General features: G+C 41.6%; 2 protein-coding genes and 1 non-coding gene across 4 annotated transcripts; 2 read left to right on the top strand and 1 right to left on the bottom strand.

Annotated features, from left to right (window-relative positions):
• Positions 1-18,432: 18,432 nt before the first annotated feature.
• tgm5l (transglutaminase 5, like) lies at positions 18,433-29,081 on the top strand. Of its 2 annotated transcripts, none has more exons than XM_021568479.2 (15): positions 18,433-19,490; positions 20,022-20,201; positions 20,392-20,625; positions 21,088-21,206; positions 21,467-21,577; positions 22,015-22,192; positions 22,411-22,546; positions 22,729-22,832; positions 23,127-23,366; positions 25,786-25,815; positions 25,940-25,969; positions 26,292-26,501; positions 26,788-26,945; positions 27,187-27,323; positions 28,099-29,081. In XM_021568479.2, the coding sequence occupies exons 1-15, from the start codon at positions 19,484-19,486 to the stop codon at positions 28,250-28,252; spliced, it is 2,028 nt and encodes a 675-aa protein (XP_021424154.2). In that variant the 5' UTR covers positions 18,433-19,483; the 3' UTR covers positions 28,253-29,081. The 2 variants fall into 2 exon arrangements, with proteins under 2 accessions (XP_021424154.2, XP_021424153.2); XM_021568478.2 differs by having other exon boundaries at positions 25,783-25,815.
• A 21,089-nt stretch (positions 29,082-50,170) lies between these two features.
• LOC110493897 (eyes absent homolog 2) lies at positions 50,171-114,477 on the bottom strand. Its single transcript, XM_021568477.2, has 16 exons — positions 114,070-114,477; positions 72,400-72,468; positions 71,296-71,336; positions 69,931-70,055; positions 69,513-69,626; positions 63,090-63,166; positions 62,594-62,774; positions 62,318-62,457; positions 61,802-61,885; positions 55,953-56,042; positions 54,016-54,074; positions 52,937-53,097; positions 52,570-52,684; positions 52,216-52,337; positions 51,724-51,824; positions 50,171-51,245 (listed from the first exon to the last, which is right to left on the bottom strand). Exons 4-16 carry the CDS (start codon positions 70,031-70,033, stop codon positions 51,165-51,167), a joined length of 1,428 nt encoding a protein of 475 aa, XP_021424152.1. The 5' UTR covers positions 70,034-70,055; positions 71,296-71,336; positions 72,400-72,468; positions 114,070-114,477; the 3' UTR covers positions 50,171-51,164.
• LOC118940655 lies at positions 68,690-68,744 on the top strand. The gene has a single exon (XR_005037242.1). It is a non-coding gene; the product is annotated as a U7 small nuclear RNA (small nuclear RNA).
• Positions 114,478-118,438: the final 3,961 nt, after the last annotated feature.

Here is a 118,438-nt window from a genome sequence, read left to right as displayed (position 1 = left end):
CCATCGCACTGCCCTATCCCATCTGGACAAGAGAAATACCCATTTAAGAATGCAGTTCAGTGACTACAGCTCAGCCTTCAACACCATAGTGCCCTTGACGCTCATCACTAAGCTCGGGGTCCTGTACCTCTTGACAGGCCGACCCCAGGTGGTGAATGTAGGCAACAACACCTCCGCTATGCTGATCCTCAACAAGGGGGCCCCACAAGGGTGCGTGCTCAGCACCCTCTTGTACTCCCTGTTCAACCATGACTGCGTGGCCATGCATGTCTCCAACTCAATCAAGTTTGCAGATGACACAAGTGGTAGGCCTGAATACCAAAAACGACAATACATCCTACAGCAGGGGTTCCCAAACTTGTAATATCTAAAAAATCTTGCAACCATGTGAAAAAAATGTAATTAACAGCCTGTTTACATTTTTATTTGGGGCTATGGCAGTCAATTGAAAAACATGCTAACAGTATTTCTGATTATCTTCTCAAACTGTGACAGTCAATTGCAAATTAGTCTGACATAAGATACATTATCTCACCACCACTAATGAGATGGGTGTGTTTGATCTATGTGTGTGTGTGTGTGTATATATATGTGTGTGTGTGTATATAAGTTTATATATACACATATATATAAAAGAGAGAGAATAAGAGGGAGCATACTTAACTTCACACATGATACTCGATAAGACACATATATGTATATATATATATATATACACACATATATTTTTATGTGTGTGTGTATATATTTGTGTATATACAGTGGGGAGAACAAGTATTTGATACACTGCTGATTTTGCAGATTTTCCTACTTACAAAGCATGTAGAGGTCTGTAAATTTTATCATAGGTACACTTCAACTGTGAGAGATGGAATCTAAAACAAAAATCCAGAAAATCACATTATATGATTTTTAAGTAATTAATTAGCATTTTATTGCATGACAAGTATTTGATCACCTACCAACCAGAAAGAATTCCGGCTCTCACAGACCTGTTAGTTTTTCTTTAAGAAGCCCTCCTGTTCTCCACTCATTGCCTGTATTAATTGCACCTGTTTGAACTCGTTACCTGCATAAAAGACACCTGTCCACACACTCAATCAAACAGACTACAACCAAGACCAGAGAGCTGTGTAAGGACATCAGGGATAAAATTGTAGACCTGCACAAGGCTGGGATAGGCTACAGGACAATAGGCAAGCAGCTTGGTGAGAAGGCAACAACTGTTGGCGCAATTATTAGAAAATGGAAGAAGTTCAAGATGACGGTCAATCACCCTCGGTCTGGGGCTCCATGCAAGATCTCACCTCGTGGGGCATCAATGATCATGAGGAAGGGGAGGGATCAGCCCAGAACTACACGGCAGGACCTGGTCAATGACCGGAAGAGAGCTTGGACCACAGTCTCAAAGAAAATCATTAGTAACACACTACGCCGTCATGCATTTTAATCCTGCAGCACACGCAAGGTCCCCCTGCTCAAGCCAGCGCATGTCCAGGCCCGTCTGAAATTTGCCAATGACCATCTGGATGATCCAGAGGAGGAATGGGAGAAGGTTATGTGGTCTGATAAGACAAAAATAGAGCTTTTTGGTCTAAACTCCACTCGCCGTGTTTGGAGGAAGAAGAAGGATGAGTAAAACCCCAAGAACACCATCCCAACCGTGAAGCATGGAGGTGGAAACATCATTCTTTGGGCATGCTTTTCTGCAAAGGGGACAGGACGACTGCACCGTATTGAGGGGAGGATGGATGGGGCCATGTATCGCAAGATCTTGGCCAACCTCCTTCCCTCAGTAAGAGCATTGAAGATGAGTCGTGGCTGGGTCTTCCAGAATGACAATGACCCAAAACACACAGCCAGGGCAACTAAGGAGTGGCTCCGTATGAAGCATCTCAAGGTCCTGGAGTGGCCTAGCCAGTCTCCAGACCTGAACCCAATAGAAAATCTTTGGAGGGAGCTGAAAGTCCGTATTGCCCAGCGACAGCCCTGAAACCTGAAGGTTCTGGAGCAGGTCTGTATGGAGGAGTGGGCCAAATCCCTGCTGCAGTGTGTGCAAACCAGGTCAAGATTGAAGAGTGATTTTCTGGATTTTTCTCACAGTTGAAGTGTACCCATGATAAAAATTACAGACCTCTAAATGCTTTGTAAGTAGGAAAACCTGCAAAATCGGCAGTGTATCATACTTGTTCTCCCCACTGTACATTTATATATATATATATAATTTTGCACACCCAATTTTTCAGTTTTTGATTTGTTAAAAAAGTTTGAAATATCCAATAAATGTCGTTCCACTTCATGATTGTGTCCCACTTGTTGTTGATTCTTCACAAAAAAATACAGTTTTATATCTTTATGTTTGAAGCCTGAAATGTGGCAAAAGGTCGCAAAGTTCAAGGGGGCCGAATACTTTCGCAAGGCATTGTCAATACACAGATACACGTATACACATATATATATATATATACACACACATACACACGGTTGAAGTTGACAAGTATTATATGTATAGTAATCCTGTTGTACTGCCCAACCCTTTCACAATAATAGCATATGCTAGCTAGCAAGTCTGAGAAAAAAAGTATCCTCTTCCAAAGGCACAAGAGACTCAGAATTTGTCAGTTCAGTTCCTCTTTCTCTCTACTCTTTATAATTGTTTATAGGAGTAAACATTTGATATGCTCCTAGTGCCTCCCTAAGTGTGGTTTACAAAGCCGTTTCAATTCAAGGGAAAGAGGATGTGCGGTGTGTGTTGGTTTTAGATGGACCTTTCACCTGTACTTTACATGCCACATGTATGTGTGCATGTGTGTGTGAGAAAGAGAGAGAGATGTGTAGTTCGTTGCATTCCCACATGGTCTCACCTGTAATTTTCCTGTGAAATTAAGTTATCCTGCTTCATAACTTTGTATGTTAATAGCAAAGTAAGTCAAATTGAACCTGTGTTAACCAAATTTTCCACCTCAACCATGCAACTTTGATGGTGTTAGTAGTACAGTAGATGGATGGGAGAAAGCATAGTGTGGGAGTTTAGTAGAAAAATAAAAGCAGCTAATTTCCACCACCAATACAGTCCTTATTAAAACTAGTGTGTGTTTGTGTGCATGTCAATCAAATTTGATTTCCCACAAACTTCGTAAACAACAGGAGTAGACTAACAGTGAACTGATTACTTAGGGGTCCTTCCCAACAATGCAGAGAGAGAAAAAGTAAAATAATAACACAGAGATAACACAGGGAATAAATACACAATGAGTAATGAAAACTTGGCTATATACACAGGGTACAGGTACCAAGTTGATGTGCAGGGTATGAGGTAATTGAGGTAGGTATGTACATATGGGTGGGGATAAAGTGACAAGGCAACAGATGCGTGTGTGATGTCAGGGTAGTTCCCCTAACACTGTCTGACCAATAATTTTCCTGTGAAATGAACCTATTCCACTTCAGGGCTTGTATGCTGAGTCAACCTCAACCGAATTGTCCACCCCATGCCACTTTGACGACAAGCTGCTAGTAGTCCAGGAGAAAGGATGAGAGACAGCATCGTGGAAGAATAGTAGACATGATTGTGTAGATCTCTGCTTGAAAACATTACTAAATAGAAACCGCTAAATTCAAGGCCAGGTACTCATAAGATCCCAATTAAACCCCTGCAACAGTGTGTGTGTGCGCTTGAGTGAGTGCATGTGTTTGTGTGTCCACATGACCACACCTGTTTTCCTGTGAAATTTTATACAGAACTGTTTTCCGGTCTAGGTTTCATCAGTATGTGGAAACAGGCCCATAATCTGATGTTTGGTAGATCTATAATTGAATCCACCTTAACCTTTCATCATACCCGTGTCACCTCAAAACCAAAGTAGTAGGTCTACTGTAGATGTGGTTCATTTTTACGTTATATGGTTAGAAAAACATTATTTCAGGAGGAGTAATAGATGATATGGCTTTAAGCTGCAATATAACGGTTTGTATTTGTGTTCAATAAGTCACTAGTAGTCATCCAATACTAACAACAGTGTGCCCCTAGCATGCCTGATAACCACTGTATTCAGTGGTATTCATTTTCCTTTTCGGGTCGGATTTTCTGCTAGATTTTGTGGAGCACACAATGAATTATGTGTTTTCTGTCACTGAGGACAAGGTGCCACAGGGGATATTCTAGTGGTATGATTAGGGCTGTTGCGGTGACCGTATTTCCGCCACACCGGCGGTCACGAGTCATGAAGGCAGTCAACTTCCACATGACCGGGTAGTCACGGTAATTAATCAATCAAATCAAATTTATTTATTTAAGCCCTTTTTACATCCGCCGATGTCACAATGTGCTGTACAGAAACCCAGCCTAAAACCCAAAACAGCAAGCAATGCAGATGTAGAAGCACAGTAGATAGGAAAACCTCCCTAGAAAGGCCAGAACCTGGGCCTCCCGGGTGGCACAGTGGTTAAGGGTGCTGCACTGCAGCGCCAGCTGTGCCACCAGAGACTCTGGGTTTGCGCCCAACCGGCAGCGACTGGGAGGTCCGTGGGGCGACGCACAATTGGCCGGGTTAGGGAGGGTTTGGCCGGTAGGGATATCCTTGTCTCATAGCGCACCAGCAACTCCTGTGGCTGGCTGGGCGCAGTTCACGCTAACCAAGGTTGCCATGAGCACGTTGTTTCTGCCGACACATTGGTGCGGCTGGCTTCCGGGTTGGATGCGCGCTGTGTTAAGAAGCAGTGCGGCTTGGTTGGGTTGTGTATCAGAGGACGCATGACTTTTGACCTTCGTCTCTCCCGAGCCCATATGGGAGTTGTAATGATGAGACAAGATAGTAGCTACAAACAATTGATACCAAGAAATTGGTGAGAAAAAGGGGGTAAAATTTTAAAAAATGGCCAGAACCTAGGAAGAAACCTATAGAGGAACTAAGCTCTGAGGGGTGGCCAGACCTCTTCTGACTGTGCCGGGTGGAGATTGTAACAGAACATGTTCAAGCGTTCATAGATGACCAGCAGGGAAGGATAATAATAATCAGTGGTTGTAGAGGATGCAACACCTCAGGAGTAAATGTCAGTTGGCTTTTCATAGCCGATCATTCAGAGTTGAGAGAGAGTCCAGAACTTGGGACAAGGTAGCATGTCTAGTGAACAGCTCAGGTCGCATAGCCGCAGCCAGTTGAAACTGAAGCAGCAGCACAGCCAGGTGGATTGGGGCCAGCAAGGAGTCATCAGGCCAAGTAGCCCTGAGGCATGGTCCTAGGGCTCAGGTCCTCCGAGAGAAGAGAGAGAGAGAAGAAGCGGGAGCATACTTAAATTCACACATGATACCCGATAAGACATGAGAAGTACTCCAGATATAACAGACTGACCCTAGCCCCCGACACAAACTATTGCAGCATAAATACTGGAGGCTGAGACAGGAGGGGTTAATAGACACTGTGGCCCTGTCTGATGATAGCCCTGGACAGGGCCAAATAGGCAGGATATAACTCCACCCACTTTGCCAAGGCACAGCCCCCACACCACTGGTGATATCTTCAGCCACCAACCTACTATCCTGAGACAAGGCCGAGTATAGGCCAAGAAGATGTCCCCCACGGCACGAACGCGAGGGGGGCGCCAGCCCGGACAGTGATTCAACCCACTCAAGTGACTCATCCCTCCTAGAGACGGCATGGATGAGCACCAGCAAGCCAGTGACTCAGCCCGCATAATAGGGTTAGAGGCAGAGGATCCCAGTGGAGAGGGGAACCGGTCGGGCAGAGACAGCAAGGGTGGTTCGTCGCTCCAGTGCCTTTCTGTTCACCTTCACACCCCTGGGCAAGACTACACTCAATCATAGGACCTACTGAAGAGATGAGTATTCAAAAAAGGCTTAAAGGTCGAGACCGAGTCTGCGTCTCTCATATGGATAGGCAGACCAATTAGGCTTCTCCAAGCTCTGATGCTGCTGATGGTCATTAGTAGCCTTCCAAACATGCTAGCTGCCTGGTACTCAACACTCTATTGTCCCTCTAATCACTCTGACATTAATGCAAATTTAATTGAAAATCTAATGAAACACTTCATTAGAGCCCATGAGCTCATGTTGTGCAACATGTAGGCTATGCAATTGCGCGATAAAAACATGTTTTGGTGGCCTCTATTAAAAAGAGGAGGATCCCATCAGCTTTACACTAGGCCTACTATATTTATTTCTCAACTTTTTCTTATATTAAGCACAGTATTTTTCTTTACAACAGGAGTATTGCCTACCTGGCTGGCATGACATTCAACCACAGGAAAAGTGTCCTCCATTCGCTATTTAAGTGCATGACAGGTGCATGATAATGGTCCATTCTAAATTACAACAAATGTCACATGTATTATTTAGTATATGTGAAGACAAGATTAAATCAAGAATTGTCTGACAGGTGACAAAATTAGCCTATCACTTGTGAATGATGCCCAGCATTAGACCTGCCTTTTTTTGCGACTTTTATGAATCCTAGTCACACACCTCATGTAGCCTGGCCCATAGACCTATATGTTTTAATAAGGTTTGTATCACAACTAAAGTAGCCAAATAACTTCTTAAAATTAAGCGCATTAATCCACTTTACAAGGGGTTTAGAGCCTAACTGGCTCATAAGCAGCGCGTGAGTGTCACCATAAGAATAAGTCTCACCGTAAAAATAATTGACACCATAAAAATGTACCTTTATAATAAAAGCATTACATGCATAATCACATTTGCGTTCACTTGTGATCAAGGTGTTTTCCCACTAATGGAACATTTTGAGCTTTTATCCTATTGCATTGTTGTGCTTATAATGTGAAGAAATAGCCTAATAGTTTATCAACATTTTAAGCTAAATGTTCTGATCTGATGTGTCAGCCACATTGCATAAAAAAAAAAAAGTTATGCTAGTGGTTGTATTCATTTGAGATCTATTGCATCCCACAACTGTTCTGGCACAGAATATAATAAGTTGACTTTTGTACTATGGGGGATAGTAGATTGACATAGGCTAGTGCTTTTGCTATTCATTAGGCCTGCTCATATTGCTGGCTGACGAAAGTAAATATGGACAGTTCTTCTAATATCTTCAATATGCACCTCGGAATTGGATAAGGACGCACACAGTTGCATCCCTGATGTGTCTGTCTTCACTTGTAGCCTGTGAGAAAGACCTAATCATGTGATGGAGCACTCAGGGAGAAGGGCACAATGGCCACTGGCCGCAAACAGCATGGATGTTTTTAGGGTGCATTACGGTCAAACAAAGGGGATGCTGTTGTGAAATTCTAGGCATTGTCAAGTGCTTGTCAAATTCTGAATGAGTGAGTGACTGTAGTGTGCACAACCTGTGCAAAAACAACAAAGCAGAGCTTATGCTTTTCAAGTGACTTTTATGAAATCATCATTAGTCACATCATGCAACCTTACAATGTATTACAGATCTAAACATATAGCCCAACGTTTGTAGAATAGTCTGATACTCACCTTTTGAATTACATCACATTCCTCTATATTGATTTATAGCTCATAATTTAGCCTTTTGTTCACTAGATGAAGGTAGTTCACAAATGGGCATGACCAACAAATGAGTCCTTTGACAAGTATTATATGGACAGTAATGCTGTTGTACTGCCCAACCCTTTCACAACATTAGCATATGCTAGCTAGCAAGTCTGAGAAAATAAAGAATCCTCTTCAAAAGGCACAAGGGACTGTCAGAATTTGTCATTTCAGTTCCTCTTTCTCTCTACACCCTATAATTGTTTATAGGAGTAAACATTTGATCTGTTCCTAGTGCCTCCCTAAGTGTGGTTTACAAAGCAGTTTGAATTCAAGGGAAAGAGGATGTGCTGTGTGTTTTGTTTTTACATGAACCTTTCACCTGTACTGTACATGCCACATGTATGTATGTATGTATGTGTGTGTGTGTGTGTGTGTGTGTGTGTGTGAGAGGTGTGAGAGAGAGACGTGTAGTTCGTTGCATTCCCACATGGTCTCACCTGTAATTTTCCTGTGAAAGTAAGTTATCCTGCTTCATAACTTTGTATATTAATAACAAAGTAAGTCAAATTGAACCTGTTTTAACCAAATTTTCCACCTCAACCATGCAACTTTGATGGTCTTAGTAGTACAGTAGAATGGATGGGAGAAAGCATAGTGTGGGAGTTTAGTAGAAAAATAAAAGCAGCTAATTTCCACCACCAATACAGTCCTTGTTAAAACTAGTGTGTGTTTGTGTGCATGTCAATCAAATTTGATTTCCCACAAACTTCGTAAACAACAGGAGTAGACTAACAGTGAACTTTTACTTAGGGGTCCTTCCCAACAATGCAGAGAGAGAAAAAGTGAAATAATAGAAAAATAATAACAGAAATAATAACACAGGGAATAAATACACAATGAGTAACTTGGCTATATACACAGGGTACAGGTACCAAGTCGACGTGCAGGGTATGAGGTAATTGAGGTAGATATGTACAAATAGGTGGTGATAAAGTGACTAGACAACAGATGCGTGTGTGACGTCAGGGTAGTTCCTCTAACACTGTCTGACCAATCATTTTCCTGTGAAATGAACCTATTCCACTTCAGGGGTTTGTATGCTGAGTCAACCGAATTGTCCACCCCATGCCACTTTGACGACAAGGTGCTAGTAGTCCAGGAGAAAGGATGAGAGACAGCATCGTGGAAGAATAGTAGACATGATTGTGTAGATCTCTGCTTGAAAACATTACTAAATAGAAACCGCTAAATTTAAGGCCAGGTACTGATAAGATCCCAATTAAACCTGTGTGTGTGTGTGTGCGTGTGTGTGTGTGTACACTTGAGTGAGTGCATGCATTTGTGTTTGTGTCTCCCCACACCCACATGGCCACACCTGTTTTCCTGTGAATTTCATGTTTTATACAGAACTGGTTTCCGGTCTAGGTTTCATCAATACCTGGAAACAAGCCCATAATCTGATGTTTGGTAGATCTATAATTGAATCCACCTTAACCTTTCATCATACCCGTGTCACCTCAAAACCAAAGTAGTAGGTCTACTGTAGATGTGGTTCATTTTTACATTATATGGTTAGAAAAACATTATTTCAGGAGGAGTAATAGATGATATGGCTTAAAGCTGCAACATAACTGTTCGTATTTGTGTTCAATAAGTCACTAGTGGTCATCCAATGTGATGCAACATTAACAACAGTGTGCCGCTAGCCTGCCGTAGAACCTCTGTATTCAGTGGCATTCATGTTCCTGGTCGGGTCGGATTTTCTGCTAGATTTTGTGGAGCACACAATGAATTATGTGTTTTCTGTCACTGAGGACAAGGTGCCACAGGGGATATTCTAGTGGTATGATTAGGGCTGTTGCGGTGATTGTATTTCCGCCACACCGGCGGTCACGAGTCATGAGGGCAGTCAACTTCCACGTGACCGGTTAGTCATGGTAATTAATCAATCAAATCAAATGTAAAAAGGGCTTCAAAAATACATCAGCCGATGTCACAAAGTGCTGTACAGAAACCCAGCCTAAAACCCCAAACAGCAAGCAAGGAAAACCTCCCTAGAAAGGCCAGAACCTAGGAGGAAACCTAGAGAGGAACTAAGCTCTGAGGGGGGGCCAGACCTCTTCTGACTGTGCCGGGTGGAGATTATAACAGAACATGGCCAAGATGTTCAAACGTTCATAGATGACCAGCATGGTCAGATAATAATAATCACAGTGGTTGTAGAGGGTGCAACATGTCAGCACCTGAGTAAATGTCAGTTGGCTTTTCATAGCCGATCATTCAGAGTTAGAGACAGCAGGTTCGGTAGAGAGAGAGTCCAAAACAGCAGGTCCGGGACAAGGTAGCATGTCCAGTGAACAGGTCAGGGTTCCATAGCCGCAGCCAGAACAGTTGAAACTGGAGCAGCAGCATGACCAGGTGGACTGGGGACAGCAAGGAGTCATCAGGCCAGGTAGCCCTGAGACATTGTTCTAGGGCTCAGGTCCTCCAAGAGAAGAGAGAGAATAAGAGAGAGCATACTGAAATTCACACAGGATACCGGATAAGACATAAGAAGTACTCCAGATATACAGTGGGGCAAAAAAGTATTTAGTCAGCCACCAATTGTGCAAGTTCTCCCACTTAAAAAGATGAGAGAGGCCTGTAATTTTCATCATGGGTACACTTCAACTATGACAGACAAAATGAGAAAAAAAATCCAGAAAATCACATTGTAGGATTTTTGATGAATTTATTTGCAAATTATGGTGGAAAATAAGTATTTGGGCCTTAACAAAAGTTTATCTCAATACTTTGTTATATTATATACCCTTTGTTGGCAATGACAGAGTTCAAACGTTTTCTGTAGCCTTCACAAGGTTTTCACACACTGTTGCTGTTTTTTTGGCCCATTCCTCCATGCAGATCTCCTCTAGAGCAGTGATGTTTTGGGGCTGTTGCTGAGCAACACAGATTTTTTTGAAGACTGGCTAGGCCACTCCAGGACCTTGAAATGCTTCTTACGAAGCCATTCCTTCATTGCCCGGGCGGTGTGTTTGGCATCATTGTCATGCTGAAAGACCCAGCAGAGGTTCTTTCCTTTACACGGATCAGTCGTCCTGGACCCTTTGCAGAAAAACAGCCCCAAAGCATGATGTTTCCACCCGCATGCTTCACAGTAGGTATGGTGTTCTTTGGATGCAACTCAGCATTCTTTGTCCTCCAAACACGACGAGTTGAGTTTTTACCAAAAAGTTATATTTTGGTTTCATCTGACCATATGACATTCTCCCAATCTTCTTCTGGATCATCCAAATGCTCTCTAGCAAACTTCAGACGGGCCTGGACATGTACTGGCTTAAGCATGTGGACACGTCTGGCACTGCAGGATTTGATTCCCTGGCGGCTTAAGTGTGTTACTGATGGTAGGCTTTGTTACTTTGGTCCCAGCTCTCTGCAGGTCATTCACTAGGTGAATGGTTCTGGGATTTTTGCTCACCGTTCTTGTGATCATTTTGACCCCACCGCGTGAGATCTCGCGTGGAGCCCCAGATCGAGGAAGATTATCAGTGGTCTTGTATGTCTTCCATTTCCTAATAATTGCTCCCACAGTTGATTTCTTCAAACCAAGCTGCTTACCTATTGCAGATTCAGTCTTCCCAGCCTGGTGCAGGTCTACATTTTTGTTTCTGGTGTCCTTTGACAGCTCTTTGGTCTTGGCCATAGTAGAGTTTGGAGTGTGACTGTTTGAGGTTGTGGACAGGTGTCTTTTATACTGATAACAAGTTCAAACAGGTGCCATTAATACAGGTAACGAGTGGAGGACAGAGGAGCCTCTTAGAAAATAAGTTACAGTCTGTGAGAGCCAGAAATCTTGCTTGTTTGTTAGGTGACCAAATACTTACTTTCCACCATAATTTGCAAATAAATTCAAAAAAAATCCTACAATGTGATTTTCTGGATTTCTTTTCTAATTTTGTCTGTCATAGTTGAAGTGTACCTATGATGAAAATTACAGGCCTCTCTCGTCTTTTTAAGTGGGAGAACTTGCACAATTGGTGGCTGACTAAATACTTTTTTGCCCCACTGTATCAGACTGACCCTAACCCCCGACACAAACTATTACATTATAAATACTGGAGGCTGAGACAGGTGGGGTCGTGAGACACTGTGGCCCTGTCTGACAATAGCCCCGGACAGGGCCAAACAGGCAGGTTATAACACCACACACTTTGCCAAGGCACAGCCCCCACACCACTAGAGTGATATCTTCAACCACCAACGTACTATCCTGGGACATGCTTGCGTATAGCCCACAAAGACGTCCCCCACGGCACGAACACGAGGACCGCGCCAACATGGACAGTGACTCAAACAACTCACTGGACGCATCCCTCCTAGAGACGGCATGGATGAGCACCAGCAAGCCAGTGACTCAGCCCGCGTAATAGGGTTAGAGGCAGAGGATCCCAGTGGAGAGCGGGGAACCGGCCGGGCAGAGACAGCAAGGGTGGTTCGTTGCTCCAGTGCCTTTCCGTTCACCTTCACACCCCTGGGCCAGACTACACTCAATCATAGGACCTACTGAAGAGATGCGTCTTCAATAAAGGCTTCAAGGTCGAGACCGAGACTGCGTCTCTCATATGGATAGGCAGACCAATTAGGCTTCTCAAAGCACTGATGCTGCTGATGGTCATTAGTAGCCTACCAAACTTTCTAGCTGCCTGGTACTCAGCACTCTATTGTCCCTCTAATCACTTTGACATTAATGCAAATTTAATCAAAGATCTAATCAAACACTTAATTAGAGCCCATGAGCTCATGTTGCGCATGAGAAAACAGTGTTTTGATGGCCCCTAAAAGAGGAGGATCCCATCAGCTTTCTATACACAAGGTATACTATATTTATTTCTCAACTTTAACTTCTATTAAGCACAGTATTTTTCTTTACAACAGGAGTATAGCCTACCCGGCTGTCATGAAATTCAACCACAGGAAAAGCGTCCTCCATTCGTAAGTGCATGACAGGTGCATGATAATGGTCTGTTCTAAATCACAAATGTCACATATATTATTTTGTATTTGTAAAGACAAGATTAAATCAAGAATAGTCTGACAGGTGACAAAATTAGCCTATCACGTGTGAATTGCCTTTTTTTCCGACTTTTTTGAATCATAGTCGCACACCTCATTTAGCCTAGCCCATAGGCCTAAGTTTTAATAAGGTTTGTATCGCAAATAAAGTGGCCAAATAACACACATTAATCCGCTTTATAAGAGGTTTAGTACCTAACTGGCATACATAAGCAGCGCGTGAGTTTCACCAGGAAAATAATTGTCACCATAAAAATGCACCTTTATAATAAAAGCATTACATGCATAATCGCATTTGTGTTTACTTTTGATAATGGTGAACATTTGTGTTTATAGCCTATTGCCATGTGTGCATTGCTGCACTTATAATGTGAAGAAATAGCCTAATAGTTTATCAACATTTTATGTTAAATGTTCTGAATTGTTGTGTCAGCCACATTGCGTAAAAAAATATTTTTTTATGCTAGTGGTGGTATTCATTTGGGATCTGTTGCATCCCACAACTGTTCTGGCACAGAATATAATAAGTTGACTTTTGTACTATGGGGAATAGTAGATTGACATAGGCTAGTGCTTTTGCTGTTCATTAGGCCTACTCATTTTGCTGACTGACGAAAAGTAAATATGGACAGTTATTCCAATATCTTCAACATGCACCTCGGAATTGGATAAAGACACAAGCAGTTGCTTCCCTGATGTGTCTGTCTTCACTTGTAGCCTGTGAGAAAGACCTATTCATGTGATGGAGCACTCAGGGAGAAGGGTACAATGGCCACTGGCCGCAAACAGCATGGATTTTGTTTTGAGTGCATTACGACCAAACGAAGGGGATGCTGCCGTGAAATTCTAGGCATTATCAAGTGCTTGTCAAATTGTGAATGAATGACTGATGTAGTGTGTCCAGCCTGAACAAAAAAACAAAGAGGAGCTCATGCCTTTCAAGCAAATTTGATCAAATCATCATTAGAGTCGCATCATGCAGCCTTACAATGTATAACAAATCTAAATACACTGCTCAAAAAAATAAAGGGAACACTAAAATAACACATCCTAGATCTGAATGAATGAAATATGCTTGTTAAATACTTTTTCTTTACATAGTTGAATGTGCTGACAACAAAATCACACAAAAATGATCAATGTAAATCAAATTTATCAACCCATGGAGGTCTGGATTTGGAGTCACACTTAAAATTAAAGTAGAAAACCACACTACAGGCTGATAACGTTGATGTAATGTCCTTAAAACAAGTCTAAATAAGGCTCAGTAGTGTGTGTGGCCTCCACGTGCCTGTATGACCTCCCTACAATGCCTGGGCATGCTCCTGATGAGGTGGTGGATGGTCTCCTGAGGGATCTCCTCCCAGACCTGGACTAAAGCATCCGCCAACTCCTGGACAGTCTGTGGCGTCTGTGGATGGAGCGAGACATGATGTCCCAGATGTGCTCAATTGGATTCAGGTCTGGGGAACGGGCGGGCCAGTCCATAGCATCAATGCCTTCCTCTTGCAGGAACTGCTGACACACTCCAGCCACACGAGGTCTAGCATTGTCTTGCATTAGGAGGAACCCAGGGCCAACCGCACCAGCATATGGTCTCACAAGGGGTCTGAGGATCTCATCTCGGTACCTAATGGCAGTCAGGCTACCTCTGGCGAGCACATGGAGGCTACCTCTGGCGAGCACATGGAGGCGGCCCCCCAAAGAAATGCCACCCCACACCATGACTGACCCACCGCCAAACCAGTCATGCTGGAGGATGTTGCAGGCAGCAGAACATTCTACATGGCGTCTCCAGACTCTGTCACGTCTGTCACATGTGCTCAGTGTGAACCTGCTTTCATCTGTGAAGAGCACAGCGCGCCAGTGGCGAATTTGCCAATCTTGGTGTTCTCTGGCAAATGCCAAACGTCCTGCACGGTGTTGGGCTGTAAGCACAACCCCCACCTGTGGATGTCGGACCCTCATACCACCCTCACGGAGTCACATTTGTGGCCTGCTGGAGGTCATTTTGCAGGGCTCTGGCAGTGCTCCTCCTGCTCCTCCTTGCACAAATGCGGAGGTAGCGGTCCTGCTGCAGGGTTGTTGCCCTCCTACGACCTCCTCCACGTCTCCTGATGTACTGGCCTGTCTCCTGGTAGCGCCTCCATGCTCTGGACACTACGCTGACAGACACAGCAAATCTTCTTGCCACACCTCGCATTGATGTGCCATCCTGGATGAGCTGCACTACCTGAGCCACTTGTGTGGGTTGTAGACTCCGTCTCATGCTACCACTAGAGTGAATGCACCGCCAGCATTCAAAAGTGACCAAAACATCAGCCAGGAAGCATAGGATCTGAGAAGTGGTCTGTGGTCACCACCTGCAGAACCACTCCTTTATTGGGGGTGTCTTGCTAATTGGCTATAATTTCCACCTGTTGTCTATTCCATTTGCACAACAGCATGTGAAATTTATTGTCAATCAGTGTTGCTTCCTAAGTGGACAGTTTGATTTCACAGAAGTGTGATTGACTTGGAGTTACATTGTGTTGTTTAAGTGTTCCCTTTATTTTTTGAGCAGTGTATATAGCCCAACGTTTGTAGAACAATTAAGGTTACATTAATTAATTAAGCATATAGGAATACCTATTTCTTTGTTAAGAGCTCAACACAAAATAGCCGCATGTGCGCACTCCCTCAAATCGTTTGAGGAAAGCATCCTTTCTATTTTATTCAGCTTTGTTCAATTGTATTCTTCATACTATAAAATAATGTCACGGAATTCTAAGCAAATCTTGTTGCTAAATCTTGCTAAATGAACTAGTGTAGCCCACATCCATTGGCATAGCCAAATCAGGACCTTACATGAGGATGACTCAGAGTATGCAATTCTGTTCTCCTGAAATAGACTACATTTTCTTCATATCATACCTCTTTAGACCTGTCTAAAATAAATAATGGATTTATTGAGAAGGTGTAGGCTATATTACATGGATTTATTAGACTTGTTTAAATGTAGATGTTCCAAATGTCTGCGTCAGTGGCTTGTAGGCTATGAGTGGACGCCAGGAGATGCTAAATGTGTTTATGTTAATTAATTGTCAATTACTGTGAGACCGACAATTATTTGCTTGACAATCACCGGCTGACAAAATGTTGTGACCGCCACAGTCCTAGGTATGATAGCTAGCTAGCTGAGCCCATGGCCAACACTTAGCTAGCATAGATATGGCAGACGTGATAGGCAAGCGACCTGACCCAGCAGAAACTACTCCTCCATCTAAGCAATAGAAACAGAGAAATTTGGAGAGCAGACAGGCAAAAATGGAAAGTGATAGAGGCACAATCAGAGTAAACCTCAGATTTCAATTTTTACAGTAGAGAGAACTAACGAGTTTAAGGACTTCAATAGCAACCCAGAATTAGCATTTTTTTTCTGTTGGAAAAGACAATGCTAGGTACAGTGAGGGAAAAAAGTATTTGATCCCCTGCTGATTTTGTACGTTTGCCCACTGACAAAGAAATGATCCGTCTATAATTTTAATGGTAGGTTTATTTGAACAGTGAGAGACAGAATAATGACAAAAAAATCCCCCAAAACGCATGTCAAAAATGTTATAAATTGATTAGCATTTTAATGAGGGAAATAAGTATTTGACCCCTCTGCAAAACATGACTTAGTACTTGGTGGCAAAACCAGACGTTTCTTGTAGCTGGCCACCAGGTTTGCACACATCTCAGGAGGGATTTTGTCCCACTCCTCTTTGCCGATCTTCTCCAAGTCATTAAGGTTTCGAGGCTGACGTTTGACAACTCGAACCTTCAGCTCCCTCCACAGAGTTTCTATCGGATTAAGGTCTGGAGACTGGCTAGGCCACTCCAGGACCTTAATGTTCTTCTTCTTGAGCCACTCCTTTGTTGCCTTGGCCGTGTGTTTTGGGTCATTGTCATGCTGGAATGCCCATCCACGACCCATTTTCAATGCCCTGGCTGAGGGAAGGAGGTTCTCACCCAAGATTTGACGGTACATAGCCCCGGCCATCGTCCCTTTGATGCGGTGAAGTTGTCCTGTCCCCTTAGCAGAAAAACACCCCCAAAGCATAATGTTTCCACCTCCATATTTGACGGTGGGGATGGTATTCTTTGGATCATAGGCGGCATTCCTCCTCCTCCAAACACGGCGAGTTGAGTTGATGCCAAAGAGCTCCATTTTGGTCTCATCTGACCACAACACTTTCCCTCAGTTGTCCTCTGAATCATTCAGATGTTCATTGGCAGACTTCAGACGGGCATGTAAATGTGCTTTCTTGAGCAGGGGGACCTTGCGGGTGCTGCAGGATTTCAGTCCTTCACGGCGTAGTGTGTTACCATTTGTTTTCTTGGTGACTATGGTCCCAGCTGCCTTGAGATCATTGACAAGATCCTCCCCTGTTGTTCTGGGCTGATTCCTCACCGTTCTCATGATCATTGCAACTCCACGAGGTGAGATCTTGCATGGAGCACCAGGCCGAGGAAGATTGACAGTTCATTTGTGTTTCTTCCATTTGCGAATAATCGCACCGACTGTTGTCACCTTCTCACCAATCTGCTTGGTGATGGTCTTGTAGCCCATTCCAGCCTTGGGTAGGTCTACAATCTTGTCCCTGACATCCTTGGAGAGTTCTTTGGTCTTGGCCACGGTGGAGAGTTTGGAATCTGATTGATTGATTGCTTCTGTGGACAGGTGTCTTTTATACAGGTAACCAGCTGAGATTAGTAGCACTCCCTTTAAGAGGGTGCTCCTAATCTCAGCTCGTTACCTGTATAAAAGACACCTGGGAACCAGAAATCTTTCTGATTGAGAGGGGTCAAATACTTATTTCCCTCATTAAAATGCAAATCAATTTATAACATTTTTCTGGATTTTTTTGTTGTTATTCTGTCTCTCACTGTTCAAATAAACCTACCATTAAAATTATAGACAGATAATTTATTTGTCAGTGGCCAAACATACAAAATCAGCAGGCGATCAAATACTTTTTTCCCTCACTGTATGTAATATATCTTGCTAGATATAAAGTGAAATGTTGCTATTTCGTTGTAAATATCTATGCAAGTAATACTTTCGAGTACTTGTTTTGATTGTTTTCAAGCCATTCATTAGCTGGCTAGCTAACATTAGCTAGTAGCTTGTTAGCAGACTGTTGGCACCGTGTGGGTGTGAGGTTTGCTGATGTCAACTTTGTGAACAGTGTCCCATGGTGGCGGTGTGGTTATGGTATGGGCAGGCATAAGCTACAGACAACAAACACAATTGCATTTTATCAATGGCAATTTGAATGCACAGAGAGACCGTGACTTGATCCTGAGGCCCATTGTTGTGCCATTCATCCACCGCCATTCCCTCATGTTTCGACATGATAATGCACAGCCCCATGTCGTAAGGGTCTGTACACAATTCCTGGAAGCTGAAAATGTCCCAGTTCTTCCATGGCCTGCATACTCACCAGACATGTCACTAATTGACCATGTTTGGGATGCTCTGGATCGAGGTGTACGACAGCTTGTTCCAGTTCCTGCCAATATCCTGCAACTTCGCACAGCCATTGAAGAGGAGTGGGATAACAATCCACAGTCAACAGCCCGATCAACTTTATGTGAAGGAGATGTGTCAAGCTACTTGAGGCAAAAGGTGGTCACACCAGATATTGATTATTTTTCTGATCCACGCTCCTACATTGTTTTTTATGTGTCTGTGACCAACAGATGCATATCTGTATTCCCAGTCATGTGAAATCCATATATTAGGGCCTAATTAATTTATTTCAATTGGCTGATTTCCTTATGTGAACTGTAACACTGTAAAATCTTAGAAATGGTTATATGTTGGTTTATATTTCTGTTCAGTATAGTTTATAGAAATAGGTGGGGTTTATGACTTTGGGGGTGTGGTAACTAGTGATGACCATGTAGGATGGTAGCTATTTCTTCTGTGGGTGTAAGAAGGGCCGTCACATTGTGATTAACATTTTTCTTCAAGTGGGTGAGGCAGTTTAGGAAGTGGCATTTATTGCTAGAAATGAACCATTTTTTTGTGCCTCTAGTATATAGTAGCCTATATTAAATCAATGGTAAAAATGTAGGCTATTATTGGACATAATAATTGTATCATTAACCTAAACTGTACATGTTTAGATGTAGGCCTATCACTTTTTGTGTAATCTGTAATGGATTATGTCCCCAGGTGTGGTTGTATTGTGTTTTTAAATTGGCAAATAAATGAAATCTAAATAAATACCTTGTATTTGTTGTGATTTTATGGAAACAACAAAACAGCTTGCAGCCTCTGGCTGGCTATAGGAGGCAGAGGGTGTCAGGCCGAATTTGAGATGAGAGAAATTCCTTGCTATTATCTTTCAAATTAATTCATGGCTAAATGGCTAAATAGCTGTCCTCTGAGCGGAGGCTTAATACCAGAGATGCAAAAGCGGTCTGCCAAGGGCTTATAGTGGTCCTCTGAATGGGGGCTACCAGCCAGAAATGCAAATCATGTCTTGAGTGGCTAACTCGAATGTATAGCCTTGGGCGTTGTGCCAGCGGAAAATAGCATGCAGGGGACATATCTTGCTATCTGGGATGTACTGTACCTTTTGAGTGGGTTGGTCCTGTTAGTCACTCACATTCTAAACATGCACGTTGGTAAGACATCTGCGCACGAACACACCTATGTCCTTGACTATTGTACAACTCTTTCCCTAGGCGATCACATAAAGGTTATAAGTCAGATTAAAAACCTGTCAGTGATCATAGGCGAAACCAGTTAATCCGCTTGCAAACACCCAGTACAGTAATTCTTCAGACACTCCAGTGGGTGGGGCAGAGGAGACTGTTTAAATAGGTAGAGATTGAAAGTGTTCCCCATATCACTAAAGCAGTGAGCCTTTCGAACCGGAGCACACACAGATGGAAGGTGAGATACTGCTTATCGTTAGGCAATGTCTTATGACTATTTTTAGACTACTCAATTTGTTGTCCTGTGACATTACAAGTTTACTGGTATGATTCTTTGGTGGGTTATATCACAACTCAGGTTTACTCAGTTGTCAAACTGTAGTTTTGTGGTCATATGGTCAATCCGCAATAACACTTTCGAGGCAATTCAACACTGCACACCCATGAGCTCTTGACACCACAATTGAATCAGTATGCTTTTATAATGCTTGAAATTATGCTAGTGTAAATCATCACGCACAACGGAATGATTTTATTATCTGTAAAAAAAAAAAAAAAGAAGAAAAATCCTTATATTCTAGATGGAATTGTTAAATGTGTTATTAGCACTGCTAAGCAAAATTGACTTCAGATTAGATATGTTATTGAATAGCAAAAAGGAACATCTTGGTATTTCCGCATTTTGATATAGTTTCCGATCTCTGCATTTGACTCACATTAAAGTCTTCAGTATTCCATTGACAAACGCCCAGTGTTTCTTTCCCTCCAGAATTGAGAATCCAATATGTCAATCTGGAACTTCAGGGCAACCATGAGAGCCACTATACCCAGGGGTTCAGCTCTAAAACCCTGGTGGTGCGGAGAGGAGCACCCTTCAAAATCACCCTGCTCCTGAAGGGACGAGCCTTCAACCCACACACTGACACCCTGATGTTCAGAATCCTCCTAGGTACACTGTGATACATACTGTTCAAGTCATATTTGTTTTGTCAATAATTGGTTAGGACATTTGTCATAGCATGGATGATGTATTTAACTCTGTAGAAAGCTTAAGTATACCCATTCATGAGAATTAAGGAGACAATAGTGGTGGTGTGCATTGCGTTATCTGACCCATATTCATTCCTTTTTCCCAACAGGTCGGCTGTATGCAGAGTTCCCCGTCACCTTCTCCAAGCAGGGATCCCCCTCCCGATGGAGTGCCTACTTCACCCCCAAAGGCCTGAACCCCAACTCTCCCTCTCTGTACATATCCAGCCCTGCCTCTTCCTCCATAGGGCGCTACAGTGTTCAGCTCCACGTGCTCACACAGCACGGTCAGAAGGGATACGTGGTGGGAGACTTTGTTCTCCTTTGCAACCCCTGGTGCAGCGGTGAGTTAATCTACAGAACGACTTAAACCCGCTCCTATGATTAAATGTATTGATTGTAGCCGGGTTTGGGGTCAAGTCCATTTTGCTTCATAGCAATATAGAAGTGAATAGGAATTCTGATTCAAGACACAAAAGGAAATGGAATCCCAACACAGATTGTCCTTGAGTCTAATGCAAACTTTAATTTTGATTAGATAGGATAATAAGATTTCTGGAAATGATAATGGTTCACTGCATTAATACAGTGCCTTTCATCAAAAGTGCTTTACTAAGTGTGATAACGTTGGTGATGCATGGCAGCTATTTTGAATCCTCAAAATCCGCAAAACCTCAGTTTTTGCGGTGGAGAGGTAAGGGTTCATATTGGCACATTTCTACATCGATCCATTCTCAAAGTAAGTACGAATTATATAAGATACAAACATGTTTGATGTTAAAGTAATCAAAGTGTTCTCCCTCCAGAGGACGCAGTGTACATTCCCTTCGAAGACCAGAGAGAGGAATATGTAAATAATGACTCTGGTTTATTGTACATGGGGACCCCTAAAAACCTTGAATCAAGACCTTGGTCGTTCGATCAGGTGAGCATCTCCTGACCAGCTTCAAAACATTTTACGATACCATTCACAGTCAATTACCGCATTTTCCAGAGACGTCTACAAAAAGGCTGGACATGACAACATACATGACTAAAGATAAATAAAGGAATAAATGAAAAATCTATTCCATAAATGAATAAATAATGACATAAGTTGACAAAATAATTACAGAAATGAAAAATGTATAACATAGATGAAAAAAGTAAATAAATAAATATTCCATTTTGTTTATCTCTATGCAGTACGAGCCAGAGATTCTGGATATTTGTCTGAAGCTGCTCCAGGTCAGCCCGCAGTACGGCAGGAACTTGCACTCCGATCCTATCTACCTCAGTAGGGTGGTGTCTGCCATGGTGAGTGACAATGCCTCAGATCCCTCAGATAGTAAATTAATCTCTCACGCTTTATGTGTGGAAATTAGAATAAGAGCTCAGGAGCTCTGGAGCTCACAAAACAGGTCCTGGCTTGAAATGTCTGGCAGTCTATAGTACTGATAATACACTCACGCAATGTGTTTATATTTCAGTTCAAGCAATGAGGGTTGAAGTGAGGTTACGTGATAAGGCCATTAAAAAAATATTGTTTCATCTTACTATGTTAACCTTTCTTAAATTATTTCACTCTGAATTGAATAAATGGTACTTTGTACTTTAATTTTTGGACTAGAAAAAATCCCATGTAAGTACCTTGTTACAAGGTATTTAAGAAATGTCAAATAAATGGTTACAGAATAAACATGGTTGATCCCTAGAGGGAACATTGGGTAGATAATTGTGTCATTCTCTGTCAGATCAACTGCGAGGACGACCGAGGAGTCCTGAGAGGGAACTGGTTGGGCGATTTCAAGAACGGGGTGAACCCCTCCAAGTGGACAGGAAGTGCGGATATTTTGAGACAGTGGGCCAAGTCCAAGTTCAGCCCAGTGATGTACGGCCAGTGCTGGGTGTTTGCTGCTGTGATGTGCACAGGTAATGAATATGTTGGAAATGTATGCATTGTAAAATGTTTTATCAATGCATATGGAATAATATCACTCCCAGCTGAATTTCTGTATAAGTTCATCATGGCACCATCGTAATGGAATATTTGAACAAGATTTAATTTATGTTAGGAATATAAAGAGTTAGAAAATCATTGGTCAAATCATTGACAAATTCTTCATCCTTGTATTTCTATCTCTTCCTAGTCATGAGAGCTCTTGGTATTCCATCCCGTGTCATCACCAACTTCAACTCAGCCCATGACACCAACGGCAACCTGGTCATCGAGGAGTTTTACTCTGAGACGGGCAAGAAACTACCTCACAGTAAAGACAGCATATGGTAAGCAGATATCTAGTCTACAGCATTACCACACCATGAATATTAAATATTATTTGTCGATGAAATAATACGAAAGTGGATTATATGATAGCAAGAAGTATTTTAAGTAACATGTAAGTAATTGCATGTGAAAATCAATCAGTCTTTGGTATTAAAATGTGCTGTTTTGTCCTCCATTTCAGGAATTTCCATGTATGGGTGGAGTGTTGGATGACCCGGCCAGACCTGGGTGCAGGATTTGACGGATGGCAGGTTTTGGATCCAACCCCGCAGGAGAGGAGCGGAGGTCAGAGTCGAAACAGACTAAATAGAAACTCCATAATACAAGTTAGATTAAAAAAAACTGAAAGTCCATTCATAAATAACAAAAAACTATTATTTTAGTTTTTTATGATATTTAGACACTGCACTTGTCACAAGCCACCGACACTGATAACCAGACAAAAAAATGAATATATGTCTATTACCTGTTTATATTATTTTTATGACACATTCTACATCATCCAGACTGGAATCAATCAAAAGTATGGCTACTATTGCTTCTAGTTCTAAAGCTCCACCATATATTTCCCCCTCCTAGGAATCTTCTGCTGTGGCCCAGCCCCAGTGAAGGCTATCAGAGACCGGCGTGTGGACCTGGTCTACGACATCCCCTTTGTGTATGCTGAGGTGAATGCTGACGTGCACACGGTCATTGTGAAGCAGGGCCAGGTGCTGAGTTCCAGCACAGACACAGAGAGAGTTGGTTCCCTCATCGTCACCCAGACCATAGGCTCACCAAGGCCCCAGAACATCACAGGGAACTACAAACCCACCAAAGGTGAGTCAAACAGGAAGTGATGTCATGAATCAAATGCTAATATCAAATCGGTAAGACTTTGTAGTAACTATCGTGAATAAGCGTTAATAAACTATTTGTAGACTATGAAGACACACCATATACACACACACACGTATATACATATATAAATACAGTGCATTCGGAAAGTATTCAGACCACTTCACTTTTTCCACATTTAAAAAAAAATATATTTTTTTATATTTTTACCCCCTTTTCTCCACAATTTTGTGGTATCCAATTGTTAGTAGTTACTATCTTGTCTCATCGCTACAACTCCCATACGGGCTCGGGAGAGACGAAGGTCGAAAACCATGCGTCCTCCGAAACACAACCCAACCAAGCCGCACAGCTTCTTTAACAGAGCGCATCCAACCCAGAAGGAGTCGCTAGTGCGCGATGAGACAAGGGTATCCCTACCGGCCAAACCCTCCCTAACCCGGACGACGCTAGGCCAATTGTGCGTCGCCCCACGGACCTCCTGGTCGTGGCCAGCTGCGACAGAGCCTGGACGCGAACCCAGAGTCTCTGGTAGCACAGCTAGCACTGCGATGCAGTGCCTTAGACCACTGCGCCACCCGGGAGGCTCGTTTTCCACATTTTGTTACGATACAGCCTTTAAAATGTATTAATGACAAAGCAAAAACAGGTATCTAGAAAAACGGAATTATTACATTTACATAAGTATTCAGACCCTTTACTCAGTACTGTGTTGAAGCACCTTTGGCAGCGATTACAGCAGAGAGTCTTCTTGGGTATGACGCTACAAGCTTGGCATGCCTCTATTTGGGGAGTTTCTCCCATTCTTCTATGCAGATCCTCTCAAGCTCTTCAGGTTGGATCGGGAGCATTGCTGCACAGCTATTTTCAGGTCTCTCCAGAAATGTTAGATCGAGTTCAAGACCAGGCTCTTTGCGTGGCCACTCAAGGACATTCAGAGTCTTGTCCTGAAACCACTCCTGTGTTGTCTTGGCTGCGTGCTTAGGATTGTTGTCCTGATGGAAGGTGAACCCTCGCCCCAGTCTGAGGTCCTGGGCGCTCTGGAGCAGGTTTTCATAAAGGATCTCTCTGTACTTTGCTCCATTAATCTTTCACTCGATCCTGACTGGTCTGCCAGTCCCTGCAGCTGAAAAACATCCTCACAGCATGATTCTGCCACCAACATGCTTCACCGTCGGGATGGTATTGGCCAGGTGATGAGCGGTGCCTGGTCTCCTCCAGACCTGATGCTTGGCATTCAGGCCAAATAGTTTCAACTTGGTTTCATCAGACCAGAGAATCCTGTTTCTCATGGCAGTCCTTTAAGTGCCTTTTTGCAAATTCCAAGCGGGCTGTCATGTGCCTTTCACTGAGGAGTGGCTTCCTTCTGGCCTCTCTACCATAAAGGCCTGATTGATGGAGTGCTGCAGAAATGGTTGTCCTTCTGGAAGGTTCTCCCATCTCCACAGAGGAACTCTGGAGCTCTGTCAGAGTGACCATTAGGTTCCTGGTCACCTCCTTGACCAAGATTGCTCAGTTTGGCCGGGCATCCAGCTCTAGGAAGAGCCTTTGTGGTTCCAAAATGCTTCCATTTAAGAATGATGGAGGCCACTGTGTTCTTGGGGACCTTCAATGCTGCAGAAATGTTTTGGTACCTTTCCCCAGATCTGTACCTTGACACAATACTGTCTCGGAGCTCTACGGACAATTCCTTTGACCTCATGACTTGGTTTTTGCTCTGACATGCACTGTCTACTGTGGGACCTTATATAGACAGGTGTATGCCTTTCCAAAGCATGTCCAATCAATTGAATTTACCACATGTGGACTCCAATGAAGTTGAAGAAACATCTCAAGGATGATCAATGGAAACAGAATGTACCTGAGCTAAATTTTGAGTATCATAGCAAAGTGTCTGAATACTTATGTAAATAAAATATTTAGTTTTTTTATTTTAAATATATCTTCGAACATTTTGATTTTTTGTTTTGTTTTGTCATTATGGGGTATTGTGTGTAGATTAATGAGGGGGGAAAATATTGAATCCATTTTAGATTAAGGCTGTAAGGTAACAAAATGTGGAAAAAGTTAAGTGGTCTGAATACTTTCCGAATACACTGTCTGTCTGTATGTGTATATATATATATATATATATATATATATAGATATATATATATGTATATATATGTATGTATATTTACTGTATATATATGTGGTATATAAAGTGATTCACCATAACCCTACACTACCTCTCTATACTATGAGCAAAGTGGCCGTTGAGTGGTTGTTATGAATCCATAAAATGATTGTGAATGTTGGTTCAAGAATAGTGATCTCTTTTGAGTCTCAATGTCACAGCATTGTGTTCATACTGTAACGATCGTCTTTATATCTAAATCCTTTTTTGTTTCATATGCAGCAGCCATGTCCTTACACAGATCAAAGAGTGCAAGTAAGTGCTAACTTACTAGCTACATTATTCATTCAGTGTATCAAAAAAATATCACTATTCAACAGTATTTATTACAAGCAAATTCCTATTTCCAAATGTCTAACAATGTTTTTTTTCTCTCTAGCATTTTCAAGAGAATCAACACATAAGCGAGGTGGGTGTTGATTTACTTGATCTTCTATATGGTTCTGTCTGTATTCCATCTGTCCACAAATTTCATTGACATCATACATTTAATTGAGTAATTGACATCATACATTTAATTGAGTAATTGACATCATACATTTAATTGAGTAATTGACATCATACATTTAATTGAGTAATTGACATCATACATTTAATTGAGTAATTGACATCATACATTTAATTGAGTAATTGACATCATACATTTAATTGAGTCATTGACATCTTACACTTCTTTGAGTCATTGACATAATACGCTTCATTTAATGTGCCATTCATATGTGTCTCATTAGGGTCAACCCGGGGCCTCTCAGTGTCTCTGAGCCTCCTTAAAGTGCCCGTGGCTGGTGAAAACATAACCTTCACAGTCATGGTCACCAACACGGAGAGCATCCCCAAGGTGCTGAGGGAGCATGTCAACGCTCAGACCAAGAAGTACAACCGTAGTCCCTCGGGCACCTTCTGGGAGGTCCACAACGTCGTCCGGATAGCGCCGCATGAAGGTAGGAACCTTAACGCATCGCTAACGTTAATATTGGCCGCATAATGTCACATGGCTAGCACCCTAAAAATACTGTACTCCCTCCACACAGATATATGAAATGAAATGTGTTGTATTTCTTGACACACCTTCTATACCACTTAAAAGTAGTACTTTCCCTTCAAAATTCTGTCTTTGGTCCTATGGAACATTTCAGGGACACCGTACCATTTTGTTGAACCTACCTCATGTATTCACTAATTTGTTCCCCCCTCACTCTTTCTCCCTCTCCCTCGCCCTCCCTCCAGCTAAGGTCATTCATCACCTGATCGACCATGCCCAGTATGAGTCTCTGATGGGAGATGACTTGGTCAACCTGGCTGTGGTCATGGAGGACGAGTTCACTCAGGAGAGAGTCTTGGCCTCAGAGGAGTTCAACATCACCAGCCCTCAACTCTCCATACAGGTACAGGCATCTCTTCAGAACGTCTCTACACACCGAATTAACTTCACACGTCCGTTACACATCTTGCGTCAACACTCAACGCAATTAACTCCTAGACTAAACAATATAGCTATGTTTAGACAGTGATGTGCTATGTGAAATAGGTCCATTACTTGTTTTATATCTAAACAAATGGGTTGATAACATACTGTGTACTATGTGTGCAGACGAAGGACATAGCTTTAACCTTTTTATTCTTTAGATTGCAGATGAAGACTCCGTCATGCTACACAAGGAGCACACTGCCCTCGTAGTCTTCTGCAACACCTTCTCTGTACCTGTGAGCGGCCTACTAACCGTGACTGGCTCTGGTTTGATCGAGGGGGAAATGCACTCAAGGTAAGGACATGTTCTTTTCGGGTTGAATGTGTTTCCTTCTTTGGCGTCTCATTTCTTACATAAGGAGTGACGGAAGGCAGTGTTGGCAACTGCTAACAACAACAAAAATGTGGATTCCATTGAGTATTGGCAAAAGCATGGGTAAACACAAGGAGTGGCATAGTTGTACGGTATAAGTCCTGAAATATTTGTGTGGTTAGTCAAGGACAGAACGTAACACTGTGTAAACTTTCATGGCACTAAGCGCCAGTATAAGATCATTTGGAGAAACAATTGAAACTCTTATATAAAGGCTGTAACTATGCTGTACATGGTTACTTGGTGCCATGGCAATGTGAGCCATGGCAATGTGAGCCATGGCAATGTGAGCCATTGCAATGTGAGCCATGGCAATGTGAGTGATATCCACAGGGGAACTTTACAAGATTTAGAGGCAAAACTACATTCTGTAAACTCTTTGCACTTCAACATTTTCATTATGAGATGTTACGCAGTAGATTAACTTCACTAGATTCTAAGGGACAGTTCACTCAAATGACAAAAAGACATATTGATTTTCTTATCCTGTAAGCAGTCTATTGACATGGAAAGAGGTAAACAAAACCAAAGCCTGGATTGCTGCCAGTGTCTTATCTTGTCCATAGACTGCTTACAGGGTGAACTACCCCTTTAATCCCCATTCCCCTAACCTTCACATGAATAACCAGTCTTGTCAATTCGTATGTTGCGTCATTCAGACAATTACCTAACATAAAAATGCCTTCCTATCTTGCAGGATTCAACTCTTCAACCCAGGGTGCACTATGGAGAGGAGCTTCAGTTTCATTCCGAGGATGGTGGGGAAAAAAATGTTGCAGGCTACTCTAGTCCTCAAAAACAACTCTGCAAAAATTGTAGGCTACAGAATGATCTCTGTGAAGTCAGCTTAGTCATTTTGCAATGATTCAGGTGGTGCTAATAAATATAATTGTATATAAGGTAGGAATTTCATGTACAACTTAAGTATTATATCTATTATTTATATTTATGTAATTTTTTTAAACTAAAACATGTATTTCTTTCGTTCTCATAATAACTTTGTTGTTTGATGTTTATGATATAGATGTATTTATTTTTTAATTTTAATGTATGATTGGTAATCACTACTTGAATAGTCACTTGTGACTTTACATAAAATTAGGTTTAATTAGTCAATTGACATTGGCCTGTGAACAAGTTAAAGTTTCTGGAGTTTGTTTCATTTAGTTTGTTTCAAGTCTTTTGAATTGAGTTTTTATCAAATGAAACCACTTTTTATACAAATATGTATACAAATCAGATAAATGAATTCTGAGTGACAAAGCTTACAAGTTGAAGTCTTCATCTTTGTCCTGTATTGTAGATCACTTAAATTATTTTCAATAATTGAAACCACATCCTCATTCCCTCAATATCTTCTTAGTATTTCTACAACACAGGTATTTTAATACAGTCATATGTAATAAATATTTTTTAAACACTTTTTTTTACCATAACCACATCAGCTAGTCAGTATTTGGACACTTCCTGTGTACTCTCCTGGCTGAAACCCCAAAACTATAGTGCATAGCTAGGCCTTCTGTAGATGGTTGAAAAACATTATTTATTATTTGTTTCTAACTCAAATACCCTCACTGTAGCTTGCCATCAATTTACTGGAGAAAATGTGGCGAAATTATAATATTTTATCACACGTGCAGCAGTAGAAAAATACTGGGAAAATCAAAAACCCCTAATCAAAAAATAAACCCACACTACAACGCAACCTCAGTCTGTGTTTTCCTGTCTCCAGACCTATTTAAAAACAAGGATTGCCCACTCACTAGAAACTTGCTGTGAGATGAAAAACATTGAGACACTGGACCGAAGTTGTAAATTATATTTGTAACATGGAAAAAATCTAAATATGAGAAAAACACATAAAGACAAAAGGTTGAAACGGAAGGACTTGATAAACAGTGATAAGGTATCTTGATAGGCCTACAGTGCCTACTGAAAATCTACATACCCCTTGCGCAGTTGTCATATTTTGCTGCCTTAAAATTGTATCTAAAAAAGGTATTAAATTAGTTGTTTTTCCTACAGATCTACACAACCTGCTCCACATTTTCTAAATGAATAATAATAACATGCCTTGATTGCGTATGGTCATCAAACACCAGAGTTAATATTTGGTGGAAGCACATTTGGCAACAATTACTGCAGACCCGGCGCCAGAACGAATCAGTTGAACGAATCACTTTTGAAACCCCCTAGTTGTATCATTGGAATGTGATACAAAATGAGTGTCACGGCCGTCGTTCAAGGAAGACCAAGGTGCAGCGTTGTGAGCGTGTACATTTTATTTTATTTAGTAAAATGTCGCCAACAAAACAAGAAATTACAAAAATGACCGCGAAGCTTACAAGGGCTATAGTGCCCCTAACAAAGACAACTTCCTACAATGACAAAAAGGGAAAAAGGCTGCCTAAGTATGATTCCCAATCAGAGACAACGATAGACAGCTGTCCCTGATTGAGAACCATACCCGGCCAAAACATGGAAATACGAAAACATAGAAAACAGAACATTGAATGCCCACCCAAATCACACCCTGACCAAACCAAATAGAGACATAAAAAGGCTTGACAATGACAATGAGGCAACGGTGTGCTTTAGGATAATGCGACGCCTCCGAGCGGTCGGGTAGGCTGTTTGGAGTGTGTATATGACTGGATTAATAAAAAATATATAGTTACTTCTAAAAACCAAAGTTGCCCCTCTGGTAAAGACCATAGGCTGATCTAGAAGAAAAGAAACACACACCTATTTAGGCGAGGTGCTGGCTAGCAGAGTAGAACACTTGAAAATAAAAGAGAGCCGCACACTCTAGGAGCTCAGATGCAAAAATGAAATTACCAACGTTTCGACAGCCAAGCTTTTTCATCAGGGTGTAAGACCATAGGCTGCTCATGAGTTTCAAGTTTGGGGAAGCTTACAATGTATTCTACAATTTCTACCGGTCTGCGTGCCAGTTCTGATTATTTGCATTTGCACATTTTTATGGAAGTTTCATTTCAATAATAATGTTTTGTTTCTCAAAATCATTGGCATGTGGTTAATCATAAAAATCTGAAGTAAAATGCTAAAAATCCACTATGGCTAGAGCACTAGCCTCTGTCATATGGATAAACTGTGATCCATTGGCGGCTAAAGAAATGAGAGCATAGAACTCAGAGATTGCCTATAGGCCAATGCAGAGGGTCCAACCCGAAGATGTCACTAACAAACTTCCAACATTGTATCAACTAGCCTATTTTGAATGATTTTATGTAGACAATAGCGTACGCTGAAATCCCAGAGGGGACGGGGCAATATGATCTGTCCCCCCCAATATATAATTGTAAACATAACTATACAATTTCAATAATATTAAGAATACGCAATGAAAGCACTTGTGCTGATTACAGACACTTAATAGTGCGTTTTTAAGTTTCAAAAGTTTGCATTCCCCCGCCTCTTTACCTCACAATGGTTGAATTGTTAGTTCGGTGCGGCATGTAGCAAGACAGGGACAAGCCTTTAGAGGCCACACGGATGACAGTGGGAATTTATACCAGCTTTTGAAACACAGGGCAGAAGAGGATGATTCCATTTTACTGAAGTGGTTAACAGACCGTACCACAATGTACGCAGGCACCATAGCACAGAATGAAATTATGAACATCATGGCCAATACAGTCATTCGAGGCATCACAGCTGAGATGAGGTCTCTTCCGATTGTACAATTTTCAGTAATTGTTGATGGTACTCAATATGTCTCTGGTGCTGAACAGAAGAGTGTCTGCCTGTGTTATGTTGACCATAACCTTGTCCCTCACGAGGAGGTTATTGGGCTATACAGGGTGTCAGAGACAACAGGCGAGGGCGTTACAAAAGTGGCAACTGGTGGGTTGTTGAGGCTAAATTTGCCCATGTCTGGCTTACGTGGGCAGAGTTACGATGGTGCCTCAAACATGGCAGGAAAATACACAGGTGCACAGGCAATTGTGAGGAGGCAGCAGCCATTAGCCCTCTATGTGCATTGTGGAGCACACTGTGAAAATCTGATTACACAGGCTGGCTGCTCAGCCTCTCCACTGATCCGGGATTCCCTTACTTGGGTCCATCAGTTAGGTGTCCTCTATGTCCAGTCAGGAAAGTTGAAGAGCATGTTTGAATCAATTGCCATATCCGAAGATACACATCTGACCACCCTGAAACCCCTATGTCCAACACGGTGGACTGTGCAGAATACTGCTATTAGAGCTGTGCTAGGGCAGTATGAGCGGGTACTAAACAGCCTAGAGGAGATGGCAAAAACTGCATCCAAGACAGCTTCAACTGCCAGTGGCTTATTTGAGCACTTCAGCAAAGGCAAGACTGTGTTGGGACTCACACTTGCCTCTGCTGGCTGCAGTCGACTGTGTGCGGTCATCTCGCAGGGGCAAGAGAAATGACAAAAGCCTGCTTGCGCTGTATGAGAAAGCAACAACATTGATTGTCTCCATTGAATACATTGAGACACACTCAAGACGATTTGCTGACAAAGTAGTGGATCACAATAGGGCAGGATTTTTAAAAGTTTTGGACGGTGTGGAGGTTCAGTTTGGCGACCATTTTGACCAGGACAGTCTAAACGTCCTGCAAAAGTTGGAAAGAGCGCTTCTCACGGGGGAGTTGGATGAGTCTCTAGATCAGTACCCTGAGCTGAACATATATTCTCTTTCAGTGCAGTTGCCTCTCTTTCGCAACAAATACCCCTGTAGCAGCAGTGGAGAGGCAGCAGAGGTCACCAGGAGTCTTCCAGTGGAGGTGCTGGGGTTGTTTGACCAAGTTGAGTTGCTGATCAGAATTTTGTTTGTGGTGCAGGTGTCTTCATGTGAGGCTGAGAGGAGTTTCAGTGCACACCGCAGGTTGAAGATTTGGCTACGCGGTAGCATGAGCCAAGAGAGAATGAATGGCGTAGTTGTCTGTAATGTACATAAAGACAGGCTGGACAGTCTCAAGAGGGAAAATATCTGCCAGCAATTTGTTGGATCTATTGAAACCCACAAACTTATGTTCAGTTATTTTGTTCATTAGTTCAGTAGTGTGTATAACAGTGGTTCTCAACCTTTTTTGGGTACTGGAACCCCTGCATATTTTGGGGCAAGGTTTTGAGCAGTCCTCAGGGACCCCCACCCCATCTATATTATATGTAAAGTTACTGCAAACCTTGTGTTATTGAATACGTTCATTACACTTTTTTATTTCACAGACTCCTTGCAATTACACCAGGGACCCCTGTTTGAGAACCCCTGGTGTATAATATTATATTTGTTATTTTGTTTCGTAGTTTTCAGTTTTTAGTACATGACAGTACACTTACTAATGATTTATTTTATGTTTTTTTTTATTTAAAATTGCATTCTTTGTGTGACATACTTGTCCATAGCTGTTGTTTGAAGAGTTGAGACACTGACTGAACAATAAATAAATATTTTTTTTAATGATATTTGAGTTGATTTATTTGGGTTATTCATTTAATTTAAGTAGTTTTTTCACTTTTTGTTCTTGTAAAGCTATTGTAGTAGACTCAGGCCAGTGGCACATATTTAATGACTATATAAATGTACCAGAAAAAGTCCAATAAAAAGATTAATTCAATACTGAGACCAACTTTGTGATGGTTCTCAACAGAGATTATTTTAGATGAGATCGCACGTCCCCCTCAGGAATTGCTCTTGAGAAAATTTCATGTAATTGTCCTCTCCAAAGTTGATATCAGATTTTTGACCCTGGACAGGAGTAATTATAGAATGTTGGCAAATCATGAATTTACTTTAGGTCAATCCAGCATCCTAACAGTGCCAACTTTCCTTTCCAATTCGCAAGAGGTGGAAACTAGAGGTCCGTATGTAATGACGAGATGCTCATGTCTCCGCCCTGACAATGGGAGTCTTTGTCCCAGAGGCGGAAAGGCAGGAGACAAGCTTAGGTCTGTATATTATTCCTATAGAAACGCATTGGGTTTATACTGGACAGATTTTGGCGAGTGTAAGCCCTCTCGCTTTGCCTCTTCCTCTCTACTGAAACTATATCGCAGGAGAAAGTATCTGAGTGAGCGAAGCAGCGCCCCTCTATAATGCCCTACCAAGCAAAAAGGAAGTAATTGCTCATAGCGTGGAACTGAGAAAAATGGCTTTTATTTACCTTGGTTTCACAAGTAGCAGTAACTGCTAACATGACCCACATTTTCTCCAAAACACAATACAATAGAGGCAAGATACTTGTCCACATGATTAAGCATGTATTTAATGTAGCAAATATGACATTAACTCATTTTCTACCAAATGAGCAGTTACTGCCTTTTTGCTTGGTAGGGCAGTATATGTAGCCCATGTATCTGACGCTGTCTGGACAGAAATAGTATGACATGCAATACTCTTTTGGTTCAGACAGTATCAAATACATGGTCTACATGTAGTGAAACAGAGGGGCGCTATTTCGCTCACTCGGATGCTTTAAATGAGATTGATGTGTCTTTCTGTCAGCGAGCGTCTCGTCAAATAAATTATCAATATTTAAATATTTTATTTGGGTGGGCAACGAGGTATGGTTGCAATAAATAATTTTGAATAAGATACTACCAACTCTGCCCAAATCTTAGGGCAACATACACTACATGACCAAAAGTACTGTATGTGGACAACTGCTCATTGAACATCTCATTCCAAAATCATGAGCATTAATATGGAGTTGGTCCCCCCCTTTGCTGCCATAATAGCCTCCACTCTTCTGGGAAGGCTTTCCACTAGATGCTGGAATATTGCTGTGGGAACTTGCTTTCATTCAGCCACAAGACCATTATGGAGGTTGGGCACTGATGTTGGGCGATTAGGCCTGGCTCGCAGTCGCCGTTACAATTCATCCCTAAGGTTTTCGATGGGGTTGAGGTCAGGGATCTGTGCAGGCCAGTCAAGTTCTTTCACACCGATCATTTATGTCTGGCCCTCGCTTTGTGCACGATTTTTACGAGCTACTTGCTTCAGCACTCAGCCTTCCCGTTCTGTGAGCTTTTGTGGCCTACCACCTTGCGGCTGGGCCATTGTTGCTTCTAGATGTTTCCACTTCACAATAACAGTACTTACAGTTGACCGAGGCAGTTCCAGCAGTGCAGAAATGTAACTAACTGACTTGTTGGAAAGATGGCATGCTATGACGATGTCAAGTTGAAAATCACTGAGCGCTTCAGTAAGGCCAAGTTTGTCTATGGAGATTGCATGGCTGTGTGCTCGATTTTATACACCTGTCAGCAACGGTGGAGGCTGGAATAGACGAATCAACTAATTTGAAGGGGTGTCCACATACTTTTGTCCATTGTTTTTCTCAAAATTGCTTAAGCTCAGTAAATGTGGTTAGGAATCATTGCCGGACAGCCATATCCATACCTTGTCTCACACTTTCAAGCCAATTTAAAACAGGACAGACTAGTCTCCTCAGGAACACTCAACACCTCTTGGAAAAACATTCTGTGGAGTCTTTGGCATTAAAATGAGTGTAATTGTCCCACTGAAAAATACAACTCTATCCCAGGGTTAGGTATTTAGAAGCCTGAGGCACTGTGGCCGGAGGTGCTGTCTGACAAACATAGGTGTGATCTTGTCAAAAAGGGACCAAAACAGATCAGAGATATTGTATTCCCTCAAAGTGGGGACCCACTTTTTTCGCACAGACATGGTTTCTGTGTTCAAGTAGAGCTGATGCAGCTTTTTGTTTTTGTTGTCGCATTTTTGGGGGAAAAAGTGACTTATTTGAGCAGTGATGGTTTTTGCTACTGGAAGAATATCGGGACCAATTTTAAAGCACATGAGCGGTATACTGAGCATTTACAAAACATGGAGAGTTGGCGACACCTTGCGGAAAGATTGAAAACATGCACAACCATTGACGCAATCAAGCAAGAGTTAATGGCACTTGAGGTAAATCACTGGCAAGTGGAGTTAATTGCACAATTTGACCCTGTAACGAGTGAACATTTGAGAAAGTTTGAAAATCAGGAAATAAGTGACTGTTATCTTAGCAAGAGTATCAAAAATAAAACCATAGAGGGAATTGAGAAGATTAATTTAGTAAAATAAGTCATGGACTGCACGCCAGATATAAACCACACTGAACAGCTGTCAGTGGTATTATGTATCATACACTGTGTGTGCAATACAATGGTGTTGCCATTGAAGAGCACTTTATGGGGTTCATTAATGTTCCAACGAAATCTGCCTCCAGAAATAAAGCTTCTCCCAAGTGGGTGTGACACCTGCTTCCGCTGCACTGCTGCTTGGATTTCACCTGGCGATCTGTTCACCGTCTGCCCTGTCTGGTACAAGTACCCCCACCACACTCCCCCCTCTCTACCGAGCTTTCACTCGCCTCGAGCACACAGGCACTGTTGGGGTGAGTGACTCAACTTACAATGGCTAGTCCCAAGTCATTATTTTTTATTTTTTTATTGTGCATTTTGCTATTTGTCTTATGACTCCTGCATGCTTTGTTGACTTGAACTTTCTTGTTTACCCTACTGTGGGACAGACTATGTTTGTTCCCACACTCGGGACTTTAGTGTAACTGACTTTTAAATTATATTGCTGAATGGTTTTTGAATTGTGTTCTAAATCTGTGCTCCATAATTCTTTGTCCTACCCAGGAGAGGTCAGCTCCAGCTTTGATTCCAGACTCCCAGCCCAGCGCCAACGATGTTCGTCATCAGAGTGGTTGCCATGGCAGGTGACATGAAGGATGTACATAGTAAAAAAAAAAAAATAATCCACCAGGGGCCCAACAACCTATCACCCCATCTATTATTATGTGCCTATGTGTGTATATAATAAGCCATGTTTGTGTGCTCCATAATCCTGTGGCTGTGGAAAACGTCAACGCTCAGACCAAGGAGTACCAACACAGTCCCTCAGATGCCTTCTGGGAGGCCCGCAATATCATACGTATAGCGCCGCACGAACGCTAACGTTAATATTGTCGCATCATTTCAAATGTCTAGCACCCTGAAGATACTGTATCTCCCTCTGCACTGATGGCATTATATGTGCTATATTTCTTGACATATAATCTGTACCACATACTGTAAAAGTTTTAATTTTCCTTGTTGATATAGAACATTTCAGGGACACCATAACATTCTGTTGAACCTACCTCATGTATTCATGCATTTGTTCCCCCCTCTCTTTCTCCCTATCTCTCTCCTTCCCTCCAGCTAAGGCCATTCATCACCAGTGTGAGTCTCTGATGGGAGATGACCTGGTCAACCTGGTTGTGGTCATGGAGGACGAGTCCACTCAGGAGAAATTCCTGGCCTCAGAAGAGTTCAATATCACCATACTGGTATAGGCATCTCTTCAGAAAGTCTTTAACTTCACTTAGAGTATTTCAATTATGTTATACAGTACCACATTGGAGAATAATGGTGAAGACAAAAAATATGAAATAACACATGTGGAATCATGTAGTAACCAAAAAAGTGTTAAACGATTCAAAATATATTTATATTTTAGATTCTTCAAAGTAGCCACCGTTTGCCTTGATGACAGCTGTATTTATGGCCATAAGCCAACAAGAAAATGTTCATCCAGAAGTGCTGCTCCTAGCACAGACTGGAATATGTTCCAGGATTCATCCAATGGCATTGAGGAGTATTACACCTTGATAAGTGCATCGACGACATTGTCCCCATAGTGACAGTACGTACATTTCCCAACCAGAAACCATTGATTACAGGCAACATCGGCACTGAGCTAAAGGCTGGAGCTGCCGCTTTCTAGGAGCGGGACACTAATCCAGATGCTTCTAAGAAATCCCGCTATGCCCTCAGACGAACCATCAAACAGGCAAAGTGTCAATACAGGACTAAGATTGAATCCTACTATACCAGCTCTGACGCTCATCGGATGTGGTAGGGCTTGAAAACTATTACAGACTACAAAGGGAAACCCAACCGCAAGCTTCCCAGTGACGAGAGCCTACCAGACGGGCTAAATGCCTTTTATGCTCGCTCCCAGGCAAGCAACACTGAAGAATGCATGAGAGCACCAGCTGTTCCGGACGACTGTGTGATCACGCTCTCTGTTGCCGCTGTGAGCAAGACCTTTAAACAGGTAAACATTCACAAAGTACCGGGGCCATACCGATTACCAGGACGTGTACTCAAAGCATGCGCAGACCAACTGGCAAGTGCCTTCACTGACATTTTCAACCTCTCCCTGACTGAGTCTGTATAACCTACATGTTTCAAACAGGCCAACTCTGTGCCCAAGAATGCGAAGGTAACCTGCACTCACATTGGTATCCATGAAGTGCTTTGAAAGGTTGATCATTGCTCACATCAACACCATCATACCAGAAACCCTAGACCCACTCCAATTCTCATACCCCTCCCAACAGATCCAAAGATGACGCAATCTCAATTGCACCACACACTGCTCTTTCCAACCTGGACAAAAGGAACACCTATGTGAGAGTGCTGTTCACTGACTAAAGCTCAGCATTCAACACCAAGGACCCTGGGACTAAACACCTCCCTCTGCAACTGGATCCTGGACTTCCTGACGGGCCGACCCCAGGTGGTAAGGGTAGGTAACAACTCATCTGCCACGCTGATCCTCAACACTGGAGCCCTTAAGGGGTGCGTGCTTAATCCCCTCCTCTACTCCCTGTTCACCCATGACTGTGTGGCCAAGCACGACTCCAACGCCATCATTAAGTTTGCTGACAGAACAACAGTGGTAGGCCTGATCACCGACAACAATGAGACATTCTGTGGGGAGAAGGTCAGAGACTGCCAGGACAACAACCTCTCCTTCAATGTTCGCAAGACAAACAAGCTGATCGTGGACTATAGGAAAAGAAGGGCCAAACAGGCCCCCATTAACATCAACGGGGATGAAGTTTCCAGCTACAATAGTCATTTACAACATTAACAATGTCTACACTGTATTTCTGATCAATTTGATGTTATTTTAATGGATAAAAAATCTGCTTTTATGTCAAAAACAAGGACATATCTAAGTGACCCCAAACTTTTGAATGGCAATGTAACTATAACAGTGGAGCCTGCTGAAGGGAGGACGGCTCATAATAATGACTGGAATGGAGTCAATGGAATGGTATCATTCCATTGAATGTGAGCCGTCCTCCCCTCAGCAGCCTTCACTGAACTACTATACATATAGGTAGGGGTAAAGTGAATAGATAATAAACCGCGAGTAGCAGCAGCATAAAAGGTGGTCAATACAAATAGTCCGGGTAACCGTGCTGTTGTCGTGCCCTCTTCACAACTGCCTTGTTGTGTTCGGACCATGATAGTTTGTTTGCGTGGCAGATGTGTTGTTGCCAACCCTTACCACCTGGGGGCGGCCCGTCAGGGTCCTTAGCTTAGTGATGAGCTTTGAGGGTACTATGGTGTTAAAAGCTGAGCTTGGGTTTCTATGATGATTGTGTTGATGTGAGCCATGACCAGCCTTTCAAAGCACTTCATGGCTACAGATGCGAGATCTACGGGGCGATAGTCATTAAGGCAGGTTACCTTAGTGTTCTTGGGCACAGGGACTATGGTGGTCTGCTTGAAACATGTAGGTATTTCAGAGTCGGTCAGGGAGAGCTTGAAAATGTTAGTGAAGACACTTGCCAGTTGGTCAGCGCATGCTCTGAGTACGCATCCTGGTAATCCGTCTGACCCTGCGGCCTTGTGAATGTTGACCTGTTTAAAGGTCTTACTCACATCTGCTACGGAGAATGTGATTGAAGGCATTTAGCTCGTCTGGTAGGCTCGTGTCACTGGGCAGCTCGCAGCTGGGTTTCCCTTTGTAATCTGTAATAGCTTGCAAGCCCTCCCACAGCTGACGAGCGTCAGATCCGGTGTAGTAGGATTCATCCTTAGTCCTGTATTGACACTTTGCCTGTTTGATGGTTCTTTGGAGGTCATCACGGGATTAGTGTTCCTCTCCTTGAAAGCGATAGCTCTAGCTCAGTTTGGATGTTGCCTGTAGTTCATTGCTTCTAGTTGGGATATGTACACTACCGTTCAAAAGTTTGGGGTCACTTAGAAATGTCCTTGTTTTTGAAAGAAAATATTTTTGGGGATTTTCTTTCAGAAATATACAGTGTAGACATTGTTAATGTTGTAAATGACTATTGTAGCTGGAAATGGCAGATATTTTATGGAATATCTACATAGGCGTACAGAGGCCCATTATCAGCAACCATCACTCCTAGTTGAGTATCTGGAGCATCAGCATTTTTGGGTTCGATTACAGGCTCCAACTGGCCAGAAACAAAGTACTTTCTTCTGAAACTCATCAGCCTATTCTTGTTCGGAGAAATGAAGGCCATTCCATCTGAGAAATTGTCAAGAAACTGAAGATCTCGTACAACGCTGTTTACTACTCCCTTCACAGAAGAGCAAACTGGCTCTAACCAGAATAGAAAGAGGAGTGGGAGGCCCCTGTGCACAACTGTAACCACAATGTCACAAATAATTTGTATCTACCTTTCCAATTACTTTTAGAGTTTGGGATTTACAAATGTGCGCTGTGAGAATATCTAATAATAATAATAATCGCTTTGTAAATAAGGATGCATTATGAAAGGAAAAGGACATGCTCAAGAGACGATGGTAATATTTTTCCTTTTAGAGACTATAATAGGTAATTTTGATTTATCTTAGAATGAAAACCTTAGTATAACAACAGTTTTAGTAAGTCATATGAATTAATATTTACAAAACAATTTACCAAACAAGACACATTAAAAATTGCCCCAAAAAATAGGTATTTAATATGCTCAAAATGACTCCCCGCACCCAATTTAAATAAATAAATAAATTGCTATGCTACGACAGCCAACCAAGCACTGCCATCCGAAATAATCATTAGCAAATGTAATCATAGTCATGACTAAACGTAACCCATTGGCATTATTATTACTACCGGTTATATTATTACGGTGTACTGCAGTTCTGTGTGTGCAAGTGGAGTTGCCGTACTCCAGCAGAAGCCGTTACTCAACGGCTGTAGGTAGGTACAAGCAATGTCAAACACTGTACTGTCTCTCTATTTCATTACTTTCACATGTATTAAAAAGTGGAAAACTAGAATGTAATATGAGTGTTACCTAGGCTATATCACTGTCGATTATGATAGTTTTAACGGAAACACGTCATTTTTCGCAGGAACTGTAATTGTGGAAATAAATCATATTTTGCAAAAAAATATCAGTAATTGCATGGAGTGGAAACAAACGTTTTTGGTGAAAACGGGCCGATTTGCAAGTGCTAATCAATCAACCATCACCAACAGTAGCTATCATAGCTAAGTTACCTGGAATGTTAATTAGCCACACATTGACCCAGCGACCAACAATCGTGCTTGTCAGAAAGCCCACGTTAAGTCTGAGTAAAGTGTCAATCATTTATGTTATGCTACATGTGTAATTTATGTAGACATTAGTAGCGTTCATTTATTGCATATTCGTATAGTATACTGTGTTTGATTAAAGTGCAAGCACTTTCTTGATATAATAATCATTGCCATTCAGATCAGAAATGGTTAGTAATCCATTCCTGAACATCATTGCAAGAAACACCACTTGTTTACTGATAATATTTCTTTCATATTCATTCTGGTGCATTCAGAGTAAAGATGAGAGAGAGAGAGCATGAGGATGCCGACAGGGCAGGGAGAGCAGGTGAGTGAGAAAAGGATATTGATGGTTAAGACCGAATAATGACATCACAACAATCTAATCCTAATGTTAATTTAAGATGAGAAATTCCTCTAAGTATGACTTCTCATGTGTATTTCAGATACACACTCAAGCAGGGAGAGTGGGTTTGAGACAATGACAGACAGAGAGAGAGAGCAGACAGGCAGGCGAAGATTAAGGTGCAGGAGAGGGATGGGAGGAGCTTGGACCTTGTCCAAATCAGCCATATTTGAATGTCATAACTAGGTCAAACCCTTTTAAATGGGACACTCTACTTTCAGGAGAAAAAGTTTTAAAGATTATACTTGGCTCCATTACAGCTCCTCCTTAAAAGAGGGTCCTCTGTTTCTATTGTGCTAAATACTTAGCAACACAAAAGTCTAAGCTTCCATCAAAAGCAGATTCAGCTTTTGTATAGATTGGCTTTTAAAATTGGAAGAAGCCACTGGAGAAATTTAGTGAGCATGAAGACAGCCAGTGTCACAAATTACCTGTGATGACTCAGATTCAGGAGCCAAAGCCTGTTAATGTGCAACTTTCACATGAGCTTGAAAGACAGCAGCAACAAGCAAGGAGAAATCTTCTGAAGATTGTTGGGGTTGTGAAGTACTTTTCATGGCAAGGTCAGGCTTTTCAAGGCGTTGATAAGGAGAGTGGGAATTTCAGCCAGCTTCTAAAGTACAAGGCAGAGGGCGATGCAGAGCTGACCACCTGGCTGAAAGGTCACTTTGATTTCACCAGTCCCCAAATGCAAAACAAAATTTTGAAGCTGGTGGGCAATACAATCGTCAAAGAAATTGTGTCGGAAATAACATCAATGCCAGCGGTCCAGTTCACACTTATCATTGATGGTACCCAGGATATATCAGGAGTTGAGCAGGAGTCAATATGTTTGCGCTTTGTAGATGCAGATCTACAACCAAAGAAAGTGTCTTAGACCGCTGCGCCACTCTGCTGTATTATGAATGAGTGAGTCACTCAACTTTATGTAGGTGCCGAGGCTATATGACTGCGCTGCCAACTTGATTATTTAGCAGACATCACTTCCTTATATTCAGTCAACACATATATTTTAAGAATATCATGGAATATAATTGAATATTTCTCTTAGAATAAAAATCTTAGTGTAATTAATGTCTCGTTGGTAGGATAGTCTCGAATGAAGCTCATCCAGTTTATTTTCCAGTGATTGTACGTTCGCCAGTAGGATGGATGGTAAAGGCACATTATCCACTCCCCGACTAATTCTCTCCAAGCACCCATATGTCGGCTTAATCAGAAATTACCTTTAAATGTTTACAACATTTTTATGTTTTGCTCTTCTCTTTTACTCCTTGTACTTTTAAATGGGTTTATATCTTGTTAGACAATTGGTGGTTGGCATTATTTGAAAAATATTCCTAACATTATTGAGTTCACACCTGCATTGCTTGCTGTTTGGTGTTTTAGGCTGGGTTTCTGTACAGCACTTTGTGACATCAGCTGATGTAAGAAGGGCTTTATAAATACATTTGATTGATTGAGATCAGTGCAGTAAGCATCCACTTGAGGGTGCTATTGGCCCACATTTTCTAATTTGTATTCCCGACAATCTAAAAATCTAAGTTAGTTAAATACATGACCTAATCATTTTATTTGCTTGAGGTATCTGTATGCTAACCTCCTCTCCAAAATTATTATTTGGTTTGAATGCGTTCTGGTTGAATATGAGTACATTATTTTTTTCTATTTGTCATGGCATCTTGAAATAAAAGTTATTGTGCTGTATTCTCATGGGATCGTGCAATGTCAGAAAAATGTACATTCAGTTAAGGTCTGAAATGTTACAGATTGTGCGATAGAAACTTAAACGTTGTGTAGTAGAAATGTACCCCACCTTCACTAAACCCCTAAAATAAAGCAGCTTAATTGACTTTTAAACTCCAAATCTATTTTGCATGAAGACACAACCTGTCATTCATCACAAACCTTGTGAATATCTGGGTTTTCCCTCTTCCCAATGCAGAAAGTCTGCATTTAATCAGTGGACACCACTTGTTTTTATTACAACACACCTGTCATAATTGTTTTATTTACTAAAGTAGAGGTTTATTATTATTATTATTATTGCTAAAGGTACTTCATAGGTGTAAACATAAATTTTATAGCAAGAGATAGCACTTGTATAGCCTAAGAAAGTAGCAGAAATGTGCAGGAAGTAGTTTTGAATGCATTTTATTGAAGGGAAACGATAACAGTCTTGAACTTTTTGGCAACATAGTGATATAATCTTATTTACTGTACAATGAGGAATTGAACTACAAAATACGAGTCTTCTCCCCCCGTTTTTTTAAACCATTGCTCACACCCACAAGCTGTATAAACAGCAACAACAAATAATAAAACAAGTTAATAGATACTAAACAACAACGTGAAGAACATAAATCTATCATCTCTAATAAGCACATGTAGGACAGTATGCAGGTGTGGGTGCATGGACTTTGCAGATGTATTTCTCACATGTGCAGCACATAGTATTTGTTTTACAGTCCTTCTTTGGGGGACAGAATTGGCATCTCCTCCTCTTGCCTGCCCCAGCCTCAGGTGGATCAGGATGAGATTCAGCCCCCTGAACAGCTTTCACAAGCGCTGCAGATGCTGCTGTGTGGGGGAAGCGCTCCCTTTTTTGAATGTGTGGGGTTACAAGTGCCTTTCCCAGCTGCTCCAGGAACACCCTACTCTTGTTCCGTCGATCAGGCATCCAGGTAGGGTTGATCTTGTTCCAGATCACGAAGGCATTGTATGAGGACACATCAATGATATTATGGAAGATGACCAGGGGCCAGCGGGCAGTCATCCTCCTGCAGCTGTAAGTTCCCATCACCTTGTCCAGGTTGTCCACGCCTCCTGTATTGTGGTTGTAGTCCAGGATGATTGCTGGCTTCCTGTCCTCATGATCACTGATCTCAGCTGTTTTGTGCAGTGTGCTCAGGAGGACCACATTATTGTTCCTCTTTGGGAGGTAAGAAACTAGAGTGGTGGTGGGGGTGAAGGCAAACTTTGATGATAAGGCCTCTCTCCCCCTTGTTGCGAGGAGTGCAGGGGGGAGCTCAGGCTTGTTCTTTCTAACTGTGCCAAACATGGTGATCTTCCTCTTCAGGAGCTGTTGGCTGAGTTCAATCAGTAGCACACAATCTCAAATTCTTATTGTATGTGTGTGTGTTTCTTTGTTTTTTTTGTGGTGTGTAAATTATTTTAGAACTGCCGGGTCAAAAATGACCCTAAGACAATTTTGGTAGCCTGGTGGTGTACAGATTTCATGGAAATATGTGACCCGATTCGGGAAACTAGGCGTATGTCGCAAGTCACGACTTCACAGGAGAGCATTTTTTTTTTAGCAAAATGCGTTTTTTGGCAGAAATGCCTTCTAGTGAACTTTCATGTGCCTTAATATCAAACTTATATGCCATCTGTAAATGTGAATAAAAATTAAAAATTTACGAGCCTAGTTGGTTTATTCTGTCTATTGGAGCTGGTCAGTATGTTAGGTAATCGTGTTGAACGCGGCTTAAAAAAAAAAACGCTTAGTAAAACTGCATAAACCTAATGTCAAGTTATAGTGTACTGTTAGCTAGCTAATGTTAGCTGGCTGGCTGGCTCGCTAGCTAACGTTATGTGTATGCTCTCCACTTTCTGGAGGACCGAGTTTTGAAATCATTGGAATTTGAGTATGATAGCTAAGGAGATGGAGAAAACACCAGTCTGGATTACTTTGTCAAACTAAAGCAACCATGCATGGCATCAGACAGGAGATGTGTCCAACCACAATGTATACTGGTTATATTTTCAGATATTACACATATCTAATTTTGACAGAAAATGGTTTCATTTCAAGTGTACTGATAGCTAGCTAACGTTAGCTGTCGCTAGCCGATGTTATGTGTATGATCTTATTGTAATGAAACAGCAGGGAGCAGGTCTCGAACCCTCGACCTTTGAGCCCGAGATGCGGCGCGCTATCGACTCTGCCGTAAAAGCATGCTCGTGCGGAAGGGACGATTTCTGCGCTTATAAACACAGGGTTGATACACTACTCCCTCCTTTCAAAGAGTGCATCCTCGAGCTAGCTTGCGACTCGTCTTACAGGAACACGCTCACCGGCCAAGCACACGCACTGTCGTGAATGCGAGGTCCGATCACTTCTGACACCAATGTAATGAAACAGCAGGGAGCAGGTCTCGAACCCTCGATGTTCGAGCCCGAGGTCCAGCGCACTATCGACTGTGCCGTAACAGTTTATTAATCCAACAGGGGCAGGCAAAAGACAGGTCAATTGCAGGCAGTAAAGGTCAACACTGGGAAACCAGGAACAACCGAGAGACAGGAACAGAGGGAAAAACGCTGGTAGACTTGACGAAACAAATCAAACTGGCAACAGACAAACAGAACACCGGTATAAGTACACAGGGGATAATGGGGAAGATGGGCAACACCTGGAGGGGGGTGGAGACAATCACAAAGACAGGTGAAACAGATCACGGTGTGACAGATGTAATTTATTAAATCCACTTCAATCAGTGTAGATGAATTGGAGGAGACAGGTTAAAGATGTCTTTTTTAAGTCTTGAGATAATTGAGACATGTATTGTGTATGTGTGCCATTCAGAGGGTGAATGGGCAAGATTAAATATTTTAAGTGCCTTTGAATGGGATATGGTAGTAGGTGGGAGTCACACCTGTTTGAGTGTCTCAAGAACACAACTGTGGGAAGCATTGGAGTCAACATGGGCCAGCATCCCTGTGGAACGCTTTTGACACGTTGTGGAGTCCATGCCCTGACATATTGAGGCTGTTCTGAAGGCAAAAGTAGACGTCAAATGACCTATTAGGTGAAAATTCTGGAATATAGTTACAATGTATAGTCAGTGAGCAATTCAATTTGAAATAAGATACACTTTTCTCAGAATGTAATTAATTTATCTTTATTAATCTATTATAATTGTCCGTCAAAACAAATCAACAATAAAACCTTATATACAAATCATAGCTAAGCTGACAGGCACTGTAATAGGCACATGCATGTCCAAAGACAATCATACCATTTTCATTACATACAGGCTATATAAACATTCATGAAGAAAGATAACACCAATTGTACACCGATCAATTCATGAAACAGAATAAGATTCAATCGCCAGACTAAGTGCTCTATTCAATCTGTAAACCTGAAGTGTTACATATTCTGGGATAGAAATGTAAAGGCAATTTACGATTGAACCGACCCATTGTGAATGCAATCCCCGCTAAAGCAGGAACATTGCCTTTACATTTCAGTCACGCTTTAAAGCTGAACTTCCGCGATGCGGATTGAATAGAGCCCTAAGTCCTCTCCATGACAAATGTATACGCTAAAAAGACGTTTCACAAGGAATTGGTATTTCTTAAGTTAAGTGTATGATTTCCTTGTGCTTTGACTGTTTGTCTTTCTGTCTGTCTGTCTGAACCTCTTTGCTTAGTTGCAAATGAAGGATGCAGAGTTGGCTTTTAATAATTATTTTTCAAAGTGTGGCATGGAATGGATAAGATATTTGAGTATTAATCTTTGGTATATTAGATAACAACATTAAACAGTCATCTCCAGTAGGGTTGGAAGTATTTTGTCCGGTTTAGATTGACTGCATAAGTGTGTTTGTTTCAAATCAATAGAATATTCAATTAAATGATTTATGACATATCATGGGTCAATGGACTATGAATCAAATGTTATGGTAAAATCCGAAAATGGTTGCTATCTCCATCTTCATTTTTAGATAATTGTCGCTGGTAGGTTTTGCGAAAATCCTCTCCCATTTCTTTCTTTTAGGTCTCAGCTCATAATTTTGTGATTGGACACTTGACTGATTTGTATTTTTATCTACAATATCATTTTGATCAGGCATAACTGAAATACCGTAGGTCACAAATTATAGGTAAAAAAATATAAATATTCAGACTATGAATGAATCAATAACCTGCTGAATGAGACAGAGCTACTATTGGGGCCATAGTTATAATAGAAATGTACAATGTATCAAAAAAGCCATGTGAAAAGATCAAGTCAAGGTAGGATTTATCCTTAATAACTTGCTGGTAGTGTCTACTAGAAGGTCTCTTAACAATTTCCTCTATCCCATTCCTAATAAGAAAAGTGAGCACACAACAAACAAATAAACTAAATAAAACTAATCATCCCCCACGTAAGGACTAAATGCACTTACAGTTGAAGTTGGAAGTTTACATACACTTAGGTTGGAGTCATTAAAACTCATTTTTCAACCACTCCACACATTTCTTGTAAACAAACTATAGTTTTGGGAAGTCAGTTACTTTGTACATGTTTACAGACAGAATATTTCACTTACAATTCACTGTTTCACAATTCCAGTGGGTCAGAAGTTTACATACACTAAGTTGACTGTGCCTTTAACCTTTTTGGGATAGGGGGCAGCATTTTCACTTTTGGATGAAAAGCATGCCCAGAGTGAACTGCCTCCTACTCTGTCCCAGATGCTAATATATGCATATTATTATTAGTATTGGATAGAAAACACTCTGAAGTTTCTAAAACGGTTTGAATGATGTCTGTGAGTATAACAGAACTCATATGGCAGGCGAAAACCTGAGAGAAATCCAACCAGGAAGTGGGACATCTGAGGTTTGTAGTTTTTCAAAGCTTGGCCTACCGAATACACATTGAGATATGGATGAGGTTGCACTTCTTACGGCTTCCACTAGATGTCAACCGTCTTTTGAAACTTGAATGAGGATTATACTGTAAAGGAGGGGCTCATGAGATCTCTGAGTCAGTGGTCTGGCAGAGAGCCTTGGTCTCATGACGCTCGCTCCCGACAGAGTTACCTCGCGTTCCAGTGCTTTTTCTGAAGACAAAGGAATTCTCCGGTTGGAACATTATTGATGTTTTATATTAAAAACATCCTAACGATTGATTTCATACATCGTTTGACATGTTTCTAAAGGATTGTAATGTAACTTTTCGAGTTTTTGTCTGGATGAAGTGCCTGCACCTCATGAAGATGGATTACTGGGCTGAACACGCTAACAACAAGTGGCTATTTGGACATAAATTATGGTACTTTATGGAACAAATCTGTCATTTATTGTCGAACTGGGATTCCTGGGAGTGCCTTCTGATGAAGATCATCAAAGGTAAGTGAATATTTATGGTGTTGCTTCTAACTTTGTTGTTTCCAAAATGGCGGACATTCCTCTGGCTGTTTTGGGTTCTGAGCACCGTTCTCAGATTATACTTTTTCCGTTAAAAAAATTGAAATCTGACACAGAGGTTGCATTAAGGAGAGGTCTATCTTTAATTCTGTGAATAACACTAGTATATTTTATCAATGTTTATTATGAGTATTTCTGCAAAATCACCAGATGTTTTGGAATAAAAACATTACTGCACGTAATGTGCCAATGTAAACTGAGATTTTTGGTTATAAATATGCACATTATCGAACAAAACATACATGTATTGTGTAACATGATGTCCTATGAGTGTCATCTGATGAAGATCATCAAAGGTTAGTGATTCATTTTATCTATATTTCTGCTTTTTGTGACTCCTATCTTTGGCTGGAAAAATGGCTGTGTGTTTTTTCGACTTGGTGGTGATCTAACACAATCATGTGTTGTGCTTTAGCTGTAAAGCATTTTTGAAATTGGACAGGATGGGTAGATTAACAATATGTTTATCTTTCCTTTGCTGTATTGGACTTGTTAATGTGTGAAAGTTACATATTTCCCCAAAATATTTTAGAATTTCGCACGCTGCCTTTTCAGCGGAATGTTGTCGAGGACCCTGCGCTAGAAAGGTTAAACAGCTTGGAAAATTCCAGAAAATGATGTCAATACTTTAGAAGCTTCTGATAGGCTAATATACATAATTTGAGTCAATAGGAGGTGTACCTGTGGATGTATTTCAAGGCCTACCTTCAAACTCAATGCCTCTTTGCTTTACATCATGGGAAAATCAAAAGAAAGACCCCAGAAAAAAAATTGCAGACCTCCACAAGTCTGGTTCATCCTTGGGAGCAATTTCCAAACGCCTGAAGGTACCACGTTCATCTGTACAAACTATAGTACGCAAGCATAAACACCATGGAACCACGCAGCCGTCATACCGCTCAGGAAGGAGACGTGTCCTGATGAACGTCCTTTGGTGCGAAAAGTGCAAGTCAATCCCAGAACAACAGCAAAGGACCTTGTGAAGAAGGTACAAAAGTATCTATATCCACAGTAAAACGAGTCCTATATCGACATAACCTGAAAGGCCGCTAAGGAAGGAAGAAGCCACTGCTCCAAAACCGCCATAAAAAAGCCAGACTACGGGATGCAACTGCACATGGGGACAAAGATCATACTTTTTGGAGAAATGTCCTCTGGTCTGATGAAACAAAAAAATAACTGTTTGCCATAATGACCATCGTTATGTTTTGAGGAAAAAGGGGGAGACTTGCAAGCCCAAGAACACCATCCCAGCCATGAAACACGGGGGTGGCAGCATCATGTTGTGGGGTGCTTTGCTGCAGGAGGGACTGGTGCACTTCACAAAATGGATGGCAGCATGAGGTAGGAAAATTATGTGGATATATTGAAGTCACATCTCAAGACATCAGTCAGGAAGTTAAAGCTTAATCGCAAATGGGTCTTCCAAATAGACAATGACCCCAAGCATACTTCCAAAGTTGTGGCAAAATGGCTTAAGGACAACAAAGTCAAGGTACTGGAGTGGCCATCACAAAGCCTTGACCTCAATCCTATAGAACATTTGTGGGCAGAACTGAAAAAGCGTGTGCGAGCAAGGAGGCCTACAAACCTGACTCAGTTACAGCAGCTCTGTCAGGAGGAATGGGCCAAAATTCACCCAACTTATTGTGGGAAGCTTGTGGAAGGCTACCCGAAATGCTACCAAATACTAATTGAGTGTATGTAAACTTCTGACCCACTGAGAATGTGATGAAAGAAATACAAGCTGAAATAAATCATTCTCTCTACTATTATTCTGATTTCACATTCTTAAAATAAAGTGGTGATCCTAACTGACATAAGACAGTGATTTTTTACGAGGATTGTCAGGAATTGTGACAAACTGAGTTAAATGTATTTTGCTAAGGTGTATGTAAATTTCCGACTTCAACTGTAGATCACCTAGGTCAGGGATGGGTAACTTTGATGGGTCTGGGGGCCACAAGAAACTGAACTCATTATGAGGGATGGTAGTTGCTTGCGGGTCACACCAACCACATTGAGAGCAAAGCATTTTAGCAGCCCTCCTCTTGACAGCGGAGAGACATTGTTTTAAAATGTTATAGTTTATTTCGTGCAATTCTACACATTTTGCCATGGGGCATAGAGAAAATGTGGAGCTTTAAAGAAAGTTTGCTACAATTCTACACATTTTGCCATGGGGCGGAAAGAAGATTTAGCAATTTTGTAGCACATTTCCTGCAATTCTACTCATTTTGCCATGGGCGGTGAAGAACATTTGCTGTTTAACAGCGACATTTTTGTAATTCTACACATTTTGCCATAGGCTGGAGAGAAATGTTTGCAGTATTTAATATGATATCTGAGTGAGACTGACTAACAAAATCAATGGTGGCCCCCGGCCGGTAATTCAACCATGATTGCTGGTTTAGATAGCTGACCGATAGACAAATTTACCAATCTAAAACATTTTAGCTGATATGGCCTAATTGACATAACAAGAGAAAAACTGCTGAGGCCACCAGTTGCCCATCCCTGACCTTGGTCATTATTTTCAGTGCAACGCTCTAAAGTTCCAAAGTGGGATACCTTTCACATGTAAAAGTCCCTGTGTGAACGGGTGAAAGCACATGTACAATTTCCAGTAACAATTGCGTTTCCCTGCTGATACAAAGATTGGTCCGTCATTCTTTGCTTTTGTATGGTGGTGAATCGTCGCTGCCCTCAACCCAATTGGTCCATTGGACAGGAAGCGGCATCACCAGGCAGGAACTGGCTAAAGGCATGATGAGATTGTTATAGCGCCCACTAGAGGTAGTCCAGCTCCAGTGCATGACTTAGAGCCTCCAGGTCAGGCCGACACGACACTCTCCAGAAAGGCATGTTCTTCTGCAAGACACAAACAGACATGTTTAGAACATTGACTAAACTAGCTACTGCAAGGTACAAAAGGACATGTTTAAAATGTGGAGCACTGGCTAAACTAGATACTGAAAGACACAAACGGAAATGTTTTAAATGCTGAACACTGGCTAAACTAGGTAGCTAATGTAACTAGCTGAACACTGACTAATGTGACTAGCTGGCTATTATTGTTCGGTTAACCACAGTCAAGTTGCCTAAGCTTGGCGAGCTAATACAATCTTAGACAGTGTTGGAGAGGGTTCAGTCAAACTAATACCGAACACAATTTCATCCTGCAGGATATAAACATTATTTAGTTTTTTCAAATAATAACAAGCAAACGCATGAAATAATATGTGTGGGTGCATATTCAATTTAATCGGACTTCATAGCATGAAAAATAAGGCCGGGGGTAATATCTTGTGTACCCCCACCCCTTTTCCTGGTTACATGTGAGTCTCACCTTCTTGGCTACAGACTCTTCCTCCACTCCGTCCCCTATGACCACGTACACTGCTCGCCGGCCGAACCTCTGGGCCACACGCTCAAAGCAGCTCTCTTTCCCTGGAAAATAAGTGTTGTGTTACTTTTAAAAATGTTAAGTGTTTAAAAGTGTTAAAAGTGACAGTTAACAAATAAGTGTTAAACATATGTAAGTGTTCAAATTCTTTACAAATTAAGGGTTAAAAGTGTTAAACGTAAGTGTTAACAAATAAGTGTTTAAATAACACTTAATGAAAATTTCCCAAACATAAACAAGGATCGCACAAAACGAAAGTCTGCTAGTACTAGATTGTTTTCGCACCGTGGTTGGGAAACATTTTCTGTCGGGTACTACTATCTGTGCACAATCAGCCCAACTGTAAATATAATATTCCTTCCTTGACACGATGAGTTGGGCTTTTTAACCCTAACAAGTGTTCTGCGCCATATCGAGTGCTGTGTGCTACCTCACCTGTCTTGGTGGCACTGTAGATGTTCTCTATGGGGAACGCTGAGCCCAGACCATAGAGCAGGACCTTGGACAGGGCTGGGATCAACTGGGTGGTGGTCACCAGCACATTCACACAGTTTGGTCTGGAAACAGAGAGATGTCAACACATGATGTCAATATGTGTGTCATGTTCAAACAAGTACGATAATTGCCTTGTGTCAGTTTGAATGGGACAAAAAAAGAGTGACAACAAGGAAAAACTGTCCATTTCATTTTTATGGATTACATACGCTAATATCACTTTACATTGTTTATTATTTTCTAAATAGTTCCACCATAGGGTAGCTAGGCAGTTGAGAAGGGGTGTGTCCTGACCTGGAGTTAATGAGGGCCAGGGCCTTGACAGCCTGGGTCAGCCACAGATCTGTCAGGACCTCCATCTCCCTCCGCAGCTGCAGCCATTCCTCCCGCTTGGGACTGCCCACCAAACCTGACAACAATCACAATCACACACTAACACATTATTCATCATAGATTGGTATACAAAAACAAAACACAAATTGATAGCTGAGCAGTATATGAAGATGCAATGTTAATTAGTTATTATGATCATGATTCTACAGAATGAACCAATTTAAATTGACATTGTGATTTGTATATGTATTTGTATGATTTGTTAACCGCGAGAGAATATTTTACACACACACACACACACCCTCTTCTAGCTCCTGTCAGAACCCACCTCCCACGTTGTTCTTGTAGGTGTTGTAGATCTCCTTTACTCTCCGGTAGCGGAAGGCTAGTTTCCTCATCCAGTCCACCCCACCATGGACACCTGAGCCCAGGCACAGAGTACCGGCACCCGCAGGGCTCTGGAATCCGTCTGTGCCAAAGTTATACATGCTGCAAGACAACAACCATGTCTAATCAATGTACACATTTAGTTGATGTTTGGTGGGATTTGACCAGTGCTGCCTAAGACCAGAACCTTTAGTTACATGGAGTAGGCCTAGTATAATATAATAACTGAAGTAAGGTAACGAAATAATGGATTAATGCATTATGCCTCAAAAAAAAATCCTATAAAAAGAGCAAGGGTGAGACCAATAATAAAAAGAAAGATGCCAACCATGAGAGAGAGGCCTTTGGATTTAAGACCAATAGCTGACAGTATAAATGACACAATAAATCAAAGAAATTGAATATAGAATACATCAATATTATAAGTGCGTTATATTTAAGTGGGAGAACATGCAGTTTGCAAATCCAATGTAATGAGGTTCATAAATATTTTTGTGTGGAAAAGGGTAACATGCCCAAAAGCACTTAAATGGTAAGGAACGCACATAGGCATTTGAGCAACATCTTGCACTTTTTCAACTATTTCTTTGAAATCTATCCTAAAATTCTTCATCACTTTATGTAGTAACATGTCTGGAATAAGCCAGACATAGAGAATGACAGTACTGTTCTGATGAGACGTTGAAGAATGATGATACTGTTATTAAATTGCCATGGCGAGAGAGCGAGAGACGCATACACGCACGCACACAGGAAAACACACAAACAAAAAGGGACAGAGAGAGACAGCCCACTGGGCACAGATGTCAAGTCAACGTCTATTCCACGTTGGTTCAACGTAATTTCACTGAAATGACGAGGAAACAATGTTTTTTTTTCAACCAGTGTCTGCCCAGTGGGAGACGTTTTCAAGAAAGAGAGCAGGACATATTCCCCCCCACCCCCTCCTTTACTAAACCCACTCAGTGCTGGTTTAAGTGTGGGGCCGAGTTGAGTTCAAGAGGAAAAGCTGTACAGTACCTCAAGTCCTGCCCATTGTCGTCTGACGCCACGTCATCAATATGAACTTGGTCACATTCCTGGGAAAGGAGAGGGAAAGAAAGCGGATATATTAGAGAGGGAGATCCGTTTCAGAGCTGTGCACGGGCAGGTTTCTTAAGGGAGCCTAGGGGAGCGATAGAACAAAATAAAAAATGTTAAACAAAAGACAACAGGGAGGCGGAAATAGGCTGCTGGGACATCCAGGCGCCAGAAGAAAAAAATGTACTTGGAATATGGGAGCGTACCAGCTCTACTTGACACCACCACACTCCACTAATAAACCCCACTAAGATTTATACCACATCAACACCTTTTGCCAACTGCCAAAGAACCTTCAGATATATGCCCACTAAAAACAAGATCCACTGAACAGTATTTTGTGTAGTATTAATGTATTATTATTAAATTATTAAGATTTCTGGACTTTTGATATATTGGAAGTAAGGTATATAGTAGATATAAGGCAGGGTAGTGAACTACTGTGCAAAAAGTTGCTTCCTCAAAAAAATCCTAAAAACGAATTTCCCATGATGCTACTATATAATACATGCACTATCCTCCCACCTCCTCTCCACCAAATCCCTTTGAATCTCCACTTCTGATCTGCTATTCTCATTTCTTCCCTTCTTTTATCCCCTGAAACCTACTTCAGTAACTACACACTTCAATCTCTTCTCTCACACAGCTACACCGGACTGAGACACAGGAAGACGCTAACTCATCACACTCTTACATATCAGCATCCCTCATTCCCCCAATGCTCCCCTGACACTCTCCCAGTGCTGCGACCCAGCTCCCACAGACACAGAGGGAATCGATAACACGACCCACAGAACCCAATAGGCTAAGCTCATTTTTTTTTATAGGCAGCTCTAGACCCCGCAGCAGTCATTTCAACACCTCTCCAACTAAAGTGATTTAATGACATGAATTGGCATGTAAGGACAAGTACATATCTGACGTGCAAAATTAACAGTAACATATGGCAGATTTTAGGCTATTCTCAAAGCACAAGACCACCACATTGTTGGAGCTAGTTAAATTAGCCTCCATTTCTTCTAAAAGCATGTTTCTCTATAACCTGGTTATCATAGAGCTTTTCCTAGCTCGTATCTCTTCATCGCGTACAGGTTACTCAGCCTGTGGCATCTATTGCCGCTCTATTAGCTGCTGACAAACCTGATGGAAAATGACTTCATAAATCAACCACAGCATATGACTAACAAAGATGGCCGCCACTAGTCTACTGTTTGAATGGGGAACTAACAACAGAGGATGACAAATAGAAGGAACTTAAAAAGCGGGTTTGAAAACTGCTTTTTCTGCCTTCTTTCCCTCAGCTGTTCCTCCTCCCCACAACTAATCTCCCTTTAAGAGACAGACACACACCTATAATTAACAACTCAGTGTTCCTTCTCACCACAAACCAAATTTAAGCCTGGTCTTTGTTAGAACAAGGCCGTGGAATGCACAGAGAAAAACCTACCTGTTATTCATGATGTTAAAAATACTCCAGTTTAACCCTAGCCCACTTAAACAGTTAGGCTTTCAACTCAAATCTTTTGAGAATATGACAGAATAACCCTAACAATATGAAAGGGAATCTTTTTTAAACGTGATGTAGTATTGTCATGAGGGCTGTCACCTAAATCCTGGGAAAACTCCTGGCCCTGCTGATAGTATCAATTGAGGATGATGGATATAAGCAACGTTATGGATGATGCATAATAAAGAGGATGGATGATGTATGTGATTCATAATAACAACAGTATGGACGCTCAATGATGGATAATAAGCCCAAATATGGATGATAGATTATAAACAGAAGTGTGAATGTTAGATGATGGATGAGCAACAGTATGGATAACGGAGGATGGATAATATATGATCGAATCCATCAGGTAAATGAGTCTCACCTCCAGGTCGTTGAAAAATAGCCGCGAGTCGGCCAAGTTGAAGATCATCTCCTCCATCCACAGCCCCAGCGACACTGCCTTGGACGAGTCCTGAAAAGGAGACACAAAGACATTACAAAGGTCAATACAGCTGTTTTATACAAGGATGGACTTAGTTGTCATCTACTCTCCCATTGACACCAATGCATAACTCGGTGAACATTTGACTAAAGTGGAAGTTAGGTTTCGCCCCTTCACGAACCACTTGTTCACATGTGTTTAAGAGGACTTACTCTCATAACATTACTTTGCATAGGTCATTGTTCATCTCAGGAAAGAAAAGGTTGTCTCTCTTGATGTTATTGGTTATAAAACAGGTAGGACGCACAGTGGTAAAGGATTTATGAATATATAATGAATGTTGATCTTCTGCACGATACACCGTCGAATCAGCAGGACACAGCCAAGCTTCAAATAGCAAATGAACTTGACTCTATATCCACACAGATAGAATTGAAGTTCAGTTGAATAGACCTGACTGAGATGTCATAAGAGGTTTGGTATGTAATTATGACAAAGTGTTTAGTCTGATTATCTAACACTGGGTTTCCCTACCACCGGGCCCTGGCAGAGAGTTTGCTACCAGGCTGCCTTGGCATAATTATATTTCTTTCCCTAGCCCACAGGATGGGTACTCAATTCACTCGGTTCTGCCCATTCTGTGAGCCAGTAGTGCATGTCTTACTCCCTACAGCATCTTTGTGAAAATAGTGACACTCACAACACATGCTAATTGGACGGACTGGACCCCCATCACGTCTCTGACACAGAGCGAAAGCGCCTTGGTAGTTACAGTAGCAAGCATTTCTCTAGCCAGCTAGCATCAGGGATATATCTCAGGGATCCAGAATGGTAAATTGAAATGGATTTAGTATTCTCCCAAGTGAAGTTTGCTTGCTAGACAGGAATTAGATGAAAATAATTGCAGATGAAAAGAAGTGGCAATATACAGTTGAAGTTGGAACTTTAGCCAAATACATTTAAAATCAGTTTTTCACAATTCCTGGCATTTAATCCTAGTAAAAATTCCCTGTTTTAGGTCAGTTAGGATCACCACTTTAAGAATGTGAAATGTCAGAATAATAGTAGAGAGAATGACTTATTTCAGCTTTTATTTCTTTCATCACATTCCCAGTAGGTCAGAAGTTTACATACACTCAATTAGTATTTGGTAGCATTGCCTTTTAATTGTTTAACTTGGGTCAAACGTTTCGGGTAGCCTTCCACAAGCTTCCCACAATAAGTTGGATGAATTTTGGCCCATTCCTCCTGACAGAGCTGCTGTAACTGAGTCAGGTTTGTAGGCCTCCTTGCTCGCACACACTTTTTCAGTTCTGCCCACAAATATTCTATAGGATTGAGGTCAAGGCTTTGTGATGGCCACTCCAATATCTTGACTTTGTTGTCCTTAAGCCATTTTGCCACAACTTTGGAAGTATGCGTGTGGTCATTGTCCATTTGCAAGACCCATTTGTGATCAAGCTTTAACTTCCTGACTGATGTCTTCATGATGCCATCTATTTTGTGAAGTGCACCAGTACCTCCTGCAGCAAAGCACCCCCACAACATGATGCTGCCACCCCTGTGCTTCACGGTTGGGATGGTGTTCTTCGGCTTGCAAGCATCCCTCTTTTCCCTCCAAACATAATGATGGTCTTATGGCCAAACAGTTCTATTTTTGTTTCATCAGACCAGAGGACATTTCCATAAAAAGTATAATCTTTGTTCCCATGTGCAGTTGCAAACCGTAGTCTAGATTTTTTTGTGGCGGTTTTAGAGCAGTGGCTTTCTTCCTTGCTGAGCGGCCTTTCAGGTTGTCGATATAGGCCTTATTTTACTGTGTATATTGATACTTTTGTACCTGTTTCCTCCAGCATCTTCACAGGGTCCTTTGCTGTTGTTCTGGGATTGATTCACACTTTTCGCACTAAAGTACGTTCACCTCTAGGAGATAGAACGCGTCTCCTTCTTGAGCGGTATGACGGCTGCGTGGTCCCATGGTGTTTATACTTGCGTACTATTGTTTGTACAGATGTACGTGGTACCTTCAGGCATTTGGAAATTGCTCCCAAGGATGCACCAGACTTGTGGAGGTCTAAAAATTTAGATTTTAGATTTTCCCATGTCGTCACGCAAAGAGGCACTGAGTTTGAAGGTAGGCCTTGAAATACATCCACAGGTACACCTCCAATTGACTCAAATTAGGTCAATTAGCCTATCAGAAACTTCTAAAGTCATGACATAGTTTCTGGAATTTTCCAAGCTGTTTAAAGACACAGCCAGCTTAATATATGTAAACTTCTGACCCACTGGAATTGTGAAACAGTGAATTATGCATTTTAATGACTCCAACCTAAGTGTATGTAAACTTCCAACTTCAACTGTATACTGCTATGGTATATAGACTGTAATCAGAAGAAATACTTGTAGATGCGCTTGTATTGGGTCGCGTGCGCACCAGGTGCCATTCCAAACTCCAACCCCCCTAACAGTCATTATTTTCTCCCTGTCCAAACAGCCTTCTAAAGACACTGGCAGCCCTTCTCTCAGATTGACAGGACAGGTTCTATCACCTGAGCAGGAAGTCTGATTACCTTTCTGTCAATCATTCTTTCCACCAAACTGCAACCTGCTCTTTCTCTTTCTGTCTCTTTCTCTTTACCCCTCCTTCTGTCACACATACACTCGCACAATGTACAAACGCACGCACACACGCAAGCACACACACAAGCACACACATACACACAGTTATTGAAGAATTCAGGAATGAAGAAGATACACTTTTCTAATGATGGGAGAATTACAAATCTTCCGCAGACAACAGAGAAATCACAGTTTGTCAGAAAACAGTCCAGTACATTGTTGTTGTGGGGAGTGGCTAGGCACCAGCAGGGCAGGTGGCTGTGTGCTGTACTGTACTGGCGCTGTGGCTGTAGTGGTGGTTCTACATCTTGGCAGTGTGACAAAATTGGAGGAGTGAGGCGTCAGCCAAAGGGGAGTGTTAGATTTTGAAAAATGACAGCCTTCCTCCCACCTCCAATTGATCCACAGCAAAGTGGATTTGGTGAATGAGGGGGCGAGGGAAGAAGGGGGGCAGAAAGAGAGTGTTGGGATGATGAGAATGAGGGGAGGAGAGGGAGGGAGTGTTTAGTTTAAATAGAGATAATTATCCATAATCACACTCCCTGCCAAGTCTTCTTCAATGCGGAGTGAGGTAGAAATAAAAATGAAAGAGGTCCAACTTACTCTTCCTCCTAATCACAGGCAGGAATTCACAGAGAACAAGAAAATATCAGAAAGCACAAAAAAATCCAGACAATTTCACTGATGCCTTCAGTGGTGGACTTTTCAAATCGTTCATGCAGAGTGGAAATTCACACTCTAAGAAAGAGAGAGAGAGATAGCAAGAGAGAGAGATGGCACGGGCACTGTAGCCTACGTGTGATAAATAAAAGGCCATTGAACCAATAATGTAGGGAATAAAATCCTCATGCGCTCTAGAGTTTACCTTGGTTTTTCAAAGGCAGTGAAAACAAGAGTTTTTCATCACAACCATTTTTTTTCTGCCCCTTCCTGGGTCCAGGCTTCCCTTGCTTGCCTCAACACAGGCTAAACACTTGTTTACCTCAATGAGTTTGGTCATAATACAATGACTGTCATAAGGAAGGAGTTACAATATAGTCTGTCTGGTCTAGACACAGCATCATGTTTTTTTTAAAGAAAAGTTGGGATCCTGTTTCTTTAATATAGGGAAACCTAAGCTAACATAAACATTGGTCATTGCCTGACAGTGAGCATTATTGTGAGAAGACATATCAAACTCACTCCTACCTAATTGAAAACCAATTCCTGGCTCGTAAATAATCCCACTAGGCCTTTGGTCGGAATCTTTTTGGGGGATTTGAGGATTCTACCTCCCCCACCCAAAACCTTTTTTTCTCTCTGGCATGTCTAAGTTTTGATGTCAGAGCATGTCAGATTGAAGTTTGCCGTTTCAGCGGGGAAGCTGGGTGGGTGGAATCAGGAATTTGGCACACCAGTCAAATGTCAACACTTCCATCCTCTCCTTTCTCCCCGACAATATGTTGAAAAAGAAACAACAGAGTGCCAAAATGGTGGAGCGCTTAGGCCTAATACTTGTTACTCTCTCCCGCTCTGGCTCTCTCTCTCCAACTCCACGTTTACATCGCGTCAAACCGCAGCGGGACCGTGAGAATTCAAAACACTGTTGTGGCCAAAAAAAAGAAACATGACTATTGTTGCCCTCATCAGCTGCCTGTCTATTATGTAAAGGTTAATCAGCTGTCAATCAAACAGTGGGACGTGGGTTGGCCAAACAAGTCCCCTGGATTATATAAAGAGACAAGAGGGCACAGAAGGAAAACACCAAGCGTGTGAAAAGTCAAGGAGAGAGCAAAGGACAAAAACACTTCTTAAAAAGTTAGGCTTTAAGGAGTGAATCCTAACTTCCAGTAGAATATTAATTTAGTCCCATTGACATCAACGCACACAATTCCACTGGAAGTTAGGATTCACCCTTAACTGATATTGCATAGTTTATATAATCAAGTATTAGGTTTGCAAAGGGAGAGAATATTACTGGAAACATTTTAAGTTTACTAGTAAACCACCAGAATTTGGGTAACTTTCAAGTATTTATTTTTATTTTATCAGATTACATCTAGTGGCCTTTTTGGGTACTTCAGATGATCACAGGTGTCTGTAATTATCTCTGGCCCTCTGTGTGGCAAATGTGTGTATCAAATGTAAAATATATACTAATAGGTCTCCTGAGTGGTGCAGATGTCTAAGGCACTGCATCGTAGTGTTGTGGCATCACTACAGCCTGGGATTCGATACCAGGCTGTGTCACAACCAGCCGTGACCAGGGGTCCCATAGGGCGGTGCACATTTGGTCCAGCGTCGTCCGGGTTAGGGGAGGGTTTGGCCTGGGGGGGGGCTTTACTTGGCTCATCGCGCTCTAGCGACTCCATGTGGTGGACTGTTCCCAGTCCACCTGGCTGTGCTGCTGCTCCAGTTTCAACTGTTCTGCCTTTCTTATTTGACCATGCTGGTCATTTATGAACATTTGAACATCTTGGCCATCTTGGCCTGGTTCCTCTCTAGGTTTCTTCCTAGGTTTTGGCCTTTCTAGGGAGTTTTTCCTAGCCACCGTGCTTCTACACCTGCATTGCTTGCTGTTTGGGGTTTTAGGCTGGGTTTCTGTACAGCACTTTGAGATATCAGCTGATATACGAAGGGCTATATAAATACATTTGATTTGATTTGATTTGACTGGGTGCCTGCAGTCTAACTTCAGTCGTCAATTGAACGGTGTTTCTTCCGGCACATTGGTGCAGCTGGCTTCTGGGTTAAGCGGGCGGGTGTTAAGAAGCGTGGTTTGGCAGGTCATGTTTTGGAGGACGCATGACTCGACCTTCGCCTCTCCCGAGCCCTTTGGAGAGTTGCAATGAGACATGATCGCAATTGGATATCACAAAAAAGGGGGTTAAATGAAAAAAAAAAAAAAAAAAAACATACTGTATATACAAATGACAAAATAAGAATATGTTATGCTAATGTTATGGTAAATATAAATACATTTTAATCAAGTATAAATGACCAAATGACCATAAATGACCTGTTATTCACCAAAATTACTGATGATTCCGCTTACTTTGTTAAATTACCAGTAGCTTTGCAACTATCAAGGATTAGTTTAAATAAGCCGTCAAATACTTTCATGGTTATTTAATTTGAAAAGTGATATGGAGAGAGTGTTTTAAGTCATATAAGTCCATTTTTTCTACCTTGCCAAATCGTGTGGAGAAGCTCCCTGTGAGCAAAGAGTGGAAAATGATGATGGTCTCGTCAAGGTCCCACACAAACACACGCTGGAAAATAAGACAAAGACATATTTAGCCAAATTGTTATTTTTCTATCTCTACGTTGAAGAGAAAATGACAGTGCGGGCCACACATACAAACTGATCAATCAGTAGAAAAATTACTTGGAAAATCATAAAAGACCACCAAGAGCTACTAAACTGTTCTACCATTATTTGTAAATGTTGTGAACTCTTTTATGACTTTTACTGAGTGAGATCTATAAATGACACTTCTGATGATTTCTTTACAGTTATGGAAGTGCAACTTCACTTTAAACCATCTGTCTAACTGTCAGTAACCTGTGTTCTTACATTTTAATAACAGTGTGCCTGTGGTCATATTGTAGCTCAGTGTGTCAATGGCTACCATTGACGGGATGCGTGTGTATGTGTGTGTGCACGTGTGTGTGTTTGTGACTTCCATGGACTGTAACATTACCTCTATATCTGAGTCCAGGGGAGGCTGTGGGTCACTGACTCTTTTCCTGCCCCTCAGTTTCCCATCTGAGCTCCGTCTGGCTGGCACCCCCTCTGGCTCTTTCCCTGGGGTGGGGGGGCTAGGGGGCGGATGGTACTCTCCTGGAACACACACACACACATCCCGTCAATGAAAATGTCTAAAACACCAAAGAACACGACAGAAAGATAAATAGAATGCTAAGAGGATAATAAATCATTCTCCAATAAAGAGAAGAGGCGGGCCAACCATCTGTACCTGGGTGGGACTCGGGGCTGTGATTGGGCACCACGGGAGGGTGTTCTGGATGCTGATAGGGTATGGGCGTGGTGATGGCGCTAGGGCTGATGTTGCTGCTTGCGAGGTACGGGCTGTTGTAGTGTGTGTTGTAGTATGGCGAGTACTGGCTTTGGCTGTAGCTAGAGTACGCTGAGAAGTCCTGACAGAGGGAATAGGAAGAATATTAAAGACTTCCTAAGATGTATGAAAGAAAAATACACAGAATATTACAAATGATTACATATTGGGCTTCACCCTTTCTTCACAGATTTATAAAAAAATATATATCTACTATGTCGTGAAAGAGGCTATCACTGAAGCCAGATGAGTGGCACATTCAATTGTAAGTTGCAGTATTCCAAACCCATTTAATGCCATCCCAGCCATTTGGAAACTTTTTGTACTGCGAGAGCTGTTTTTATTTGTATAAAAGATCGTCGTCCATAATGGTGTGCGTATTACATCCTGTACTGACCTGTTGTGTGGGGTTGAATGGAGTTGCGCCTGTGATGGGGTTGGCTCCCTGGAAAATCCCCGAAGAAATACTGCTACCTGGAAAACAACATTAAACCAACATCAAAAAAAAGACTCACATTGACTGACATTTACAGAAGTTGGACTTGCATTGAAAGCTCCATTGAAAATATATTTTTATTGGTATTGTAATACCAATACATTTAACAAATGGAAATATAAACAGGCAAATTTAAGAATGCAAGGTAGTTAAACGTAACAACAGAAATTGCACACCTATCGTACAAGTATATCAGTCAATTACCCCTCATTAATGGGCATAACTAGGCATTTGTAACTATGTGTACTAAGTGGATCGTGAGACAGCATTAGCCCTTAGAGTTGCAAAATGATGGTAACCTTCTGGTAAAACTCACAGGTTTTCCAAAAATCCTGGTTGGAAGATTTCCAGAATAAGAAGGGAATAAGCAGGAAACAACACCTACTGTAATGCAATCAAATCAACATTAATCACAGTAGCTTCACAACATGGCCTCAAAACACTGACTTGCCTCAACCCCTCCAGGGAGTATGGCACTTGATTTATGAGTCCCAACAAGAACAATGCAGCTGGGGGGGAAGCCTGGTGTGCTAGCTAGCTACTCCATCAGTGTTATCAACTCTGCTGAAGGAATGCCTTCCTCTGGGCTCTTTTCCCCCAGCCACACTCGTGTGTTACCCCTCAACATCCCTCTTTCCCTCCATCCCACCACCCAAAACCTAACCTTAGATGAATGACTACCCAGAACCACCCGGGAGTCTCCCAGGACAACAAAACATAGTCTTCAAAGCAACAACACAAAGAAATCAGAAGGTCTCCAAATAAACAGTGGAGTTTCTGGTTTTGATTTGGTCTGTCCTTTGTAGTGTAGTGTGTGGTGTGTGTGCGTGTGTGTGCGTGTGTATGTGGGAGGAAAGGTCTGGTGGTCTTGTACATGGAGTTGCCATGGGAGTTTGTTTCAAGCCACTCTAGGTTTTTGTTTACCTGTACTGAAACACATGAAAGAAAACAGAGTCGTCACATGTATTCCATTGTTAGAATACCAGTGTTTCAGTCTTACTTTCTGACAACAACGGTAGCAGGCTGAAGCTGGAACAGACTGACATTTCGTCCAAGCTTAGGGGAATGATTCTGCTACAAAATACATAGCAAGAAAGTATAAATATAACAAATATACAAAACTCTCTTTGAAGTTCAATGTGGATTCTATAAACCTGCTTTGCTATAGGGCCATATTCTCATCTCTCAAGTTTTTATCTTGAGTCTCCTCTTTTGGGTCGTATTCATTAGGATCAAACAGAAGAAAACTGGACGTAAGAATCCAATAAGAAACGCTCATTTCAGTTTTCCATTGCTACAATGCATACTCATGAATATGACTCTTAACAGTGGTCCTGCATTCCCCTGTCAGTAAGTCAATGCAGTTCCTTCATTAGCCCCCCCTCCCAGCTCCACAACATGCACCTTAAACTCTAACCTCTGACAGAGCAAGGTCAATTTCACGCTGCTTTGAAAGCCATCAAGTCCTACTGAGTCAAGCATACTTTGGGTACCGAAGAACTGGGGAATGTGTGGAGCACAGACGCACACACATGGAACACACGGACGCACACGTGCAGACACACACAAACACACACAAGAGCGTGCTGGTTCGGGCCGCGGTGTGGGTGTGTGGGTAGGAGGAAGGGGCCTGACCTCCAGAGAGGAGAGAGAGAGGAGGAGAGAGAGAGATTGCTGACGCCAGGCACCCAGACCGCAGCTAATGGAGAACAGGCGTGGAGGAGGACAGACGGGCACTGCTACGGACACCCACCTGGAAATGACAGGACCCCACTCACTGGGCTCCAAGTCAGAGGGCCATCATGATGGAGAGATCAGAGAGAAAAAGAAAGCGAGAGGGAGGGAGGTACAGCGGCTTGCGAAAGTATTTACCACCCTTGGCATTTTTCCTATTTTGTTGCCTTACAACATGGAATTAAAATTGTTTTTGGGGGGGTTTGTATCATTTGATTTACACAACATGCCTACCACGTTGAAGGTGCAAAATATTTTTATTGTGAAACAAACAATAAATAAGACAAAGAAACCTGAACATTTGAGCGTGCATAACTATTCACTCCCCCAAAGTCAATACTTTGTAGAGCCACCTTTTTCAGCAATTACAGCTGCAAGTCTCTTGGAGTATGTCTCTATAAGCTTGGCACATCTAGCCACTGGGATTTTTGCCCATTCTTCAAGGCAAAACTGCCTAAAATGTTTCCCCTTAAACCACTCGAGTGTTGCATTAGCAGTATGCTTAGGGTCATTGTCCTGCTGGAAGGTGAACCTCCTTCCCAGTCTCAAATCTCTGGAAGACTGAAACAGGTTTCCCTCAAGAATTTCCCTATATTTAGAGCCATCCATCATTCCATCAATTCTGACCAGTTTACCAGTCCTTGCTGATGAAAAACATGTTCTCAGAGTGATGAGAGGTGTTGGGTGTGCGTGCGCCAGACATAGCGTTTTCCTTGATGGCCAAAAAGCAAATTTAAAAAAAAAATATATATATATATATTTTAAATTTGTACCCCTTTTTCTCCCCAATTTCGTGGTATCCAATTGTTTTAGTAGCTACTATCTTGTCTCATCGCTACAACTCCCGTACGGGCTCGGGAGAGACGAAGGTTGAAAGTTATGCGTCCTCTGATACACAACCCAACCGTACTGCTTCTTAACACAGCGTGCATCCAACCCGGAAGCCAGCCGCACCAATGTGTCAGAGGAAACACCGTGCACCTGGCAACCTTGGTTAGCGCGTACGGTGCCCGTCCGCCACAGGAGTCGCTGGTGCGCGATGAGACAAGGATATCCCTACCGGCCAAGCCCTCCCTAACCCGGACGACGCTAGGCCAATTGTGCGTCGCCCCATGGACCTCCCGGTCGCGGCCGGTTACGACAGAGCCAGCTGGCGCTGCAGTACAGCGCCCTTAACCACTGCGCCACCCGGGAGGCCAAAAAGTGCCATTTTTGTCTCATCTGACCAGAGTACCTTCCATATGTTTGGGGGAGTCTCCCACATGCCTTTTGGCGAACACCAAACATGTTTGCTTATTTTTTCTGGAAATTCTTCTGTAAAGCCCAGCTCTGTGGAGTATATGGCTTAAAATTGTCCTTTGGACACATACTCCAATCTCAGCTGTGGAGCTTTGCAGCTCCTTCAGGGTTATCTTTGGCCTCTTTGTTGCCTGTCTGATTAATGCCCTCCTTGCCTGGTCCGTGAGTTTTGGTGGGCGGCCCTCTCTTGGCAGGTTTGTTGTGGTGCTATATTCTTTCCATTTTTTAAATAATGGATTTAATGGTGCTCCGTGGGATGTTCAAAGTTTTGGATATTTTTTTATAACCCAACCCTAATCTGTACTTCTCCACAACTTTGTCCCTGACCTGTTTGGAGAGCTCCTTAGTCCTCATAGTGCCGCTTGCTTGGTGGTGCCCCTTGCTTAGTGGTGTTGCAGACTCCGGGGCCTTTCAGAACAGGTGTATATATACTAAGATCATGTGACAGATCATGTGACACTTAGATTGCACATAGGTGGACTGTATTTAACTAATTATGTGACTTCTGAAGGTAATTGGTTGCACCAGATCTTATTTAGGGGTTTCATAGCAAAGGGGGTGAATACAAATGCACGCACCACTTTAACGTTTTACATTTTTTTAAACATTTTTTGAAATAAGTTATTGTTTTCATTTCACTTCACCAATTTGGACTATTTTGTGTATGTCCATTACATGAAATCCAAATAAAAATCAATTTAAATTACAGGTTGTAATGCAACAAAAACAAAATAGGATAAACACCCAGAGGGGTGAATACTTTTGTAAGGCACTCTAGGAGAAAGGACTGGCCACTGAAAAAAGGATAGATCTCAGCAAAAGAGAGAGGTAAAGTGAGTGTGTATGTGTGAGAGTGAGAAATAGAGGGAGGGAGACAGTAAGTAGGAATGAAAGAGGGTAGGATGGCTAGCCATTTGTAAAGTAGAGAAGAGATCAGAGCGAAAGGCACAAAGAGAGGTGGAGTACTGACCTTGTATGTGTGTGTATTTGGGTGTTTGTGTGCCAGTATGTGTGCATGCAATCGTCTGTGTCCGTCTGTATTCATCAAGATCTCATTGTTTTTCATTTGAAACTCGAAGTACGCATGTCTATTTAATACCCATTCATTCTGCTTGGTTAGATGGTTAAAACAATTCAAAGGTTAACAGTTTAGGCATTATTTCAGAGTGGTTAAGGCAAGGGCTCTGGTTTGGGGAAGGCTCTGCAAAACTACCGACCTCATACCATCAAGTATCATCAAGTATTCTCACGGCTTGCTAGAGTATTCTGAACTGCCGTAGCGCAGTGGTCTGAGCAGCGCACTTTGGCTCCAAGCATCACCAGTTCCCGCCCAGTGCTGGGTAATTGTTTTTGTGTGTGTGTGCAAGTTTTCATGTGTTTGTGTGTTAGGGTTTAATATTTTCCAGATAATCAACACATTCTTCCTCCTGAGAAAATGTAGAGAAATTACCAGACATCCTGGTATTACCGTGAAAACCAGCAGTGCTATTTGAAAGCATTCACTGACTGTACAAAACATCTTCCTTATATTGAGTTGCACCCGCTTTTGCCCTCGGAACAGTTTACATTTGTTGGGGTATGGACTCTACAATGTGTTAAAAGCATTCCACAGGGATGCTGACCCATGTTGACTCCAACACTTCCCATAGTTGTGTCATGTTGGCTGGATGTCCTTTTGGCGGTGAACCATTCTTGATACACATGGGAACCTGTGAAAAACCCAGCAGCATTGCAGATCTTGACACAATCAAACCGGGGCGCCTGGCACCTACTACAAACCCCGTTCAAAGGTACTGAAAACGTTTGTCTTGCCCATTCGCCCTCTGAAAAGCACACATACACAATCCATGTCTCAATTGTCTCAAGGCTTAAAAATCCTTCTTTAACCTGTCTCCTCCCCTTCATCTCCACTGATTGAAGTGGATTTACAGTAACAAGTGACATCAATAAGGGATCATACTGTAGCTTTCACCTGGTCGTCAGTCTATGTCATGGAAAGAGCAGGTGCTCCTAATGTTTTATACACTCAGTGTCTGGAGAGACATGAAAATAGCTGTGCAGCTCCCCATACAACCTGGCAGAGCTTGAGAGGATCTGCAGAGAAGAATGGGAGAAACTCCCCAAATACAGGTGTGCCAAGCTTGTAGCGCCATTCCCAGGAATACTCGAGGCTGTTATCGCTGCTTCAACAAAGTACTGAGTAAAGGGTCTAAAATACTTATGTAAATGTGATACTTTAAATAAATAAAATAACTTCTAAAAACCTGCTTTTGCTTTGTCATTATGGGGAATTGTGTGTAGATTGATGAGGGAAAAAACACAATTGAATCCATTTCAGAATAAGGCTGTAACATAACAAAATGTGGAAAAAGTCAAGGGGTCTGGATACTTTCTGAATGCATTGTACAATACTCATTTCCCTCCCTATATCGCAATTCAACCTCAGTCCAACCTACCTAAAGGTTATGGAAAATTTGCTCTTTCAGTATTTCTCCAGTTGGTTTCCTGAAGGAGAAAGCCTCTACTTCAATGTCAAATATAATAAAACAAAAACACTACAGTGAATACTACAGTAAAGTCCGCAAAAACACTATACTATAGTATTTATAGCATACTATAGTATTTTTTTTTATGTGGGCATTTAGTAAGCATACACATTTATAGAAGCCATGCAAGTAGCCTAAATGATGTTTTCTATTGGGGACTTTATGTTGAGTAAATATGGTAGGCTGCTAGCGTTGTGATGACTGGTCTAATGTAACCTATGAATGAAGCCAGAGAGTTTATGTCACACATGCTTATTTTGTATTTTTCCATCAGCTAATTTGCTCCTCTCTTTCTCGGCATATCCTCTCACCAGTTGTGATGTGTTCAAGGGATTCTTGGGGAGGGTAGGCTATGGCCATCCTTTTTTTTTTTTAAGCTCTGATCTGATGTTTCCTGTACGCCTACATCTGTTTGCAATGGCATGGTAGGAGAACCTGTAGGACGCACCGACCTTGTGCAAGTAAAAACGGTAGGCTACAACAGCACACACACTCACACTGAGCGTTAATTATGCAGATAGCAAAGCAGAGAAGTCAGATTTAGACATTGTATATCATTTAACAGTTCCATTTCCCCGGCTGTTCATAGAAATAATGTATTATAATTGACTAGTTTCTCAACATTATTTATCTCGGGAAACGAGTATGGGTTTGGGGAGGATATCCCAGTAAAACTTGGTAATCCGGTTACCGATATTAAACCCTAGTGTGTGTGTGTGTGTGTGTGTGTGTGTGTGTGACTGACCGGGTGTGGAGTAACTGTAGAGGCCCTGGCTGGGGGGAGTGCTACTGAAGTTGGAGTAGCTCAGCAGACTGTTCTGTCCTGGAGAGTGGCTGAGGCCATCTTCTGTCTTAATGTCTGCAGAGGAAAGGACATAAGGAGATAAATGATCTACACTGGATTCAGTTACTGAAACTGGTTACACTGTATTTTACAGAGAGACATGCTGTAAAACTGGGTGTGTTGTAAAATGCGGGCAGCATTAAATCAGTTTGCGAGCCACATTTGGCCTGCGGGCCTGTAGTTGGAGACCCTGGTGTAAATAGATGCGGAGTTGTGGTTCCTATTCACGGTGCCTTAGATGCATACTTTCAAGACAACTTTTAAACAGTCATATCCCCACCTCTTCACCCCCCGTATTGAATGATATGACAGTACTTACTGTATGAGGGCATGCTGTAGCCCTGGGTGTGGTATGTATACGGTGTGTAGGGTCCCGCAGACTGGAGGGCAGGGCTGTACTGGGTCTGTCCGTACGCCGCCATGACAGCTCTTAGGTCAGCTGATCTAGAAGGAGGAATTAAAGACTGGTAAGTTGCTAAGCAACATGGGGACAATATGTATTGTCCAAATTGCCATGTTGGCTGCTTAGCCTATGCTATGCTAAGCTATGACTAAGAATTGTCACACATCAGATGGCGTCACTCCTACAGGACGCTCGTCCCTCAACCAATCTGTCTTGTAGGACCTGGAACTCATATCGAATATTGACAATTCAAAAAAGTAAAACATAGTTCCAAATTTCACAATATCACTGCACTCTCGTATGACTCTCCATGAAATAGACAAAATAACTAGCAAGCTAAATTATTACAAACGCTGTGGCAGTGATTTAATAGTTTGCATGTGAATATAAAAAAAAAGCAGGTGTCGATTTGCGGCACAAATTCTGGTCACCAGTGCAGTGACTTGATCCGCTGTGTTGCTAACTGTTGTAGTTAGCTACTTTACTGACACAGTTAGCTAGCTAGTTAGCTAGCACTTCCTTCACTTACATAAAAAGCTTGCTTAGCCTGTTTAAATTACCCTGAAGTTGTAGACATGTAGCCCCACAATTAAGCTGGACTGACTATTATCAGAAATCAGCCCGTAGATCAGCATGTTTCTCCGCGATCGTATCGTTAGGTCAGCTGAGCACAGTCAGCAGCTGATTCGGGAGGCTACTGCAATGACTCATGGCAGAAGAACAGCTGCTTCATGAAAACTCATAATATTGTAAGCATTGGCACTACTAGCTACAGTAGCTTGCTAGCTAGCTTTTGTTGGAAGATTCAACATTGTGTGTGCAGCATTGTGAGTGCAGTAGGTAGCTGGTTGGTTGGTTAGCAGCATCATTGCAGTCAAAGATGATTTCAGTGACTGGCTCAGCTAAAGTTATCAAGGTAACGTTAATTTTGGACATTTTATGCTAGCTTTTGTGCCATAGTCAAACTTCAGAAATACTGCTCATTGAAGCACTATAAGTTCTTAGCTATATGTAAAAGACTTCCTCACCACAAAAGCATCAACCTTATTGGCATATTTATTGTTTTAGCTTATATTATTTCAAACAGTTTTGATGCAGAAATGGGGTTCAGCAGATGATGTCACCTTGGTAATATTTTAAAATGGTAGACAGCACTTTGTAGCATAACTACTTTTGAGCTATCCTATTACCATTTGCAAGATACAAGACAGATCAGTGCAGGCGAAATCAACGTGCTATCTAACGTAAGACAATGATGACTAAAATCTGAACAACACTCACTTGCAGATGAAGGAAGAGTCTGGTATGGAGTCGTAGTGTCCCTAGAATAGAAAACAAATGAAAGAAACAGAGAAACATGTATAAATACCAATAAAAAAGATATACTCACTGAGAAATGAAAAGGGTAATAAATAACTTGAGATATGATTTCACAGTGATAAAAGGCTTTATACGATTCCAATTTCAACACTTAACCATAATGCCATAGTATGACATTTGATAAAACCAGTCTGATCCCACAGTGACTGTACATATATACCCCAACCAGAAGCCATGGATTACAGGCAACATTCACACTGAGCTAAAGGGTAGAGCTTCCGCTTTCAAGGAGTGAAACTCAACCCAGAAGCTTATAAGAAGCTCTTACTTTAAAAAAAAAAAATGTTCTTAAAACTGCATTGTTGGATGATAAGGGCATGTAAGTAAGTATTTCACTAAGGCGCATGTGACCAATACAAATGATTTGTTTTGATTCCACTGTTTAAGTTATGTTAAATACCTGCTGTTTCTTTAAAAGAAAATACAGTGTGTTACAGCCTTAATATATAAAAAAAAATACATTCAGGTCTTATGTCACTGGCCTACACACAATACCCCATAATGTCAACATGGAATTATGCTTTTAGAATTTTTTACTAATTAATAAAAAATTAAAAGTTGAAATGTCTTGAGTCAATAAGTATTCAACCCCTTTGTTATGGCAAGCCTAAATAAGTTCAAGAGTAAATTAAATAGTGCTTAACAAGTCACACCCCTGAGTGAACAGAATCACCTCTGCCAGCAGTTACTGCTTTGAGTCTTTCTAGGTAATTCTTTAAGAGCTTTGCACACCTGGATTGTACAATATTTGCACATTATTCTTTTAAAATGTCCTAAAACTCTGTCCAGTTGATTGTACTTTTGAGATATTTCTGTATTTCATTTTCAATAAATGTGCAAATTCTTTTAAAAACATGTCATTATGGGGTATATTGTGTAGATGGGTGAGATTTTTTTTTTTTTTATCCATGTTGAATTCTGGCTGTAACGCAACAAAATGTGGAATAAGTCAAGGGGTATGAATACTTTCTGAAGGCACTGTATATTTTGCAAATGTCTACTTACTTGACTCAGTAAAGAGAGGGTTTTCTTCCCTGGCAAGGGTGTCACTCAAGGTCCTCGCCGTCAGCTTTCCTGTGGAAACAATAGTGAATAAGCATTAGAAGTATGCGGCTGACTGACACAAAGCAACATGCCTCGGGCACTGACTTACTCAAAAGTTGGAACAGAACTCAAATTTGGGCCAAAAGAGCAGGGGGATAATTATCGTACTTGGAGAGTTCACAGAGTGATTTAGGTTTAGGAAAGAATGGAGTTTTTGACAGGGAAAAAGAGACTGACAGACAGGCTGACAGACAGGCATGCTACAAGTCGGAGAGAGCTGACGAGGTTGATACAGTATAAGAATGCACCATAAGATATGCCACTGACAGACAACAGTCAAATTACACCCGTTTCTTCTTCCTCGTCAGTCAAAATGGCTGTTTGTTAGTAAGAGCTTGACGGATTACATAGTTTCCTGGAAAAGCACAGAAGAATTCCCCACTTCTTTGCTTCTCTCTCTGTCTCAACACCGTGGCACCTGTACAGAGGTGTCACATCACAATGACTGCGGAGAGGTAAACTAGGTCAAGTTAACTGCATAATCGGACAGAGCAGAGTTGCATGAAAAGCACTTACTTAGAATGACCTAGAAGCACACGTAAACTCAGGCATACTGTCACATTTATGTTGTACAGAAGTGTGAAATGCTAATATACACTAAGTACCAATATACAGTAACAGTCAAAAGTTACGTTCCTGTGGGCGGTCCTCATGAGAGCCAGTTTCATCATAGCGCTTGATGGTTTTTGCAACTGCACTTGAAGAAACTTTCAAAGTTCTTGACATTTTCTGGATGAACTGACCTTCATGTCTTTCTCTTTGCTTATTTGAGGTGTTCTTGCCATAATATGGACTTGGTATTTTACCAAATAGGCTGAATTTCTCTATACCCCCCTACCTTGTCACAACATAACTAATTGGCTCAACGCATTAAGAAGGAAAGAAATTCCACAAATTAACTTTTAACAAGGCACACCTGTTAATTGAAATGTATTCCAGGAGACTACATCATGAAGCTGGTTGAGAGAATGCCAAGAGTGTGCAAAGCTGTCATCGGGGTAAAGGGTGGCTACTTTGAAGAATCTAAAATCGAACATATATTTAGATTTGTTTAACACTTTTTTTGGTTACTGCATGATTTCATATGTGTTATTCCATAGTTTTGATGTCTTCACTATTATTCTACAATGTAGGAAATAAAGAAAAACCCTGGAATGAGTAGGTGTGCCCAAACTTTTGCCTGGTAATATATCCCAATTCAGTTTAGCATAATAAAACCTTTACCTTAATATATAGCTATCCTAATATATTTAATAAACAAATAACAATACACAAGCAGTAAAATGGACTACAATAGATAAGGATGGGAGTGTGTGTGTGTGAGAGTGAGAGTGAGGGAGGGAAGGACGGAGTTGAAGCCAACAAGCTATTCCTGGAGTCGTCCTGTCCCTACTGTTATCTCCCTAACCCCTTCTTCCTCTGTCCTTCTACAGGTATTCTGACCTTGAACTTAAGCATGGACCAGCCAGCTATACATTTGGGTTGGAGATCACATAAATGGAGGTGTGACAGAGGTGTGTCTTCAGATACACATGTTCTGACCTTGACTTAATTCCCTCATAATTCCACAACCTTTACACGCGAGGAAACAATGAATAAGGTCGAGTACCTGTCGGTCCCAAGTGGAAAAACACCTTTTTTTCTGATAGAAATAACACCATTATCCATGCACTGTAATTTAAAAACTAATAAGAGCTAGGCAAATTAGTAATCCGTTTTGAGAAGCAGATTTGTAAATACAAATAGAAATAGTTGTAGATTATTTTTCCTTATGATCGCTGGATACAAATGTGAAACCAGTCATATGGAAGCAAACTGAAAATCATATCAACATGTATTTTGGCCCTTTTTCCAGTACAGTGCTTCACTTTTCTTATTGATTTATTTTTACAATTTGTATCATGTTAAATAGTATCCATTATTGGTAGCCACCGTCAGTAATACTCACATACATTCATAACTGTCATTTTAGTGTTCATTTTCTTCCATTTCTAGCCTGTACATTTTGCATCATTCAATTCCTTTTACCTTTCTTTCCTCTATCAATAATTTGAGACATACAGTACATGTATGTAGCCTCTTTGAATTATTATGGAATGCAGATCACACATAGCCGTTTAAACCTGGAGCCTTGCGCATGGTTGAAGACGACTGGACCGTTGTCATTCCATTCCATGATTAGTGAGGATTATTAGGGTAGATTTATAGGACTATTGTTCATCCCCTATGGTACACTTTTCTCACGGATTGAACAATTGAATATGGTAACATTCAGGATGAATCAAATCACTGTATTTTTGTTTCATGAATATATTTTGTGCATAAAGACTCTCCAAACCTGTTTTTTATTTTTTATTATTCATAAATATTTTCGAAACCTAAATAATCTCCAAGATCAGAGTATTTTTAAGTCTACCAATTGCTGCTGTAACGGAGACGAATATGCATATATGGATTTCTTTCATTGAGCCCTAATATTCTCAACCCATTCTTTTGATACTATATACAGTATTAAAGGGACACCGTATTTGAAGGGATGGCTTTAGACACATTTACTGAAAGACCTAGCAAATTAAATTCCACAAGAAAATCTGATGGCCAGCAACTGGGAGGGTTTCAGCGGTTGAATTAAATGTATTCAGTGTGCGCAAGGGAACCATACCTGCAGAGCACATCACAGGCCTGCATAAGGTAAGTCTGAATACCAACCAGCGCTTAGGGCTGCAAAGGGTTGGCAACTTTCTGGGTAAATTTCCAGAATTTTTGGGAAATCTTCCATGGGACGTTAAGCCCGGGAATTTGGGGAATTTTGCTTAAATTCATCAAAAAAGTTACACATAAGGCAATTCTAGGTCTTGTGGCATATTTTGGTTAAACTATTACCAATTCAATGGAATTGCAACCCTCTGCATGCACAGTGCATTCTTCCATCACATGTGCAGTGCACTCTACCATCACATGTATAGCTGATTCTCAAGATCTTGCACACTAATGAGACGCTGTTGAGCCCACACTACTACACTGTCTGAGCCAAGGACTATACATGCTTTCTGGCAAGTTTTGATTACAATACTGGGTTGAGTGAATATATTTTATGACATACATGATTTTTTGTTAACTAGTAGTAGCCTACAGCAAAGTGTGTTTAAATCATTTCTAACTTGTTAATTTCTGCTAGATAGTTTTTGCTACCATGTAGGCTTTAGCTGGTTTGAGCCTGCTAACTGAGGAGTGTTTATTCACCTGTTTCCATACATGTTTCATTTTAAAACATTTATCTTACAAAGGAGTTGTTTATCTAACTGCTTAACTATTTATCTGTACTTTTATTTTATTTTTCACACAATTGTATTTGATTTTTGTTTTTACAAATTGTTTCTAATCTTTACAGGAAAATGCCATGGGCACTATCTGATGTGTGAAGACATTTCACTGTAGCTAATGTAGAAGGAAGAGCTGTGTACATTTGCAAATACTGTGTCAAATCACATGTGAAGAATGCAACAAAGATGCAGAGTCATCTGGCCATGTGCATCAAGTTCCCTCAACGCTCACAACAAGCAACATCTGACAAAAGGCCCTTTACTTGTTTACTCAATAGAGGAACGAAGTCAAAGAAATGCTGATGAATGTCTTGCTCAAGCTGTGTATGCAACTGGTTCACCTCTGATGCTCACAGGCAATGTGTATTGGAAGAGATTTCTGAATGTTCTTTGCCCAGCAAACACCCCTCCAATCAGACATGCTTTATCTACTCATTTGCTGGATGCAGAGTTCAACAGAGTTCAAGTGAAGGTCAAGCAAATCACAGAGAAAGCAGACTGTTTTGCAATCATCTCTGATGGGTGGTCGAATGTTTGTGGGCAAGGAATAATTAACTACATCATCTCTACCCCTCAACCAGTATTCTACAAGAGCACAGACACAAGGGACAACAGACACACCAGTCTCTACATTGCAGATGAGCTGAAGGAAGACATCAATGACCTTGGGCCACAGAAGGTATTTTCACTGGTGACAGACAATGCTACGAACATGAAGGCTGCTTGGTCTAAAGTGGAGGAGTCCTACCCTCACATCACACCCATTGCCTGTGCTGCTCATGCATTGAATCTGCTCCTCAAGGATATCATGGCACTGAAAACAATGGATACACTCTACAAGAGAGCCAAGAAATGGTTTGGTATGTGAAGGTTCATCAAGTTACAGCACCAATCTACCTCACCAAGCAAAGTGAGAAGAATTCCCAGCAACACCCGTTGGGGTGGTGTTGTCATCATGTTTGACAGTCTCCTGGAGGGGAAGGAGTCTCTCCAAGAAATGGACATATCACAGTCTGCCGATATGGACAGCCCCATCAAGAGGATCCTCCTGGATGATGTATTTTGGGAGAGAGTGGTAAGCAGCCTGAAACTCCTGAAACCTATAGCAGTAGCCATTGCACGGATTGAGGGAGACAATGCCATCCTGTCTGATGTTCGGACTCTGCTTACAGGTGTTCGAGAAGAAATCCGTACTGCCCTGCCCACTTCACTGTTACTCCAAGTAGAGGAAACTGCAGTTCTGAAATACATAAAAAAGCCGGAAGCATGAAGCACATGTTGGACCCCAAGTATGCTGGCAAGAGCATCCTGTCTGGTGCACTACTGTGCCTCGCCACGTTGGCCTGAATGAGGGCAAGGTTTTTAGCAGTCTGGCGAAGTACACTTCTAAGCAAGGGCTTTGGGATGAGATGCTATACGACAGTCGTGCCAACATATCTCATCAGCCACCTGGTCATCCTCCAAATCCCACCAACATCAGCCGCCTCAGAGTGCAACTGGTCCTTGTTTGGCAAATTTGAGGCTTTTTGAGCCTGACAACGAGTCATCCTCAACATGGTTGGAAAGTGACAGTGAAGATGAGGCCTCAGAGTCTGATGTTCAAGAGGTGGACATTGAGGATGTCCAGGGAGAAGACATGGAAGCCTGAGAGGAAGACAACCAAAGTTTTAGTTTCTAGACTATCATTTTACAGATGTATGTTGAAAACGTTTTTGGGAGTTGTGATGGATCATTGGGGATCATTCAATATTCCATTTCTTTTGTTGTTCAGTGAAATTATCCCATGTGAAGAGTCAACTCATTTATTTAAAGTTAAATTCGTAACTAAATTGTTTTTTGTTTTTTTTCTATTGGAAGGATTTAATCATTTGCAATTATGTCTACTTATGATAAGGTAAATATATCCAATGCAAAAAACATATACATTTAAATGGTATTAATATTAATTTGCATATATTTCCGTTAATTCCCATATATTCCCATTAATTCCCATATATTCCTGTTAATTCCCACGGAAAGTTTCCACCTCTGATTATTCCCTCAAATGTGTAACCCTACAAGCGCTTAAATCAAAATTATTAAAAAAGGAATAGATTAGAATAGAAGTCTGAAACCCTATGTGTTTCTAAGCACTGTTTTCAATCAAAACCTGTGTCCAGGTTTCCTTGGTAAGAAAAAATAAATAAACAAACATAGTGAAAAGGGGTTTGGATTCATGTAATTACTGTCTGAAAGAAATAGAGGCTGCGGTTCACTTACCCTCACCTTATGACCTTGGGGTAATCCCCGTCACCATCTTGAAGGGCCGTCCAAATGAATAGCCAAGCAAGGGAAGTTTGCAACGTAAGCCCCTCAGCCCCCGTTTTTAGTCGAGTTTGCGAATGTACAATTATGTTCAATCCGTGGCCTGAAACTACCCATAATTCAATTCGCAACGATTGTATTCCCGCTAAGAAAAGTCAGCCAAAACTTAAAAACAACATCAATGGAGAAGTCAACATGCAAGTGTAAGAAAGAACGAATACAAATAAGTTAGAAATTGTGCTACTAATGCACATGACGGCACAAACACGTCCCATAAATATGTTTTTGTTTGGTTATCTTTTGGAAATTGTATGAATTAAACATGTTTCTTTTTCAGAAGATCCAGGTAGGCAGGCTAACATTAGTTAGCTAAGTAATTTGCTAGCTATTATACAGTAGGCATATATTAATAATTATGTAGTTAATATAAGTAGACATGCAATCATAATTAACTATAGCGCATATAAAGCATCCACAAGCTACTGGTGGGGATGAGTAAGTGCTGCATTTCCGGCCCATTTAAAAAATCATTCCTTCCTCCCTTGCCCCTTGTCCTGCAAGTGTATACTCATCAGACGTCATGATACATCATCAAAAGTGTCCACTTAATTTGAGGGCTGAGGGGATAGGGTGTGTCTTTTAAGTGTTTGGACTGTAGCCAGAACCTCACTGCGTAACAACTTGAACATGCTCTCATCTTGCAGCTCAAGAAGATTGAATGACCTAACTTAAAAATGTGATGTAGCGCTATCCTCCCGACAGAGTACTACCTCCAATGTGTTTTCAGTCATTAGTTTTCCTGCCTTGATTTGACATATTATGTAACTGTAAATAAAATATAACAATTGTCACTTTTTCCCGTAAATTTCAAGACCCACTTTTCAATAAGTGGCTTGAAAACTGTTTTATTTACAAAGCAATTACATACGTGGATAAAGTGGAATTTCAATGTAGACATATCCGTGTTGGTACATAGCACTTACAACTGTTCAACCTGTGTGTGGCAATTAAGTTAAGATATTAACTGAGAATAACTGACGGTGAGAGAGAGAAAGGTTGAAAGCAAGAACGACAAAAATGAAGAGTAAAAGAGAGTGAGATGTATATATATAGGAAGAGAGTAGGAGAGAGTAAGGTTGAGAGTGAAAGAAAGGTTGAAAGTAAGAGCGAGTAAGGGGGTTCGTCATGGTTGAGGACAAAAAGCAACAGCTCTTTCCACTCCCCTGATGTTGACAGTGGTCTATTTAAGCAATAAGGCCCAAGGAGGTGTGGTATACAGCCAATATGCCACAGCTAAGGGCTGTTCTTAGGCACGACGCAGCGCGGACATGACACAACGTCTCAACACAGCCCTCAGCCCAAACCTGTGAGGTGCCTTATTGCAATTATTAACTGATTACCAATGTAATTAGAACAGTACAAATACATGTTTTGTCATACCTGTGGTATACGGCCTGATATACCATGCCTATCAGTCAATCAGCATTCAGGGCTCGAACCACCCGGTTTATAAGTGCCTTTAGGGCACCTCAATCTGGCCATGCAGAACACTTCTGCTCAATGTGGCCTCATCACCGACATAAGACTGACAGAGACAGAGGAGAGGCAAGACAGATAGGGACAAGAGGGATATTAGCAACCGCACAGCAGAATGAGATAGGGCCCCAGGGGATGAGAGAAAGAGGAGGGAGGGAAAGAGAGATAGAGGTCACGCGCACGAGAGAGAGAGAATGGAAAAAAGCTCAATTAAGACATCTCATCACGTAGAAAGAGAATAACAATTCTTATAACTAGAACATTTGAAAGAGGATTGGAGTTACATAGGTTATGACGCACAATATTGAACAGCAGACTTGACAAAAAAAGTCTGTGTAGGGTCTACTTTATATCTACAGAGGCTAAAGCTTTTCACATTAGCACATTAGCCCAAAAAATACATTGCACATAATGATGAAACATATGTTTTGGCAACTCCTGCTGACGCAGCCGACCTCCCAGCTTCTCCAAACACGGCGTCGTGAGTCATTGCAGTACAGGCTGTTTTCATAGTAAATCATAGTATTCCTACTGTGGAGAGGGCAAAGGACTCTAGAAAACCACTTATGTGCCTGTGTTAATGACCGAAAGGAAAACATAAACACGGTCAGACCGTAAATGTGTCAGGGAGCCAGGGTGATGTATGGTCAATAGTAGCTCTCGTAGTCGATAAACTGTATATTACCAAATGTTCCTGGACACCAAAACTACTGTTTTAATTAATAGAACGTTCCCATAAAATGAATGAATAAAGTAACACCCTTCACTATCCATGTCTAGGATTGTCTTTAAAAATGAGAAAATTCAATGATATAATACAACATCTGATGAAGATATAAACAAAAACATGCTATACTGTTCAAGTCTGGGAATGTTTTAAAATAATTTGTTTTTGCATACAGTTGAAGTCAGAAGTTTACATACACTTAGGTTGGAGTCATTAAAACTGGTTTTTCAACCACTCCACAAATGTCTGGCTAACAAACTATAGTTTTGGCAAGTCGGTTTGGACATCTACTTTGTGCATGACACAAGTCTTTTTTCCAACAATTGTTTACAGACAGATTATTTCACTTTAAATTCACTGAATTACAATTCCAGTGGGTCAGAAGTTTACATACACTAAATTGTCTTTGCCTTTAAACAGCTTGTAAAATTCCAGAAAATTACCCTTGGTAGCAATTTCCAAATGCCTGAAGGTACCACGTTCAAACAATAGCACGCAAGTGTAAACACCACGGGACCACGCAGACGTCATACCGCTCAGGAAGGAGAAGCGTCCTGTCTCTTAGAGAAGAACGTACTTTGGTGCGAAAAGTACAAATCAATCCCAGAACAACAGAAAAGGACCTTGTTAAGATGTTGGAAGAAACAGGTGCAACAGTATCTATATCCATAGTAAAATGAGTCCTATATCGACATGAAAGACATGAAACTGCACATTGGTACAAAGATCGTACTTTTTGGAGAAATGTCCTCTGGTCTGACGAAACAAAAAAATAACTGTTTGGCCTTAATGACCATCGTTATATTTGGAGGAAAAAGGGGGATGCTTGCAAGCCGAAGAACACCATCCCAACCATGAAGCACGGGGGTGGCAGCATCATGTTGTGGGGGTGCTTTGCTGCAGGAGGCTCTGGTGCACTTCAGAAAATAGATGGCATCATGAGGGAGGGAAATGATGTGGATATATTAAAGCAAAATCTCAAGACATCAGTCAGGAAGTTAAAGCTTGGTCACAAATGGGTCTTCCAAATGGACAATGACCTCAAGCATACTTCCAAAGTTGTGGCAAAATAGCTTAAGTACAACAAAGTCAAGGTATTGGAGTGGCCATCACAAAGCCCTGACCTCAATCCTATAGAAAATGTGTGGGCAGAACTGAAAATTCACTCAACTTATTGTGGAAGATAGTGGAAGGCTACCAAAAATGTTTGACCCAAGTTAAACAATTTTTAAGGCAATGCTACCAAATACTAATTGAGTGTATGTAAACTTCTGACCCACTGGGAATGTTATGAAATAAATAAAAGCTGAAATAAATAATTTTTTACTATTACTCTGACATTTCACATTCTTAAAATTAAGTGGTGATCCTAACTGACCTAAGACAGTGATTTTTAATATGATTAAATCTCAGGAATTGTGAAAAACAGAGTTGAAATGTATTTGGCTAAGGTGTATGTAAACTTCCGACTTCAACTGTATATACACTGCTCAAAAAAATAAAGGGAACACTTAAACAACACAATGTAACTCCAAGTCAATCACACTTCTGTGAAATCAAACTGTCCACTTAGGAAGCAAGACTGATTGACAATAAATGTCACATGCTGTTGTGCAAATGGAATAGACAACAGGTGGAAATTATAGGCAATTAGCAAGACACCCCCAATAAAGGAGTGGTTCTGCAGGTGGTGACCACAGGCCACTTCTCAGTTCCTATGCTTCCTGGCTGATGTTTTAGTCACTTTTGAATGCTGGCGGTGCTTTCACTCTAATGGTAGCATGAGACGGAGTCTACAACTGTTTAGGGAATTTTTATCAATAATGACTAATTATGTATACATTTCAATCAGGACTGACTAATCAGAATACGATTGTTACTGTATATATACTAATCAGAATACTATTATGTTACTGTATATGTACTAATCAGAATACTATTATGTTACTGTATATGTATGAATATTCTTTCTTAATCCTAGTACTGAATATAATGTGTGTAAATATAATCAATAATTAGAACAATGACTGTCTGTTCCTTGGTAGAAATGAATGAACTATATCTTCAGACTGGCTAGAATGCTTATCTACACAAGAAGACCTTGGCCCGGTCATAAATAATATTAAATTGGTAGGGAGACGATGTGAGAAGGCTTGAGATACTGTCTTTGTACCAGGGTGGGAGAAGAGATGGGACAGTTCGAAAACTAATGACGTAATTTTCAGTTTATAACCTGTGGTAAACTGTATCGTGTTCAGTACTCTCGTGAATAAACTCTGCTGTTTGACTTTAAGACTGGGCTCTGTCCATTATTATAAAATAAGGGTCTTGTTTAATTTTAATAGGGTATTAAAACATAGAGCAATTTAATTCCTGTAACAACAACCCACACAAGTGGCTCAGGTAGTGCAGCTCATCCAGGATGGCACATCAATGCGAGCTGTGGCAAGAAGGTTTGCTGTGTCTGTCAACGTAGTGTCCAGAGCATGGAGGCGCTACCAGGAGACAGGCAAGTACATCAGGAGACGTGGAGGAGGCAGTAGGAGGACAACAACCCAGCAGCAGGACCACTACCTCCGCCTTTGTGCAAGGAGGAGCAGGAGGAGCACTGCCAGAGCCCTGTAAAATAACCTCCAGCAGGCCACAAATGTGCATGTGTCTGCATAAACGGTCAGAAACAGACTCCATGAGGGTGGTATGAGGGCCCGACATCCACAGGTGGGGGGTTGTGCTTACAGCCCAACACCGTGCCGGACGTTTGCCATTTGCCAGAGAACACCAAGATTGGCAAATTCGCCACTGGCACACTGTGCTCTTCACAGATGAAACCAGGTTCACACTGAGCACATGGGACAGACGTGACACTCCGGAGACGCCGCGGGGGAACGTTCTGCTGCCTGCAACATCCTCCAGCATGACCGGTTTGGCGGTGGGTCAGTCATAGTGTGTGGTGGCATTTCTTTGGGGGGCCACACAGCCCTCCATGTGCTTGCCAGAGGTAGCCTGACTGCCATTAGGTACCGAGATGAGATCCTCAGACCCCTTGTGAGACCATATGCTGGTGTGGTTGGCCCTGGGTTCCTCCTAATGCAAGACAATGCTAGACCTCATGTGGCTGGAGTGTGTCAGCAGTTCCCTCAAGAGGAAGGAATTGATGCTATGGACTGGCCCGCCCGTTCCCCAGACCTGAATCCAATTGAGCACATCTGGGACATCATGTCTCGCTCCATCCACCAACAGACTGTCCAGGAGTTGGTGGATGCTTTAGTCCAGGTCTGGGAGGAGATCCCTCAGGATACCATCCGCCACCTCATCAGGAGCATGCCCAGGCGCATACAGGCACGTGGAGGCCACACACACTACTGAGCCTCATTTGGACTTGTTTTAAGTACATTACATCAAAGTTGGATCAGCCTGTAGTGTGGTTTTCCACTTTAATTTTGAGTGTGACTCCAAATCCAGACCTCCATGGTTTGATAAATTTGATTTCCATTTATCATTTTTGTGTGATTTTGTTGTCAGCACATTCAACTATGTAAAGAAAAAAGTATTTAATAAGAATATTTCATTCATTCAGATCTAGGATGTGTTATTTTAGTGTTCCCTTTATTTTTTTTGAGCAGTGTAAATACAGTACCAGTCGAAAGTTTGGACACACCTACTCATTCAAAGGTTTTTCTTTATTTTTTTCTATTTTCTACATTGTAAAATAATAGTGAAGGCATCAAAACTATGAAATAACACATATGGAATCATGTATTTGAGATTATTCAAAGTAGCCATCCTTTGCCTTGATGACTGATTTGCACACTTGTAACGGCTGATTTCTTCCTCTTCCTCTGAAGAGGTGTAGCAAGGATCGGACCAAGATGCGGCGTGGTAAGTGTCCATGGTTGTTTATTTAAAAAACATAAACTGAACACTATGAATACAAAAACAATAAAACGTGAACAAACCGAAACAGTACCGTGTGGCGACAAACACAGACACGGAAACAAACACCCACAAACAAACAGTGAAACCCAGACTACCTAAGTATGATTCTCAATCAGAGACAACTAACGACACCTGCCTCTGATTGAGAACCATACTAGGCCGAAACATAGAAATCCCAAAATTGTAGAAAAACAAACATAGACTGCCCACCCCAACTCACGCCCTGACCATACTAAATAACGACAAAACAAAGGAAATAAATGTCAGAACTTGACAGACCACTCCCCCCAAAGGTGCGGACACCGGCCGCAAAACCTGAACTATAGGGGAGGGTCTGGGAGGGCGTCTGTCCGCGGTGGCGGCTCTGGCGCGGAACGTGGACCCCACTTCACCACAGTCTTTCTCCGCCTCATTGTCCGCCTCCGTGGCCTCCTAACCACGGCGACCCTTGCCGCCGACCTCGGACTGGGGACTCTGGAAATGGGTCCCGAGTGGACGGGAGATTCCGGCAGCGCCGGACAGGCGGGAGACTCAGGCAGCGCCGGGGTGAAGGACGATTCCGGCAGCTCCGGAGTGAAGGGCGATTCCGGCATCGCCGGCGTGACAGGCAGCTCTGGCAGCTCCTGGCTGACTGGCGGATCTGGCCGCTCCTGGCGGCTCTGGCGGCTCTTGGCCAGAGAGTAAAATGTTGGTTTCATCAGACCAGAGAATCTTGTTTATCATGGTCTGACAGTATTTAGGTGCATTTTGGCAAACACCAAGCGGGCTGTCATGTGCCTTTTACTGAGGAGTGGCTTCCATCTGGCCCCTCTACCATAAAGTCCTGATTGGTGGAGTGCCACTGAGATAGTTGTCCTTCTGAAAGGTTCTCCCATCTCCACAGAGGAACTCTGGAGCTCTGTCAGAGTGATCATCGGGTTCTTGGTCACCTCCCTGAACTTCTCCCCCGATTGCTCAGATCGGCCGGGCGGCAAGCTCTTGGAAGAGTCTTGATGGTTCCAAACTTCTTCCATTTAAGAATTATGGAGGACACTGTGTTCTTGGTGACCTTCAATGCTGCAGAAATGTTTTTGTACTCTTCCCCAGATCTTGTCTCGGAGCTCTACTGACAATTCCTTCGACCTCATGGCTTGGCTTTTGCTCTGACATGCACTGTAAACTGTGGAACCTTGTATAGTCAAGTGTGTACCTTTCCAAATCAATTGAATTGAACCCATAGTTACGTGAAATAGGTTTTTCTGCTTATTTTTTCTTCTTCTAAAAACCTGTTTTCGCTTTGTCATTATGGGGCATTGTGTGTAGATTGCTGAGGATTTGTATTTATTTAATCTATTTTAGAATATGGCTGTAACGTAACAAATGTTGAAAAAGTGAAGGGGTCTGAATACTTCCTGAAGGCACTGTATGTAGCCTCAATTCATCGGGCATGAACTCTACAAGTTGTCAAAGACGTTAAACAGGGATGCTGGCCCATGCTTCCCAAAGTTGTGTCAAGTTGGCTGGATGTCCTTTGGATGGTGGACCATTCTTGATAATCACAGGAAACTGTTGAGCGCGAAAAACCCAGCCGTGTTACAGTTCTTGATACACACAAACCGGTGCAGCTGCCACCAACTACCATACCCCGTTCAAAAGTACTTAAATCTTTAGTTCTGCCCATTCACCCTCTGAATGGCACACATACACAATCCATGTCACAATTGTTTCAAGGCATAAAAATTATTATTTAACCTGTCTCCTCCCTTTCATCTACATTGATTGAAGTGGATTTAACAAGTGACATCAATAAGGGATCATAGCTTTCACCTGGATTCACCTGGTCAGTCTATTTCATGAAAGAGCAGGTGTTCATAATGTTTTGTAAACTTTTCCACGTGTCGTTACGTTACAGCCGTATTCTAAGTTTGATTAAATATTTTTTTCCTCATCAATCTACACACAATACCCCATAATGACAAAGCAAAAACAGGTTTTTAGAAATGTTTGCAAATGTATAAAAAAATTGAAACTTAAATATCACATTTACAGTGCCTTGCGAAAGTATTCGGCCCCCTTGAACTTTGCGACCTTTTGCCACATTTCAGGCTTCAAACATAAAGATATAAAAATGTATTTTTTTGTGAAGAATCAACAACAAGTAGGACACAATCATGAAGTGGAACGACATTTATTGAATATTTCAAACTTTTTTAACAAATCAAAAACTAAAAAATTGGGCGTGCAAAATTATTCAGCCCCCTTAAGTTAATACTTTGTAGCGCCACCTTTTGCTGCGATTACAGCTGTAAGTCGCTTGGGGTATGTCTCTATCAGTTTTGCACATCGAGAGACTGACATTTTTTCCCATTCCTCCTTGCAAAACAGCTCGAGCTCAGTGAGGTTGGATGGAGAGCATTTGTGAACAGCAGTTTTCAGTTCTTTCCACAGATTCTCGATTGGATTCAGGTCTGGACTTTGACTTGGCCATTCTAACACCTGGATATGTTTATTTTTGAACCATTCCATTGTAGATTTTGCTTTATGTTTTGAATCATTGTCTTGTTGGAAGACAAATCTCCGTCCCAGTCTCAGGTCTTTTGCAGACTCCATCAGGTTTTCTTCCAGAATGGTCCTGTATTTGGCTCCAGCCATCTTCCCATCAATTTTAACCATGTTCCCTGTCCCTGCTGAAGAAAAGCAGGCCCAAACGATGATGCTGCCACCACCATGTTTGACAGTGGGGATGGTGTGTTCAGCTGTGTTGCTTTTACGCCAAACATAACGTTTTGCATTGTTGCCAAAAAGTTCAATTTTGGTTTCATCTGACCAGAGCACCTTCTTCCACATGTTTGGTGTGTCTCCCAGGTGGCTTGTGGCAAACTTTAAACAACACTTTTTATGGATATCTTTAAGAAATGGCTTTCTTCTTGCCACTCTTCCATAAAGGCCAGATTTGTGCAATATACGACTGATTGTTGTCCTATGGACAGAGTCTCCCACCTCAGCTGTAGATCTCTGCAGTTCTTCCAGAGTGATCATGGGCCTCTTGGCTGCATCTCTGATCAGTCTTCTCCTTGTATGAGCTGAAAGTTTAGAGGGACGGCCAGGTCTTGGTAGATTTGCAGTGGTCTGATACTCCTTCCATTTCAATATTATCGCTTGCACAGTGCTCCTTGGGATGTTTAAAGCTTGGGAAATCTTTTTGTATCCAAATACGGCTTTAAACTTCTTCACAACAGTATCTCGGACCTGCCTGGTGTGTTCCTTGTTCTTCATGATGCTCTCTGCGCTTTTAACGGACCTCTGAGACTATCACAGTGCAGGTGCATTTATACGGAGACTTGATTACACACAGGTGGATTGTATTTATCATCATTAGTAATTTAGGTCAACATTGGATCATTCAGAGATCCTCACTGAACTTCTGGAGAGAGTTTGCTGCACTGAACGTAAAGGGGCCTGAATAATTTTGCACGCCCAACTTTTCAGTTTTTGATTTGTTAAAAAAGTTTGAAATATCCAATAAATGTCGTTCCACTTCATGATTGTGTCCCACTTGTTGTTGATTCTTCACAAAAAAATACAGTTTTATATCTTTATGTTTGAAGCCTGAAATGTGGCAAAAGGTCGCAAAGTTCAAGGAGGCCGAATACTTTCGCAAGGCACTGTATAAAAAATATTCAAACCCTTTACTCAGTACTCTGTTGAAGCACCTGGCAGCAATTACTGTCTTGAGTCTTCTTGGGTACAAGCTCAGAACAACAGTATTTGGGGAGTCATTGTCCTGTTCGAAGGTGAACCTTCGCCCCAGTTTGAGGTCCTGAGCAGGTTTTCAAGAATGTAGGTATCTGAGAGAGCCATGTGAGTGAGTGGTGCTTCGGCGCACACAGCCCGACGAGGGGAATAATAATTATTATATTCATTCCAAGGGCACAACAGCCACTGGCCACAAAAGGCATGTCGTTTTTAAGGGGGCATTACGGCCACACAAGGGGTATGCTGCCGGGAAATTCTAGCCATTACCAAGTGCTTGTCAAATTGTGAATGAGAGACTGATGAAGGGTGTGCAGCCTGTGCAAAAAAACTAAGCAGAGCACATGCCTTTCATGCTACTTCAAATCATCATTAGAGTTGCGTCATGCAGCCTTAGAATGTACTAAAAATTAAACATATAGTTTGTATCACAACAAAAGTTATTAAGCATATAGGAGGACCTGTTTTTTTGTTAACCGCTCAACACAGATTAGCTGCATGTGCGCACTCCCTCAGAAATCATTTGGAGAAAATATCCTTTCAAATTTATTACGATATGTTAAATTGTACTCTTCATGCTATAAAATAATATTAAATAATACCACAGAATTCTAAGCAATTCTTGTCTACTAAAGGAACTAGATGTAGCCCACAGCCATATGGCATAGCCAGATCAGGGCCTAACATAAGAGCTACTTAGAGTATGCTATTCTGTTCTTCTGAAATATATGAAATACATATTTCTTTAGATCTGTCTTTGCATGGAAACAGACATGCTGTCAGAGTGTAAAATGTGCATTCGAATAAACCTATTCACCCAACATTAGAATCATATTCTAATATTATATATTTCCATACCTAAATAATTACACCCACACCCACTACTGAGACATCTTTACCCGTTTGATAGGCTTACTGCAAGTAGCCTACATAGCCAAGAGAGAAAGATGAATCCAGTCAGAGACCCACTAAAGCAGCACCACCCCCTCACGACTCTGAGCTTGCATGGCAGGGTTGGTCCAGTCTAAACCAAAGCCCCCGTATGGGTGACCATAATATACAAGGAAATTCTTAAAGCTGCCAAGAGAACCTTGATGACCTCGTACCTAGCCGGTGAGATTTCTGGTGGAGTACCCCCACCCAGGTCATGGCAGTGCTGGCAACACTGGCTGCAGCAACCCATTGGGGGAGGGTCGCACTTGGACAATCAGAGAGGTGGCAGAATACTGTGGCCCTGGTGGCACAGTATAATAATAATGGTCTGACTGCACAGAGGTGCACAGAGGTGCCGGGGAAGAAGTGTCTCTATGGGGGACCAGTGTGTGTGTTGCGGAGAGGGGAGAGGTCCGAGTTCCATTAGCCAGGACTAGACAAATCTTCCCATCCCTGCAAAATGTTGGTACACTTCTCAAAACAGCCACAACGGTAAAAGCATTCACAAATAAAATATATTCTTTAGCTGGGCTAGGGGATGGGACAACTGTTGAACAACTGACCTGTGTGTGTGTGTGTGTGTGTGTGTGTGTGTGTGTGTGTGTGTGTGTGTGTGTGTGTGTGTGTGTGTGTGTGTGTGTGTGTGTGTGTGTGTGTGTGTGTGTGTGTGTGTGTGTGTGCGTGCGTGCGTGCGTGCGTGCGTGCACACGTAAAGGTGGGCGTATGGTACACGGGAAGAGGTATAGATGTATATGTGTGGGTGGGGTGTGTACGTGTATGCATCCCACAGTTGTTGTTGCTAGGGTAGGGTAATGAACCATACAGGATGGAATCACAAGCTGTAATATAAAATAAATCATATCTGTGTGCTTAAATGTGGATTGTGGAAAGGAATTAATGTATGCGGATAAAAAAATGTATAATTATATTCTACAACCGAAGCAAAACACTTATGGCTGCTAACCTGGTTTTGTTCTGTAAATGCCACTTCAAATCAAATCAAATCAAATTGTATTTGTCACATACACATGGTTAGCAGATGTTAATGCGAGTGTAGCGAAATGCTTGTGCTTCTAGTTCCGACAATGCAGTAATAACCAACAAGTAATCTAGCTAACAATTCCAAAACTACTACCTTATAGACACAAGTGTAAGGGGATAAAGAATATGTACATAAATATATATGAATGAGTGATGGTACAGAGCTTCATAGGCAAGATACAGTAGATGGTATTGAGTACAGTATATACATATGAGATGAGTATGTAAACAAAGTGGCATAGTTAAAGTGGCTAGTGATACATGTATTACATAAAGATGCAGTAGATGATATAGAGTACAGTATATACGTATACATATGAGATGAGTAATGTAGGGTATGTAAACATTATATTAGGTAGCATTGTTTAAAGTGGCTAGTGATATATTTTACATCATTTCCCATCAATTCCCATTATTAAAGTGGCTGGAGTTGAGTCAGTGTGTTGGCAGCAGCCACTCAATGTTAGTGGTGGCTGTTTAACAGTCTGATGGCCTTGAGATAGAAGCTGTTTTTCAGTCTCTCGGTCCCAGCTTTGATGCACCTGTACTGACCTCACCTTCTGGATGATAGCGGGGTGAACAGGCAGTGGCTCGGGTGGTTGTTGTCCTTGATGATCTTTATGGCCTTCCTGTGACATCGGGTGGTGTAGTTGTCCTGGAGGGCAGATAGTTTGCCCTCCAGTTGTGCTCTTTTCAAGGGATGGGTCCCAACCTCTTAAAAACATCCTAAAGATTGATTCTATACTTCGTTTGACATGTTTCTACGGACTGTAACGGAACTTTTAGACTTTTTGTCTGCTCCTAGTGAACGCGCTTCGTGAGTTTGGATTTGTTTACCAAACGCGCTAATAAAAGGTGCTATTTGGACATAAATGATGGACATTATCGAACAAAACAAACGTTTATTGTGGAACTGGGATTCCTGGGAGTGCATTCTGATGAAGATCATCAAAGGTAAGTTAATATTTATAATGTTATTTCTGACTTCTGTTGACTGCACAATATGGCGGATATCTTTTTGGCTTGTTTGGGCCGTATTCAGATTATTGCATGGTTTGCTTTTTCCGTAAAACTTTTTTGAAATCTGACACAGCAGTTGCATTAACTTCTTGATGCACCCGGGATAATTTTCATCAACATCCGCTGAATTGCAGAGCGCCAAATTCAAATTAAATTACTAAAAATATTTAATTTTCATGAAATCACAAGTGCAATATAGCAAAACACAGCTTAGCTTGTTGTTAATCCACCTGGCATGTCAGATTTCAAAAAAGTTTTTTTTTTTGCCGAAAGCATACCAAGCATTTATGTAAGGACATCTATCTCTCTCAGCAGACAAAACATTACAAACAGCTAGCAGCCAAGTAGATTGGTCACGAAAGTCAGAAAAGCAATAAAATGAATCGCTTACCTTTGATGATCTTCGGATGTTTGCACTGACAAGACTCCCAGTTACACAATAAATGTTCCTTTTGTTCCATAAAGATTATTTTTATATCCAAAATACCTCCATTTGGTTGGTGTGTTATGTTCAGAAATCCACAGGCTCGAGCGGTCACGACCGGGCAGACGAAAATTCCAAATAGTATCCATAAAGTTCGTAGAAACATGTCAAACGTTTTTTATAATCAATCCTCAGGTTGTTTTTACAATATATCTTGGTTTCGCCTGTAGAATGAGTTCTGGGGCACTTACAGACAAAATCTTTGCAGATTCTGAAACTTCAGAGTGTTTTCTTTCCAAAACTGTCAAGAATATGCATAGTCGAGCATCTTTTCGTGACAAAATATCGCGCTTAAAACGGGAACGTTTTTTATCCAAAAATGAAATAGCGCCCCTAGAGATGCAACTGGTTTTAAGGGGCCTGAATAATTTTGCACGCCCAATTTTTCAGTTTTTGATTTGTTAAAAAAGTTTGAAATATCCAATAAATGTCGTTCCACTGCATGATTGTGTCCCACTTGTTGTTGATTCTTCACAAAAAAATGCAGTTTTATATCTTTATGTTTGAAGCCTGAAATGTGGCAAAAGGTCGCAAAGTTCAAGGGGGCCGAATACTTTCGCAAGGCACTGTATATATAGGGATGTGTTGAGCGATCTTGCAAATTTGAACTTTGATAGAAAACTTAGCAATTCAGCTCAGCAAAAAAAGAGACGTCCTCTCTCTGTCAACAGCGTTTATTTTCAGCAAACTTAAAATGTGTAAATATTTGTATGAACATAACAAGATTCAACAACTGAGACATAAACTGAACAAGTTCCACATACATGTGACTAACAGAAATTTAATAATGTGTCCCTGAACAAAGGGGGGTCAAAATCAAAAGTAACAGTTGTGGCCACCAGCTGCATTAAGTACCGCAGTGCATCTCCTCCTCATGGACTGCACCAGATTTGCCCGTTCTTGCTGTGTGATGTTACCCCACTCTTCCACCAAGATACCTGCAAGTTCTGCGGTGAATGGTCCTAGCCCTCACCCTCCGATACAACAGGTCCCAGACGTGCTCAATGGGATTGAGACCCGGGCTCTTCGCTGGCCATGGCAGAACACTGACATTCCTGTCTTGCAGGAAATCACGCACAGAATGAGCATTATGAATGGTGGCATTGTCATGCTGGAGGGTCATGTCAGGATGGGCCTGCAGGAAGGGTACCACATGAGGGAGGAGGATGTCTTCCCTGTAATGCACAGCGTTGAGATTGCCTGCAATGACAACAAGCTCAGTCCGATGATGCTGTGACACACAGCCCTATGACGGACACTCCACCTCCAAATCGATCCCGCTCCAGAGTACAGGCCTCGGTGTAACGCTCATTCCTTTGACGATAAACGCGAATCCGGCCATCACCACCGACCAGTCCTGTCTGGTCCAGCAACGGTGGGTTTGTGCCCATAGGCGACATTGTTGCCGGTGATGTCTGGTGAGGACCTGCCTTACAACAGGCCTACAAGCACTCAGTCTAGCCTCTCTCAGCCTATTGCAGACAGTCTGAGCACTGATGGAGGGATTGAGCATTCCTGGTGTAACTCGGGCAGTTGTTGTTGCCATCCTGTACCTATCCCGCAGGTGTGATGTTGGTATGTACTGATCCTGTGCAGGTGTTGTTACATGTGGTCTGCCACTGCGAGGATGATCAGCTGTTTGTCCTGTCTCCCTGTAGCACTGTCTTAGGCATCTCACAGTACGGACATTGCAATTTATTGCCCTGGCCACATCTGCAGTCTTCGTGCCTCCTTGCAGCATGCCTAAGGCACGTTCACGCAGATGAGCAGGGACCCTGGGAATCTTTCTTTTGGTGTTTTTCAGAGTCAGTAGAAAGGCCTCTTTAGTATCCTAAGTTCTCATAACTGTGACCTTAATTGCCTACTGTCTGTAAGCTGTTAGTGTCTTAACGACCGTTCCACAGGTGCATGTTCATTAATTGTTTATGGTTCATTGAACAAGCATGGGAAACAGTGTTTAAACCCTTTACAGTGAAGATTTGTGAAGCTATTTACATTTTTACAAATGATCTTTGAAAGACAGTGTCCTGAAAAACTGACGTTTCTTTTTTTCGCTGAGTTTAGATAGAATCTTGAAACCGTGGAGAGGGAAACACTTACTCCTATCATTTATGGGAAAATTACCTGATTAATTCTCTAGTGATATCGCAGTTTAGATATTTATTCATGGGTCTGCTGACTCCTGGAGAATCCTTTTTCAAATAATGCGAGAAAAAAATATTTCACTTTATTTGGAATGGCAAACCAGATAAAGTAAAAAAATATATATATTTATTCGTTAAACTATTAAACATTAAGGCATTAAACTTCTCTCTTACAGGCTCCATTGTACTGAAATTGTATCTAAATCCAAACTGGTTTTCTAGCAAGCTATTAAGAGAGTCTCATCCTATGTTTAAGAGTGGGTTCTTTGCCTTTTTTCAGATTAAAACCTTACATTTTTGGGGGATTGATAATGGATCGCTGTTTAAAGTCACACAGTTTGATACAATTTTAATTTCATCCTCCAGAAAGGGCAACTCTAATATTACAGCAAATAATATGGCTAAACACCAATGTACTGATAGAGAAAAAAACACATTTTCTTGGAAAAAATGTACAAGAAGGGGATAATATTTATGAATGATATTGTAAACAAGGACGGTAAAATTACGTCACTTAAGCAACTAACAAAAGTGTATGGAGGTGTACGCTAAATACAATATTATAACCAACTCATCGTGACACTGCCACAAAAATGAAAGAGACAATTACTTAAAGAAGAAATTACAGAATTAGTCACCCATTAAAAATCATATGTAAAAGGTCTGACAGCAATGCCATATAAAATTCAAGATAGTTGGGAATAGTTCCCAATACCTTGGCATCGGGTCTATGAACTGATATAAAAAACAAAAATTGACACTTCAATCCGTTCGTTCCAATTTGAGATATTATCTAAAAGACTTGCTACAAAAATAATTGTTTACAGGAAACAGCCTTGTGCAGCCTTTGCCACAAGGAAAAATAATCAACAGAGCGGTACTGTCCATCGGTATCTCGCTTTTGGAGTCAGGTCCGGGAATGGTTGTTATGTCATAATATCAGGGTTCAGACCTGTATACTGTATTGTTAAGGGATCTGAAAAAACATGATCAGTCAATGGGAAATGTCATTATAGTCTTCGGTAAAGTATTTATTTTTAGGAGAATACCGGTAGAAATGTTACAAATAGGGAGCTTCAGGACCCTCGTAAGACATCGCAGCAAAATTTAGGGATGCATTGCAGAAGGAAATAACAAAATGGCATTATATTGGGAAGGACGGGTTAATCTATTGGAGGGTTGGAGTTAAGATCAAAATGAATGGTGGATTGGCCACTACTGGTGAAAAAGGAAATTAGGAGTATATGTATAGTTATTTAACTACATGTGCTGTATATGTAAGCGAAAATAGCTGTACGTATTGTTGTCAGTTAATTTATTCCAATCAGGGTAGGGATGGTAGGGGTGGGTGAAATAAAGTATATATACAGTGCATTCGGAAAGTATTCAGACCCCTTGACTTTTTCCACATTTTGTTACAGCCTTAATTCTAAAATGGATTAAATTGTTTCTTTCCCTCATCAATCTACACACAATACCCCATAATGACGAAGCAAAAACACATTTTTAGAAATGTTTACAAAGGTTTATACATTTTAAAAACTCAGTACTTTGTTGAAACACCTTTGGCATCGAGTACAAGCCTTGAGTCTTCTTGGATATGACACTACAAGCTTGACACACCTTTATTTGGGGAGTTTCTCCCATTCTTCTCTGCAGATCCACTCAAGCTCTGTCAGGTTGAATGGGGAGCGTCGCTCCACAGCTATGTCCAGGTCTCTCCAGAGATGTTAGATTGGGTTCAGGTCCGGGCTCTGGTTGGGCCACTCAAGGATATTCAGAGACTTGTCCCGAGGACGCTCCTGTGTTGTTGGCTGTGTGCTTAGGGTCGTTATCCTGTTAGAAGGTGAATCTTCGCCCCAGTCTGAGGCACTAAGCACTCTGGAGCAGGTTTTCATCAAGGATCTCTCTGTACTTTGCTCCGTTCATCTTTCCCTCGATCCTGACTAGACTCACAATCCCTGCCACTGAAAGACCCCACAGCATGATGCTAACACCACCATGCTTCACTGTAGAGATAGTGCCAGGTTTCCTCCAGACGTGACTCTTGGAATTCAGGCCAACCTAGGTTTCATCAGACCAGAGAATCTTGTTTCTCATGGTCTGACAGTCCTTAAGGTGCCTTTTAGCAAACTCCAAGTGGGCTGTCGTGTGCCTTTAACTGAGGAGTGTCTTCCGTCTGGTCACTCTACCATAAAGACCTGGTTGGTGGAGTGCTGCAGAGATGGATGTCCTTCTGGGAGGTTCTCCCATCTTCACAGAGGAACTCTAGAGCTCAGTTAGAGTGATCATCAGGTTCTTGGTCACCTCCTTGACCAAGGCCCTTTTCCCTCGATTGCTGAGTTTGGCAAGGCGGCCAGCCCTAGGATGAGCCTTGGTGGTTCCAAACTTCTTCCATTTAAGAACAATGGAGGCCACTGTGTTCTTGGGGACCTTCAATGCTGCAGACATAGCATGGTTTTTGCTCTGACATGCACTGTTAACTCTGGGATCTTAGGTGTGTGCCTTTCTGAATCATGACCAATCAATTGAATTTACCACAGGTGGACTCCAATCAAGTTGTAGAAACATCTCAAGGATGATCAATGGAAACAGGGTGCACCTGAACTCAATTTCGCGTCTCATAGCAAATGGTCTCAATACTTATGTAAATAAGTTATTTCTGTTTTAAATATATAAATTTGCAAACATAAAAAAAATGGATTTCACTTTGTCATTGTGGGGCATTGTGTTTAGATTGATGAAGACATTTTTTTGTCAATCCATTTTATAATAAGGCTGTAATGTAACAAAATGTGGAAAAGGTCATTGGGTCTGAATACTTTCCGAATGCACTGTATATAAACAATGACGTTGAATATGACCGGGGTCAGTAAACGTTGGCAAAAAACGTAATTAAATTGTTGCCTGCAGCACAGTTACAGTCACCAACGCTCTGGATAACATAAAAACAGCCTAACCAACTTTGCTAGGGCAAGTAAAATGGTCAGAGTGGGGTGTTCTCTCATTTGTGTCTGGAAGTAGCTAGCAAGCTAGCCAATGTTAGCCAGTTAGTTTGGGTGCTTGAATGCCGTTGTGAGGTGCAGAACACTCGGATCAACCCTACACATTGGCCAGAGTGTCCAGTGTGTGCTCTGAAAGCTCTGAGAGTGAAACGCTCTCAGACAATCTGATAGGACAGTTGCAGTCACCAGCTCTGCTAGGGAGAGTAATGTTCAGTGAGCTGTTCTCTCATTTGTGTCTGGAAGTAGCTAGCAAGTTAGCTAGTTAGCTTGGGTGCTTGACTGCTGTTGTTAGTACAGAACGCTCGGATCAACCCTTAAAGAGATGGGTCAGACTAAAGCTTAAGAGGGTGTGAACCAAAACCGTCAAATGCCATTTTCTCAACTTTCAAAGCAGAATTACTTTCCCATTGTTCCTCAAATGCAGTGTATGATATACCATTTTGACTCTGCTTTTATCCAAACACAATTTCAAATGTTTCTACATAAGACTGAATCAAGGCCGTCGGTCACATATACTGTATATATGTATCTGTATTTATATGTATATGTATGTATATTTATATATAAGTGTGTAAGTGTGTATGTATGTATGTATGTATGTGTGTGTGTGTGTGTGTGTGTGTGTGTGTGTGTGTGTGTGTGTGTGTGTGTGTGTGTGTGTGTGTGTGTTTGTGTGTGTGTGTGTGTGTATATATATTTATATATATATAAAATAGAAAACAGAAATATCTTCATTACATAAGCATTCAGAACATTTGCTATTAGACTCGAAATTGAGCCCAAGTATATCCTGTTTCCATTGATCATCTTTGAGATGTTTCTACAACTTAATTTTAGTCCACCTGTGGTAAATTCAATTGTTTGGACATGATTTGCACAAGGTCCCACAGTTAACAGTGCATGTCAGAGCAAAACCCAAGCCATGAGGTTGAAGGAATTGTCTGTAGAGCTCCTAGACAGGATGGTGTGGAGGCACAGATCTGGGGAAGGGTACTTTCAACAAAGTACTGAGTAAAGGGTCTGAGTAGTTATTTGAGTATCTGAGGACCCATGCCAAATCTTTTCAGTCTCCTGAGGGGGAATGGGTTTTGTCGTGCCCTCTTCGCGACTGTCTTGGTGTGGACACCAAGGAACTTGAAGCTCTCAACCTGCTCCACTGCAGCCCTATCGATGAGAATGGGAGCGTGCTCGGTCCTCTTTTTCCTGTCATCCACAATCCTCTCCTCTGTCTTGATCACGTTGAGGGAAAGGTTGTTGTCCTGGCACCACACAGCCAGGTCTCTGACCTCCTCCCTATAGGCTGTATCGTTGTTGTCGGTGATCAGGCCTAACACTGTTGTGTCTTCGGCCAATTAAATGATGGTGTTGGAGTAGTGCCAGACCGCGCAATCATGAGTGAACAGGGAGTACAGGAGGAGACTGAGCATGCAACCCTGAGGGGACCCTGTGTTGAGGATCAGCGTGGCGAATGGGTTGTTACCTACCCTTACCACCTGGGGTGGCCCGTCAGGAAGTCCAGGGTCCAGTTGCAGAGGGAGGTAGCTTATTGATGAGCTTTGATGGCACTATGGTGTTGAACACTGAGCTGTAGTCAATGAAAAGCATTCTCACATAGGTGTTCCTTTTGTCCAGGTGGGAAAGGGCACTGTGGAGTGCAATGGAGATTGCATCATCTGTGGATCTGTTGGGGCGGTATGCATATTGGAGTGGGTTTAGGGTTTCTGGGATATTGGTGTTGATGTGAGCCATGACCAGCCTTTCAAAGCACTTCATGGCTACAGACGTGATTGCTACGGGTCGGTAGTCGTTTAGGCAGGTTACCTTAATGTTCTTGGGCACAGGGACTATGGTTGTCTGCTTAAAACATGTTGGTATTACAGACTCAGACAGGGAGAGGTTGAAAATGTCAGTGAAGACACTTGCCAGTTGGTCAGCGCATGCTCGCAGTACACGTCCTGGTAATCCATTTGGCCCTGCGGCCTTGTGAATGTTGACCTGCTTAAAGGTCTTACTCACATCGGCTGTGGAACAGCTGGTGCTCTCATGCATGTTTTAGTGTTATTTGCCTCGAAGCGAGCATAGAAGTAGTTTAGCTCGTCTGACAGGTTTGTGTGACTGGGCAGCTCACGGCTGTGCTTCCCTTTGTAGTCTGTAATGGTTTGCAAGCCCTGCCACATTCCACCAGCATCAGAGCCAGTGTAGTACGATTTGATCTTGACGCTTTGCCTGTTTGATGGTTCGTCGGAGGGCATAGCGGGATTTCTAATAAGCTTCCGTGTTAGAGTCCCACTCCTTGAAAGCGGCAGCTCTAGCCTTTAGCTCAGTGCGGATGCTGCCTGTAATCCATGGCTTCTGGTTGGGGTATGTACGTACGGTCACTGTGGGGACGACGTCATCAATGCACTTATTGATGAAGCCAATGAATGATGTGGTGTACTCCTCAATGCCATCGGAGGAATCCCGGAACATATTCCAGTCTGTGCTAGCAAAACAGTCCTGTAGCTTAGCATCTGCTTCCTCTGACCACTTTTTTATTGATCTAGTCACTGGTGCTTCCTGCTTTAATTTTTGCTTGTAGGCAAGAATCACAGGGATCGGGGCCTGTTCCAGAGGAAATAGTGTATCCTTTGCGTTGGGCTCATCAGAGTCGTGAAAGGAAAAAGAGGATTCTGCTAGTCTGTGGTGAGTAATCACAGTCCTGATGTCTAGAAGTTATTTTCGGGTTATAAGACATGGTAGGTAAATAAGTTAAACAATAAGTTACAAACAACGCAAATAAACAAACAAAAAAACACAATCAACTGGTGCCACGTAAAACATCTGCCATCCTCTCTGGCGTCATCTTAACAATTAGAGCATCAGTTTTTGGGGTTCAATTACAGGCTCAAAATGGCCAGAAACTAAGAACTTTTTTCAGTCTATTTTTGTTCTGAGAAATGAATGGTATTCCATGCGAGAAATTGCCAAGAAACTGAAGATCTCGTAAAACGCTGTGTACTACTCCCTTCACAGAACAGCACAAACTGGCTCTAACCAGAATAGAAAGAGGAGTGGGAGGCCCTGGTGCAAAACTGAGCAAGAGGACGAGTACATTAGAGTGTCTAGTTTGAGAAACAGACGCCTCACAAGTCCACAACTGGCAGCTTCATTAAATACTACCCGCAAAACACCAGTCTCAACGTCAACCGTGAAGAGGCTACTCCAGGATGCTGGCCTTCTAGGCAGAGTTGCAAAGAAAAAGCCATATCTCAGACTGACCAATAAAAATAAAAGATTAAGATGGGCAAAAGAACAGACACTGGACAGAGGAAGATTGGAAAAAAGTGTTATGGACAGACTCTAAGTTTGAGGTGTTCAGATCACAAAGAAGAATATTCATGAGATGCAGAAAAAAATGAAAAGATGATGGAGGAGTGCTTGACGCCATCTGTCAAGCATGGTGGAGGCAATGTGATTGTCTGGGGGTGCTTTGGTGGTGCTAAAGTAGGAGATTTATACAGAGTCAAAGGGATCTTGAAGAAGGAAGCCTATGACTTCATGTTGTAACCCCATGCCATACCCTGTGGACTTCGCTTAATTGGAGCCAATTTTCTCATACAACAGGACAATGACCCAAATCACAGCTCCAAACTATGCAAGAACTATTTAGGGAAGAAGCACTCAGCTGGTATTCTGTTTATAATGGAGTGGCCAGCACAGTCACCGGATCTCAACCCTATTGAGCTTTTGTGGGAGCAGCTTCACCCTCTGGTACGTAAGAAGTGTCCATCAAGCCAATCCAACTTTTGGGAGGTGCTTCAGGAAGCATGAGGTGAAATCTCTTCAGATTACCTCAACAAATTGACAACTAGAATGCCAAAGGTCTGCAAGGCTGTAATTGCTGCAAATGAAGGATTTTTTGACAAAATTAAAGTTTGAAGGACACAATTATTGTTTCAATTAAAAATCATTATGTATAACCTTGTCAAAGTCTTCGCTATATTTCCTACTCATTTTGCAACTCATTTCATGTATGTTTTCATGGAAAACAAGGACAAGGACAAGTCACCCCAAACATTTGAACGGTAGTGTTTATATACAGTACCAGTCAAAAGTTTGGACACACCTACTAATTCAAAGGCTTTTCTTTTTTTTCCCTTTTTTCCACATTGTAGAATAATAGTGAAGACATCAACACTATGAAATAACACATATGGAATCAAAAAAGTGTTAAAAAAATCTAAATATATTTTAGATTTTAGATTCTTCAAAGCAGCCACCCTTTGCCTTGATGACAGCATTGCACACTTTTGTCTGTTCGTAAATTTAGAGCACACACTAGACGCTCTGGCCGATGAGTAGGGTTGATTCGATCGTTCTCACCTCCCAACGGCAGTCAAGCACCCAAGCTAACATTGGCTAGCTTGCTAGCTACTTTCTGACACAAATGAGAGAACACCCCACTCCGAACATTTTACTTGCCCTTGCAGAGCTGTTTTCATGTTATCCAGAGCGTTGGAGACTGTAACTGTGCTGCTGGCAACAATTTAACTATGTTTTTTTGCCAACGCTTACTGACACCGGCCATACTCAACGAATGTTGAGCATTCGCAATTCATCAGTTATTCTGCACTCTGGCACACTCAGATGAGAATGCTCATCGGAGTAGATCACAAAACTGAATTTACGAGCGCACCCAAAATGGTTACTTGCATAGTGGAGTCTTTTGTTAAGACATGTACTGTTGACTAACTCCATTCCGTACAAATTTGCGCAACCACAGCTATCAAACGAGACTGCAATGAGAACTAATGGGACTGTAGCGAATGTGTTGGCATCAAAATCTGGAGCTTGAACTACGTTTCTATTCAAGCGTTTATTGACATGGTAATGGCCCGATAGTTTATGAGAAAAGTTGAAAAAACTGACCCCTCTGACGTTGTACGTTAAATTGTGAAGTGACGTAACGTACACCACGCATAATGCAACTCATTCTGTGTTGTACAGCCTCTCTCCACGAGGTGTAGCGCTTCTCACGCAGATTAAAAACAAGGCAGGGACAAGGTAAGGGGGGATACCTAGTCAACTGTACAACTGAATGCATTCATTTTTTGTGTCATCACTGCAAGCCATCATGACTCTCAAAAGCCGCGACAGCCGCTGTTTACTTCTGAAGATAACTTTAGCACCGCCCTAAAAGCCTGATTCAAACTCGACACAAACTTTCAAATACAGTAGGTGTGTAATGACACATTATATGAACTCTTTATAGTGTTTATTTTTATTTTAGAGGTGATAAGTTGGACAGATCGGGTGAAAAAAGTAATTTCCCCACACAGCTTATCTCCCCCTTTCTCTATCATGCAGCAGGTCTCGCTTCTCCACCCAACATCTTTAAAAAGACCCGACGGAGCTGATTGCCTTCTTCAATCATACAGAGACGGGCAGCATGAAGGTTTCGTCAGTGATTTTGCTGGGAAGGGGAAAAACTGTGCTTTACAATGGGATTCATATTACAGTTGACCTGGAAGTATTACGTATGGGTGCTTAAATAAGGTAAATTGTACATTACAGCGCAATGTACATAAGTGCGTTAGCTAACTATAGCTAGCTAGCTAGGTACACAATGAACCATAATCCCAACTCATGACGTTACTACCCTGCATGAATCTGCAGGTAGCTAACCAACCAGGTTCAATGTTAGCTAGCTAACATTAGTCTATAACTAGCCAAGCAATGTCTCTGAGATACAAATAATACGATCATACATGTAACGTTTGCTAGCGAGCCAGACAGCTAACGTTAGCTAGCTAATAGTACACTTTAACTGGAAATTAAACCACGTTCTGTCAAAGTGTGAAATGTGTAATATCTGAAAATGTAGCTAGCTAGACTATCTTACCCATATACATCATGGATGGACGCGTCCAAGTGGAGAGCAACGCTTATGCATACTACGCAATACTTTTTTTTTAAAGCCGCATTAGACAGGATTACGTAGACACACTGACCAGCTCAAATAGGCAGACCAATCCAAACACATCTCTCGGCATGTCCAGCCCACTCATTATCTCAGCCAATCATGGCTAGCGGGAAGTTTGCTGACTTTTTCTGTGGCTAAACCAACTTGGCTCGTAATTTAACAATTTTATTCGTATTTACAAATGGCATACAAGGTTGTTATTAAAGCACATGAAAGTTCACATGTTCTAGAAGGCATTTCTGCTATAAGTCAAGGGGTATAAATACTTTGTTATGGCACTGTAGGCCTTTCTAATCGACCTGGCCGGGTATCCTGGAATGACATTAACCTCATCCCGTCAGTAGATGATGCCTGGCTATTCTTTAAAAGTGCCTTCCTCACCATCTTAAATAAGCATGCCCCATTCAAAAAATGTAGAACTAGGAAGAGATATAGTCCTTGGTTCACTCCAGACCTGTCTGCCCTTGACCAGCACAAAAACATCCTGTGGCGTTCTGCATTAGCATCGAATAGCCCCCGTGATATGCAACTTTTCATGGAAGTTAGGAACAAATAAACACAGGCAGTTAGGAAAGCTAAGGCTAGCTTTTTCAAACAGAAATGTGCATCCTGTAGTACTAACTCAAAAAAGTTATGGGACACTGTAAAGTCCATGGAGAATAAGTGCACCTCCTCCCAGCTGCCCACTGCTCTGAGGCTAGGAAACACTGTCACCACCGATAAATCCACTATAATTGAGAATTTCAATAAGCATTTCTCTACGGCTGGACATGCTTTTCACCTGGCTACCCCTACCCCGGTAAACTGCCTGGCACGCTCCACAGCAACCCGCCAAAGCCCCCACCTTTTCTCCTTTACCCAAATCCAGATAGCTGATGTTCTGAAAGAGCTGCAAAACCTAGACCCCTACAAATCAGCCGGGTAACACAATTGTTGCAACCCCTATTACTAGCCTGTTCAACCTCTCAACCTCTCGTATCGCCTGAGATTTCCAAAGATTGGAAAGCTGCCACGGTCATCCCCCTCTTCAAAGGGGGTGACACTCTAGACCCAAACTGCTACAGACCTATATCTATCCTACCCTGTCTTTCAAAGGTCCTCGAAAGCCAAGTTAACAAACAGATTACCGACCATTTCAAATCCCACCGTGCATTCTCCGCTATGCAATCTGGTTTCAGAGCTGGTCATGGGTGCACCTCAGCCACGCACAAGGTCCTAAACGACATCATAACTGCCATAGATAAGAGACATTACTGTGCAGCCATCTTCATCGACCTGGCCAAGGCTTTCGACTCTGTCAATCACCACATTCTTATTGACAGACTCGACAGCCTTAGTTTCTCAAATGATTGCCTCGCCTGGTTTACCAACTACTTCTTGATAGAGTTCAGTGTGTCAAATTGGAGGGCCTATTGTCCGGACCTCTGGCAGTCTCTATGGGGGTGCCACAGGGTTCAATCCTCGGGCCGACACTCTTCTCTGTATACATCAATGATGTTGCTCTTGCTGCTGGTGATTCTCTGATACACCTCTACGCAGACGACACCATTCTGTATACTTCTGGCCCCTCTTTGGACACTGTATTAACTAACCACCAGACGAGCTTCAATGCCATACAACTCTCCTTCTGTGGTCTCCAACTGCTCTTAAACGCAAGTGAAACTAAATGCATGCTATTCAACGGATCACTGCCTGCACCTGCTTGCCCGTCCAGCATCACTACTCTGGACGGCTCTGACTTAGAATACGTGGACAACTACAAATACCTAGGTGTCTGGTTAGACTGTAAACTCTCCTTCCAGACTCACATTAAGCATCTCCAATCCAAAATGAAATCTGGAATTGGCTTCCTATATCGCAACAAAGCATCCTTCATTCATGCTGCCAAACATACACTCGTAAAACGGACCATTCTACCGATCCTCAACTTCGGTGATGTCATCTATAAAATAGCCTCCAACCCTCTACTCAACAAACTGGATGGAGTCTATCACAGTGCCATCCATTTTGTCACCAAAGCCCCATACACTACCCACCATTGCGACCTGTACTCTCTTGTTGGTTGGCCCTCGCTTCATACTCGTCGCCAAACCCACTGGCTACAGGTTATCTACAAGTCTCTGCTAGGTAAAGCCCCGCCTTATCTCAGCTCACTGGTCCCCATAGCAGCACCCACTCATAGCACGCGCTCCAGCAGGTATATCTCACTGGTCACCCCCAAAGCCAATTCCTCCTTTGGTCGTCTTTCCTTCCAGTTCTCTGCTGCCCATGACTGGAACGAACTGCAAAAATCTCTGAAGCTGGAGACTCATATCTCCCTCACTAGCTTTAAGCACCAGCTGTCAGAGCAGCTCACAGATCACTGCACCTGTACATAGCCCATCTATCTACCTACCTCATCCCCATACTGTATTTATTCATTTATCTTGCTCCTTTGCACCACAGTATCTCTACTTGCACATTCATCTTCTGCACATCTACCATTCCAGTGTTTAATTGCTATATTGTAATTACTTCACCACCATGGCCTATGTATTGCCTTAACTCCCTTATCTTACCTCATTTGCACTCACTGTATATAGACTTTTTGTTTTCTTTTGTTCTACTGTATTATTTACAATGTTTTATTTATTCCATGTGTAACTCTGTGTTGTTGTATGTGTCGAATTGCTATGCTTTATCTTGGCCAGGTCGCAATTGCAAATGAGAACTTGTTCTCAACTAGCCTACCTGGTTTAAATAAAGGTGAAATATTTGTATTTTTTTAAATGTAGATATATATAGTAGACTGATGTCACTGGACAGGGAAGCCGCAAGGCTGGATAGACACATTGAAGCATATACTGTAAGAAAGGTGACACTTTAGTTTACAACTCCATTTCACCTGGTATCTTCTCTGTGTTTTCGGAGAAAGTATTTGGTAACTATGAGTACTTTTTGGTGCTTACTTAAAAAAAAGTATACATTATTTGAGCCAAACTACTTGCACAAAATGAATCATAAAATGATTCGTGCTTGTTTGAATTTAATCCTAAAACATTGTTGAGTCATTACCATTCTATTATATAATTTCTCAGTAAACACCAGATAAACATTAGGGATAAAATAATAACCAGAAACAATGACTAGAAGCCTTAGCAGTGAATCATCATGCCCAAATCTGACCTCTTCCAGTCAGCTGATTCGTAAGCGTAAAAAGTAATCCCACCACACAGTACAAGGAAAACACACTTGTTGACTCACGGTTGTACAAAGAGGATATAATACTAAGCAGTACGCACTACATAACAGACTGACCATGCTAGTGGGGAATTGAACATGGGAAAGTAAACGGTGACAGCCCCGTCCAAGCCCCCTGACTTCCCCTCTCATCCCTGTGATGTGCAGGGTGCTTCCTGGTAGAGTCCAGAGGAGCCCAGCAGCGGAGCAAAAGGGCATGGGAACACGAGGAGATCTGGACAGTTCCAATTGAAACCGAAGATAAAACAAACCTCAACAAGGCCATGGCCCCATTGGCCTCGGTCGGCCTTGGCTCACCTTCCGACTTCATTTTTGCAAGAGCTGTTTTTTTTTCACGGATATCGGGTTCTGGTACATTGTATGACGTTTTGCATCATACATATATATCTATCTCTCTCTGACGTTTGGAATGACAATGGATGATATTTCTAAATTCTCCTTCGGAATGGTTCATTGCCTGAATAAATGAAAGTGTGGTTAGTGTTTTAAAAATGTGTATGTACAGTATATCCTAAGGTACTATACTAAACTATGCATCCAGTCTAGTCTGAAAAAATGTGTGTGTGCGTGTCCTTTCGTGCATCCATGCATGGGTGGATTAGTGTGTGTGTGCGCGTGTGTCTGTACGTGTGCGCCAGTGTGATGGATGGCAGGCAAGTCGCACAATGGCAATGAACTCTAAATGAGCTGACCTCTCCCTGCAGCATAATGGCTCCATGTAACATGCATTACAAGGTGGAGAAGGTGACTGAATACCTCTTAATGACACCATATGGACCTCCACCTGGAACCCTAAATTCTGCCCCACTGACTGCCTGGGGGTACTGAATACACTGTCTCACACAGACAGGCCCCCGCTCTCTCTTCAACAAAGGCCCCTGAACAAGACTTTAGTATTGTAGTCCTGCCATGGCTAAACAGACTCCATTCTGGACGTTAGTGCCATCTGCCAGTAATAACCTCTATGACCTTGTGTCTGCCCTTTGGCACAGAACTACAGAGCAATTAGATAGAAAAAACACTAAGAATAGTACAAAGAGATAAGCCTATCTGAAAATATGTACTGTAATAAGTGTGCATCCTCTAGGTAGTCTACAGTACATTAGGGAGTAATTGGGCATCAATACTTATTTTGACATTAACTAGAGAGGCGCGTACAAGCAATAAGGTCATGTTCAGCTGAGACAACATAATCACAGAGAGTTTACAAAGTGTACAGTCAAGTCACTGTATTGGGTCTGCCATTGCCAAGGGAGTCATATAAACACAACACAAAACTGTCATACCCCAACAATCCTCTCAGGCTCTGCATAGCCAAACCACATACAGACTAGAGTAGAATAAGTAGAGTACAGTAGAACACGATAGAATAGAATAGAACACAATAGAATAGAATATAATAGAACACAATAGACTAGAAAATTACCATTATTATTCACACAGGCAACTTTCCACATGGACACTCAAATGTAATTCTATATATTATACCCTAGGAACTGACACACACACACACACACACACACACACACACACACACACACACACACACACACACACACACACACACACACACACACATGCTCACTGGGCCTGTCCCCACTCAGAGCACACAGGGCCTGCGGCTTCACCCCGTCTGCAGCCTTTGAACCGCATGGCTAGTAAATAAGGCTGCCTGCCACACTGTGTGTGTGTGTGTGTGTGTGTGTGTGTGTGTGTGTGTGTGTGTGTGTGTGTGTGTGTGTGTGTGTGCTTGTGTGTGTGCTTGTGTGTGTGTGTGTCTGAGGCTGTGAGCAGATGTGAGGGGCGATTAGAGTCCAGTAATGGGCTCCTGAGAGAGAAGACTCTTACACAGGGATGACCTCAGAGCCCAGGGATTTCATTAACACTAGAACACTGAACACACACAAACACACACACTTGAAGAGTCCCCCCCATGTTGGCAGTAGGAGGAAGTAGCCCCTATACACTGATCTTGGGTCATTTTTGTGCATTCCCACTAATGGTTAATTTTAGGATTTTGGGAGGGAAAGCTTATCCTAGATCTGTACCTAGATATGTACCCTAGTTTCCCCAGTCCTAATCCCTGCTCCTAAAATTCAATTCAAATAACTTGAATCATTGTGAATGCTGTACATTTATTTAACTTTTTTTTTGCCAGTTAAGTCAACGACAAGTCATTGAAATTCTCTTTTAAGAGGTGAACAATCTTTAAAAAGTTGATTCTGTCAAAAGTCAGATGGTCAGATAATCTTTGCTAGTGTAATTAGCAAGTCTGCTATGAGACAACCATCACTGTTGGTGTGGGGTAGGACATCAGTGTTGATGACAATAATGTTAATGTGATGTGTTTATTGATTCATGTTTTCAGTGATTTAACCATATGATGAGGACAAGCAAATAAATACATATAGGCCACCTTTATGGCTCAAAATCATCTCCTGTTTTGGAAAAGCTGCTCTATACGTCCACGGATACAGCTGAGTGGAGCAAGGCAAGCCAAGTCAGGCTATGTGTGAGGTGAGAGAGTTTTAAGTTAATTTCCGAGCTTGAATTTGCCCCAGTAATGTACTATCAAACTGACTAGGCCTATGCTGATACTTGCAGGAAAGATAAAGATTCCTAAGTGGAAGAACATTTTTTTTAAAAGCATAACAAATCATATGAAATGGCCAATAACACTGAAAGTATTCACCGAAAAAATCTTTAAAAAAGTTTAAATAATGAACCCAGGGATAAATGTGACAAACGGACTCAACTCAAACAAGCTGCTACTACGCTCCATTGTCCATCAAAAACAACAAATTAACCAATAAAATTATATTTAAAATTCAAAAGAAAAGAGAAATTCCAATTAAGTGGCTTTGTGCTTTGTGTGTGTGTGCACGTTTGTGTGTGTGTAACACTAGCTGAGAGACTTGGTGGCCTTTTCCTTTCCACATGGTGGACTCCAACCAACAAGCCTGCTTTTATGCCAGCTGCACGGGGGTCTGCGCCCCCCTTATCCCGCGTAATCGAGCCGCCTTTCATTCAATCAAGCTACCATGGATCTCTCTCCCTCTTTTATCTCTGTCTCATTCTCTCTCTCTCTCTTTGTCTGTCCTTCTACCCCCCCCCCCCCGCTCTCTTGCTATCTATCCACCCCTAATATACCCCGTCCTAATACAGCCCCTTCCACCTCCACCACTACCACCTCCTATCCCCCCCACCATCTCTTGCCCAGAATCAGTGCCCCGGAACAAGGGTCAGGGAGAGGGACAGCTGGCAGACCTACCGGACGTCCCCTTAAAAACGAGGTGTGGGCCAGAGCGGTGGGTGACCCCAGTCAGATGGTGGTCTGCTCTCAGGTAAAACATCTGGTTTACTGATGGGATAAGGGGGTAGGCACACACACACATGCACACGCGCAGGCACACGCACACACAGTCAGGCATACATGCATGCAAAAAGCAGGGAGGCAGGCAGGCACCTAGGAACACACACACAGACACACACACAGACTGAGCAGGCCTCTTTATTAGTCATTTGGACAAAAAGCGCTGCCCTCCACCCTTTCCCCTCTGTCTACACAGCCAATGACAACGCCCGCCCTAGTTGCCAGCAGCTGTCCAGAGCTCACCAGCACACACACAAACACACACACACTGGAGCAAAGCATACAGGCATTACCCAAAGACGTGGCAACATTAGCTAGTGCCTGGCTGAATGATTTACCTGTAGTATACTTGACGTGACAGAACTTGCCATTCCACCACATTAGGAGTAACAGCTAAATTACTCTCTGTAGGGGAAACTCATCCATTTAAACTTAAGATCTGAATGTTTTGAATGTTTTTTCCATGGTAAACAGCCCAGTGCAACTGAATGTAATAACACAGGTGTCAATGATACAGCTACTCTATAAAAACGAATCATGTATGATGTCTGTTAGCTGGGTCAGAATTCCCGATACAGAGCAGAATATGTGAATATCCTCAAATCTGGAGCTAGGCTCTAGTGGAAATTGTGAAAGAGTAAAGCAACAGGTGTAAACAGGTTGAACACAACAGCATGGTGTGTTGGTGTGTTTGTGTGTGCATGTGTGTGTGTCCTCTTTCCTGGTCTGTCAGAGTTAGAATGTGAAGGCCTCCCAAGGTGTATTTAAAGGAATTGTGTGTGTGTGTTCCTTATGTGTGTGGGTGTGATGCGTGCGTGTGTGTGCTTGTTGTGGGTGTGTGTGTGTGTTTCTGCACGCATATGTGTGTGTGTGGGGAGGGGGGGTAATATGGAAGATTCTCCACAAACTGCTCAAGCAGAGCCAATGAGACCCACCCTCTCCTTCAAATCTCCCTTCCTCATTTCACCACATTCACTCAGTGTTCCCTCCTCACACTCCCCATATTCATCCAACACAATAGCTCCATTGCTCGTGGTAATCAAGGATTACTGTGAACCTGTATTGCATTCGCCTCTCTCTCTAAAGCCTTAAATGAAATGGTCATTGTAGGGGTTATTGGGTAAATGGTCACAGCAAAGAGACAGTGAGACACGGAGGTATGAGGTTTTTATGAGACACTAAAAGGGTTGATTTGTGATAAGTGATATGATAAGTCTTATAATGCATTATTTCTGCATCATCAGGCAATATAATTGCAAGCTTTAAGTAAAGTGTTACTAAGGTTTTAACTCAACAGATGGAAGTTAGGTTCTGTTTTTTTTAAAGGAGAACAATCATTTGATTGTAAAATTACAATAGGAATAGTTATATTTAAAACCCAAGAAACAATTTCCTTCAAATGTTTTATTTCAAACGCTGTTCTTGTTCTAATTATTCATAGTGAAATCTAAAATCATAGTTCCACAGACGGGCGTTGTGGTCCGAGTTCTTTGGTTGCAGCCTATGGACCAAAGGCTTAAATCCAGAGGCGTATTGTTGATGGAAAGTTTACACACAGTTCAGTTCAATGCTTTGACTGAGTTGCATTAAACCTGCCTCGTGATTTAAAATGCGTTTTTAGAGGAAATAAATTGATAAGTGAATGTGACCAAAACAGCTGTATGTTACATTTAGCTTGCTGCTTTTATGGCCATTAGCTGTCCCCCAGTGAACAGAATATTAAATACATTATGAACTACTAAATAAATATTAAGACATCTGGGTTGAGGGTTAACAACCAAAACAGTGAGATGCTGCTGTAATTTCAATAATTTGATTATTGAGAACCCTATTGAAACAGTGTCAAATGCTTTGGAATTGATGAACAGTGAATAGAAGAGAATACTATAATTCTAGTTGACAGATTGATTTTGCAAATAAAGTGCAGTTCACGAGTCCCTTTGAAAACACAATATTTTGACTTATTCAGGATATCTGCATGTGCTGCTTTAGTGCACACACTTAGGACAGTGCCAAGCCATTGCATTTATCCCGAGTGGAACAATTGCATTTATCCCGAGTGGCTCTAATGCACAGAGGATTGGTTGACCATACAGGCTGTTTCCCAGAATTCAAGCCCCCTGACTCCCAGTGAGAGACAAACGTGCTAGCTGTGAAATAATGAAATTAGTGGAGATAAAGTCAGGAAGAGCAGAGCTTCCTATGAAAATATGTATAATTCCACAAACTTTTGGCTCCAGAGGAGTTTTGAATTAATTTGTGTTTTCTTAAGAGGGGGTGCCTCGCGGTACAGGATGAGGAATTCTCCTCGATCCAGGTCTTTGGGCTCCTGCTTATTCACTATTTCTTAGACTCAAGTAATAGGAACCATGAAGGGAGAGGGTCCCGCGAAGCAGAAGGCCGTTCCAAAAATGGGGCCTAATATCATTAGGATACGAAACAGAGTGTTAAATCAAACACACCCCAGTACACACTGCCTTCGGTATGTGGTCCACTTTTTTTTCCCCCAGATGTTGTTCGTGTGGGTAGAAATTCAGATATGGAGCAAGTACCTGATCATTTATATTCAGTTGTATTTATTATATTCAGCATTGATACAAAAAAATGTACTGGTTGAGCTGATATTTGCTCCACAAGTATATTTCAGATAACTAATTGACTTGGACGAGAGCTGATAAGTCAAATATTTTTTTTATAAACTGGGGAAAATAGTTGATATGAGGCATATTTTACTAGATTTAATACTTGGTTGTTTGCTGAAATACAAAATGGTGGGTTGTCGTCTTTCTGCCTATTCAGTTACATGAAAAATGTCAAATTTGCTCAAAACTTTGTAATCGGTTAGATACAAAACTAATACTCTTCCTGGATCTACACCACATGCATATATATGAATTAGGGCATAATTGAGTACAATTTCAGCCAAAGCAGCTGAATAATTGTATCTTCAGTTAACTGATTAAGTTAAGTAGGTCTACTAGTGCGAAGCACTAGATTATATTCATTTTAATAAAACAAGGGTATTGTAATAGCGTTTTTATTATTCCGATGGAAAGGTATGCATATTTGATCACCTCAACAAGTCAAGTAAATTTAATATCCATATGCAAGCAATGACTGAACATTTGCCACATGCACTATTATGTGTGGATCAAGATGTCAATGGAACCATTGTCTGCATTTCTCAGACACCGAATAATGGTTTTGTTATTTTTGTGCTGAGAGCAAGAAGGAGAGATCCAGACATGGCTACTTCTGACTGAAGCTCTCATGATCTATGAGTGCTTAAAGGTATTTGGAATGGCTACCAAAACACAGGAGGCGATTTTAGATTGGAGCTATGAAGGGGTCCTTGAGAAATATGAATACCCGTCTATGAAAAATGCTTAGCGTGGTTCCCTTAAATGACTTAATTAGGTTCCTGGCAAGGGAAGGGCCTCCATTATTTAGGTGTAATCTTCAGTACTTAGGCCAAGAACAAGTGTTGAAAAGATTCAACTGCCACTAAGGAAAACAAAGAACTTTAACGAAAAGTAGGACAGAATGGTAAACTCCCCCAACATTCCCCGTAGTACACAGACAGACACTTTACTCAAACACACACACAGAAAAAAACACAGACAAAAACTACGCGATTTAGAATAACTGTGAAATTAACTGTGAAATGTATATTTTTCTAAACTTACAAGGCAGTAACTGGACAACTCACACCAAGTTATGTTGCCTTAAACTGTAATTGCTGCCATAGAGTAAAAAGGCAATGTTAGGTAATAGATTATGGGTGCATGTAAAAGTTGGATTCCATGGAAACTTAACTGTAGTCTATAATATAATGTACAATGGCGCAATGGGTAATGTATGCATAGAAGTATACTGATCACGACTCATAGAGCATAGCTATTGTTTTTTATTACAATATTTGGCTGTCAAGTAACGTTAGGCCTTAACCTGCAGTGCAATATATTTTCAATATATATTTTAAATTAGGAAAATATAGATTACTGTACATAGGCTACTCATTGGAAATAGGATTGAAATGTCTTTGAAATTGTCTGATGGGCTACTTCATTAAATGCATAGTAATTTGCTGTAATTCCATTCCAATTTAACTAGAGTAAATAAAAATACAAACATGTAAGAGAAAGGAAAATGCTGATAAGAAATATCAGTCACTGTCTCATATACTGTAGCCACATTTATAGGCCGTGAATTTGTTAGGTTTTCAAGCGGGTAAACTTGTAGGCTACTGGCGCTTGAGCTATAAAGTCAAATGGGTATTGGCGATAATTATTAAAGAATGATTCAAAACTGCTGTACATTTTTACCAATAATGTTCCAAATGAAATTTGAAATTTTGTGGCTACTGAAACAGGATACAGGTGGCTTACGTAGTCGTCAGTTGATGCGGCTAGGACATGAATTGTCATCAACTCAATTGCTAAGAATTGCTGATTGGAGTTGGTTTAAAAATACAATAGGCACAAGCGCAACCCATATTATCGTTACATTATGTATTATACTAATGTTGATATGGCATTGCCTCGCTCTAGTAAAGTATTGTTTGTATAGTTTATTATAGTGTACTGTGACAACAACAAAAACAATACAGGCCTACTTTAAGTTAAATTGAAACTTGTTCTGTAGCATTGTAGCCTGACCTATAGGCCTACAGATAATTCAAGCGCTCATAAAAATCGTTTAATTCCACACATAATGATCACATGCTATAACACTTTTTATGAACAGGCAATAAGACTTTTGAAAAGCAGCATGACATGTTACATTCAATCATATGCTATTAATGCACTTACCATGATTTGTGTCTAGGTCAGGAAAAATAAAATGCCAGTATTTTTTTCAACAGTGTCGTCTCTCCATATCACGTAGTATGTTCAACACTCTAGAGCAAAACGTCTTCCACAGATGAAACTGGAACGCTCAATGGTCAACCTGGAGTCACAGCACGTCCTTTCTCACTGTCTATGCATATATCTTCTTCAAAGTGATGACTGTAGATTTTAGAATTGTATGCGCACTTCGTTTGGCCCTCTTGAATCGTTCGTGTATGGTCGAAAAACCCGAAATGGCAGCTATCAACCAAATCTAAGGGTACGTTTTCATCCAAAACATTGCGCCGTTTCTCGATTAGTGTCATATACACCTTCTGGAGCGTGTTTTCTTTGACGCTGGTAGGGAAGTGATGTTATGCAAATAGAAAAATCTTGGTTCCTCCTCCTGAGGGTGTTCTCAATACCCACGAGCCGAGTGCTGTACAATGCATTTGTGTGTGCGTGTGTGCGTGTGTGTGTGTGTGTGTGTGTTTGTGATCCCCGCGCGACCGTGCGTGTTCCATTACGCAGGAGTTGCTTTCAATTGGCTCTCTTTATTCTTCAGTTAACAAAATAGCTCAAGCAGAGTTGAGCTCTTCCTTTATCTCTTTATCTCACATTTACATCTTTGTTTGGTCAAGAGTGCCTCTCTCGACTGTTGTTTACACAAAGACAACTGTTGTTTACACAAAAAAGAGAAGAAGAGCTCACTAGCTAAGGGCTTCTCTCTGAAAGTCTGTGATGGTGTTGACAGAAGGCTACTTCAGATGTGTGGATGGATCATTCAATTCTAATGACCCTAGGCTATTGGCTGGTTTCTATAGGTCGTTAATGTGTGTACATTTTGAGATCTTCTAGGCTTCTACTTTTAAAGTAACACTTATAACCTGCTTATATAAAGTAACGATTTGATATATGAAGCAGGCTTTACAAAATGGTCAAAGAATCCAGCCACCCAAGTCATAGACTGTTCTCCCTGCTACCGCAAATCAATCGGTAATGATGAACCAAGTCTGGAACCAAAAGGATCCTGAACAGCTTCTACCCCTATGCCATAAGACTAACGAAATAGCTGCATTGACCCCTTTTGGTCAAATTTTCACATATGCTGTTGTTACTGTTTACTATCTGTCACTTTATACCTAGTTATATGTACATACAGTTGAAGTCGGATGTTTACACTTAGGTTGGAGACTTTAAAACTCGTTTTTCAACCACTCTACAGATTTCTTGTTAACAAACTATTGTTTTGGCTAGTTGGTTAGGACATCTACTTTGTGCATGACACAAGTAATTTTTCCAACAATTGTTTACAGACAGATTATTTCACTTATTTCACTTTCACTGTATCACAATTCCAGTGGGTCAGAAGTTTACATACACTAAGTTGACTGTGAATTTAAACGGCTTGGAAAATTCCAGAAAATGATGTCATGGCTTTAGAAGCTTCTGATAGGCTAACTGACATCATTTGAGTCAATTGGAGGCGTACCTGTGGATGTATTTCAAGGCCTACCTTCAAACTCAGTGCCTCTTTGCTTGACATCATGGGAAAATCTAAATAAATCAGCCAAGACCTCAGAAAAAAAATTGTAGACTTCCACAAGTCTGATTCATCCTTGGGAGAAATTTCCAAACACCTGAAGGTACCACGCTCATCTGTACAAACAATAGTACGCAAGTATAAACACCATGGGACCACACAGCCGTCATACCGCTCAGGAAGGTGACGCGTTTTGTCTCCTAGAGATTAACATACTTTGGTGCGAAAAGTGTAAATCAATCCCAGAACAACAGCAAAGGACCTTGTGAAGATGCTGGAGGAAACAGGCACAAAGTATCTATAGTCCCAGGAAAACAAGTCCTATATCGACATATCTTGAAAGGCCGCTTAGCAAGGAAGAAGTCACTGCTCTAAAGCTACCATAAAAAAGCCAGACTACGGTTTGCAACTGCACTTGGAGACAAAGATCAAACTTTTTGGAGAAATGTTCTCTGGTCTGATGAAACAAAAATAGAACTGTTTGTCCATAATGACCATTGTTATGTTTGGAGGGAAAAGGGGGAGGCTTGCAAGCCGAAGAACACCATCCCAACCCTGAAGCATAGTGGTGGCAGCATCTTGTTGTGGGGGTGCTTTTCTGCAGGAGGGACTGGTGCACTTCACAAAATAGATGGCATCATGAGGTAGGAAAATTATGTGGATATATTGAAGCAACATCTCAAGACATCAGGAAGTTAAAACTTGGTGGCAAATGGGTCTTCCAAATGGACAATGACCCCAAGCATACTTCCAAAGTTGTGGCAAAATGGCTTAAGGACAACAAAGTCAAGGTATTGGAGTGGCCATCAAAAAGCCCTGAACTCAACCCTATAGACATTTTTTAGGCAGAACTGAAAAAGCATGTGCGAACAAGGAGGCATACAAACCTGACTCAGTTACACCAGCTCTGTCAGGAGGAATGAGCAAAAATTCACCCAACTTATTGTGGGAAGCTTGTAGAAGGCTATCCGAAAAGTTTGACCAAAGTAAAAAAATTTAAAGGCAACGCTACCAAATACTAATTGAGTGTATGTAAACGTCTGACCCACTGGGAATGTGATGAAAGAAATAAAAGCTGAAATAAATCATTCTCTCTACTATTTTTCTACGACATTTCACATTCTTAAAATAAAGTGGTGATCCTAACTGACCTAAGACAGGGAATTTGTACTAGGATTAAATGTCAGGAATTGTGAAAAACTGAGTTTAAATGTAGTTGGCTAAGGTGTATGTAAAGTTCCGACTTCAACTGTATCTATCTCAATTACTTCGTACTCCTGCACATCGACTCAGCACTGGTAGTCCTTGTAAATAGCCAATTATCGTTACTAATTGTGTATCTATTATTACTTTTATTATTACGTGCTTTGCTTTTCTATTATTTCTGTATTTTCTTTCTTTCTGCATTGTAAGTAACCATTTCACTGTTAGTCCACACGTGACAAAAACGATTTCATTTAATTTCATTTGATATAACCTGCTTATACACTCTAGAAAAAATAGTGTATTTCCATAATAATTGGCTTATATTATACATGCCCAATGAACAAAAATATAAATGCAACATGCAACAATTTCAACTATTTCAACTTGTCACTGTTTCAGCACCACCTGGCAGATAAAAAGAAAATATATATATTTATATTGCATGGCTAGGTGCCCAATCAGAATGCATTTTGGGATTCTAACTACTAAGTATTACATTATTACATCTCCCTCACACCTCCTCATATCATGAGTACACACCTGGCATATAACCTCTGTCCCAGTCTGCTCTACTGGCAGGCCCGGCAGCGCTATATTGGCATGGTTAATCATATACCATTTGTTATGTTAATTGAGAAACATAACTGGGGGCGGGGCGGCAAAAATTATTTCTGGGGTTTCCATGCCTGGCTTTGCTACCCAGTAGAGGACCTGTATGGAAAGTATTTCGACGAAACATTTCCCAACCAATTGCAAATATATAAGGCTATATCCCCCCAGAGTTGATTGATGCACTGGTTGTATAACAAAAAATCCCCATCAAAATCCATCCGTTTAAGCTAGAGATATCTGTTTTTTTTGCATTGGATGCGTCTCAATCCACCGCATCCACCAGTGTCGAACGTCCACATCTGCGGTGAAAGGTGGCAGAGCTCCAGCGGTGTTTGTCAAATCACAAAAACGTCTGTAGCGTCCGAACGGTTTGACCTACAAAGGGTTTGACCTACAAAGGGTTTGACCTACAAATGATGGTGTTCTCCTTTTTGCTCTATGACCCCCACAAGTATCAAGGGACTCATTTGAAGGTAACCAGTATCGGATTTTTAAAAACGAATGGACGTATGAAGGTAGTTTTGTGCCTACCCCCCCAAAAAGGGTTAAATGTGTTAAAAAAAAAATTGATATACACTACCGGTCAAAAGTTGTAGAACACCTACTCATTCAAGGGTTTTTCTTTATTTAGACAATTTTCTACATTATAGAATAATAGTGAAGACATCAAAACTGTGAAATAACACATTTGGAATCATGTAGTAACCAAAAAAGTGTTAAACAAATCAAAATATATTTTGTAGTTGACGTTCTTCAAATAGCCACCCTTTGCCTTGATGACAGCTTTGCACATATTCTCTCAACCAGCTTCATGCTCAAATAAGCAAAGAGAAACGACAGTCAATCATTATTTTAAGACATGGTCAGTCGCAAAAACCATCAAGTGCTATGATGAATCCGGCTCTCATAAGGACCGCCACAGGAATGGAAGACCCAGAGTTACCTCTGCTGCAGAGGGTAAGTTCATTAGAGTTACCAGCCTCAGAAGTT

Source organism: Oncorhynchus mykiss, chromosome 17, assembly GCF_013265735.2.
Source record: "Oncorhynchus mykiss isolate Arlee chromosome 17, USDA_OmykA_1.1, whole genome shotgun sequence".
NCBI classification, from domain to species: Eukaryota; Metazoa; Chordata; class Actinopteri; order Salmoniformes; family Salmonidae; genus Oncorhynchus; species Oncorhynchus mykiss.
The sequence above is the reverse complement of the archived record's forward strand: the minus strand, read 5'-3'. Positions and strand labels throughout refer to the sequence as shown.

Excerpts from the sequence above, each read along its gene's own strand:
- tgm5l (XM_021568478.2), top strand. Across the intron at positions 21,207-21,466 it reads GACCTTGGTCGTTCGATCAG|TACGAGCCAGAGATTCTGGA; the intron begins GTGAGCATCTCC and ends ATCTCTATGCAG. Across the intron at positions 26,946-27,186 it reads GCCCTCAACTCTCCATACAG|ATTGCAGATGAAGACTCCGT; the intron begins GTACAGGCATCT and ends TTTATTCTTTAG.
- LOC110493897 (XM_021568477.2), bottom strand. The coding sequence starts at position 70,033 with ATGGCGGCGTACGGACAGACCCAGTACAGCCCTGCCCTCCAGTCTGCG. Across the intron at positions 54,075-55,952 it reads TATTTTTCAACGACCTGGAG|GAATGTGACCAAGTTCATAT; the intron begins GTGAGACTCATT and ends CTCCTTTCCCAG. Across the intron at positions 52,338-52,569 it reads CTGGCCCTCATTAACTCCAG|ACCAAACTGTGTGAATGTGC; the intron begins GTCAGGACACAC and ends CTCTGTTTCCAG.